Source organism: Sus scrofa, chromosome 14 (assembly GCF_054392235.1).
Source record: "Sus scrofa isolate SSC_HxYL_T2T_F1_AM1 chromosome 14, Sscrofa_HxYL_maternal_Yorkshire_Landrace_v2.0, whole genome shotgun sequence".
NCBI lineage: Eukaryota > Metazoa > Chordata > Mammalia > Artiodactyla > Suidae > Sus > Sus scrofa.
This window is the reverse complement of record NC_139396.1, coordinates 43,720,615-43,847,154: the sequence shown is the minus strand read 5'-3', so window position 1 is coordinate 43,847,154 and position 126,540 is coordinate 43,720,615. Positions and strand designations below refer to the sequence as shown.

The 126,540-nt window shown below is 43.7% G+C and overlaps 5 protein-coding genes and 1 long non-coding RNA gene across 29 annotated transcripts; 4 read left to right on the top strand and 2 right to left on the bottom strand.

Annotated features, from left to right (window-relative positions):
* Positions 1-19,209: 19,209 nt before the first annotated feature.
* Positions 19,210-33,909, bottom strand: ZNF605 (zinc finger protein 605). 2 transcript variants are annotated; one of them, XM_013990322.3, is made up of 4 exons: positions 33,753-33,909; positions 25,871-25,991; positions 25,547-25,639; positions 19,210-21,732 (listed from the first exon to the last, which is right to left on the bottom strand). In XM_013990322.3, the coding sequence occupies exons 1-4, from the start codon at positions 33,765-33,767 to the stop codon at positions 19,946-19,948; spliced, it is 2,016 nt and encodes a 671-aa protein (XP_013845776.1). In that variant the 5' UTR covers positions 33,768-33,909; the 3' UTR covers positions 19,210-19,945. The 2 variants fall into 2 exon arrangements, with proteins under 2 accessions (XP_013845776.1, XP_084849516.1); XM_084993390.1 differs by lacking the exon at positions 33,753-33,909 and having other exon boundaries at positions 19,210-22,966; positions 24,118-25,639; positions 25,871-25,898.
* Positions 33,910-44,815: 10,906 nt separating this feature from the next.
* ZNF26 (zinc finger protein 26) lies at positions 44,816-60,086 on the top strand. The gene is made up of 4 exons (XM_084993404.1): positions 44,816-45,288; positions 54,350-54,476; positions 54,719-54,814; positions 58,139-60,086. Exons 1-4 carry the CDS (start codon positions 45,256-45,258, stop codon positions 59,488-59,490), a joined length of 1,608 nt encoding a protein of 535 aa, XP_084849530.1. The 5' UTR covers positions 44,816-45,255; the 3' UTR covers positions 59,491-60,086.
* On the bottom strand, positions 53,438-110,957 carry LOC146396517 (uncharacterized). 7 transcript variants are annotated; one of them, XM_084993409.1, is made up of 6 exons: positions 110,715-110,957; positions 96,416-96,457; positions 78,786-78,921; positions 76,937-77,060; positions 74,162-74,946; positions 55,078-55,225 (listed from the first exon to the last, which is right to left on the bottom strand). In XM_084993409.1, the coding sequence occupies exons 5-6, from the start codon at positions 74,604-74,606 to the stop codon at positions 55,167-55,169; spliced, it is 504 nt and encodes a 167-aa protein (XP_084849535.1). In that variant the 5' UTR covers positions 74,607-74,946; positions 76,937-77,060; positions 78,786-78,921; positions 96,416-96,457; positions 110,715-110,957; the 3' UTR covers positions 55,078-55,166. The 7 variants fall into 7 exon arrangements, 6 of the variants coding, with proteins under 6 accessions (XP_084849534.1, XP_084849535.1, XP_084849536.1 ...); XM_084993411.1 differs by lacking the exons at positions 55,078-55,225; positions 76,937-77,060 and adding exons at positions 64,762-64,894; positions 66,847-66,878; XM_084993408.1 differs by lacking the exon at positions 76,937-77,060 and having other exon boundaries at positions 53,438-55,225.
* ZNF84 (zinc finger protein 84) lies at positions 74,179-95,660 on the top strand. Of its 2 annotated transcripts, none has more exons than XM_021072885.2 (6): positions 74,179-74,397; positions 76,161-76,273; positions 80,975-81,285; positions 89,120-89,246; positions 90,133-90,228; positions 91,863-95,660. In XM_021072885.2, the coding sequence occupies exons 3-6, from the start codon at positions 81,271-81,273 to the stop codon at positions 93,845-93,847; spliced, it is 2,223 nt and encodes a 740-aa protein (XP_020928544.1). In that variant the 5' UTR covers positions 74,179-74,397; positions 76,161-76,273; positions 80,975-81,270; the 3' UTR covers positions 93,848-95,660. The 2 variants fall into 2 exon arrangements, with proteins under 2 accessions (XP_020928544.1, XP_020928546.1); XM_021072887.2 differs by having other exon boundaries at positions 74,267-74,627.
* On the top strand, positions 82,499-87,932 carry LOC146396518 (uncharacterized). Its single transcript, XR_014825802.1, has 3 exons — positions 82,499-84,477; positions 85,183-87,408; positions 87,874-87,932. It is a non-coding gene; the product is annotated as an uncharacterized LOC146396518 (long non-coding RNA).
* ZNF140 (zinc finger protein 140) lies at positions 110,955-119,829 on the top strand. 16 transcript variants are annotated; one of them, XM_021072901.2, is made up of 6 exons: positions 111,035-111,221; positions 111,561-111,615; positions 112,624-112,737; positions 114,543-114,669; positions 115,086-115,181; positions 117,946-119,829. In XM_021072901.2, exons 4-6 carry the CDS (start codon positions 114,636-114,638, stop codon positions 119,112-119,114), a joined length of 1,299 nt encoding a protein of 432 aa, XP_020928560.1. In that variant the 5' UTR covers positions 111,035-111,221; positions 111,561-111,615; positions 112,624-112,737; positions 114,543-114,635; the 3' UTR covers positions 119,115-119,829. The 16 variants fall into 16 exon arrangements, with proteins under 16 accessions (XP_084849523.1, XP_084849521.1, XP_020928551.1 ...); XM_084993402.1 differs by having other exon boundaries at positions 115,083-115,181; XM_084993397.1 differs by lacking the exon at positions 112,624-112,737 and having other exon boundaries at positions 110,955-111,221; positions 114,550-114,669.
* Positions 119,830-126,540: the final 6,711 nt, after the last annotated feature.

Below are 126,540 nucleotides of genomic sequence, written 5' to 3'. Positions count from 1 at the left end.
CTTTGTCATAAAGTGCATCTCTCCTTGAGTTCCCATTGTGGCTCAGCACATTCAGGATCCAACACCGTGGGAGGGTGTGGGTTTGATCCTTGGCCCCCCTCACTGGGTTAAGGATCTGGCTTTGCCACAAGCTGGGGTGAAGGTCGCAGACGTGGCTTGGATCTGGTGTTGTCATGACTGTGGCATAGGCCTGCAGCTGTGTTTCCAATTTGACCCCTAGCCTGGGAACTTCCACATGTCACAGGTGCAGCCATAAAAAGAAGAAGAAAGTACATCTCTCCTGGTCTCAGATTCAGGTCATAGGAAAGACCAGAATTTAAAATTTCTCAGAGTTATCTCATGGCTCAGCAGATGAAGGATCTGGTGTTGTCACTGCTGAGGCTTTGGTTACAGCTGTGGCGTGGGTTCCATCCCTGGCCCAGGAACTTCTGCATGCTGTGGGGCATGGCCAAAAGTAAATAAATAAATAAAATTTCTTCAAAGAAATTTAGTTTGGATAGAAAAGAAGCAAATCACAGTACCTTATTGGACTCGGTGTTGGAGACACTATGTGCCTGGCTAATCAGGCCTTTAGTTCAAATGGAAATGCTATACTCAAGAACATAGCCAAGGAGTTCCGCTCATGGCTCAGCAGTAACGAACCCAACTAGTATCCATGAGGATGCGGGTTCAATACCTGGCCTCACTCAGTGGGTTACAGATCTGGCATTGCCATGAGCTGTATTGTAGGTTGCAGATGCAGCTCAGATCTGGCGTGGCTGTGGCTGTGGCGTAGGCCAGCAAATGCAGTTCCAATTCTCCCCCTAGCCTAGGAACTTACATATGCCGCAAGTGCAGCCCTAAAAAAGCAAAAAAAAAAAAAAAAAAAAGAACATAGCCCAGCAGCTGTACAAGAAGAACTGGCAGCTTCTCCCTGGTTGAAGCTTTTCCTCTCTGCCCCTTCCCATCACTTCAGCATATTCACTGGTTCAGGTTCAAAGAATCCTTGATTCAAAGACATTCCCTGAAAATCTGGCTTAATTCACTCATGTTTTGGTTTTGGGGTCCATCAGGCTTCAGTGGCTCTCCAGCTATGCAGATATGAAAGCAGAAATACTCAGTGATCAGAACTGAAGGTCACTCTCATAGCTTTGGCTAATACCTTGATTTTCTTTTTTTTTTTTTTTTTTTTTTTTTTGGCTGAGCCCAAAGCATGTGGAAGTTCTCCGTCCAGGGCTCAAACCTGTGTCTCATCAGTAGACCTGAGTGCTGCAGTGACAACACTGAATCCTTAACCTGCTGAGCCACAAGGGAACTCTTTACCTTGATTCTTTGGACTCTTAAATTGTTGCCAGAGTTCCCGTCGTGGCTCAGTGGTTAACCAATCCGACTTGGAACCATGAGGTTGCCGGTTCTATTCCTGGCCTCACTCAGTGGGTTAAGGATCCACCGTTGCTGTGAGCTGTGGTGTAGGTCGCAGACTTGACTCGGATCCCGAGTTGCTGTGGCTCTGGCGTAGGCCAGCGGCTACAGCTCCTATTGGACCCCTATCCTGGGAACCTCCATATGCCGTGGGAGCAGCCCAAGAAATGGCAAAAAGACAAAAAAAAAATTGTTGCCAATGGTCCAATTGTCTGGTCTGCGACTTTGAAGAGTACTGATCAACAGGGTGAAGGCCTAACTCTTTGGGGAGTTCATGTTGTGGCGCAGCAGAAATGAATTCAAATAGGAACCATGAGGTTGCAGATTTGATCTCAGTGGGTTAAGGATCTGGCATTGCCAAGAGCTGTGATGCAGATCGCAGATGCAGCTTGAATCTGATATTGCTGTGGCTGTGGTGTAGGCCAGCAGCTGTAGCTCTGATTTGACCCCTAGCCTGGGAACCTCTATGCTGTGGGTGTGGCCCTAAAAAGCAAAAAAAAGAAAAAAGAAAAAAAGAAAAGAAAGACCTAACTCTGTGGGGCTCTAGACTATAAAAACGATTTGTTAAAGTCCCTGTCATGGCTCAATGGAAATTAACCTGAAGAGTATCCATGAGGACGTAGGTTCAACCCCTGGCCTTGTTTAGTGGGTTAAGGATCCAGCTGTGAGCTGTGAGCTGTGGTGTAGGCTGGCAGCTGCAGCTCCAATTTGACCCCTAGCCTGCGAACTTCCGTATGTTTGGGTGCAGCCATAAAAAATAAAATGAAAATAAAAACAATTTGTGGCTGCCTATCAGACTATCTACAGCAGTCAAGTAGATGTCCATGGTTCTTTGAGAAAAGAAAATTATCAAGCCTTCCTTATCACTGATTACCACCTGTAATAGTCATCACACTGGAAATGGAGTGTCTCCATCATAGACTGGCAGAAGTAAAGGATTTTATTTATTTATTTTTTTGATGTAGAAGCTAGCAGGTAGCTTGTGAGGAGACAAACCTGATTCCTTGTTCCATTGAGGGAGACTTGTACTTCCTGCCAAAGTTGGCCTGTTGGTTTTATGTAGGCATATTACTTGGGGGCATTGACCTCCCTACTCCTGGAAAATTGTATCAGTCCTTTGATCCCCTTCCCAGCACTACCAGGCATGTTTCACCACTTTTGACATTTTCTTTTTTCAGGAGGTGTTATGTCATCTGATTATCTAATTTTGGACACATTGATTTGGCCCTTGAAATCTAACAAAATGAAACTCTTTTCACTTTTTTTTTTTTTTTTTTTTGCTTCCAGGGCATATGGAAGTTCCCAGGCTAGGGTCAAACGAGCTATAGCTGGCGGCCTATGCCACAGCCACAGCAACATGGCACCCAAGCTGCACCTACACTGCAGCTCACAGCAATGCTGGATCCTTAACCCATTGAGTGAGGCCAGGGAGGGAACCTGCATCCTCATGGATACTAGTCAGATTCCCTTCTGCTGAGCCATGACAGCAACCCCCTCTTTTCATGTTTTTGATTGTCTGGACCATTTGCCATCTAATGGTGGTTCATCTTTTGTTACAAAGTCTACAACAATGACTTACAGTTAAGGTATTCAAGGGACCAGCCAAACTCCTTTATTATTTCCTGTACTACTTATCTGAGTTGGGTTGTTTAGTTACTGAATTAATTTCTGGTTACTGCATGTGTTGTGGCTTAAAACAACGCAATTTGTTTCCTAATTGTTCTATAGGTTAGAAGTCCAGGAGTTCCTGTTGTGGTTCAGCAGTAACGAACCCGACTAGTATCCATTAGGATGCTTGTTCAATCCCTGCCCTTACTCAGTGGGTTAAGTATCCTGCGTTGCTGTGGCTGTGGTGTAGGTCAGCTAATTCAACCCCTAGCCTGGGAACTACCATTTGCCAAACATGCAACCCTAAAAAGCAAAAAAAAAAAAAAAAAAAAAGGATCAAAATGGGTCTCATTCGGCTAAAATCAAAGTATTGACAGATTGTGTTCCTTCTGAAGTCTCTAGAGGAGAGTCTGTTTCCTTGTCTTTTCCAGTATTCCCTGGCTCACAGTCTCTTCCTTTCTCTTCAAAGGCAGCAATGCCTACCATCTTTCTCAATATGTGATATCTCTGTTTCTTTTTTTTTTTTACTTCCCCAATACATTTTTTTTTCTACTGTACAGCATGGTGACCCAGTTATACATACATGTATACATTCTTTTTTCTCACATTATCATATTCCATCATAAGTGACTAGACATAGTTCCCTGTATTTCTGTTTCTTTTTTTTTTTTTTTTTTTTTTTTTTTTTTGTTTTTTTTTTTTTTTGTCTTTTTTGCTATTTCTTGGGCCGCTCCCGCGGCATATGGAGGTTCCCAGGCTAGGGGTCTAATCGGAGCTGTAGCTACTGGCCTACGCCAGAGCCACAGCAACGCGGGATCCGAGCCGCGTCTGCAACCTACACCACAGCTCACGGCAACGCCGGATCATTAACCCACTGAGCAAGGGCAGGGACCGAACCCGCAACCTCATGGTTCCTAGTCGGATTCGTTAACCACTGCGCCACGACGGGAACTCCTGTATTTCTGTTTCTAATTAGTGCTTCATCTTTCATTTACAAGGACTCTTGTGATTCAGTTGTATCCACCTGGATAATCCAGGGTAGTTTCCCTATGTAAAAATTCATAATTTGGAGTTCTGTGGTGTAGCCACAGAAACAGATGGAATGACATACCATGCTCTTGGATTGGAAGAGTCAATATTATCAAAATGAATATACTACCCAAGGAAACCTACAGATTCAATGCAATCCCTAACAAATTATCTAGGACATTTTTCACAGAACTAGAACAAAATATCTTAAAATTTGTTTGGAAGCACAAAAGACCCAGAATAGTCAAAGCCATCCTGAGAAAGAAAAGAGAGCTAGAGATATCAGGCTCCCTGGCTTCAGACTACACTACAAAGCTACAGTCATCAAAACTGTATGGTACTGGCATAAAGACAAAAATATTAGTCAGTGGAAAAGGATAGAAAACCCAGAATTAAACCCACGCACCTACAGCTAACTAATCTGTGACAAAGGAGGCAAGGATATATAATGGAGGAAAGACAGCCCCTTCAATAAGTGGTGCTGGAAAAACTGGACAGCCACATGGAAAAGAATGAAATTAGAATACTTTCTAACACCATACATAAAAATAAACTCAAAATGGATTAAAGACCTAGATATAAGACCAGACACTACAAAACTCTTAGAGGAAAACATAGGCCAAACACTCTCTGACATAAACAACAGCAACATCTTCTCAGATCCACCTCTTAGAGTAATGACAGTAAAAACAAAAATAAACAAATGGGACTTAATTAAACTTAAAAGTTTCTGCACAGCAAGGGAAACCCTAGACAACACAAAAAGACAACCCACAGAATGGGAGAAAATACTTGCAAATGAAGCAACTGACAGGGGATTAATCTCCAAAATTTATAAACACCTTCTACAGCTCAATACCAAAAAAAATAAAAATAAAAATAAAAAATAAACAAACAATCCCATCCAAAAATGGGCAGAAGATCTAAACATACAATTCTCCAAAGAAGACATACAGATGGCAAAAAAAACACATGAAAAGATGTTCAACATCACTCATTATTAGAGAAATGCAAATCAAAACTACTATGAGGTATCACCTTAAACCAGCCAGAATGGCCATCTACAAACAAGTAAACCAGCTATAATGGAAAAAAATAAAAATAATTATATATTTTAAAAAAGTTTACAAACAATAAATGCTGGAGAGGATGTGGGGAAAAGGGAACCCTTTTACACTGTTGGTGGGAGTGTAAATTGGTGCAACCACTGTGGAAAACAGTATGGAGATTCCTCAGAAAACTAAAAATAGAATTACCATTTGATCTAGCGATCCTACTCCTGGGCATCTATCCAGAGAAAACCATGACTTGAAAAGATATGTGTACTCCAATGTTCACTGCAGCACTGTATACAATAGCCAAGACATAGAAACAACCTAAATGTCACTGACAGAGGAGTAGATAAAGAAGATGTGGTACATATACACAATGGAATATTACTCAGCCATTGAAAGGAAAGAAATAACAGCATTTGCAGCAACATGGATGGACCTAGAAATTATCATGCTAAGTGAAGTCAGTCAGACAGTGAGACACCAACATCAAATGCTATCACTTACATGTGGAATCTAAAAAAGGACACAATGGGAGTTCCTGTAGTGGTTCATCAGAAATGAATCTGACTAAGATCCATGAGGACACAGGTTCAATCCTCGATCAGTGGGTTAAGGCTCCAGCGTTGCCCTGAGCTGTGGTGTAGGTCACAGACGCAGCTCAGATCTGATGTTGCTGTGGCAGTGGTGTAGGTTGGTAGCTGCAGCTCCAACTCAACCCCTAGCCTGGGAACCTCCATATGCCGGAGGTGTGGCCCTAAAAAGCAAAATAAAAATTAAAAAAGGACACAATGAACTTCTTTGCAGAACAGATACTGACTCACAGACTTTGCAAAACTTATGGTTTCCAAATGAGACAGGTTGGGGGTGGGGGGATGCACTGGGGATTTGGGATGGAAATGCTATAAAATTGGGGTGTGATGATCGTTGTACAACTATAAATGTAATAAAATTCATTGAGTAATTTAAAAATAAGTAAAAAGAAATGAAGAATGAACAAAATGCTTGAAAGCATAAATATTTTTTGGAACCACATCTGAAAGGGAGTCCCTCTAAAACTGAGTTCCCCTGCCAAGTTTATGATTAAGTTTATATCTAAACTCTCCCCTTTTCTCATCCTGCTTCTGTTCTCTTCAGGATTGAGGAATATCAAAAGGGGAAGTTGAAATCTTGGAAGACCCTGACAGGCCTTCCCAGGTTCAAAAGCCCCTCTGTGGCCCCATTTTCTTCTTTTTTTTTTTTTTTTTTTTTTAGGGCTGCACCCACCACATATGGAAGTTCCCAGGCTGGGGGTCGAATTGGAGCTGTGGCTGCCAGCCTGTGCCACAGCCACAGCAACACTGGATCTGGAGCCTCATCTGTGACCTGCACCACAGTTCACGGCACTGCTGGATCCTTAACCCACTGAGCGAGGCCAAGGATCCAACCTGCATCCTCATGGATACTAGTCGGGTTCTTAACCCCTGAACCACTACAGGAACTTATGAAAGGTCGTAATAGGAATCTGTGGTGAGGGTCTGTAGTGGGAACTTGTGGTAAGGACAATGAAAGGAAAGTCACACAATTTGGGGAAGGAGTTTGGGGTCAAGCCCAAAGACAGAGTGTGGCAGGGTTTGACAGGAGAAGGGGAAAATTAGAACAATGAGAAATGGGGTCTGAGTCTCACAACCACGTAAGTGCAACAACAAGAACTGATGTTAAGGGGGCAGTTAATCTTTTTTTTTTTTTTTTTAGGGCTACACCCGCCTCGGCATATGGAGGTTCCTAGGCTAGGGGTCTAATCAGAGCTACAGCTGCCGGCCTACACCACAGCCACAGTAACACCAGATCTGAGCCGAATCTGCGACCTACACCACAGCTCACAGCAACACCGGATCCTTAACCTACCAATTGAGGCCAGAGATCGAACCTACAACCTCATGGTTCCTAGTCGGATTCATTTCCACTGTACCACAATGGGAAGTCCTGGCAGTTAATGCATATAGATGGTTAAGCTTTGCAGGCAGTTTCCCTTAGACAATTGTCTCTTGCTGTCCAATTCTTTTTATTTGTTGGCCACCCCATGGCATATGGAGTTCCCAGGCCGGGGATCAGATGCGAGCCACAGTTGCTGCTCAAGCTGCAGTGGCAGCAATGCCGATCCTCGACCTACTGTGCCAGGCTAGGGATCAAAGCTGTGTCCCAGCGTTCTCAAGATGCTGGTGATCCCATTGTGCCACAGCAGAAACTCCTTTTGCTCTCCAATTCTAATGGCCGCATTCCCACACCTGCACTCCTCTTTAGGGTGTGTATTACTTCTTTGCTTCTGACTTAATAAATAAACTATTTCTCTGTGTGCTCTCCCACATGCTGTACTGTGACTCTAACAATAAACTTTACACTTATTTTTATAGTCTTTGCCACCTTGAAACATTCTTGCTTCCAACAGTGGGCTAGAATCTGGGCAATTCTGTTTCTGGCCTCTAGCTAGTCTAGTGGCCAGGATTCCTGGTTTTCAACCAGGCTGCCCAGGTTCAATTCCTGAGCAGAGAATTAAGATCTCACTCCATGCCATTACTCACTGCTGTCTCTCCGAGATCAAGCCCACTGTCCAGGGCCCGGGATCTAAGTCAAGGTTTATTGAGATGTCATTTACACAAAGTAAAAGTCCCTCTCTTTTTTTGGCCACACCTGTGGAGTGTGGAAGTTCCTGGGCCAAGGATGAAACCTATGCCACAGCAATGATAGCACTGGGTCCTTAACCAGATGCACACCAGGGAACTCCTAAATTCCCCCCCCCCCTTTTTTTTTTCAAGGCCATACCCGTGCCATATGGAAGTTACCAGGCTAGGGTTCAAATCAGAGCTGCAGCTGCCAGCCTATGCCACACCCATAGCGACTCGAGGTCCCAGCCTCCTCTATGACTATACCACAGCTCTCAGCAACACCAGATCATTAATCCACTGGGTAAAGCCAGGAACTGAGCCTGCATCCTCATTGATACTAGTAGGGTTTGTTACTGCTGAACCACAATGGGACTCCCTACATTCACTCTTTTTATATCAACTTGTGTATGTTTTGACAAGTACATAATTGCCTATCCACCACCATAATAAAAACCACTAGCTTTTAATATTATTTGAAACTTCTAATTAGATTTACCAAAGCTTTAAGAAATGCACCCACCTAATTGCTTACGGGGATGAACCAAATGACAGCTGTTTATTGTCCTAAAGCAGGAGAGTGAAAAAAGGGCAGAAATAAGTAGCCAGCGTGGATGATCCTAGAGGAAGGGCTAGGGTAGAGGAAGGGCTAGGGTAGAGCAGCCTCGTGTCCCTACTGAGGATAAAAGCAAAAGACAGGAAACTAGATGAGAGAAACAGCACTCTGGGTGTGAGAGTCTGACAGAGGAGCCTAGGTTGGAGATCACAAAGAGCTGAGAAGGGGGAGGTTCTAAGATGGGAAAGCTCCAAGTTAGAAGAGAGTAGATTTCCAAGAAGAGGCGCTGGGAACTGACTGGGCAAGAAATTGATATCAATTGTAGCTCGATTGGAAAGACTGCATTCTGCATGTGGCTGACCCCAGTAGCAAAGCAGCAGTCTTGGGTGGTCCTAGTCTATTCAGGCTGCTCAGACACCAAGAAGTCTGTTGCTCCCAGTTCTGGAGGCTGGAAGTTGAAGACCACAGTACCAGTTTCTGCTGAAAGCCCCCTTCTAGGTCACTGACTTCTGGATCCTCATTTGCTGGAGGGATGAGGTAGCACCCCCAAGTATTTTATTTTATTATTTTATTTATTTCATTCTGCTCTATTTTATTCTATGGCTGCCCCGTGGCACATGGAAGTTCCCAGGCCGGGGGCTGAATGCAAATCAGCTGTGACCTATGCTGCAGCTGCCAGATCCTTTAACCTATCTCACTGGGCCGGGGATCAAACACCCACCTCCACATTGACCCAAGCCACTGCAGTTGGATTTTTAACCCCCCTGTGCCACAGCAGGAACTCCATTCTCAGGTCTTTTATAAGGACATTGATCCCAGTCATCAAGGGATCTATTCTCACAACCTAACCACCTTCAAAGGCCCCCATCCTACCTAATACCTTCACCTTGGGGGTTACGATTTCAACATATGAATTTGTGGGGGAATACAAATAATTGGACCACAGTAGAGATCAAGTTAGAATAAGCTCTTAAGGAGTTCCCATCATGACTCAGCAGTAACGAACCTGACCAGTATCCATGAGGACACGGATTTGACCCCTGACTTCGCTCAGTGAGTTAAGGATCCTGAGTTGCTGTGGCTGTGGTATAGGCCTGCAGCTACAGCTCTGATTCAATAACTAACCTGGGAACTTCCATATGCCACAGGTGTGGCCTTAAATAGGAAAAAAAAAAAAAAAGCTATTAAAAATTTGGGAGTGGAGACCAGAGGATTTGGGAGGTACACCTGAAAGGTTCACATGGTGGCAGTGAGCCAGAAAGGGCTACGGCAGAGCATAGCCCCCTCCCCACCCCCGGGACTCAAGGTTCACATCTGTGTTCCCCATCTGCCAAAAGTAAGGCTGAACCGGAGGGCTCTTTAAAGGACTTTTCTAGCTCTTACATCCGTAAGGATTGGGGAAGGGACAATAGCAAGAAGACTCATTAGTAAGAGTATATCTTGGGCCCTTCAACTGTAATATATAAAGGTATTCTGCATATAAAGGTTGTTTCCAGTGACAAAATTAACACAGAAGGACTTGCAGCTTGTGAAAGGGTGTTCTGGTGAGGCAGAAACCATGAATTATAACAGGTCTTCATATTCAAAAGGTTAAAAATAAAATTACCTTGTGATCCTATAATTCCACTTCAGGGTATAAACTCCAAAATAATTAAAAGCAGGGTCTCAAAGAGACATTTGTACACCTGTGTTCACAATGGCATCATTCACAGGAGCTGAAATGTGGAAACAGCCCAAGTGTCTTATCAATGGATAAACAGATAACCAAATGTAATGTATACATATAACAGAATATTGTTCAATTTTGTGTGTGTGTGTTTTTTCAGGGACGCATCTGTGGCATATGGGAGTTCTCAGGCTAGGGTCAAATTGGAGCTGCAGCTGTGACCTACAGCCACAAAAACTTGGGATCCAAGCCCCATCTGCTACCTACACCACAGCCTCGGCAACATTGGATCCAAGCCGCACCTGTGACCTAGACCACAGCTTGCAGCAATGCCAGATCTTTAACCCACTGAGTGAGGCCAGGGATCGAACCCATGTCCTCCTGGATCCTAGTTGGGTTCTTTAACTGCTGAGCCATGACGGGAACCCCTCAATCTTAAAAAAGAGGAAAATCTACCATATGCCATAACATGGATGAGCCTTAAGGACATTATTCGGTGAAATAATCCAATCACAAAAGAATAAATACTGTATGATTCCACTTGTATGAGTTACTCTGTGGTCAAATCCACAAGAAAAGTGGCAACCAGAGGCTGGTTGAGGGGCTTTGGGGAGAATTTTAGTTTTGCAAGATGAAAAGAGCTACTGAGATGGATGGTGGTAATGTGCAGAACATTATAGATTTAACATCACTGAAATGTACACTTAAAACAGGTGTTACATTTTATATGTATGCTAGAACAGTTGTGGGTTTTTTTTGTTGTTGTTTGTTTGTTTGTTTTGGCTGAGCCTGTGGTATGTAAAAGTTCCCGGGCTAGGGATTGAACTCAAGCCATAGCACTGACAATACAGGATCCTTAACTGTTACACTTTCAGGGAACTCCAATGAAAAGGTGTTCCCACTGTGGTGCAGCAGGTTAAAGATCTGGCGTTGCTGCATTTGTGATGTAGGTTGCAGCTGTGGCTCAGATTTGATCAGCAGAAAAAGACAAAAATTGTAGTATAAAGAGTGCTTCATTTCTGAGGTAGAAGGGTTCAAACCCAACCCTGCCACTGGAAGCTGTGCATCCTTGCTCCCAAAGGAGCTTAGTGAGTGAAGAGCAAACATTGAGTCAACAAGGAAAGGAGCACATACAGCACTGGGCACAGAGTTTTCCTGGCACAAGCAGTGCACTGACAACGCCAGTTAGTGACTTCTCATTTCTTCCATCGGAAAACCTCCCAAGAAGGCAAAAGCCTGGGACTTAACACCCCCCTCAGGCATGAGTCAATGAAGGAACCTGGTGGATGCCAGTGGGGTGGGAGAATTAACACAGGACAGGAAGCCAAGGACCATGGTGCCTCCCTCAGGCACAGCCCTGGACATGGGGAGGTGGGATGCAGGCCCGGCTCTGCCCCTCACTCTGTGTGATCCTTGGCCAGACTGCTCCTGTGTTTAATGGGGATGTGGGTTATTTATTTGATGGAGTTCCCAACTCAAAATGTCTATGGTCCTACCTAGGCCTCTGCAGAAGACACAAGGTCGGTGTGGGTAAACTTTCTTGTGCTCTCTGCCTCATCTCTATTTTTCTTGACAGTTATGCTCTTGGTACAGCTAAGCTCTGAGTATCCTACTTTTTTGGACCTCAGAGGAATAGAGGAGTCCCCAGATTAGGTGCTGAAAGCCAGACCATTCTCTTCTGCACAAGCCCCAAGCCCCAGCCAGGTGAGCTAATGGCTAGAGCGAATTAACTTTTTTTTTGCTTTTCAGGGCCTCACCCAAGGCATATGGAAGTTCCCAGGCTAGGGGGCTGAAATGGAACTGCAGCTCCGGCCTATGCCACAGCCATGACAATGTGGGATCTGAGCTCCATCTGTGACCTACACCACAGCTTACAGCAACGCCAGATCCTTAATCCAATGAGTGAGGCCAGGGATTGAACCCACATCCTTATGGATACTAGCTGGATTCTTTTTTTTTTTTTTTTTTTTTGTCTTTTGTCTTTTTTGTTGTTGTTGTTGTTGCTATTTCTTGGGCCGCTCCCGCAGCATATGGAGGTTCCCAGGCTAGGGGTTGAATCGGAGCTGTAGCCACCGGCCTACACCAGAGCCACAGCAACGCGGGATCCGAGCCGCGTCTGCAACCTACACCACAGCTCACGGCAATGCCGGATCGTTAACCCACTGAGCAAGGGCAGGGATCGAACCCGCAACCTCATGGTTCCTAGTCAGATTCGTTAACCACTGCGCCACGACGGGAACTCCCTAGCTGGATTCTTAACCTGGTAAGCCATGGTGGTAACTCCCTGAGCTTTAACTTTTAACACTGACAAGAGCTGCCTTTCCTCCACATTGGGTGTATTTGGATTATAATGTGCTGGAAAGTGGGATTTACTGTGGGATGCCTAGTTGGAATGCAAGCTAGAGTTTATTGTTCCCAATGATCACACTCACACATATTAATTCATCAAACTGTTTATTCAGTAACCATACAGATACAGAATTTTCCTTACAAATATCACACAGAGGGCAATGGCAGCAACAGGCTTGAGCTCACAGCTCCCAGGTGCCCTGATCTCCAGAGGCACCAGTCAGGGCAGAGGCTGCTCCTTCCACAAAGAACAGCAGCCTGACTTCTTCCATTGGACACTTACCCCACCTGCATGTATGGAGCACAGCTGGTCCCCAATCCAGACATCACCATCACCTGACACTTTCTGATCAGACAAGCATGTCATTTCCAACAGGATCAACACATGTGATGTGGATATGTACTCAGGGATGCCCTGTGATGACCTCATCATTTGGGGACACACGCTTACTACCATCCAGATGGCTGCAGTGTTCTCTGGTTTAAGTGTTTTTTTTTTGTTTTGTTTTGTTTGCTTTTTAGCGCCGCACCTGCAGCATATGGAAGTTCCCAGGCTAGGGGGTGAATGGGAGCTGCAGCTGCATGAATAGACATGCAGGATCTGAGCTGCATCTGCCACCTACACCACAGCATACAGCAATGCTGGACCCTTAACCCACTGAGTGAGGCCAGGGATCAAACTCACATCCTTACAGAGACTATGTCAGGTTCTTAACCCACTGAGCCACAATGGGAACTCCTTTTTAAAAATTTATTTTTATTTTTTGAACTGTTCCTTTCAAATGGTCTCTAACAAACATGCAAAAGTTAATCCTCTTCCCCATCCTTTTTGTACATATGAGTTCAATGTTTTTTGTTTGTTTTGTTTTGTTTTGACTCAGAGTTTCCAGGCCAGGGATCAGATCTGAGCCATAGTTTTGACCTATGCCACAGTTGCGGCAACTCTGGATCTTAAACCACTGTTCCAGGTTGGGGATTGAACCTGTGTTCTGGTGCTGCAGAGACAACATCAATCCTGCTATGCCACAGTGGGAATTCTTCATTGTATTTTTTTTAATTAAAAAAAATATTTCTATTTTTTCCATTATAGCTGGTTTACAGTATTCTGCCAAATGTCTACAGTACAGCAAAGAGACCCAGTTACACATACATATACATTCGTTTTCTCACATTATCTCCCATCATGGTCCATCAAAAGTGACTAGATATAGTTCCCAGTGCTATACAGCAGGACTTGATGTATTTTTTTTAAAGGTATTGTATTTCTGTATTCCTTTTCTAATTTCATTGTTAGTATACAGAAATGCGACTGAGTTCTGAATGTTAATCTTATATCCTGCTACTTTGCTGAATTTGTTGGCAAATATATATGAGTATTTCCTCCAAGTATCTACTTGCCTCCCCCCCTCCTTTTTTTTTTTTTTTTTTGCTTTTTAGAGCCACACCCGCGGCATATGGAGGTTCCCAGGCTAGGGGTCAAACTGGAGTTGTAGCTGCCAGCCTACTCCATAGCCATAGCAACGTCAGATCTGAGCCTCATCTGCGACCTACAACGCCAGATCCTTAACCCACTGAGAGAGGACAGGGATCAAACCAGTGTCCTCATGGATACTAGTTGGATTGGTTACCGCTGAGCTCCCCAAATTTCATTCTTTTGAGCTGAACATGACATGTTATGCTGTTTGCTTCTAAAAAAAAAAAAAAAAAATCAGAGCATAAATAAAATCTTCTAAGATAGAGTGAGAATGTTTTTTTGTCCCTCACTATGTGGCAAATAAGGGGCCAGGGGATTATTCTGATGGTGGAAACCATTTCACTACCACATACAGACCCCACAGTACAGGTCACTGTCACAGTGCTGTTTTCCAATCATGCCCAAACATCAAAATACTTATGTCATTCACTAGCTAATTCCTTAAAGAAAGGACGAGAGTGATACACAAGTTTATTGACATGGACCACATTGGGAACAGTGCCTCCTGTAGTTACACAAAATGGAAAACCTGCCTGAAGAGCTTCTTCAAAATGCAGATGGAGGGAGTTCCCGTTGTGGCACAGTGGAAACGTATCCGACTAGTATCCATGAGGACGAGGGTTCAATCCCTGGCCTTGATCAGTGGGTCAAGGATCTGGCGTTGCTGTGAGCTATGGTGTAGGTCACAGATGTGGCTTGGATGCCGTATCGCTGTGGCTGTGGCATAGGCCCAAGCTCTGATTAGACCCCTACCCTGGGAATTCTCATATGCCACATATGCCCTAAAAAGCAAAAAAAAAAAAAAAAAAAAAAAAAGGCAGATGGAAATGCAAATCCAGTTTTTAGAGAAAATGCTGCTGTGGAGCCTGATAGCAATTATTTCCCTTCAAACGGTTTGTGTATCAGGAGAGAGTGACTGGGTGAGAGAGGCTAACAAAAGGTGAAATTCCTTTATTTTATTTATTTATTTTTTTGGCCATGACTGCAGCATGCAGAAGTTCCTAGGCCAGGGATCAAAACTGAGCCATAGTAGCAACTTGAGCACCTGCAGTGATAACACCAGATCCTTAACCCACTAGGCCACCAGGGAACTCCAAGGTGACATTTCCTCCCCCCCACCCCACTTTTTTCCTTTTTCAGCTGCACTTGTGGCATTTGGAAGTTCCTGGGCTAGGAATCGAATCCGAGCTGCATCTGCAACCTATGCCATAGCTGCAGAAGTGCCAGATCCTTAACCCCCTTGTGCCAGACAGGCATTGAACCAGCAATGCCACAGAGATGAGCTGGATCATTAACCCACTGTGACACAGCAGTGACCCAAGCCACTGCAGTGACGATGCTGGATCCTTAATCTGCTGAGTTACCCAGGAACTCCAAGGTGTAATGCTTAGAGATATTTGATAAACGATAGGGGAGGGTACTAGCTACAGTCGACCGCTTTAATAGTCTATTTCAGCCTAGTTTAGTCATGAGATTATAAGTGAAGCACCTGTTTTAATCTTAGAAAATTTGATTTTCATTTTGCTGTGGCACCTGTGAAGGAAACTGGTGTGGAGTCTTTGAAAGGGTTTTCTGGGGTGATTCTGACTCCTGAAATGGGAAACCTTGTCTGTCAGTTACAGACAACATGGATTATACATAATAAAAACCAGCAGAATATGGAATGAGAACATTTTAATTGAACAGTACAAGTTTTTAAAATGAGAGTACAGGAAAATACGGTACATCATTCCTTTCTTCACTCAGTAATGGTTACCTTTTCTTGTCCACACGTATTTAACATAAATCACAATGCTTTCTTGTAAGGTGTTCAGCAAATCCAGAGGCAGCCTAAGATATCATAAATGTTTTGGTTTCTATCACTGAAGAAGGTTTTGTAACAAATGCAAGACCACGGGCACATGATGCAGATGGTAACAGTCTCCAGAGCCATTTCCATTTGCAGCAAAACAAAACCAAAACCACAAAAGAACTTTGTCATTTGTTATCATTTCTACCGAATTATGAAGAAACAAAGAGAAAACCCAGAGTATGGGAAATCTTGACAGATGGTACTTTGTGCCCTATGGGGCTCATGGTCTAGCAACTGATACTCAAAACTTCGTTAAACACTCATCATTTAACAAATGTCATAAAAAACAAATGCTACACCAGAATGATTAACTCAAGAACATTTAATAAAGGGACTATTTACAGATTTGTGTTCAGAATTAAGGAAACCACCCAGGGGTGGTGAAGCCCCTGAAAGCAGTTATCACCCTTGAGCCTGACAAGCAGGGAGAAGACCATGAGTCGGAGAAGTGGGGCTGCCCCACGGGACAAAGACATGGGAGGGAGGGAGGGGTGACACGCTGTGGCCTCTCCCCATACCAGCTCATCACTGACCAGCCCCTCCCATGTTCAACTAAACAGAAATCCTAGGAAGCCTGGGGCAGAGCCAGGAAAGGAGGAAAGACCACGATCCAGATGATTTCCATATTTCCACCATGTAGCTCATACAACCCAAGTCATCCTGCCCCCCCAAGCAAAGAGGTTTCTGACTCAGATGGGTCTTTCAATTATTTGAAGGATTCGTACTTAAGTGCTATTGATGTCATACACTTGACTTCTACATAGATCATAACACAAAATAGACTGTCATTACATTGGCTTTGGAAGTCTATTACCTTTTAAAAACATTTTACAATGAGAAAAAAAAAATTTTTTTAATCTTTTTCTTTTTAGGGCCACACCTGTAGCATATGGAAGTTCCCAGGCTAAGGGTCAAATCAGAGCTGCAGTAGCTGGCCTACCCCACAGCCACAGCAACGCCAGATCTGAGCCGCATCTATGACCTATGCTGCAGCTCATGAAAACGCCGGGTCCTTAACCCACTGATCAAGGCCAAGGATTGAACCTGCATCCTCATGGATACCAGGTGGGTTCATAACCTGCTGAGTCACAATGGGAACTCTGAAAAAAAAATCTTTTATATTCACCACATATCCACCATTTTCAGAACTCTTCATTCTACTTAGTATTCTTTTCCTGCTGCCTCCAAACATCCTTCAGTTTCTTCTGAAGGCAGAGCTACAGAGGAAGAACTGTTTTTCTGAAGATGTCTATTCTTCTCTCACTTTTGAAAGATGTTTTTGATGGGCAGTCAAACTCTAAGTTGCAGAGGTTTTTGTTTTTTTTTCTTTTGTAATTTAATGATGTTACTCTGCTGTCTTCCGGTCTGCATAGATTCTGACCATGTATGTTGCCATTCTTTGCTGTGTGAATACCTTGTGTCTTTTTCTCCATGCATTTTACAATTGTTCACTTTAACACTGGTTTTCATTAATTTGATATGATGTCTGTTGACATGATCTTGTTTGTATCCTCTGTTAGGTTCTTTGAGCTTCTTGAATATGTGGAGTTATACTTTTCATCACACATGTATATTTTCACTCATTAATATTTAAATACTTCTGCCCGTCTCTTCTCTCACTCTCATTCTGGAACTCCCATTACACATATATCACATCACACCACTGTAACTGATTTCCTATTCTTTCTGCCCCCTCATCCCTCCCCAGTCTTTTTCTGTGTATATCATTTTGATAGCTTTTGTTCTTACTTTTCAAATTCATTGTTTTTTTTCCTCCTCTTCTATGTTTGTTTGTTTTTCTTTTAAAGGCCACACTCACGGCCTATGGAGGTTCCCAGGCTAGGGGTTGAATCGGAGCTATAGCTGCTGGCCTACACCACAGCCACAGAAATTCAGGATCTGAGCTGCATCTGCAACCTACATCACAGCTCATGGCAATGCTGGATCCTTAACCCACTGAGCAAGACCAGGAATTGAACCTGCATCCTCATAGATGCTAGTCAGATTCGTTTCCACTGAGCCACAATGGGACCTCCCCTCTTCTATGTTTAACCTGTTCCTTTTTTTTTTTAAGGGCTGCACTCATGACACATAGAAGTTCCCAGAATCTGGGTCGAATTGGAGCTGCAGACGCCAGCCTACGCCCCAGCCAGATCCGAGCTGCATCTGTGATCTACACCATAGCTCAAGGCAACGCTGGATCCTTAAACCACTGGGCAAGACCAGGCAGCAAACTCACATCTTCATGGATACTAATTAGGTTCGTTACTGCTGAGTCATGATGGGAACTCCTGTTTAGTCCGTTAATTCTATCCAGATTTTTTTTTTTTAATTTTTCAGATGATGTTTTTCTTGAGAAGTACCACTTGGGCTTTTTTTTTTTTTTTTTTTTTTTGCCATTTCTAGGGCCGCTCCCACAGCACATGGAGGTTCCCAGCCTAGGGGTCCAATCGGAGCTGTAGCTGCCAGCTTACGCCAGAGCCACAGCAACTTGGGATTCGAGCCGCGTCTGCAACCTACACCACAGCTCACGGCAACGCCGGATCGTTAACCCACTGAGCAAGGGCAGGGATCAAACCTGCAACCTCATGGTTCCTAGTCGGATTTGTTAACCACTGAGCCACAATAGGAAATCCCCACTTGGGCTTTTAAAAATATAGCTCCCATTTCATGTTTCAGCAAATTCATGTTTTCCTCTACTTTATATTTATATCAGCTATCTGAACATCCTTGTTTACTAATTCCATCCACTTGTCTTTTCCTTCTAGTGATTGGTTTTTCTCCTGGTTACAAGTCATATGTTCCTGCTTCTTGGCCAGACACTGAGGGTTCCAGAGAGGCTTTCAATCTAGAGTTAATTACCCTCACAACCAAGACAACACTGTCTGTGGGTGCTCCTGATACCCACATGTCAGAAGCTGTCCCCACCCCTGTGTCCAGCTCCTAGGCTCACTCAGCTGACAGCCCTCCAGCACTGCTCTTCCTGGTCTCGGTTTCCTTCTGCACCTGTAAATCAGCACTAAAGCCAAAGACTCAGGGGCTCACTGAGGATTTCTGCACCCCCTCTCTTGGATACTCTCTCCTACCCAGCAAATTCTAGCAACTGTGGCTCCTCAGATGCCAACTGAGCAGGACCAGCAGGACTGGTTCAGCAGGACCATGTCTGTCCCCTGCTTGACCTGCAGCCTGGATGGTTCCATGGGGAGCAGGCTGGGAAACTGTAGGGCCCTCCTCACTCTGTCCACCTTCAGCCGGGGATAGCAAACCTGTGCTCATCATAAGTATAACCACCAGTATTTCACGTGTGGTACTGTTTCCAGCTGGTGACGGCAGGAGAGTTTATCTGGTCCTGTCACACCACCATAGCAGACAGCAGAAATCTTCATGCTGAACACACAGCTACCATTTTAAATGCCTGTTTTCTGATAATAATTTACATACAATGAACACAACTTCCTTACTACATTATTTCAATAAGATCATGCTTACCAAATTGTTCAAATTAGGACTACTCCTCTGCATGCAATCTCTAATATAAGACACTCAGCATTTCCTCTGAGTGTGTATACCCTACTGTACCTTTTCTTTCTTTTTTCTGACTGCCCCCAAAGCATGTGGAAGTTCCCAAGCCAGGGATCAAATCTGTGCCTAGCAGCAACCTGAGCATTGCAGTGACAACACTGGTTACTGATGCACCAGGAACTCCTGAGTTAACCTTTCTTTTCTTTTCTTTTTGGCTTTTTAGGGCTGCACCTGTGGCATATAGAGGTTCCCAGGCTAGGGTCAAATTGGAGCTGTAGCTGCTGGCCACAGCCCCAGCAATGCAGGATCCGAGCCGTGTCTGAGATCTACACCACAGCTCACAGCAATGTTGGATCCTTAACCCACTGAGCAAGGCAAGGGATTGAACCTGCGTCTTTATGGATGCTACTCAGATTCGTTAACCACTGAGCCACAACAGGAACTCCCTGAGTTAACCTTCCTCGATGAAATCTTTTACTCATTTGTTATGACAATAGTTTTTCTCCTGTTCAGGTCTTCTAAATATTTAATAACCTGTCACTTGTGATAGAAAGGTCTGGACTATCTCAATAATGATAAGACATCCATGCTAAGGAACCATTATTATGTAATAAGTTGTTTTTCCTGGGAGAAGGCTTTCCTATATTGCCACTTTTTAAAAAAAGTCCTCTCTCTGAATTCTGCATGGCGGGGCACTCATTGCACTGACAGGGCTTCTCTCTTCTGTGTCCTTGGAGAGGCAGAGGCCTGACACCTCATGGCCTAGTCCCCACTCTCATACATGCACACCACGTCTACAGCACATGACTTCTCTGATGCACCAGGAGCTGGGCCTTCCTGTGGAAGGTAACCCCACATTCACTGCATCCATAGTATTTATCTCCTGTATGGATCCTTTGGTGTCTCATGAGGTGTGACTTTCTAGTAAAAGACTTCCCACATTCCCCACACTTATAGGGTCTCTCTCCTGTATGAATTCTCTGATGTATAATAAGCTGTGCCTTCTCAAAGAAAGCTTTTGCACAGTCACCACACCCATAGGTTTTCTCTCCTGTATGATTTCTCTGATGCTTGATGAGCTGTACTTTCTGAACAAATGCCTTCCCACATTCAGTGCATTCATAGGGTTTCTCCCCGGTATGAATTCTCTGATGTCTAAGAAGCTGCGGCTTCCAGGCAAAAGCTTTCCTACATTCACTACACTGGAAGGGTTTCTCTCCAGTATGGGTTCTCTGATGGTGAATGAGACTTGACTTCTCACTGAAGGTTTTCCCACATTCACTGCATTTGTAAGGTTTCTCACCTGTGTGTGTCCTCTGATGTGATATCAGGCTGGACTTTTGGGTGAAGGCTTTCCCACAGGCGCTGCATTCATAAGGTTTCTCTCCAGTGTGAGTCCTCTGATGTGTTAGGAGCTGTGACTTCCCAAAGAAGGTTTTTCCACATTCAATGCATCCATAGGGTTTTTCTCCTAAATGAATTTTTTGATGTCTGATTAGTTCTGACTTCTTAAAGAAGGCTTCCTCACAATTACTGCATTGATAGTTCTTCTCTCCTGTATGAGTCATTTGATGTTTGACAAGTTGTGGTTTTCTGATGAAGGCTTCACCACACTCACTGCATTCATAGGGTTTCTCCCCTGTATGAATCCGCTGATGCCTAATGAGGAGTGAGTTCCTGCTGAAGGCTTTTTTACACTCACTACACGCATAAGGTTTCTTCCCTGTATGGATCCTCTGATGAGTAATAAGCTGTGACTTCCAAAAGAAGGCTTTTCCACAATCACTACATTTATAGGGTTTCTCTCCTGTGTGCGTTCTCTGATGTGTGATGAGTTTTAATTTCTGGGAGAAAGCTTTTCCACAGTCACTGCAGCCATAGGGCTTCTCTACTGTATGGGTTATCTGATGTCTTTTGAGCTGTGACTTCCTGCTGAAGGCTTTCCCACATTCACTGCATCCATAGGGCTTCTCTCCTGTATGAGTTCTCTGGTGCAAAATGAGCAGTGACTTCCTACTGAAAGCTTTCTGACATTCACCACACCCATATGGTTTTTCTCCTGAATGAGTCCTCTGATGAATAGTGAGTAATGACTTCTGTGAAAAGGCTTTCCCACAGTCATGGCACCCATAGGGCTTCTCTCCTGTATGAGTTCTCTGATGTATAATAAGCTGTGACTTTTTGTTAAAAACCTTGCCACATTCCATGCATAAACAGACTCCTGCATGGTTTGAAACAAGCCCTGGCTCTTTACTGCTGACTTTTCTACACTTATTGCAATCAGAGTATTTTACTCCGCCATAAGCTCTATCAGCTTTGATACAGAATAATAATTTCTTATTAAACTCATCAAGTTTCTTTTTTTCACTGTTATTTTTTGGAATAAGAAAATCAAAAGGATGTTTCAAACTTTTTTCACCTGTGCCACATTTATGAGATCTCATTCCTAAATGAACAAAGTTAATGCTTGAATGAAACAATTTCCCAAAAATGTCATATTCATGGGCTCTCTCCAAACTTTCAAGTTTGTCTTGATTATCCTGGTGCCACATTTTGAGATTATTATCTAGCCAGACTTCTTCTACAAAGGAAAAAAAATAAACCATACTATATAAACTTCCCAATGTTTATGCTTATTGAATAAATTTCTGAAATGGAGCCTAAAATCCCAGTCAAAAAAAAAAAAATCTCCCAAATACAATGTCTACTTATTAGGCATTGAAAATTTTAATAGAAATGAAAAAAGATTTTGAAATTACAAATTTTTATAAACACAAACTTTCAAATAAGGGAAGATGAAATATACTCAAGCGATCATGAGATAAAAGAGATGATCAATTTCTAATCAAACAGTGGGATGATTAACATAGTCATTCCACAATCATCTATTGATTATCACTTGTGCCCAGACTTTGTTAGTGGCAGAATATCAGGGAAGAAGGCAGGTAAGTGCCCCACCAGAGAAGACTGAGAATCACAGGTGCACAACAGCAAGATTAGTGTGCACTGTTAAACATTATCAAGAGAGAAACACTGAATATGATGCACAGAAATGCAAGGTATCCGCCTCACATCTGAAAGGTGAGACTGTTAGTTTTCTGTACTCCTAGTACATCTTAAAAACTCTCTCAAGAGTTCCTGTTGTGGCTCAGTGGTAACAAACCTGACTAATATCCATGAAGATGCGGGTCTGACCCCTGGCCCTGCTCAGTGGGTTAAGATCCAGCATTACTGTGAGCTGCGGTGTAGGTCGTAGATGAGGCTCAGATCTGGTGTTGCTGTGGCGCAGGCCAGCAGCTGAAGCTCCAATTCAACCCTGAGCCTGAAAACTTCCATATGCCTTGATTGTGGCCCTAAAAAGACCAAAAAACAATACGAAAACAAAAACCCACTCTCATTCAAGATCATCACCCAATTCACTGATATCAGTTAATTTCACTATCATGAAAACTAGTTTTTGGCTGCTTCTTGGAATTATCCAAGAGTTCTGCAGTGCTCAGCATCAACAATTTTATTTAGGCCTTGTGATATTTCAATTAAATCTATCATCTATATGTTGAATCTGTATATGAAGATCACTATTCTAAACAAGTATTCTTTGTATAACATTAGATTTTTTTTAACCTCTCAGTAAAAATATCTGTGATCTCCACAATATCACAATTTATTGAGTATTTTAAAGTGTTTTTTTTTTTTTCTTTTCTGGACTGCACCTGTGGAATATGGATTTTCCCAGGCTAGGGACTGATTTTGAGCAGCCGTTGCTGGCCTATGCCACAGCCACAGCTATGCCAGATCCAAGCTGCGTCTGTGACCTACACCACAGCTCACAACAATGCTGGATCCTTAACCCACGAACAAAGCCAGGAATGGACCACATCTTCATGGATACTAGTCAGGTTCATAACTCACAAGAGGTACTCCTCATTAAACTTTTCAAGCAATTCCTTTCAATACAGTTAACCTTGATCATCAACTTCACATTCTGAATTTGAACAAATGCTTCATGTTCAAACACTGAATTCATTTAGAATTTTCTTCCAAGTTAAAGCTGTCTGGTCCTGCAAGGTTATTTTCCTAACTCATGGCCTCTCAATCCCCCTCATTTCATATCACACCAGTGGTTCTAAATTAATGGGGAAAAATAAAGTCTATCTCAACAGCTTTCCCAAACTATACACATCTAGCTCTAATAATCCATGTGAATGGTGCCAAGAATCTGTAATTTGTTTGTCTGTTTTTGCTTTTGAGGGCTGCAACCATGGCATATGGAGATTCCCAGGCTAGGGGTCAAATTGGAGCTACAGCTGCAAGCCTACGCCACAGCCACAGCAACACCAGATCTGAGCCATGTCTGTGACCTACACCACAGCTCACAGCAATGCCAGATCCTTAACCCACTGAGCAAGGCCAGGGATCAAACCTGCAAGCTCATGGCACCTAGTCAGACTCGTTTCTATTGCGCCACAATGGGAACTCCAAGAATCTATGATTTGAAACATTTCCCAAGGGAAGCTGAGACATTTGCTTAGACGAAAACCTTTGTATTAAAGAAATATTTGATACATAAGGGAGTTCCCATTGTGGCTCAGTAGGTTAAGAACCCAACTAGTATCCATGAGGATGCAGGTTCAACTCCGGGCCTTGCTCAGTGGGTTAAGGACCCAGCATTGCTCCAAGCTGTGGTGTAGGTCACAGCTGTGGCTCAGATCTGGTGTTGCTGTGGCTGTGGCATAGGCTGGCAGCTGTAGCTCCAATTTAACCCCTGGCCTGGGAACTTCCATATGCCGTGGGTGTTGCCCTAAAAAGAAAATTAAAAAAAAAGAAAAAGAAAAAGAAAAAAGAAATGTTTGATAAATAAGAAAGATCCTATAAAAAAAAAATATATATATATATAAATGTATAACTGGGTCACTTTGCCTATGCCACAGCCACAGCTACCCCAGATCCAAGCTGCATCTGTGACCTACACCACAGCTCACAACAATGAGAAAAATAGCAGAAACCACCAGAACTTTGTAAATCAACTATATATATAAAAGAGCCTATCTTACCTGGCCTCACAATAAACTGATTGAAATATTTAGTAATTACACAACATTAATTCTATAGCAGACTGAGAAGAGTGTTATTTGCCATCCTTCTATGAGGGAAAAAAATCTTAAGACCTGACTGGTTAAGAAGTTACAGATAATGTCTGATCAGGCCTGGAGTTCCTCAGCAAGTAGAGATTTCAGAAAAGGCACATTCCCTGGAAGTGAAAAGGGAGCTCAAACTGAAGAGGGAGCTATCTAGAGAGAAGAGTGTACTATTCCAAAGGCCCACCTGCAGAGAAACTTGTGTGAAAGACATGGAGGGAGAAGCCACTTCCAGCGCAGTCAACTATGCCCTCTGGGCACAGGAAAAACTGCAGAGATAGGAAGCATCCACATTCACACTGTGAGGGTCTTCCAAACAAATGGAGTTAAAACGTCACATAGCAGGTAATGGGGGTTTCAAACCCAGCAGACTACTTGAAGGGATGAATGAGAAGCTTTAGAAGCTAAACACCAAGGGCACCAGGGCACCAGGAAGATGTCCTAGCAGCTAAGCCCAAAGCTCTTATTTGCAAGAAGGCAGGGAGAATGCGTAAGGCATTGGAGTTTCATCCTAAACCCACAGACTCATCCTCCTATCTGTCGGTTTGAGACAGAAACCAGACAAATTAGAGAGAGAAAAGAAAAATAATAAAGGAAACTCTAATGTAATCAAAGTGTCACCTTAAACAGGACAAAACTGCATTTTTTTTAGGGCCGCACCTGCAGCACATGGAAGTTCCCAGGCTAGGGGTTGAATCGGAGCTGTAGCTACCAGTTTACACCACAGCCATAGCAATGCCAGATCCAAGCCATGTCTATGACCTACACCACAGCTCACAGCAACACCAGATCCTCAACCCACAGAGCGAGGCCAGGGATTAAACCTGCATCCTCATGGATACTAGTTGGATTTGTTACTGCTGAGCCATGACCAGAACTCCAAAACTGAATTCTTAAAGAGGAGGAGAAAAGCCTACCTCTGCAAGTTGGACTGGGGCAGGAGAAAAGAAAACGTTGACTGGGGAAGCTGGGAGGAAGGGCCTTACCCAAGAAGGCAGGTCCTAAGTTAGCATGCTGCTGCAGACATGAGCTGAGGTGTTCTCAGCAGCTCTACCAAGGGAATACATGCTGATGAGGAGACCAGGACAAAGAGCACATTAAAAGCAGGAAGACCTCATGTCACTACCCCTGAGTCAACTCTAAAGATGCAGTCACTGTGAACACATCTTTACAAATAACATTTCAAAAGTACCAACCTATCATCAAAACCCTAAGACTGAACTTTCATTGTCTGCCATATACTTGATTATTTCTCACCTGGAAAGCTCTGACTTAGGATTTCTTCATCTAATATCCATGGGTCTTCTTGTTCCAGCTTGAAAATTGTGTCGGGTTTGATAATTTGATAACCTGTTAATTGGAAACACAGAGAGTCCCAATTGCTTGGGCTAGCAGACTCTTATGCATAAAGAATATGTCACTACAGGGGCTATAAAACAAAGCAAGCAAAAAAGCAAAAAAAAAAAAAAAAAACCTCTTTCAACTGGGTATAGAAAGCAAAGCATCTTTGATATCTGAAATTTAAATCTGGAATTCATAGTATCCTGCGGCCCACAGTGTGTTACAGAAGAATGTCCTTACCCAGGAAAACCAGGCTGCTATAGTTCTCCAACATCACATCTCTGTACAAGTTCTTCTGAGTGGGATTAAGCAGCTGCCACTCCTCCAGTGTGAAATCCACAGCCACATCCTCAAACGATATCTGAAAAAGCACCATCCTGTTATACCTGAAGTAACTCCTTTGTTGCACATAGGCTTTTGCGTCCAAGCTAGTCCTATGACCTCCAACTGCTGGGATTCATTGCTATTTGACCCTCTGCTCTTGACCATGGACAGGACCTACCAGCTTGCTTCCACTGAATGGACAGGGGAGACGTGATGGTCTCCCTTCCAACAGAAGAGAATGTGTCTTTCATGCTGGGAACCCTCTCCTGCTCTCTCTGGGGAAATTAAGCTGCCGCGTGGGGAGGCAACCCTGTGGACAAGTGCATGTGAAAAGGACCTGAGACCGGCCAACACTCACGTGAGTGAGCTCAGAGGGGGTCACCTCCTTACTGCCCCATGAGGACTGCAGCCCTTTCCAACACCCTGACTACAAGGTCATGTGACCCTCCGTCAGAACCAAATGGGGAAGCAGCGGGCAGACTGCTACCTCATAGACACTAAGATAAATTTTTGCATGAGATAATTCTGTTTTTTTTTTGTCTTTTTAGGGCCATACCCTCAACATATGGAAGTTCCCAGGATAGGGGTCAAATCAGAGCTGCAGCTGCCAGCCTACACCACAGCTATAGCAACAAGGGATCTGAGCCACATCTGTGACCTATACCACAGCTCATGGCAATGCCGTATCCTTAACCCACTGAGCCAGGCCAGGGATTGAACTCATGTCCTCATGGCTACTAGCCAGATTCGTTAATGCTGAGCCATGATGAGAACTCCTGCCTGGGGTAATTTGTTACACAGCAATGGATAAGTAGCAAAATTATCCTAATCTTGCATTATACTTTGAGAGAGAAACTAAAATATTCATCATTATGAATTCATTTACCTATCCACAGAATAAGAACTAGGAAAAGGAGTTCCCATTGTGGCTCAGTGGTAATGAACCCAACTAGTATGCATGACGACTAGGGTTCGATCCTTGGCCTTGCTCGGTGGGTTAGGGATCTGGTGTTGCCATGAGCTGTGGTGTAGGTCGCAGATGCAGCTTGGATCTGGTGTGGCTATGGCTGTGGCATAGGCCAGCAGCTACAGCTCTGATTTGACCCCTATCCTGGGAACATCCATATGCTGTGGGTGTGGCCCTAAAAAGACCAAAAAAAAAAAAAAAAGAAAGAAAGAAAAGAAGAAAAAAGTAAAAAAATAGAGGAATAGGTTTTATTCACTTACTTATTACTACTTTTTGGTGGCACCTGCAACATGCAGAAGTTCCCAGGTCATGGATCAAACCTGCACCTTAGCTGTGACAATGCCAAATCCTTAACTGCTAGGCCACTAGGGAACTACATAACAGGTTGTATTTAAATAAGCAATGTTTCTCAAAGAAGGTGCCTCTGGTATTTGGGAACAATTCTTAGCTGAGCAGGACTGCCCCATGCAGTATAAGGCCCTCACAGCGGGCCTGGCCTCTACCTGCTAAGTGACAGTCACTGTCAAAACCAGAACCACAGCTTCATCTCCAAAATATACCTCTCCCTCCCAGAGGTTCTGCTCCAGGCAGGAACCAGCCACCTCCCTTAGACATCCTTGAGAACAAAGGCATTCTCGGCAATTCAGGGCCCCAGAACCGTAAGGTGCTAGAAGTAGAAAGGTGAGTAGAAAAAATACTTCTCAGTCTCTGCAGGCCAGAGGCAATCAGGTGTTCTTTACAGAGTCCATGAAACTACACTCAGGGTGTGGGGACAAAAGGCAAAGGAGCTGGAACCACCAAAACAATCTGGAACAGCAAGGTCCTACCATACAGCATGGGGAACTCTATCCAATATCTCGTGATAAACCACAATGGAAAATAATATGAAAAAGAATGTATGTATCTGATCCCTGCCCTGAGAACTTCCGCTTGCCACAGGTGTGGCCAAAACACAATAAAACGAATAAAAACAAAACAAAACTGACAAGTGCCATTGAGGATGCAGAGCAACAACAACTGTTCACTGCAGGTGGGAATGCAAAACTGTGCAGGGACTCAGGACACTCTGGTAGCTTCTCACAAAGTTGAGCACAGACCTAACATACACCCAGTAATCCAACTCCTACATATTTACCCAAATAAAATGAGAACTTACGTTCAAATCTGTACGCAAAGGAGCACAACTGCTAAGAACTGGAGGAAACCAAGATGTCCTTCACCGTGAATGGATTAGGTCTGGTGCCTTCACACAACGTGACACAACTGTGTGAAGCCAGTTCACAAGGAAAAGGGACAAACTACTGAAGAATGAGTGAAAAAGCCAATGTCAAAAGACTACATCAGGAAGTTTCCCTGTGCTGCAGCAGATTAAGGACTGGCACCAGTTTGATCCTTGGCCCAGAAAGTTCCACATCCCAAGGGTGTGCCCCCCCCCCAAAAAAAGGATCCTGCTGTGGTGCAATGGGATCATCTCTGCAGCACCAGGATGCAGGTTTGATCCTCAGCCTGGCACAGTAGGTTAAAGGATCCAGTGTTCCTGCACCTGCAGCTACACTGTAGGTTGTAACTGCAGCAGATCTGATCCCTGGCCTGGGCTCTCCACATGCTGCAGGGCGGCCAAAAAAAGATTACATCCTCTCGGTTACATTATACGTTGTTCTGGAAAAAGCAAAACTACGAAGACAGAGAACAGAGGTTAGGGATGCAGGAAGGTGAGACCCAGGGAGTGTTTTTGGAGAGATGACTATTCTGAGTCCTGACTGGGATGTTGATTACATGATTTTTTTTTTTTTTTTTTTTTTTTGCTTTTTAGGGCCAAACCTATGGCATATGGAAGTTCCCAGGCCCTGGGTAAAATCGGAGCTGCAGATGCCAGCCTATGCCACAGCCACAGCAACTTGGGATCTGAGTCTGCAATTTATACTACAGCTCACAGCAACATTGGATCCTTAACCTACTGTGCCAGGGAATGAACCCGTATCTTCATGGATAACAGTTGGGTTCATTATCACTGGGCCACAGCAGGAACTCTAATTACATGAATTTATACATGTTTTAAAACTCATGAGAAGTCTGGCTCCTGGTAAAAAACTAGGACTTTCGGGCCCACCTATGAGCAATTACAAAGGCTTTACTGGCTGGCCTTATGGTGGGAGCTGCCCTCCCCACCCCAAGTGTGGTGCACAGCCAGTGTGTGGGCTGCCAGTTCCAAAGGGCGATTACTTTGGGCCCCAAAGTGTGTGCCTGGAACTGGCCTGGGGTCTGTGTGCACCCCAGGCCCCTGCATGTCAGGGTCAGGGTAGAGGACTGTGAGCTAACACCACAGGCAAACCCCACAAGAAGATAAAACAAAACCCCCTCGGGGTAAGACATGGATAAAAACTGGCTTGTTAGCCATTTGGGTGCTCACAACAAAGAGCCCAGAACTGCCCCATCTGGAGCCAGCAGATAGGACGGCCATGGACACTGACACTGTCCCAGGCTGGGCCCACAAACACCTGCTGCCAACGTTGTCAGAAGGTGTCAAAACAGTGCCAAAAGCTTTTCCACTTTCCAGACACTGGGAGGGACAGGCTATCACATAAATGGGCCTGGATGTTCTCAACAGGTGGATCACACTGGGCCTCTCGACCCATCCCGAAGGCTTCAGTGGACCGTGACACTTTCTTAGGGTCTGGTCTAGCCATCCTCATGGGTTCCACAGACTCAGGCTACTCTACTCAGGCCCTATGTGACCATATTCATTTCTTGTTCGGGTTTTGAATTCACTGCATCTGATAACAGCCCCAGATTTGCCAAGGGGTTGAGTGAGAGTCTTCGTGGACAGTTTAAGGTCTGACTAAAGTGGTTGATACGAGGGGTCAAGATCACCACCGCCTGGGCAACAGGGCCCAGAAGAGCAGCCTGGGACCCCAGCGCAGCAGCTCCCAAAGGGCCCTTCTCCCTGGGCCGGGTGTTGGGCCAGGCTGGCTTTAATCACAACCCCTTCCCTCACACTTACATCTCCAGCTCTGTGGGGAACACTGCAAGAAACTTCCATCCCCCATGCCTCTTCCTGAAGACTCAATGAAATCATGGAAAATCATTTTAAATCAAGGCAGTTCCCGTCATGACTCAGTGGTAACGAACCTGACTAGTATTCATGAGAATGAGGGTTCAATGCCTGGCCTCACTTAGTGGGTTAAGGATCCAGTGTTGCCATGAGCTGTGATGTAGGCCCCAGATGAGGCTCAGATCTGGCGTTGCTGTGGCTGTGGTGTAGGCTGGCAGCTGCAGCTCCGATTTGACCCCTGGCCTGGAAACTTCCATATGCTACAAGTGCAGCCCTAAAAAGAAAAAAAAAAAAGTAAAAACATTTTAAAATCTTTTAAGAATTCAGGGTTTTTTGCTAACCAATTCTTAAACATGATCTCTCTGGTAAAGCTATATAAAAATATCTATCCCTCTGTGTAGGGATAAAGGGTCTTTTCAGACAGTCTGGATGAAAACAGAGGATGATTTCTTTTACAGTTTTGAGTAAAATGGGACACACTAATAATAACAACAGAAAAAAGAAAATAAAATCCAGCACCATGAGAGGCAAAGGGCCCTTGAGGGAGAAAGGCATTGGATCTTTGTTTTTCAGACCTATTCCTTCTTCCTGGAAAAAAAGAAACAGCTCTCTGCACTTCTCTCCACGCTCCTGTAAGAACTCAGGATTTAGACTTCTGAGCCAAGCCAACACCTTCCAGACGGGGCTGCCTCAGCCCCTGCACTTTCCAGGCAGAATGGCTGGGTGCTGCCTGCGTCTCATAAAGGGTGAGGTCCTGATTAAACAAAATGGTTCTGAACAAGCCATGCTGGACAGTCCCTTGAAAACCAAGGACTGAGCTAACACCTGGAACAGAAAGCTGTGCTGGGGGCCCTGTTAACCTAACTGCCTGAACACAGCAGGTCCTGCTTGGGGTGCACCAGCCCTGCCAATTCTGTTTCCAGGAGGATTGTACATGCCCTTCAGGGTAAACCTCTGCTGGGTACACGCCAGGTGTCATGACCCTCATGTCTCAGCCCTCGCAGGCATTCAGGCCAGCTTCTGTCCACTGGTCAGGGCTCTGCTGTGAGGAACCAAGGCCTTGTGCAGGCTCAGAAAGATTCCCACAGCAACATGAGAGGCCTCCTGAAGGAATGAGATGAGCTTTCTTGATTGGGAAATGGTTGAGACCACATTCATCCTGGGAGGCAGGCGCCATCATCCTGCTCGGGTGGCCTTCCTCAGGGCCCCAGCTGCTGCTGCCCCGGATGAATCCCGTGGCTCCTGTCTGGGTCCCCCAAAGTCTGGCCCACTCAGGTCCACAAGGGGGGAGCCTGTTTCTCACTCAGGTCCTGGAAAATCAAGGGGGGGAAGCTGAAGAGTCCGGCTGCTGGTTAAAAACCTATGGGGGAACCATTAGGTCCAACCACAGGCAGGTACAAAAGCTGTGACCTGGCTGGCCTCCTAGGAGTCTCTGCCCTCCTCACTAGGCCTGGGGTGTAGCCTGTGCGCCCCAGACTTCAAGGGGCCACAGACAGGAACTCAGACCCCACTGGTACATGATCTTGTGCATCGTCCTGTGTCTCTCTGAGGCCTGTGGCAAAGGCCTTTTTCAGGTGCCTCTCTAAGGCCTCCCTGTGGCAAGGGTCAGGGTGGGAAGGGCAGACAGGACCTGAGGACACTGTTCCTAGTGTTCCCACTCAGACTCAGGACCTGTGCTTTCCACTCCTACCTCCCCTTTCCCTTCTTCCTGACCTGGTCCATAAAATAGTCAGGGCCTTTTGCTCGGGGCGCCCTGGGCAGTGAGATGAGCCCTGCATTGGCACTGGCCATTCCCTCTACAGGAAAAGGTAATGGGAAGCTGGCATCTTCCTCAGCCTCAGGCTCTTGCTTGTGCCATTGCAGTGACTAAAGGCTCCTGGCTACTGTCACTCTGGTTGCTGCTGTCACAAGCTACTCTGATCTCTCATCTCTCAGAGCTCCTGACACAGAACCAGCCAGCAGCAAAGGGGAAAAGCCAATGTGCTGTGCACTGGTTTAAGCAACCAAATTTTTAGGAGTCCCTTAGTGGCCCAGAAGGTTAAAGGTCCAGCATTGTCACTGCCACGGTGGGTCACTGCTGTGGCGCAGGTTTAATCCCTAGCCTGGGAACTTCTACATGCAGCAGCTGCAGCCAGAAAAGAAAACACAAGAGAATTTTTAACAGAAAGAAAAAATGGAGGGAAAGGAAGGTGGGGCGGGGGTAGCTAAGTGAATAGGAATCGCTTTGAAAAGTGAAGCACACCACAGTACTTTTCTTCAGTCAAAAAAAAAAAAAAATCAGAAAAAAGGAGTTCCCGTCGTGGCACAGTGGTTAACGAATCCGACTAGGAACCATGAGGTTGCGGGTTCGGTCCCTGCCCTTGCTCAGTGGGTTAAGGATCCGGCGTTGCCGTGAGCTGTGGTGTAGGTTGCAAACGCGGCTTGGATCCCACGCTGCTGTGGCTCTGGCGTAGGCCGGTGGCTACAGCTCCGATTCGACCCCTAGCCTGGGAACCTCCATAAGCCTTGGGAGCGGCCCAAGAAATAGAAAAAAAAGACAAAAAAAAAAAAAAAATCAGAAAAAGGAGCTGAAGGCAGACGTCCAGCTTTTGCCAAGAGAAGCAAAAACATCTCAACCTAAAATGTATCAAAAATTCCTTTTCACTTGACATCTAAAAAAAGGAAAAAAAAATCCAACTAAGAGAATAGTTTTGGCAGGCATTTAAAGGTTCTGTAATCACCAGGTCTACCAGATGACTTTGGTTTCTTCCCTGGAACCCGAACAGAGGCAGGATGTGTGCCCATGGCCTATGAGCCATGTCTTTTGCCCACACCGAGGGTCTCTGTAAGAACAGCCCAGGTTATAGGGCTTACTCATTACAGGGCTTTATCCACTAGATCATCTACATAAACAGCTACCAATGTGTTTTCTTTCCACGTAATGATCAGGAAATGTTTGCTTCCACTGAGAAAACAGACGGCTTTTTGACAGGAAACCACATGATCACTTCCATTTCTCTCCGTGGAAGCTTCTGGGACATCTGAGGAAAGCTTGCAGTTCTTTTTCTTTTTTTTTTTTTGCTATTTCTTGGGCCGCTCCTGCGGCATATGGAGGTTCCCAGGCTAGGGGTCGAATCGGAGCTGTGGCCGCCAGCCTACGCCAGAGCCACAGCAACGCAGGATCCGAGCCGTGTCTGCAACCTACCCCACAGCTCACGGCAACGCCGGATCCTTAACCCACTGAGCAAGGGCAGGGACCGAACCCGCAACCTCATGGTTCCTAGTCGGATTCGTTAACCACTGCACCACGACGGGAACTCCAAAGCTTGCAATTCTACGCTAATGATGTAGGACCTTATTTCTTTTCATTTTTTGTTTTGGAGGTTCCCAGGCCAGGGGTCAAATCAGAGTTCTAGCTACCGACCTGTTCCACAGCCACAGCAACACTAGATCCAAGTCACGTCTGAGACCTACCCTGCAGCTTGCAGCAACACCGGATCCTAAACCCACTGAGTGAAGCCAGGGATTGAACCATGTCCTCATGGACACTAGTCAGATTCATTTCCACCATGCCACAACAGGAACTCCAGGACCATATTTCCTACATGTCTACATCCCCACTTCAAGATTGCCGTATGATTCCACAATCCACTCTGTGCTTCTTTTGGCACCCTTCTTCCCAAGTTCATACTTTCTCTGACTATAAATGCATTCAGTCCTTTCCAGTTGGTTGTCATGACTCCTGTAAGCCTCATTCCACCCATAGAAAAAAAATGCTGGAGGGTAAACAACTAGCTCACCTGTGACTTGATCATTTTCTGCAGTTCTGAGGAAATCCACTCTTCTCTGACTTCTCTCAGTCACGATGCTCCAGTCAAAGGCTGAGAATGCTCCTCAAGTCCTGTGGCCTTTTCTTTCTCATCTCACATGAGTTACCCTGGTCCTGAGAGCCATGGCCTGGAAATGCAGTGCAAATTTTATTATAAATGATACAATTAATTTTAGGACGTCACTCTTGGTTCTCTCTTACTGGGAACTCAGTCAGGTGGTTTACCAGTGCTAAGAAACTGGACGTGAGCTACTGACACATGTCAGTTGAGCCAACCACAGCTGGGCCAGGCCTGCACCACAACACACTGTGCTCTGCAGTCTGGCTCCTAGTTGGGAATGCCAGAAGGAAGCCACCTGCCTCAATGGGCCAACCAAAGACCCTGGGGGAGCTCTGCAGAGACATCGAGAAAGTCTAGAAACACAGTCTTGGCTCTTTCATCCTGCAGCACCATTTCCTGGAGGCATTCTTTTTTTGGCTGGGCCCAAAGCATGCTGAAGTTCCAAGGATGGGGCTCGAACCTGAGCCACAGCAGTGACCCAAGCCACAGCAGTGGCAACACTGGATCCTTACCTGGAAACCCCTCCCAGGGGGACTTAAATGAAATGACTGGCATAGATGCTACAGAGTGCAATGCAACTCACTTCCAGGCAGGACAGGACACAGGAAATGGCTTTTACATCAAGATGATGACGTAGCCTGGGATGCCTGGCCTCTACTCCACAATCAGCCCTGGAGCAGAAGGAAAGCGTAGATCACAGTAACTAAAAGAAATGGCAAAAAGAAGACGGGAGACCCCAAGGAGACACAGGCCGCAGCGAAACTGCATGTTTTTGGCAGAGCAGATGGGGCTATTGCCCAGAGCAAATGCAGTGGAAAGAGAGGCCTGAGGAAGTCTTTTCCATTTTTCCTTTCTCAGCTCACTCTGGGGCAAACACTGCTGCCCCTTCCCCCAGAAACCAGCACAATAGCCCAGCCCACAGGTTTCCAGGGGGTGATGGAAGCCAGACCAAAATCCCTGCTGAGTTTAGGAACATGGCGATAGCAAGGGATCCCAGCTGCCTTTTGGCTCATATTCGACTCCCAGCGCCCCCAGACCCCCCCCAAGGAAACTGCTCCACAGGTGCCTCTTCCCAAGGGTTCCTGATCCTTGAGTGAAAAGAGAAACCCCTGAGTTTTCCTTTCCAAACCTGGGGTCCCTGAGGTGAAGGCCCACTTGCCCTGGAAGCTGCTTCTCTTGCTTTTTTTTTTTTTTTTTGGCTGTGCCCGAGGCAAGTGCAAGTTCCTAGGCCAGGGACTGAACCCAAGCCACAGCAGTGACAATGCTGGATCCTTAACTCACTGAGCCACCAGGGAACTCCTTGCCCTGGAAGCTTCTATCTTGTCTGCACCCCTTTTGGGTTGGTTCACAGAAGAGCTTGTGGAGCTTCTCCTCTGGAAAAGGGGATGAGCCGATAGGACTAACATCTAAAACAGTCACCCTGGTTCCTCCCGCAGGACCCATCACACTCCCGCACTTTGCTCCCATGCCTGCATTAGATCTCTCACACACACTCATGCACTCAGACAGACATACTCACTGTCTCATTTATGGGCCAGGAAAGCAGCCATTTGCTGAAGACCTCTTACCCCCAGGCCCTGTTATGGGCACATGGGAGAGACCACTAAATAAGACAGACAGGGTCCCTGCCCTCTAAGAAATGCGTTCTCGGACGGGAAACAGACACACAAGTAATAAACAACTTCAGACTGTGAGAGTGCTCAGAAGAAACTTTCAGTGTGACAGAGGAGTAGGTGGATGGAGGCCACTCCCTCAGCAAAGGCAGAGACCGCCCCCTTGAGATGACTTTTAGCTGAGCCCTGAGAAGAACCGCCCCCCCCCCCCCACGGCTGTGATGAGAAGACCACGCCCATCAAGGAGCAAGACCACACCCAACAAAGGGCTGCAGCTGGAGGCAGTTCAGAGACAAGGAGGCAGAGGGGCTTGATGAGCCAGGGGAGGACTTAAAGCCAAAGGGGTCTCAGAGAACTTGAAAACAAGGAAATAGTCAACACACTCACGGCAGTGACGGGGGCGGGGGCGGGGGCGGGGGGGGGGTGGCGGGGTGGGAAGCGGGATCAGAGAACAAAGGACAGCATGGTTATTAAACAGAAGTCACTACGTGAGAGTCACCTGAGCCAAATCATGACCAACATTCATTCAGATCCACCTAAACCCCATACCACCACCCTCACAGACCCCACAATCACCAACGCCCAAAGCTCCTCAAACACAGGTTCCAAAGAGAGTTGGATCACTGACCCCCTGAGGATTCTCCAGTCCCCAGATCACTCTCATGCCCCTCACAAATCTCCAGACCACACAACCACCAAGTTCCATAAACCCACATGCCCACCGCCCCCCTTAGGACGTCTGGGCCATCAATTACACACATTGTGGGTCCCCAGGGACCCCTCTAGCAAAGGCCCCAACCACCAACCCCCCGTGACAGAACCAAACCACAGAAGCACATGAACCCCAAAATCTCTCCACAGCCCCACCCCCAAATACCCTCAGAACCCTTTACTCCTGATGGCACGAGCCCTCCCTCACTCTGCCCTGTGCATCAGCCACAGTCGTCCCTATAGATTCCTTGATTCACTACGAGCCCACAGTCCCTGATTCCCATCACTGGCTCCTCCGAACCCTACTCCAAAATCTCCACGATTTATTCCACGGAAACTCAACCAAATGCTGAGTCCCAAAGCCCTCCCACAAAACTCCAATCACTCTCTCCTTCAGGCACCTACCCATTCACTTTTACAGGTGATCACTGTCCTCACAGAGCCCCGCCTCCCCCTGCAGGCTTGCTATTTCCCATCACCACCCACCACCCAAACTAGCTCCCATAGCTAAACTCAAAGGAACCCCCAGCCATTCCCTCCCATGGTACCCTCTCTCTAGTGTACCCCACACTACCCACCACCCACACCCCCACAGGTCATCAAAGGGCCTCCAGCTCTACACCAACACCAACACCCTGATCCCTCCAGCAATACTAATTACCACCCCATTTTCCAATCACAATCTCTAACAGGCCACCCGTCTGCTTGTGTCCAGACCTTACGTCACTGACACTCAGTTCTCCAATCTGATATCTCAGTTGCAAGATTCCCAACACCAGCTAGACCACACCAGCTATTCCCCTCCACCAAAAAGCAGCCATTGGATAGTCAGGGAAAAAACAAATGCAGACTTAAGAAAGAAATATGTGGAGTTCCCATCGTGGCGCAGTGGTTAACGAACCCGACTAGGAACCATGAGGTTGCGGGTTCGGTCCCTGCCCTTGCTCAGTGGGTTAACGATCCGGCGTTGCCGTGAGCTGTGGTGTAGGTTGCAGACGCGGCTTGGATCCCACGCTGCTGTGGCTCTGGCGTAGGCCGGTGGCTACAGCTCCGATTCGACCCCTAGCCTGGGAACCTCCATATGCCGTGAGAGCGGCCCAAGAAAATGGCAAAAAGACAAAAAAGAAAAAAAAAAAAAAAGAAATATGTCACCTCAAAGATTTTTTTATTTAAAAAAAATTTTTAAGGGCCTCACTTGTAGCACCTGGAAATTCCCAGGCTAGGGGTCAAATTGGAGCTGCTGCTGCCAGCCTACACCACAGCCACAACACCACCAGATTTAAGTCATATCTATGACCTACACCACAGGTCACAGCAACGCCTGATCCTTAACCCACTGAGCAGGGCCAGGGATCAAACCTGCACCCTCATTGATACCAGCTGGGTTCATTACTGCTGAGCCACAATGGGAGCTCCTCACACAAAAGATTTATTATTGAGGGGTTGGGGTGCTACAACAGGGAGAACACGGTGGCCCTAAGAGGCACAAGTATCTCTGCACAGTGTGGGGAAGATGGATCAAAGGGCCTGGTGGTGGTGAGGGAGTTCCCTGGTGGCCTAGAGGTTAAGGATTTGGTATTGGCACTACTGTGGCTCAGGTCACTGCTGTGGCACGGGTTCAATCTCTGCCCTAGGAACCTCTACATGCCAGAGATGCAACAACAACAAAAAAAGGAGTTCCTGTTATGGCTCAGTGGAAATGAACTTGACTAGTATCCATGAGGACTCAGGTTTGATCCCTGGCCTTGCTCAGTGAGTTAAGGATCCAGCATTGCCATGAGCTGTGGTGTAGGTCACAGATGTGGCCCAGATCTGGCGTGTTGTGGCTGTGGTGTAGGCCAGCAGCTACAGATCCAATTCAACCCCTAGCCTGGAAACTTTCATATGCCACACTTGTGGTCCTAAAAAAAATAATAATAAAGGGCAGGGTGGTGACCAGACAGTAGGTCAGAGAACATTTACCAGAGGTTGGCCAGTTTTCAGGAGGGGACAGTTCTCAGGAAAAGCTGTAAGCAGCTCAAGCTTCAGGTGGACCAAAGTTCAGGGAACTGGGGAAGGAGAGAAGCTTAAACGAAGTTTAGCTAACAAGCATTTTGATCAGTGGGGACAAACTGTTCAGCTAATCACTGATGAGGCAAAGGACGAGAGTTTGAGGGACTGATGTATATTTACCTGTGGCCTTGTCATAGTTAAACAAGAGAGTCCTGTGGGGAAGGGGGTTCTTTGCAGCACCACTAAGCAAGGCCAGGGATCAAACCTGCATCCTCATGGATACTAGTTGGGTTTGTTACCACTAAGCCACGATGGGAACTCCAGAGAGATTTCTTAACTGTCTTGTTTTCCAGGAGAGCAGGGCTCAGGTAAAACCCAACAATGTCACAACCAGCAATGCTTCCTGCTAATGAAATCCTCAGTCCTACCATTTTGAGCCCTCTAAATGCCCCCAAACAGACCCTCAGGGCCTGATCATTCATTCCATCAGGCCCAACTGCCAACCCAAAGGCACCCAAATCAGAGACCATTAGAGTCTTTGTGTTTGTGTATGTTTTTAAAGAAATTTTAAATTTTTAAATTTCTTTAAAGTATAGTTAATTTACAAAATTGTGCCAAATTTCTGCTGTACAGCAAAGCTACCCACTCATACATATATGTGCATTCTGTTTTTCTTTTCCTATACTATTTTCCATCGTGATCTATCCCAGGAGATTGGATATAGTTTACTGTGCTATGCAGTAGGAACTGGTGTCTTAATTATTCCTACAAACATCTCTCAACCTACGTCTCTAACGCACACACTCACCCCACACAGAGGGCAACCTCCCGGGCTGCCTCACTCCCAGAGCTGTTGACCCCCAAGTCTAGGACTCCCCTCAAAAGTCCCTCGCAGAGGCCCCCATCACCCAATTAGTTTCCTCCACCGGCTTCGTAACTACTCACTTCTCTCAAACCTCGGTATAGATTTTCACAGACATTCCAACATTCCGACTCTCCAGCGTTCTCACATTAAAAGCTCCACAGTTCCCCTTCACAGATCCCTCATCACCCACCACCACGGGAAGCCTTAACACTGACTCCCAAATCTCCCTCCCGAATCCCACAATCACCGCCCCCCCACCCCTACAGACCCCCCCCAGTCCTCCAAACGCTGCCCAGCAAATTCCGGCTCCCTCCTGCCTCCGCGCTCCAGCCGCCCACGCCCCGCCCCCCACCGCTCCCTTCCCACACGGCCCCCACGGCTACTCCGCCGCGGACCACCACCCCTCCAGCCTCACCCCCACCTGGACCGGGATCCGCGCCTGCTTCGCGCCCGGTTCCGGAGCCGGTCCGCGCTGGGGTCAGCACAGGCCCGGGTTGGACGAAGAGGCTAGAGCCGCGCCGTCCCGCACCCAACCCCAGCCGCACACGCTTACCCGCTGGCCCACAGCCCTGAGGCAGACTCAGCCGGGCCGAGGAAGCGGCTGCGCGGAACCACATTTCCCAGAGTCCCACTCGGTTTAGAACTACATTTCCCAGGGGACTCTGTGGCGCGCCTCCACGATCGACAGGTTTGAGGTTTCCTTTTGCAAAGCCCCACTTCACCTGCCTGGGGGAGCTTGTTCCAGACAGTGGGTTGTAGCCGGCTCTGCCCGCTCAAAATGTGTTCACCGTCCTTGCCATTTTTGAGCATAGAGCAAAGTAATTTATAAAATCAAAGTAATATAGGTAAGTTTTAGTGCCTCCTATACAACAGTGCCAACAAAAAGAATGACAATAGATGAAATGAGACATCTAGGGAGAAACAAAGTATAATTATGGAAAGAGAAGAAAATTAATGAAAATTAAAACAGAAATTGAGGAGGCAAAATAGAAAAAAATTGAACTTGATAAATCAGATTTTTTAAGTAAAATAAAAAAAACATACTAGAGATTTTTATCCAAAAGTGGGGAGAAACAGCAAACAATTGGTGATAAAAAACAGAATTAGCCATAAAGAACAACAACAAAAAAAATTGTGAAAGAATATATTGCTTAATTATATATAATAACTCTGTGCATTAAGTTATTAAATTTCAAACCTAAGAAAGTACACTACTTAAAGGAATAGTTAGGTAATAAAGAAGATATTTGTTATAGACTTAAAGCAGTTGTTTAAAATGCTTTTGGCAATACGTTTTAATTGGTGAATCTTCCACGTTATCAAAGGATATAGTCTTACCAAAAAAATTCAGGAAAAATCTGGACAGAACCCTGTTTGTTTGTTTTTGCAGAACCCTTTTCTTCACACAAAGATAGCAAATAGCTATACCATAACCAAAGGTAAATTTTAAAAAAAGGAGTTCCCGGAGTTCCCATCGTGGCTCAGTGGTTAACAAATCCAACCAGGAACCATGAGGTTGCCGATCCGATCCCTGGCCTTGCTCAGTGGGTTAAGGATCTGGCATTGCCATGAGCTGAAGTGTAGGTCCAAGACACAGCTCGGATCCCGCGTAGCTATATGGCTCTGGCATAGACCAGTGGCTACAGCTCCGATTAGACCCCTAGCCTGGGAACCTCCATGTGCCATGGGAGCAGCTCAAGAAAAGGCTAAAAGACTAAATAAATAAATAAATAAAGGGGTTCCCATCGTGGTTTAATGGTAATAAAGCTGGCTAGGATCCATGAGCATGCAAGTTTGATTCCTGGGTTAAGGAAAGGGCGTTGCAGTGAGCTGTGTTGTAGATTTGCAGACTCTGTTCCAATCTTGCGTTTCTGTGGTTGTGGCGTAGACAGGCAGCCCTATGTCTGATTCGAGCCATAGCCTGGGAACTTCATATGTGGTGGGTGTGGCCCTAAAAAGAAAAAATAAATAAAAAAAACAACTTTAAAGTAGTCTTAGTTATGATATTTATGTGAAAATTCTGAAAAAATAGCAAATGGAACCAAGCAATACATTGAAATATATATCATAACAAGTAGAAGCCATTTCTGGACTTTTATTTCACATACATTTTATTTTATTTTATAATGATTTTTATTTTTTTCCATTATAGCTATTTTACAGTATTGTGTCAATTTTCTGCTGCACAGCAAGATGATCCAGTCACACATACATGTATACATTCTTTTTTTCTCACACATTTCTGGACTTGATAAACTAACATAATTCACCTTGTCAGTAGATTAAAGGAGGAAACATGCTTCATCATCTCATTAAATAGTGAAAAAAAACCATTAAATAAATGCAACCTAGGAGTTCCCATCGTGGCACAGTGGTTAACGAACCCAACTAGGAACCATGAGGTTGTGGCGGGGGCGGGGGGGTGGTTTCCAATCCCTGGCCTCCCTCAGTGGGTTAAGGATCCTGCGTTGCCGTGAGCTGTAGTTCACAGACACAGCTTTGATCCCACACTGCTCTGCCTCCGGCGTAGTCTGGAGGCTGCAGACCCCTAGTCTGGGAACCTCCATATGCCACAGGTGTGGCCCTAGAAAAGACAAAATAAATAAATAAATAAATGCAACCTAGAATGTCCATTTAAAAAAAGCACAAGAGTTTCTGCTGTGGTACAACAGGATTGGCATTGTCTCTGGGGCCACTGGATCCCTGGCCAGGCACAGTGGGTTAAGAATCCAGTGTTGCTGGAGCTGAGGTGCAGGTTACAACTGCAGCTCAAATCTGATCCCTGGCCTGGGGATTCCATGTGCTCCTGGATGACCAAAAAAAAAAAAAAAGTGTTGAGATACTACTACCTCAACATATAAAATAAATATCTCACTAATGGAAACTAGTATAGAAGTATTACCATTACAAGTCATGAAACTGCCACCAATATTGTTTGCTTAAATTGAGAATATTTTATATAAAAAGAGAATGATATAAGCAGTCAAATGATCAAATATTCATTTTTGTTAAATATTTTTCAGAAGCTTCTTTAAACAAAAAATAAAACACTGAGGAATTCCCTGGTGGCTCAGCAGGTTAAGGATCCTGCATTGTCACTGCCGTGGTGCAGGTTTGACCCCTGGCCAGGGAACTTCCACATGTCATAGGCATGACCAAAAGTAAATAAATAAATAAATAAATAAGGAGTTCCCCTTGTGGCTCAGTGGTAACGAATACACTAGTCAGATTCGACTAGTATCCATGAGGATGCAGGTTCGATCCCTGGCCTCAATCAGTGGGATAGGATCTGGTGTTGCCATGAACTGTGATGTAGGTCGCAGACAGTGCTTGCATCTAGCGTTGCTATGGCTGTGGCATTCACCAGAGGCTACAGCTCCGATTAGATCCCTAGCCTGGGAACCTCCATATGATGTATGTGCAGCCCTTAAAAAAAAAAAAAGTAAATATTTGAAATTAAAAATAAAAAGTAAAACCCGGGGAGTTCCCGTCGTGGTGCAGCAATTAACGAATCCGACTAGGAACCATGAGGTTGTGGGTTCGGTCCCTGCCCTTGCTCAGTGGGTTAACGATCCGGCGTTGCCGTGAGCTGTGGTGTAGGTTGCAGACGTGGCTCGGATCCCGAGTTGCTGTGGCTGTGGTGCAGGCCAGCAGCTGTAGCTCAAGTTAGACCCCTAGTCTGGGAACCTCCATATGCCACAGGAGCGGTCCCAGAAAAGGCAAAAAGACAAAAAAAAAAAAAAAAAAATCATTATTTTAGGTGTCTATTTCTCTCATGCACATTTCCAAGACCTCCTTCCATTCCCTTACAGCCAATACCAATCTAAGAGCCTTTTCCCTAAAAATAGTTTTGCATTGTTTTAGGGCAGTAACTGCTTTACACTGTAACAGGAGTTTCACACTTGTGAATGAGACTTGGATTATCAGGAGATGAGAGTTCCTGTCTAATATGGGAAGATCTGGGGAGACTGTAGGATTACAGATTATTCACTTACATTTACTTAAATGACATAAAATGGGAGGCTAGCCTAAGAAATATCTTAAGAGGTGAGTTTCCTTCAATTATAGAACCAGGTATAGGATGTGTTTGGAACTTGCTGAAAATACAACATGCTCAGGAATTTTATGAGACCATATCAGTGACTGAGTAGCTCTGGGTTCAAATAGAAAGGGAAGGTTAAATTGGAGGTGAATGGAATAAAAAAAAAAGTTCAGGATTTGGACTTATAGTAATCTAGACTTTTTTTGATATTTTGCATTTTCATTTAAAAATTTTTTTTCATTTTCATTTTCATTTGTTTCAAAATATTTTCCAAGTTTCCTTATGATTTCTTCTTTGAGTTAGGGGTTACTTAAAAATGTGTTTTTTAATTTCCAAAAACATGAGGATTTCCTACATTTTTTTTTTCTGGGGTTGATTTCTAATTTATTATTTATTTATTTATTTTTTGTCTTTTTAGGGCCGCATCCTCAGCATATGGAGGTTCCCAGCCTAGGAGTTGAATCAGAGTTACAACTGCCAGCCTACGCCACAGCAACGCCAGATCCAAGCTGAATCTGCAACCTACACCACAGCTCATTGTAGCCCCAGATCCTTAACCCACTGAGCCAGGCCAGGGATCGAACCTGTGTCCTCATGGATACTAGTTGGGTTCATTTCTGCTAAGCCATGATGGGAACCCCTGATTTCTAATTTTTTTTCTTTTTTGTCTTTTCTAGGGCTGCACCCATGGCATATGGAGGTTCCCAGGCTAGGGGTCGAATAGGAGCTGTAGCCGCCAGCCTACGCCAGAGCCTCAGCAACACCGGATCTGAGCCGCATCTGCAACCTACACCACAGCTCACAGCAATGCTGGATCCTTAACCCACTGAGCAAGGCCAGGGATCAAACCTGCAACCTCATAGTTCCTAGTCGGATTTGTTAACCACTGAGCCATGACGGGAACTCCCTGATTTCTAATTTAATTTCACGGTTGTCAGAAAACATACTTTGTATGATTGCAGTCCTTTCAAACTTATTGAGCTTTATGTTGTGGCCCAACATATGACGAATGCTGGAGGATGTTCCCTGCACATGTAAAATTATGCATATTTAACAATGTCTAGGTACAATGTTCTATACAAATCACTTTGGATTCCTAGTATTTCAGTCTTTTCTGTTCTTGCAAATTATGTCTGGTTTTTAGCTTTTGTTAATATTTCCTTTCCTTTGCCTTCTTTAGTTTTACTTTGTTCTTGAACTAGATTTCTGAGAATTTAATTCACATATTATTTTGCTTTGCTATAATTACTGAAAATTATAAAATTTCCTATCATCACTGCTCTGTTTCTCCCACAAATTCTTGCATAGTGTTGTCTCCAGTTTGGCCTGTACTTCCCTATTTCATTCCTATTTGTCTAGCAGTAAGCTTTTTAATAAGATTTTCAGGAGGGCACAGTCTTTAAGGCATTAGTCCGCTGTGGCCCCCTTTGCCTGGCAAAGCAATAAAACTATCTTTTTCTCCTTCACCCCCCAATTTTTTTTTTTTTAAGGAAGAAAGGCCTTTTTAAATTATGCTATTAACTGATAGCTTTATTAGCTCTTCCTAGGGCTGCTCAGGTGCTGCAGATTCCCGCAGGGACGTTTTCAGGACCCGCCCACCTTCCCGACTGGCTCCGCCCCCTTCCCACGCCCGCCTCTTGAAGCCCTGCAGTTGAGCAGGGCCTTCGCAGAGGTTTCTGGGAGTAGTAGTTTTCTTTCCCAGGCTCATGGACGAGTGAGGTACTTCCGCGTGCGCCGCACCCGCAGCCGCAGTCTAGTAGGAGCCCAACGGGCTGTATCCGGCTGGGCGTCAGTGCACAGGGGCTTGAGAGTGTTGAGTTTCTGTGGCTGCTGACCTGGCTGAGCCGCGAAGTTAACCCAGTCTTGAAGGTCCTGTGCGGACCGGGGTCTTGGCCGTCTGAGCCCCCCACTGTCGATCTGGGGAGTGGGGGAGCCAGCCCGGCCTCAGTCCCTCCTGGGTCAGGGCTGCGGAACCGTACAAACTCATCGCCTGGATTCCCTCTGCCCGGGCCCAGAGCCCGCCTCCCTGCGAGGGAAGAAGCCCCGGACGGGCCGGTGCCTGCTGCTTGCAGACCCTCCCTTGTGGGGCGCGAAGTCCCTCCGAGGACGAGACGGGGCGGGGGGGCGGGGAGAAACAGAGAAACCCTCAGTTCGATCCTTTCCTGCGCATCCTGCACGAAACAGCACGGGATGGCCACCAGGTTTCGGACAGCTACGTGCTGGGTGAGTAGGGACTTTCTCACTTCTGACAGCTGACTCGCCGCAGGGGTCTATATGTTCATCCCTTCACGGTCACACCAGGGTCTGAACCCACGTGTTCTCCGCCGTCCCTCTACCTCCCCTGTCTCTGGATCTCCAGAAACGCCCCTTGTTTTCTGGCATTTTTGTGTCCGACGCCCTCTCCCTCTGCAGTTACACTGCTTTATTGCCTGCGACAGACCCTCAACTCTGAGGGAAATGAGTCTTTGTGAAGGAAGTGATCCTCTATCATTTCAGGTTTTTTCACGCACAAGTACTGAGTTGTCTTCATGCCCAGACCTTTAGGGCCTCATTAGGGAAATTACTCTCCTCTTTGTTCATTCATTTGTTCAAATGCTTATGAACTGATGTGTTTGCGTGCTGGACCCTGAGACTGGCAGTGCCAGGTAGTGCCAAGAAATTACATACGTTTATCCTTTTAGAGAGAGCTGTGGTTTGGCGAGGAGGGTAATCATTGAGCAGAATGGTAGGGGTCAACGGGTAGGGAGAGGTGTTTTGTAAGAGGAGAGGGTCCAGTGGACTCTGCAAGTGGTTGATGGATGAGCCAGAAGAAGACGTCACAGCCGTTGTGCAGGCTGGTGACCAGTCCCGTCATGAGAACACTGTTGGAAGAGGTATTCAGGGACAGAGTGTAACTTTGTAGGTGTTGAATATGCTATGCCTGTAGTTGAGTTTGCAGCTCAGGTGGGTGTTTTCAACTAAAATATAAACCCTGGAGGCCCAGGGTCTGACAAACAGCACCCTGAAAAGGACCAAATAGAGGACTCAGAGCAACAGTTTGGAAAGAACTGATGAGAAGGGCCAGGGTGCAAGCGAGGTGAGATTAAATTTGTGTGTGTGTGTTGTTGTTGTTTTTTTTTTTTTTTTGACTGTGCCCTGGCATTGGAAAGTTCCTGGGCTAGAGATCAAACCTGAGCCACAACGTTGACAACTCTGAATCCTTAACTGCTAGGACACCGGGGAACTCCAAAAGTTGTGTATTATTTTACCCCCTTGGGAGAAAATTTGGAGAATGGTTTTTCCCCTGCAAATTTGAGAAAAGGGAACTTCATCAAAGCCATGATACGAAAGTCTCAGAAGTATTTCAGTAAGTCAAAAGATGCCTCTTGGATTTCTGAATTTATAGCTCTTAAGCAGTTTTTCCAGAGCAGAGAGAATGTTACAGGTGTCACTTCCTGAGAGGTAAAGGAAGTGTTGAAAAGTGGATTGCATGAGGCTGTGGAGAATGAGATGTAAAACAATTAGTAATAGTATAGACTTTTTTGGGGGTGATCAAATGTGACAGGAAGAGTTTGGGTGCCAGGGAGAAGGAATTTCACTGAGTGATACAGTTAATCTCAAAATCAGTGAACTTTTTATCTTTAAACAATAGCTACATAGGAAGTACAGTGAGAGAAAACATATTTGCAATAGCAAATAAAATAAGTGAACTTACTTGTGCAGAACCTAAATAAAAAAGACTTTAAGACTACTGAATAGGAGTTTCCATCGTGGCTCAGTGGTTAATGAATCCGACTAGGAACCGTGAGGTTGAGGGTTTGATCCCTGGCCTTGCTCCGTGGGTTAAGGATCCAGCATTGCCCTGAGTTGTGGTGTAGGTTGAAGACGAGGCTCGGATCTGGTGTTGCTGTGGCTCTGGCATAGGTCGGCAGCTATAGCTCCGATTAGACCCCTAGCCTGGGAACCTCCATGTGCCAAGGGTTCGGCCCTAGAAAAGACAAAAAGACGAAAAAAAAAAAAAAAAAAAGACTACTGAATAGTATCAGTAGGTGCCACTCTTGGCTAGACGCTTTGCCTATATGAAGTCGTTAAAGTCTCATGGCCCCATGAGGCAGGTATGTCCTTATTTTATAGCTGATGAAATGCCTTGTTGAATATTAATATCTTTACCGCATTGAGCCTGCGCATCGTGAATGTTACTCAATTACCTGGCCTTTTGTTTTGTTTTTTAAAATCGAAATATAGTTGATATAGAACATCGCAGTATTGTGAAGTGTACTATGAAGTGATTTGACATTTGCATACATTATGAAATGGCCACCACCCTAAGTCTGGTAATCTGTCCCCATATCCAGCTACTATGGTATTATTGACCATATTCCTTATGCTGCATCCCTAAAGCTTACTTATTTTATAAGTGAAGGTTTATATCTCTTAACCTCTTCACCTACTTCACCCACTCTTCCACCTGCTTCCCTATTGGCAACCTGTTTTGTTTCTATATCTATGAATCCATTTTGTTTGTTTGTTCATTTAATTTTTTAGATTTCGTGTAAGTGTTACCATAGGGTATTTGTCTTTCCTTCTGACTTATTTTATTTAGCATAACTCCGCTACTTCCATCCATGTTGTTGAAAATGATGAGATTTCATTTTTTTAATGGCTGAGTCATATTCCATTGTGTATACATACACTATACCTTTTTTTTTCCTTTTTGTTTTTTGGTCTTTTTAGGGCCGTACTCTCAGCATATGGAGGTTCCCAGGCTAGGGGTAGAATCGGAGCTGTAGCTGCTGGCCTATACCACAGCCACAGCAATGTCAGATCCCAGCCATGTCTGTGACCTACACCACAGCTCATGGCAACAATGGATCTTTGACCCACTGAGCAAGGCCAGGGATCAAAGTTCTATCCTCATGGATGGTAGTCAGATTCTTTTCTGCTGAGCCATGATGGGAACTCCCACTAGAACTTCCTTTTTTTTTTTTTTTAATCTGGTTTTATTTATTTATTTATTTACTCATCATCTCTGGTTTTATTTATTTATTTTTTGCTTTTTTTTTTTTTTTAAGGGCCGCACCCATGGCATATAGAGGTTCCCCGGCTAGGGGTCCAATTGAAGCTACAGCTGCCAGCCAATGCAGCAATGCCAGATCTGAGCCGTGTTTGCAACCTACACCACAGCTCACAGCAACGCCGGATCCTTAACCCACTGAGCAAGGCCAGGGATTGAACCTGCAACCTCATGGTTCCTAGTCGGATTCATTTCCACTGCGACATCATGGGAACTCCCCACTAGACCTTCTTTATCCATTCATCTGTCAATGGACACTAAGCTTACTTCCATATCTTGGCTATTGTGTTTTCTTTTTAATTCCCCAGCACTTATGTATCTATCACATGTTTATTTTGTGTTAGGTTTTTCTATATTTTTAAGCTTTATTCTGGGTGCCTTCTAGATTTGTTGTGGTTTTTCTTATTGCATTTTTTAGCTAGTTGCTGCTAGTGTATCCAAGAGCTATTTTCATGCTGATTTTTTTTTTTTTAACCGCCACCCTCTTGATGTTTCTTATTGGTTCTCATGTTATGTCCGAAGTTTCTCTTTAGGTTTTTTTTTTGTTTTTTTTTTTTTTGTTTTTTGTTTTTGTCTTTTGTCTTTTGTTGTTGTTGCTGTTGTTGCTATTTCTTGGGCCGCTCCCGCGGCATATGGAGGTTCCTAGGCTAGGGGTTGAATCGGAGCTGTAGCCATGACCTACGCCAGAGCCACAGCAACGCGGGATCCGAGCCGCGTCTGCAACCTACACCACAGCTCAGGGCAACGCCGGATCGTTAACCCACTGAGCAAGGGCAGGGATCGAACCCGCAACCTCATGGTTCCTAGTCGGATTCGTTAACCACTGCGCCACGACGGGAACTCCTGTCTTTAGGTTTTTTAGTCAGAAAATCAGATGTTTGTAAGTAATGACAGTAGTTTTTGTTCTTTCCTTAGTGTTTGTCACTGGCATTTTGTTCCTGCTGTGACCAGGTCCTCTAGGACAGTGCTCACCAGTAGAGTTGGTGTGACATCCATATATTGTTCCTAATTTTAGAGGGAATACTTATAATGTTTCACACGAAGTCTCATGTTTTCTATGGGCTTAGGGAAGCTAATTTTTTGTGTCAAAGATATTACTTTTACCTTTAATAAACTGAATTCTGATTTTTGAAAGTTTTAAATTTCAGAGTTCCTTGGTGGCCTAGTGGTTGGGGATCCAGCATTGTCACTGTTGTGGCATGAGATCGCTCCATGCCTGGGAATTTCCACATGTTGCAGTAGCAGCCAAAAGAAAAAAAAAGGGTTAAATTTTATCGTGGAACTTTATCTGTTAAGATGATTGTTTTCCATTAATGTACTAATGTTGATTCTTTCATTGATAGGGTTTTGTGTCCTTTAGTTTTCTGGATAAACTTAATTTATGGTTTGCTATGTATGTACGGGATTACTTTATTTGTATTTTTACCTAGGTATTTTGATCAAAGTTAATAATAAATGAGGTTAGACTAAGGTTGTGCTGTCTTTGCCTTGTCTGTGGGGTTATACAGTTTGTATGACAGGTGTCCAGTCATTTCCTGACTCTACATCAGATTAGATGTGAAGGGAATATTCTGTCTCTCAGATGTTGGTAGAACTTACTGTAGAACCATTGTCTTTTTGGAGAGGGTATATCTTTGATTACTACTCCAGTTTATTTTATGATCATGGACTGGTCAGTCCAGCCTTTGTAATTCTTTCTGGGCAAATTTTGATTGCTTTTATTTTTCTAGGAGATTTTCCATTTCTCCTAAATTTTCAAAGTTATTGGAACAAATTTATAATTACAATCAGTTCTGCTATCATGTTCGCTTTAAAAATTTAAGTGTGTTTCAACATGATTGATATCTTGGGGAACAACATGCACTTTCTGTCTGATTTCAGGCAATCCTCTCTTTACCACTTTAGAGTACAGCTATTCTGACACTCAAACAGGTGTTTTTCAAGGTCAAGTGCCACATTTGTAGTATTTCTTTCCTTCCTTCCTTCCTCCCTCCCTCCCTCCCTCCCTCTCTCTCTCTCTCTCTCTCTCTCTCTTTTTCTTTCTTTCTTTCTTTCTTTCTTTTTGTCTTTTCTAGGACTACACCCGTGGCATATGGAGGTTCCCAGGCTTAGGGTCTAATAGGAACTGTAGCTGCTGGCCTACGCCAGAGCCACAGAAATGCCAGATTCGAGTCGCGTCTGCAGCCTACACTGCAGCTCATGGCAATGCCAGATCCTTAACCCACTGGATGAGGCCAGGGATAGAACCCACAACCTCATGGTTCCTAGTTGGAATTGTTAACCACTGAGCCACGATGGGAACTCCTATTTATGTATTTCTCAGCCATTAAATATGTATAAAACTGCTACTGTTTTTTTTGTTTGTTTTTTTCTTTTTTGTTTTTTGGTCTTTTTGCCATTTCTAGGGCCGTTCCTGAGGCATATGGAGGTTCCCAGGCTAAGGGTCTAATCGGAGCTGTAGCCATGACCTACGCCAGAGCCACAGCAACGCCAGATCCAAGCTTCGTCTGCGACCTACACCACAGCTCATGGCAATGCCGGATTCTTAACCCACTGAGCAAGGCCAGGGATCAAACCCGCAACCTCATGGTTCCTAGTCGGATTCGTTAACCACTGAGCCACAATGGGAACTCCAAACTGCTACTGTTTTTATTAAGGTTCTTTATTTTCTTTTTATATGTGTGCAAAGGTATTACACCCCAACCCAACCCTGTGCTTCCCATAAGCCTAAAACCTGGCAAAGTGGTGATTTTTCTGCATATCGCATCACATTACAGCAGAATTTGTGTATAGCGATCTCCTATACATTTTAACATCTCTTGTGTCTTAGAGTTATTCACCCTCTCTTGATCATAATAGTTTCCTTTTTTAAATCTCTCATTTCTTTTTAGGGCGGCACATGTGGCATATGGGGTCTGATTGGACCTGCAGCTGCTGGCCTACACCACAGCCACAGCAATGCAGGATTTGAGCCATGTCTGTGACCTGCACCACAGCTCAGGACAACACTGGATCCTTAACCCGCTGAGTGAGGTCAGGGATCCTTAACCCGCATCCTCATGGATACTAGCCAGATTCATTACTGCTGATCCACGATGGGAACTCCCTAAATTCCCTCACTTCTTGATTCTGCTTGCCCAATTCAATATTTTTGTAGTAATTCTTTTGTATTTTATTTTTGTTCTTATCAAGCTTAAAAATAGTAAGAGGCTGGGAGTTCTCTTGAGGCACAGCAGGTTAAGGATCTGGTGTCACTACTGTGGCTTGGGTCACCGCTGTGGCCCTAGGTTCGATCCCTGGCCTGGGAACTTCTGCATGCTGTGGGCGCTGCCAAAAAAAAAAAAAAAAAAAAAAAAAGAAATAATAATAAGAGGCTTAAAAGAAAATAAGCCTCCTGGTTCACCCCCACTGTCACCCCTGTGGCATCTGCCTCAGGCTTTCACACAGTCCTGTTGCAGTGCCTGGCTTCCAGGTTCCCTTTTCATTGTGAAGTGCCACCTTCATGAATGGCTGGGGCTTGATTAGGATAGACATGAGTCACAGCTTCATGTACCCTCACCACAGCCTCAGACATGCCCTGTTAGCCGTCCCTCCCCTGACCCTGGCAATCACCCTAGCAAAAGCCAAGATGGTCACAGTCATACTTGGCTGTCAGTTATTTTCAGGCATTGGAAAGTCCAGGCTGCACTCTGATTCCAGCCCCTTTCCTTCCCCCGCTCAGGCTGCAGAAGGAGAGGGGAGGCTTGTCTCTCCCTCAACCCCTCACTTTTTTGTCCCCCTCTGGGGCTCTTCGTGGGTCGTATGGGAACAGTGATCAGAGGACAGAAGCTATATTTTTCTGATGAGTCCCTTTCTCACTGGCCTCTACAGCCTCCCAGACTTGCACCCCTCCCTGCAGGCAGCATTGTTGGAGAGAAGCCTGTCAGTTGCTTCACTTCTCTCTGCCTCCACGGTCTCATCTTCAGAATTTCCCAGGGGGAAGTTCCTGTTGTCACTCAGGGGTGACAAACCCGACTAGTATCCATGAGGACAGGGGTTTGATTGCTGGCCTTGCTCAGTGGGTTAAGGACCAGTGTTGGCACAAGCTGTGGTGTAGATTGCAGATGAGGCTCTGATCTGCCATTGCTGTGGCTGTGGTGTAGGCTGGCAGCTGCAGCTCTAATTCCACCCCTAGCCTAGGAACTTCCATATGATGTGGGTGCAGCCTTAAAAAGAAAAAGAAAAAATCCCAGGGGGAAACATACCAGATTCCTTGTTTACTGACATCCTTAAATGCAGGTCAGCCCTTCCTGCCTATAGGCATGGTGGACATGGGGGGACATTGGGCTGAGTGAGATGTCCCACTTCACTTCCCACAGGTGCTCTCCTTATGGGGGTGTGACAGGGGGTGCTCTAGCTGCAGCTTGACTGTCTTCAGCTCCTGTACCTCCCTTTCTCACTGTGTTACAGGACAGTGTCTTCAGTTTGCCTGGCCAGGATTCTGGCCACCTCCTCGACATCCTTTCCCTGCACCCCATCATCTCCATCAGGACATCTTCTGCCTCTGTCTTCAATTGATGCCCAGGAACCAACCCCTGCTCATTACCCCCTGGGGCTTCATCTTCCATGGGAATGAGGCCCACCCCCTGCTCCTGGCAGTCACAGTGATTGCATATGGGAGTCAGAGCAGGCCTCTTGCAGAAGAGTCAGTCAGTGTCTTCTGGTGACTTCTTCTCCCTTGGAATAAAATCCCAAGTCCTTACCACATCCTTGCACCCCACAGGCCTGTGCCTTTGTTTTCACAGGCACAGGCCTGTGTAGGCGACTCTTCCTACAGAAATCTCCGAGCTCCTTGTCACATCACTTGGGCTTCTGCCCAAATGTCACCTCAGCAGGGGGCTCCCTGATCATCCATCTGAAATGGCTCCTGTGCCTGCCTCCCCAGGACCCTGTCCCTTGACACTGAAGGAGGCCTGTTAGAGCACTGTCACCACTGGCCTGCATGCTTACGGGCTTCTCCTCTGCAGGAACAGAAACCCACTGAGGACAGGGATTCTGTCTATGGTTGGTGCCTAATGAATATAATGAATGCTTGTTGAATGATCTCCTGAGGATCTGTGGCTTGTTACTTTTTTTTTTTTTTTTTGGTCCTGTGAAAAGAACTTGTTGTAAACACACTGGGTGATTCTCAGAGGCATCAAGCACCACACATACAGGCTGCACGGCTGACACTGTGACTTGGACTGCAAGTTCAGGGTCCGTGCTGGGTGTCCCCTGGTCGGCCTATCATGGGCTCCTTATTTTCTTGAAGAAAAGCTGGGAATTCACCTACTTGGCACATTTTTTATTTTTATTTTTTTGCTTTTTAAGGCTTTATGTGTAGCATGTGGAAGTTCCCAGGCTAGGGGTCAAATTGAAGTGGTAGCCGCCAGCCTACACCACAGCCACAGCAACACCAGATCTGAGCTTCGTCTGTGACCTACACCATAGCTCACAGCAACACTGGATCCTTTACCCACTGAGCGAGGCCAGGGATCTAATCTGCATCCTCATGGATACTAGTCAGATTCATTTCTGCTGAGCCACGATGGGGACTCCCCCTTGGCACATTTTTTAATGCGCTGTCACTCCCACTGAGACTCTGGGTGGGCTGAGCAGCAGGCAGGACAGCAAGCGTTCTGGAGGGTTAGACCTTCTCAGTTCTCAGTGTATCTGGCGGCCTCATTTAGAATCTCTCTCCACCCCTGTGCAAGGCATCTCTAAATGTGATTTTATCAGGCTTGAAACACCTTACATGCATAGATACTTGTTTCCCTCTACAGGACTGAAAGCTTCCTGAGGGCAAAGTGTGTTTTAGTCATCCCCAAATCTTCAGGACTCAAAAGAATTACCTGGTTAAATTATTACGATCTTTTTTTCTTTTTTGTCCACTCTACGGCATATGGAGTTCCCAGTCCAGGCATCAGATCTGAGCCACCATTGCGACTTAAACCACAGCTGCTGCAACACTGGATCCTTAACCCATGTGCTGGGCCTGGGATGGAACCTGTATCCCAGGGCTCCAGAGATGCTGCTGATCCCATTGCAGGATCCCCAGTGAGAGCTCCTCTTATCTTTTAAAAATTCTCTCTCAATGTAAAAGCTGGCCTGGGCGCCTGTGGAGGGACATTTTTCCTTTTCTGGGTCCTCTTCTTCTTCCCCATGTCTCCCAGTGTAACTGCAGCCTACTGAAAGGTGTGTGTATTGTTACAGGGGTTGTTGTCTTTCAAGGATGTATCAATGGAGTTCACCTGGGAAGAGTGGCAGTTACTGGATTCTGCACAGAAGCACCTGTACAGGGATGTGACTCTGGAAAACTATAGCAACCTGCTGTCTGTGGGTAAGTACAGTTTTTCTGTGCAGCTCAGATCATAAGACATAGCATGCCATCCCTTTTTCTTCTGTCGATCTACCCTGGGCCCTTTGAAGTACTTAATGATTATGGACTTGAACTCTAGAGGCTAAATTCTTAGTCCCTATTTAGGGAATAGGGATGTGCAAATGAGCTCTTTCCTTTCTTAGCTCCTGAACCCTTAGTCCCCAGCAGGTTGGCCCACATCCTTTGTGGTTTTTCTTTAACAGGTTATCATGATACCAAACCTGATTTAATCTTCAAGTTGGAGCAAGGAGAAGAGCCATGGATAGTAAATGCCAGCATTTCTGGTCAGAGCTGCCCAGGTAGGTGAGCAGAAACCATAAATCCAAGAGGTTGGTTGTGAACCAGGGCTGGCGCCCAGCCAGTGTCCTGTGCAGAAACTTTTCTTTGGGGTCTTTGAACCATTGGGGCAACTTGGGATGAGCCCAAGAGTCCTCAGGTAAGGATGTGGCCCTCGCTTTCCTCCCATGGTTCCAAGAGGTTGGTGTGCCCCTCTCTGCATTCTGCTCAAAGGTTGCTTTCTAGGTTAGTTTCCCTCTTTCTGGCACCTTCTTTCTCTGCTTACCTTCCTGTGGCCACGGGCCTTTTCTCTCTTGCTTCCGCAGTTAAATCCCTCTGCTTGACCCACAGTCTGTCATTTTCATTTTGTTCTCGTCACTTCACTATCTTGAGGGAGATTTCATTGCTTCCTCCTCTTTTCTCACACCAGTCACCTGGAAATTACAATTGTTACTTTCTTGGGTGCTTTTCTTACTCCTCATACCCTTCCCTTCTGAGCTGTCTAAATTCAAGCTTCTCTCCTATATTGTAACTGTTGAAAAGCTCTTCCATCCTGAAAATGGAAGTTCCCTTCCTCCTAGCCTTGTGGCAGGAGATGTGCCATCCTTGTTCTCTTTGCATTCTGTACTCTAGTCCTGGCTTCATATGCTTGCAGGTGAACACCCCTTACTTTCCCTCTCTGTATTCTCAGTAGCAGAAATGGAAAGGCACTTCTGAAATTGCTATTTTTTCACAGTTTCCCCACCACAATTGGGAAGAAAGTTTAGTAAGCAGGCCTGAGGAAGCAGGACAGCTACTCAAGAGCCCATCGAAGCAGTCATGTACTGGGTTTAAGGCCGTGTGCCTGACAAGTGCTATTCACTTTCCTTTAACCCCTGTCTGTCCCTCTCATCATCACACTGTTTGGGCTTCATTGATGTGCTTTCCCATTCTCTCTGCACCTCCTGTCCATCCTTAAATGTCGTGTGCTCAGGGCTGTTTTTTGACTGCCCATTTAATTTGCACACGTTCCCTGAAGATCTCATCCCTCATGTCATTCGATGCCACATGTATGCTATTGGTGCCTACTTTTTTTTTTTTTTTTTTTTTTGCTTTTTAGGGCTGCACCCCCAGCACATGGAGGTTCTCAGGCTAGGGGTCTAATCGGAGCTACAACTGCCAGCCTACGCCACAGCCACAGTAACACCAGATCCAAGCCACATCTGCGACCTACACCATAGCTCATGGCAACACCAGATCCTTAACCCACTGAGCAAGGCCAGGGATCAAACGGCAACCTCATGGTTCCTAGTCAGATTCTTTTCTGCTGCATCATGATGGGAACTCCTGGTGACTCCTTTTTCCTGCGCCCTGGATTTAGGTCTAACTGCCCACCTGCTATCCTCATTGGGATATTTAACTAAGATCTCAAATCTCAAAAGATCCAAAACAGAGTCCTTTGTTTTTCCTCCAAACATGTTTCTCTCCTAGTGTTTTCAGTCTCAAAGAGCAGCACCCCCTGCTTCTCAAGTCTGAAATCTAGGGGTCATTAAATCCTTCCCTCCTCTGGGTTCCCACATCTAATCCCTTAGTACATTTCTTTTTTTTTTTTGCTATTTCTTTGGGCCGCTTCTGCGGCATATGGAGGTTCCCAGGCTAGGGGTCGAATCAGAGCTGTAGCCTCCGGCCTACGCCAGAGCCACAGCAACGCAGGATCCGAGCCGCGTCTGCAACCTACACCACAGCTCACGGCAACGCCGGATCCTTAACTCACTGAGCAAGGGCAGGGACCGAACCCGCAACCTCATGGTTCCTAGTCGGATTCATTAACCACTGCGCCACGACGGGAACTTCCTTTAGTACGTTTCTTAATTCTCTCTCCAAATAGGTCCGCAATGCTCAGCTCCAGGATAATCCATCCTAGACCTAATCCATCCTGGACCCTTGTCATGCTGGACTATTGCCACAGCTCTTAATTTGTCTCTCTGCCCTTTTCCTATTTGTTTTATATGGAGCAGCCACTTATCTTTTAAAAGCACTAGTCGAATCAAGTTCCCCTCTAATTAAAATGCTTTGGGTAAGATGAAAACTCTTTCCTGGGGCCTTGCCTTTACTTTGATTCTTGCCTTCAGTCTTTTCAGATATCCTGGCCTTTTTCCTGTTTTTAACCATGCCAAGCAGCTTTCCTCCTTGGGAGCTGTGTACTTACTCTTCTTTCTGTTCAGAATGCTCTTGCCTTAGTTTTCTATGGCTCACTCAGCCTCATTTTTAGTGTCTCAATGTGCATACCTAAATGTCACACCTAGCTCTTCTGTAGCCTGTGAATTCACTTTTGTTTTGTTTTGTTTATCTTTTTGCCTTTTCTAGGGCCTCTCCTGTGGCACAAGGAGGTTCCCAGGTCAGGGGTCTAATCGTAGCTGTTGCAGCTGGCCTGCGCCAGAGCCACAGCAACACCAGATCCAATTTGCGTCTGCACCCTACACCACAGCTCAGGGCAACGCTGGATCCTTAACCCACTGAGCAAGGCTAGGGATCGACCTGGTTCCTAGTCGGATTCATTTCCACTGAGCCACAATGCGAACTCCTGAATTCACTTTTTGAGTAATTTCTTGTACCAATGAAATTCAGATACAGGAGAGTTGGCATTGGCTCCTAAGTGCAGGCTAATTTTTTTGTTTTTTTTTATTGGCCATGCCCTTGGCATGCAGAATTCCCTGGGCCATGGCTCTCCCCTGTGCTATAGCAGTGACCTGAGCCACAGCAGTGATAATGCCAGGTTATTTTACTGCCAGACCACCAGGGAACTCTCAGGCTACATTTTTATTTTTATTTATTTATTTGTCTTTTTGCTATTTCTTTGGGCCGCTCCCACGGCATATGGAGGTTCCCAGGCTAGGGGTCGAATTGGAGCTGTAGCCGCTGGCCTACGCCAGAGCCACAGCAACGCTGGATCCGAACCGCGTCTGCAACCTACACCACAGCTCAGGGCAACGCCGGATCGTTAACCCACTGAGTAAGGGCAGGGACCGAACCCGCAACCTCATGGTTCCTAGTCGGATTCGTTATCCACTGTGCCACAACGGGAACTCCCTCAGGGTACATTTTTAAAACTTCTATCTTAAAAAACATTTTTGATCACTGTTAATTCACTATCCATTTCCATAAAAGAACTTGGTTTGGTCAATTCACTTCCCCTTGCCCCACCCTTATTATGTGGCACGTGTGCATTTGGTCAGTACTTCTTTTGAACCAGTGTTAGGCCTAGACCAAAAGAAAAAAACTCATTACATGGCAGTTCTAAAGCTCTTTAATTCTATATTAGGTTTCTATTATGATTTTTAAAATATGATTTTTTTTTTTTCCCCTAGAAGGTTGGAAAGAATGGTATCAGAATAATCAAGATGAGCTTGAAAGTGTTGAGAGAAGCTATGCTTGTAATGCATTTGGAAAACTTCATCTGAGCAAACCTCACATTTCTTCACGACACAGACTCCTCAAATATAACACACACGGGAAAAGTTTGACACAGAACTTAGCTTCATCCAGAAGTTATCTAAGAAAGAATCCTGATAAGTTTCATGGATATGAAGAATCATATTTTCTCAAGCATCAAAGAGCTCATAGTATAGAAAAAAACTGTGTGTGTAATGAATGTGGGAAAGCTTTTCGTTGTAAATCACAGCTCATTGTACATCTCAGAATTCATACAGGAGAAAGACCATATGAATGCACTAAATGTGAGAGAGCCTTCAGTGCCAAGTCAAACCTTAATGCTCACCAGAGAGTCCACACAGGAGAAAAGCCCTACTCCTGTATCGAGTGTGGGAAAGTCTTCTCTTTCAGGTCACAGCTCATTGTCCATCAGGAAATTCACACAGGAGGGAAGCCTTATGGTTGCAGTGAATGTGGAAAAGCCTACAGCTGGAAATCCCAGCTTATTTTACACCAGAGAAGCCATACAGGAGTGAAACCCTATGAATGCAGTGAATGTGGAAAAGCCTTTAGTTTGAAGTCACCATTTGTTGTACACCAGAGAACTCATACGGGAGTGAAACCCCATAAATGCAGTGAATGTGGGAAAGCCTTCAGGAGTAAGTCTTACCTCCTCATTCACATCAGGATGCACACAGGAGAGAAACCCTATCAATGCGGCGAATGTGGGAAAGCCTTCAATATGAAGACACAACTTGTTGTACATCAGGGAATTCACACAGGAAATAATCCTTATCAATGCAGTGAATGTGGGAAAGCCTTTGGTAGGAAGGAACAGCTCACAGCACATCTAAGAGCTCATGCAGGAGAAAAGCCCTATGGGTGCGGTGAATGTGGGAAGGCCTTCAGCAGCAAATCCTACCTTGTTATACACAGGAGAACACACACAGGAGAAAGACCCTATGAGTGTAGTTTCTGTGAGAGGGCCTTTTGTGGGAAATCACAGCTCATTATACATCAGAGAACTCACTCAACAGAGAAGCCCTATGAATGCAGTGAATGTGAGAAAGCCTATCCTAGGAAGGCATCACTTCAGATACACCAGAAAACTCATTCAGGAGAGAAGCCCTTTAAATGCAGTGAATGTGGGAAAGCCTTCACTCAGAAGTCATCTCTCAGTGAACATCAGAGAGTTCACACAGGAGAAAAACCATGGAAATGCTCTGAATGTGGGAAATCCTTCTGTTGGAATTCAGGGCTTCGTATACATCGAAAAACTCACAAGTGAAAAATCAGAACATAGTAGGTGTTGAAAGCATCAACACAGAAGGTGGTCCTCAGCAGACTTCAGATGATAATATACAGGATATCTAAGCAGGAAGTCCTAAGAACACACTCTTACCAAGTTAGCCATGCAGAAGAGAGAGCAATCACATTTGGAACAGATGTGCAAAAGCTTTCAGAAATAAGTCATGGAGTAAGGAGCTGTAACTGTCAAGAATAGTAGCATCATTATGAAGATTTAATTTGGGGGGTTCTTATTGAGAATTCCTTATTAAATTTCTTAATCAGGAAAGCACTTTCTCATAGAAGATGTGTTCCATGAGGAGTCACATTCCAGATTTGATGCTGTGTTTTAGAGTGAGGAAAAGGCTTTTGCTTAGTGGAATATAAAGTTTTTTTAATTTTAATATGTAAATAGAGTAATAGCAGGAAAACAAGGAAATATTCTGAAGGCTAAGAGGTATTGAGGGTGACTCTCCTGAGTAACACTGAGAAGCATTTTTAAAATTTTGGTATTTTATTTTTAAATGTAACTTGTTATATTTGATAGTTTGTGGGAAAACATCCCCCAATATTCTCCATATTAAATGCTAAATATCAGTATTGTCTCTTTATTTCTTGGCAATATTACTAGAATAATATGGTTTTTAATCAATGGGAGGATTTAGTTCTCACTCCAAATGAGTTATTCAGTAAGTGGGTCTGGCAGTTTTTATGAAGCTGCTACCCAAGAGCAGCACTCATTGTAAGGAACATTGATTTTATGTATTGGTTCAGCGTCCATTACCCATCGTTTGATAAGAGTATCCTAGATTTCTCTGGAGAAATAACTTCTGTGTTTTGTGCATCATTGTGGTGGGTCTTTCAGGGTATTCTTTCCACTACCTACATATGAGCATTTTAACCATTTTTGGGAATGGTGACCTCTTTTCCAGGAGTTCGAGTCTCTAATTCAGTCTCACATGAACATGAACCGGAATAAACAGAACCCATTTATTCTTGTCCTAGAATTCTACTGAGACCACCAATTAGTTCCTGCTTTATTGATTTCTCAGGATAACTTTGGATACTGCCCCTCTTTGAAACTAGTTTTGTGGTCTTCTGTGTGCTTCTTCATTTCACTAAAAATACTTTCTGCTAAAGGTAAGGAGAATGAGATTCTATTTCTTGTAGCTGAAGGGCTTTAAATGATTAGGTCCTAAACTGTCAAAGAAAAGTGGGGTTATGTGGTTCAGGTTTTTTCCTGAGACAAGAATAAAATCAGTTTCTTGTTTATATTTCAAGATGGATACTTTAAAGCTCATAGTACACAATAGTATTATTGCTTGTGTGCACCAAGAACCTTGTGGCCTCTGATGGTAAGATTCTGGGAACACTGAGGAACTGTTGTTCTAGAAGAGTAGTAAATTTATGAGGAAATCTGGGACAGTAGATAAGATGGCTAGTCTTGGTTGTAGCCAAAATTTTGTCTTTACACCAACTAAGTCTTGGAGACAGAGTTTTGGGTGAAGCAGAAAGAACAGCTTTATTGCTTTGCCAAGCAAAGAAGGCCACAATAGGCTAATGCCCTCAAAACTGTGTCCCCCCTTTAGAGGGGATAACAGGGGTTTTTATAGGTTTAGCTAAACAAACAACAACAAAAAACAAACCCAGGGCTGTTGGTAAGTATCAGGGAGCCAGTATTCTCCCTCCTTGGATCATTTCACAGTCGTCAAGACTAGTATCAGGGGGTCTGGCGATGTTTTCTGGTGGTCCTCTTGACTTTTGCAGCTAGAATTGCTTACAAAAGTAAGGGAGTATTTCAAAGAAAAACACCTGGCACATGATAGAACTCTTAACTAGAAAATAATTGTTAGTAAAAGCAGTTAAGCAAGGATGAAGTCATTTGTTAAAAGCCGGTTAGAGTAAGTTAGTGGGACAAATCCTGGCATAACATCATGGAGACTGTTTTAACTAGTTTTTAGCTGTAATAATATTTCCTAAGCATCAACTTTTGAGTCAGCCTTTGAGACTGACATTAGGACTGGAAAGCTAAAGGAAAAGCCTTCACTTCAAAACACAAGGATGCGGGCTTGTACACAGTTTGTTACATCAGCTCTTAAACACAACAGTGACAGACTTGAAGGCCTGGAATCTCATCTCAAGCAGAGGTTTGAGCTCAGTAGCTCCCTGACCTTGCTAAAAAATTGCTTGCTCATAGCTGTGGGATTGAGACGGTGGAAATCGAATATATACTTGACTTGCTCTTTAAGAGTCATCTACCTTAAGTGCTCACCCATCCCTTATGTAAGCATGCATTGGTTTAGAAAAGTTGTCTCTTGGTAATTGGTAATTTGAGTAGAGACAAATGCAAAGAATCTGAGGACTCATCCTGGCAAACTCCTGATATATTTTGCACTGTATGCTTCTCACTTGGGGATACAGACTAGATGTTGGCAAATTGTAGCCCACAGGTAAATAGAGCGTGCTGCTGGTTTTTGTATGGATGGCAAGCTAACAGGTCTTTATGTTTTTAAATGCTTTTTTAAAAATCCCAACTAGTTTATGAAAAAATTATTTGAAATTCAAATTTCAGTATCCATTAATCAAGTTTTATTGGAATATAGCCAGACATAGTCATTTATGTTACTGTCTGGCTGCTTTTGCACCTCAGTGGCAGAATTGAGTAGTTGCCATGGACACCGTATTGCTCACAGACTTGCTAACTCTGGGTGTATAGTCCCTTCCCTTCCCCAGAAAAGTGAGCCGTGCCTTGTAGGGGAAGCTTATTCTACCCATGCCTCATGCCAACCCCCATGTGTCCAGGTTTCCTCTTCTTATGAGGACACCAGTCATATTGGCTTAGGTCTCACCCTACTGATCTGATTTTAAATTGACTACCTCTTTAAAGACCCTGTCACTAATTAACTTCACATTCTGAGATACTGGGGGTTAGGAATCCAACATCTTTTTTTTTTAATTGCTTAATGAATTTATTACATTTATAGTTGTACAATGATCATCAAAATCCACTTTTATAGGATTTCCATCCCACAACCCCAGCGCTTCCCCCCACCTCCCAAACTGTCTTCTTTGGAAACCGTAAGTTTTTCAGTCTGTGAGTCAGTATCTATTCTGCAAAGAAGTTCAGTCTGTCCTTTTTTCAGATTCCACATGTCAGTGAAAGCATTTGATGTTGGTGTCTCATTATATGACTAACTGACTTCACTTAGCATGATAATTTCTAGGTCCATCTATGTTGCTAAAAATGCCAGTATTTCATTCATTTTAATGGCTGAGTAATATTCCATTGTGTATATGAACCACATCTTCTTGATCCACTCCTCTGTAGATGGCCATTTACATTGTTTCCATGTCTTGGCTATTGCAAATAGTGCTACATTGAACACTGGAGTACATGTGTCTTTGTGAGTCGTGGTTTTCTCTGGATAGATGCCCAGGAGTGGGATTGCTGGATCAAATGGTAGTTCTATGTTTAGTTTTCTGAGGAATCTTCATACTGTTTTTCACAGTGGTTGCACCCATTTACAATTCCACCATCAGTGTAATAGGGTTCCTTTTTCTCCACACTTTCTCCAGCACTTATTGTCTGTAGACTTTTTGATGATGGCCATTCTAGCTGGTGTAAGGTGGTACCTCATAGTGGTTTTGATTTGCATCTCTCTAATAATGAGTGATGTTGAACATCTTTTCATGTGTTTTTTGACCATCTGTATGTCTTCTTTGGAGAATTGTCTGTTTAGATCTTCTGCCCATTTTTGGATGGGGTTGTTTGTCTTTTTGGTATTGAGCTGCAGAAGGTGTTTATAAATTTTGGAGATGAATCCCCTGTCAGTTGCTTCATTTGCAAGTATTTTCTCCCATTCTGTGGGTTGTCCTTTTGTGTTGTTTAGGGTTTCCTTTGCTGTGCAGAAACTTTGAAGTTTAATTAAGTCCTGTTTTTTAATTTTTGTTTTACTGTCATGACTCCAAGAAGTGGATCTGAGAAGATGTTGCTGTCGTTTATGTCAGAGAGTGTTTGGCCTATGTTTTCCTCTAGGAGTTTGATAGTGTCTGGTCTTATATCTAGGTCTTTAATCCATTTGGAGTTTATTTTTGTGTATGGTGTTAGGGAGTGTTCTAATTTCATTCTTTTCCATGTGGCTGTCCAGTTTTCCCAGTACCACTTTTGAACACGCTGTCGTTTCTCCATTGTATATTCTTTCTCCTTTGTCAAAGATTAGTTGGCTGTAGGTGCGTGGGTTTAATTCTGGGCTTTCTATCCTGTTCCACTGATCTATATTTCTGTCTTTGTTCCAGTACCATACAGTTTTGATGATTGTTGCTTTGTAGTATAGTCTGAAGTCCAGGAGCCTGATTCCTCCAGCTCCATTTTTCTTTCTCAGGATGTGTTTGGCTATTCTGGGTCTTTTGTGCTTCCAAACGAACTTTAAAATATTTTGTTCGAGTTCTGTGAAAAATGTCCTTGGTAATTTGATAGGGATTGCATTGAATCTGTAGATTTCCTTGGGTAGTATAATCATTTTGATAATATTGACTCTTCCAATCCAAGAGCATGGTATGTCTTTCCATTTATTTGTGTCATCTTTGATTTTTTTCATCAGTGTCTTATAGTTTTCAGAGTACAGGTCTTTTGGTTCTTTAGGTAGGTTTACTCCTAGGTATTTTATTCTTTTGGATACGATGGTAAACAGGATTGCTTCCCTAATTTCTCTTTCTGATCTTTCATTGTTAGTATATAGAAATGCCATCGATTTCTGTGTATTAATTTTGTATCCTGCGACTTTGCCAAATTCATGGATGAGCTCTAACAGTTTTGTGGTCTTTAGGATTCTCTAGGCATAGTATCATGTCATCTGCAAATAGTGATAGTTTTACTTCTTCCTTTCCAATTTGAGGAATCCAGCATCTTTTTTTTTTTTTTTTTAAATCTTTTTGCCATTTCTTGGGCCGCTCCTACGGCATATGGAGGTTCCCAGGCTAGGGGTCGAATCAGAGCCGTAGCCACCAGCCTACGCCAGAGCCACAGTAACGTGGAATCCGAGCCGCATCTGCAACCTACGCCACAGCTCACGGCCGGATCCTTAACCCACTGAGCAAGGCCAGGGACCGAACCCGCAACCTCATGGTTCCTAGTTGGATTCGTTAACCACTGCGCCATGATGGGAACTCCCCAGCATCTTTTTTGACAGGATACAGTTCAACCTTCAACAATCTGCCTCTTGGCTCCACCCCAGCCCCACCAAGTTCTTGTCCTCTTCACATGCAGAATGTATTCACCCCTGTCCAACATCCCCCAAATCTCAATCCATTCCAGTATCAACTCTAAGTCCATAATCTCTTCTAAATCAGGTGTGGATGAGATGGGTATGATTCATCCAGGGACAGTATCCTCTTCATGTGTGAACCTGTGAAACCAGACAAGTTACTTGCTTTCAAAACACAATAATCAGATAGGCATGGGATAGACTTTCCCATTCCAAAAGGAAATCATCATGAAAAAGAGGGTTATGAATCCCAAGTAAGTCCAAAAACTAGCAGGGTAAATCCCATTAGATTTTAAGGCTTGAGAATAATCCTCTTTGGTAAATGCTCTGTCCTCTAAGCCCACTGGGCTACTGGCCCTGCCTCTTCAACCCTGGATGGTGGACCAGTGCTCTGGAATTGAAAAGGAGGCTTCACCCTCTGTAGCCAATGAAGTGGTCCTACCCTCAGTGTCATTCTTCCCTTTTCTTTAAGGATAACCTATGTCCACAGCTAGCTAGCTCTATCTGTGTTTCCTGCCTGTAGGATCCCCAAAGTTCTTTCATTTCAACCTTTCTCTTCCCTTCAAGTTGGCAGCATTTCTGCTGAAGTGGCTGACTGGATTCACAAGTCACACAACCATAGTCTCTTGAGCAGTATCTGGCCACACACTTAGTGTTCTCTCCAGAGCATGCCTTCTCATTTTTTGCATATGAGTAAGTCCTAAATCTTCACAATCTGGTTCCTTTAAGCTTAATAACACACTCTTACTTTATCTCTGTCCACTCACATTTTACTATCAGCATCAAGAAGTTAAGTCATTAGGGCTGCGACCAAGTCTGTGGAGTCACCCCAGGAGGAAAAGCTGGCTTTAATCTTCCACCTCCCATTGCAAACAATTAAAGGCCATTCATACCATAGTTAAAAAAAAAAAAAAAAGTTAAGTATCAGTGATGTCTGCAGCTCCAGGACACAGGTTTGATCCCCTGCCCAGCACAGGGGGGTTAAAGGGATCTGGCCTTGCTGCAGCGTAGGTTGAAACTGAGGCTCTGGAGTTCTGTCGTGGTGCAGTGGAAACAAAACTGACTAGGAACCATGAGGTTATGGGTTTGATCCCAGGCCTCATTCAGTGGGTGAAGGATCCTGCGTTGCTGTGAGCTGTGGTGTAGGTCGAAGACACGGATTGGATCCAGCGTTGATGCAGCTGTGGCATAGGCCAGCAGCTGTAGCTCTGATTAGACCCCTAGGCTGGGAACTTCCATATGCTGCAGGTGCAGCCCTAAAAAGACAAAAGACAAAAATAAATAAGTAAATAAATAAACCAAAAAAAAACCCAAAAAACAAAAAACCAGGAGTTCCCATTGTGGCTCAGTGGTTAACGAATCTGACTAGGAACCATGAGATTGTGGGTTCGATCCCTGGCCTTGCTCAGTGGGTTAAGGATCTGGCATTGCTGTGAGCTGTCATGTAGGTTACAGACATGGCTCAGATCTGGCGTTGCTGTGGCTATAGCATAGGCCGGCAGCTACAGCTCCGATTAGACCCCTAGCCTGGGAACCTCCATATGCCACAGGTGTTGCCCTAGAAATGACAAAAAGACCAAAAAAATTAAATTAAAAAATAAAAAAAGAAACAGGCTCTGATCCAATCCTGGGAACTTAATATGTTGTTGGGGGCAGCCAAAAGAAAAAGAAACCATGAGATATATTTTCCATTATGTATGCTGTGGAGCCTAGGGTGATTTTCGACAGCAGTAGTGATTGGAGTAGAAATCTGGTGTTGGAAGTGGGGTGCTACTGTAACAAAATCTTAAAACATCTGCCACTGGCTTTGGCACTGGTTGGTGAGCAGAATCTGGGAGGCTTTTGGGGAAAAGGTTAGTGAAAGCCTGAAGCGTCCTTAGGGAGGGTGTTAGCAGAGCCTGGTCATCACAGAGGTTGTTGATGAGTATGAGGAAAGTGTTATTGAGACATGGGGAAAGGAGACTTTGTTATGAGTGGCAGAAACGTCCTCACACCTAATGTAGATGGAAAATAGAAATGCACCTAATTGTAAACTGAGCAGGACCCTTCAGGGCCTTCCTGGAACAACCGCCCCCTGCCCCCATGTCTCTTACCTGTAGAAGAACTTTAGCCTCCTAGGCCTTCCCTGAGTTCCAAGGAACAAATTTAGTCCAGGAAGTGGAAAAATGCAGAAGCAAAGGAAAACAGTCAAGTAAGACAAAATTATAATGGTTTAGCCATTAAACAAAGTCAAGGACCTTTAGTTCCTCCTCAAGGGCTACAGAAACATCCTGAACCATATCCTTGAGCTGTATTGCAGAGGCTGAAATGCCTACCAGGTGGAAGAAGTTAACTTTATGCTGTTCACCAGCACTACAGCCCAGAATGGTTGGAACCAGAAGGCAGATGTTGACTCTGGATTACCACATCTCTAACCAATCAGGGATTGAACCCTCATCCTCATGCATACTAGTTGGGTTTGTAACTCTGAGCCACGAAAGGAACTCCTTTCTGCCCACTTTTAATCATTTTTTTTAATATTGAGTTGTATGAGCTGTTTGTATATTTTGGATATTAACCACTAATTTTTTTTTCTTTTTTTTTTTTCTTTTTAGGACTGCACTTTCGGCATATGGAGGTTCCCAGGCTAGGGGTCTAATAGGAGCTACAGCTGCTGGCCTACACCACAACCACAGCAACACCAGATCTGAGCCGTGTCTGTGACCTACACCACAGCTCATGGCAACGCCGGATCCTTAACCCACTGAGCGAAGCCAGGGATTGAACCTGCATCCTCATGGTTCCTAATCTGATTTGTTTCTGCTGTGCCATGACAGGAACTCCTGTCTTCTCATTTGATTGATGGTTTTTCTTTGCTGTTCAAAGGCTTTGAAATTTAATTAGGTCTCATTTGATTATTTTTGCTTTTGTTTCCTTTTCCTTAGGAGGAAGGTCCCCAGAAATATTTTTGTGAGTTATGCAAAAGAGTGTTCTGCCCATGTTTCCTCCAGTTTTTTGGTTTCCAATCTCACATTTAGGTGTTTAATCCATTTTAAGTTTATTTTTGTATATGGCATTAGATAATGTTCTACTTTCATTTTTTTTTACATGAAGCTGTCCATTTTTCCTAGCACCACTTACTGAAGAGATTATCCTTTCCCCACCCTATAGTCTTGCCTCCACTGTGATAGACTTTTTAATATAATAATTTTTTATTTTTTTCCATTATAGCTGGTTTACAGTGTTATGTCAATTTTCTACTGTACAGCATGGTGACCCACTTACACATACATGTATACATTCTTTTTTTTCACATTATCATGCTCCATCATAAGTGACTAGACATAGGTCATTGTCATAGATTAATTGACCATAAATGTGTGAGTTTATTTCTGGGCTTTCTATCCTCTTCCATTGAGCTATGTGTCTGTTTTTGTGCCAGTACCATGCTGTTTGATGATTGTAGCTTTGTTGTATAGTCTGAAGTCTGGGAGCCTGATTCCTACAACTCTGTTCTTTATCAAGATTGCTTTGGCTGTTCAGAGTCTTTCATGGCTCCATATAAATTTTAGGATTTTTTTCTATTTCTGTGAAAAATGTCATGGATATCTTGATAGGGATTGCATTAAATCTGTAGTGTAATTTTAACAATATTCTTCAAACCCATGAACATAGGGTATCTTTCCATTTCTTTGTATCATCTTCCATTTTCTTCATCAATCTTTTATAGTTTTCAGTATATAGGTCTTTCACATCCTTGGTTAATTTCATTCTTGATATTTACTCTTTTATTCTTTTTTGTATGATTTTTTTTTGCTTTTTAGGGCTGCACCCACGGCATATGGAGATTCCCAGGCTAGGGATCGAATTGGAGCTATAGCTGCCAGCCTATGCCACAGCTGCAGCAACTTCAGATCCGAGCTGCATCTGCAACCTGCAACACAGCTCATGGCAACAACAGATCCTTACCCCACTGAATGAGACCAGGAATTGAACCTGCAACCTCATGGTTCCTCATTGTTTCTGTTGTGCCATGACTGGACATCCTCTTTCTCTCTCTTTCTTTCTTCTTTTCTTTTCTCTTTTTGCTTCCCCATAGCATGTGGAATTTCCTGGTCCAGGGATCAAACCCACACCACCTCAGTGACCCAAGCCACTGCAGTGAACACACTGGATCCTTAACCCACTATGCCACAAAGGAACTCCAACAGGGCTGATTTCTTTCTATCCCTTTCTGATAATTAATTATTAGTATATATAAATACATCACATTTTCTGTATATTAATCTTGACTTACGACTATACTGAATTCACTTCTAATTTTTTTTTTTCAAAAGAGCATGAGAGGTGGGGGAGGAGAGAAATAGGTGAAGGAGATTAAGAGGTACACATTTCCAGTTATAAGATAAATAAGTCATAGGTATGAAATATACAGTGTGGATAAAATTGTCTATAATTATGTAATATTTTTATATGGTGACAGATGACAAGTCAATTTACCATGGTGATCATTTTGAAATGTACTGAAGTGTTGAATTGAGATAGGCTGTACCTAGGATCTGGGATCCTCTGCTGCAGTGCTTATACCTGGCAAATGTCTTCTTAAACAACAGAATACAAAGAAACTATAAAGGACTAAAAAATAACTTCATGCATGCACAGCTGGGGCAAATTATGAACAATAAGACACAAAAAGGCCAAAATACAAGTACTGTTTCTGAGGTGGGGAGAACAAAAGCAGGGTACTGCACATGATCCCTGCTCACAGCACCAAGTGGGTGGCCAGACCACTTAAGACGCCCCTCCGGCATGACCTACTGATCCATACCCTGTTTACTGCCTTCAAACAACCAGATTGCCCCACAGCAGAAAGCAAGGGCACCTTTTTTTTGGTTTTGTGGCCCAAGTCCCAATAAAGCCTTGCCTGAATTCCTCGTCTGGCCTCTTATCAATTTCTATTGATTAAGAGCCCAAGGACTCCAGTCAGCAGCAGAATCACTATGTTGTATAATAGGAACTAACATAGGTCAGTTATTCAAAAACAAACTCATAGTAAAGAGATCAGATTTGTGGTTACCAGAGGGGGAAGTGAGGGAGGGGAAATTAGCTGAAGGTGGTCAAAAGGTACTAACTTCCAGGTATAAGACAAATAAGTACTAGGGATATAAAGTACAATATGTTAAATATAATCAATACTGCTGTATGTTGGATATGAAAGTTGTTAAGAGACTAAATCCTACAAGTTACATCACAATGAAAATTTTTTTTCAGGAGTTCCCATTATGGTGCGGCAAAAACAAACCCAACTAGGAACCATGAGGTTGCAGGTTCAATCCCTGGCCTCATTCAGTGCGTTAAGGATCCGGTGTTGCTGTGAGCTGTGGTGTAGGTTGCAGATGTGGCTTGGATCTGGTGTTGCTATGGCTATGGTGTAGGCTGGTGGCTACAGCTCTGATTAGACCCCCTAGCCTGGGGGTTCAGCCCTAAAAGGACAAAAAGACCAAAAAAAATTTTTTTTTCCTATTTTGTTAATTAAAAAAATTTTTTTTTTCTTTTTAGGGCTGCACCTGTGGGATATGGAAGTTCCCAGGCCAGGGGTCGAATTGGAGCTGCAGCTGCCAGTCTGCAACACAACCACAGCAATGCCAGATCTGAGCTGCATCTGCAAATTATGCTGAAGCTTGCAATGATGCTGGATCCTTAACCAACTGAGCGAGGCCAAGATACCACAGACTGAGTGGGGTAAAATTAATTTCTGGATGGAACTCGAATCCTCATGGCTACTGTCAGTTTCTTAATCCCCTGAGCCACAAAAGGAAATCCCCATTGTTAATTTTGTATCCATATAAGATGATGGATGTTCACTAAACTTATTGTGGTCATCACTATGATGTATGTAAGTCAAATCATTATGCTGTACACCTTAAATTTATACTGTGCTCTACGTCAACTATATCTCAATAAAACTGGTGGGAAAAGCAAAAGGAGGCTAAGACACAGGCACACACATAGGGATAATTGTGAGGACACAGGGAGAAGACAGCCTCCCTAGAGGCTGAGAGATGTAGGAGAGAGATGTAGAAGAAACCAAACCTGTCTCTAGAATTTTGACTAAATTAATTTTTGGTGTTTGCCAGTCTGTGGTATTTTGTTATGGTAGTCCTAGCTACCTAACACAGTTGGTAGGAGTAAATTAGCTTCCTAATGTGAAATTAGATCTATATCTCACAGTACCTGCACATACACAACTCCAGATAGATGTCCAACTCAGAAACACATATTGAGGTTTATCCCAATTACCTAAGAAATGATTCCTTGGAGTTCATTTCATGGCGCAGTGGTTAACGAATCCCACTAGGAACCATGAGGTTGCTGGTTCGATCCCTGGCCTTGCTCAGTGGGTTAAGGATCTGGTATTGCCGTGAGCTGTGGTGTGGGTCGCAGACACAGCTCGGATCCTGCATTGCTGTGGCTCTGGTGTAGGCTGCTGGCTACAGCTCCGTTAGACCCCTAGCCTGGGAACCTCCATATGCCGTGGGAGCAACTCAAGAAAAGGCAAACACACACACACACACACACACACACACGCGCGCGCACACACGCACACACACACACAAAGATTGCTTTATTTTTCTCTCTCTCACTTTCCTTCCTTCCCTCCCTCCTTTTCTTTTTAAGGCTGCACCTGCAGCATATGGAAATTCCTAGGCTAGGGGTTGAATCAGAGCAGCAGCTGTCAGCCTATGCCATAGCCATGGCAACACTGGATCCTTAACCCAAGAGCAGGACCAGGGTCATAGAACCTGCACCCTCATAGACACAATGGGTCCTTAACTCATTGAGCCACAATGGGAACTCCAGAGAGAGATTTCTTAACAGGACACATAAGTAAACCACAATGAAACCATAAGGAAAAAACTAGATAAATTTTACATCAAAAACAAAATCTATGGGGTCAACAATTTTATAAACAAAGTTCAAATACAAGGAGTAGACAGAAAAATTTAAACAAATATTGCATATGGAAGATTAGTAAACTATATATTCGACTCCATGAATCTAGTAGAAAAAGATAACCCAGTAGAAAAATGGCAAATGATAAACGCACTTTACAGAATAAAAAACCCAAATGGTATAGAAATGTGTATAGCTCAGCAGTGATCACTGACACACATCCTTGTGTAATTGGGAAGAACAAAATCTGACTTCATACTGGATTTGTTTATTTTACTTTAAACTTAGTATTCTGTTGTTTTTGTTTCAAGTTAAGAATGTTGCCTATAGCCTGAAGTATAAGGCCATTCTCAAGGCTCTGACCTGTAAAGGTATAACACTTTTCCATTCATATAGAGATAAAAAGTTGCAGAAAAGATTAACATTTGCCTTGTTGGAGGTTTATAGGAATATTTTTACTGGGCCTGTGCGGACAGCTGCAAGAAATATCCAGGCAATAAGCTGTTTGCAGCAATCAACTATACTCCCTATTTTAGGATAAAAAATAGCCTGAATTCTAACACAGGTAAGCTGCTTTTTGAGGATACTAGTCCATCATTTTCTCAGTCTGCTGGCTTCCTGAATAAAGTCTCTATTCCTTGCCCCAACAGCTCATATCTGGATTTATTGGCCAGTGTTACAATCTGTACAGTGAGTGATATGAGCTTTGACTAGGTATCACTTGTGTTCTGCCTTTTAGGTATTATTCTAGTTTTTTAAATCATGATCCTGGGAATTCATACCTTGTTCTTAACTCTTCCTTGAAGCAGCATAGTGGCTTTATGGTTGAAGTCTATATTATCATGTTAAATTGGGAAACTTTTTATAATTTATTTTTTAAAATATATTTATTTTTTTATTTTTATTTTGTTGTTGTTGTTGTTGTTGTTGCTATTTCTTGGGCCGCTCCCGCGGCATATGGAGGTTCCCAGGCTAGGGGTTGAATCGGAGCTGTAGCCACCGGCCTACGCCAGAGCCACAGCAACGCGGGATCCGAGCTACACCACAGCTCACGGCAACGCCGGATCGTTAACCCACTGAGCAAGGGCAGGGATCGAACCCGCAACCTCATGGTTCCCAGTCGGATTCGTCAACCACTGCGCCACGACGGGAACTCCTATTTTTTAAAATTTAGAATGTATTTTTCAGTTTAAAATCTTTTTCATCTTGAGGTAATTTTATTTTTCTCTTTGACTTGCTTATTTATATTAATGTGTATCCTGATCGTCCTTTATTTCTAGAATAGAATCTACTTGGTTTCTACTCTATAAAAATATTGCCACCTTCTCTCTGTTCATAATTTGTTTCTGCATGGACAGCAATAATCGAGTTTTGTCTGACCTTCCTTTTCAAATCACATTTGTTGATTTTATTGCCTTTATAAGAAAATTTTCCTTCTTCTGTAACTAAACATAAGAATTCTCTGATCACTAGATGCTTGAAATATTTCACTGGAAACTCAATGATTGATGCTTTTTTTTGTCTTTTCTAGTGCCGCACCCGCAGCACATGGAGGTTCCCAGGCTAGCGGTCCAATGGGAGCTGTAGCCGAGGGCCTACACCAGAGCCACAGCAACACAGGATTGCAGCCGCATCTGCAACCTACACCACAGCTCATGGCAATGCCAGATCCTTAACCCACTGAGCAAGGCCAGGGATTGAACCTGCAACCTCATGGTTCCTAGTTGGGTCCATTAACCACTAGCCACGAGGGAAACTCCAGTGATTGATGCTTTTCATTTTTATCTATATTTAGACTTTCTCGCTTCTTGGGTCAAATTCCATTCCTTGAGAATCATCTGTCACAAAGAATTTCGAATTTATTAGCACAGAGAGTATTATCTTTCAATTCCTATGTGTCCGTGGTTCTTTTTTCATCATACCCTTCACTCTTTTTAAAAAAAGGATAGCCAGAGTTCCCGTCCTCGGATCTGGTGTTGAGGCAATGGCGTAGGCCGGCAGCAGCAGCTCCGATTAAACACCTAGCCTGGGAACCTCCATATGCCGCAGGAGCGGCCCCAGAAAAGGCAAAAAGATTAAAAAAAAAAAAAGAAAAAAGGATAGTGACTTATAATTTCCCACAGCACTTGAATTATGAATACACTTTTTTTCTGCTTTACTTACCTGCTTTCCATAAATATGTTAAATTTTTTGTTCTCAAGCAAATTGTCTACCATATCTATCATCTATGCCTATCTACCTACTATCTACTCACCTTTCTACCTACCTATCTACACACCTAGCTACCTACTTATCTACCTATCATTTACATTTGAATTGCTAGTATTCTAAAAAAAAAACCCAAGAGTTTCCTTCTCGCTAAGGTGCGGTAGCAGAGCTCAAGAACCGGAGGCACCATCGGACTGTCTGGGCGACCAGCATTCCCAGGACGCCGACGTGCTGCGGAGCCTCCTGGGAAGTGTAGTTTAGACGTACCTTCCTCTTGCGCACGCGCAGCCCACTGGCGCTCTGGTGGGGTGTCCTCTTTGTCTTTGCCTCCGCGCTCGAGGCCCGTATGCGCGTGCCCGAGGTCGTGTGCGCGCGGTTCCCCTGCGCTACTGGGGCCTGTCGTCGGTATCCCGCGGGTTCGCCCGGATCGCGCAAAGGCCGGGGGCGGGGCTGTCACGTGGCCCCCTGTCCCGGGCGTCTGCCGTCCGAGGCCGTTTTTGCAGGTTTGGGGGTGGATCCCCTGGGGGGCGGACGGCAGGGGTTGTGCGGGCCCGTGGGGCGGTGCTAAGACAGGGTTCTCTGGGTGAGGGTGCTGTGGGCATGGGTGGGGGTGGCACGGCGTCTTCCGGGCAGGGAGCCACACCGTGACGGATCCCAGGTTTCCCAGGCTTCGCGCCGCTGCCTCGCCGTTCCTCCCTGCTGGCATTCCCATCCGAACCGGCGGGTGCAGGCGGTGTGTCCCCCGTGTACCGGACGCTGTCGGGGGGTTGGGAGCCGCGGCCGAAGGGGGGCGCCGTGCAAGTCCGCGGGGACCTCCGGTTGGGCCTGCCCCGCCCCTGTAGCCTGGCTCCACCCGGCTAGGCTCTCCTTTTAGCAGTGGGTTTTGTTTTGTGTTTTCCCTTAAGGCATCTTTATTAACAAATAAAACCCCTAAACAGCTTCTGTTAGTGGCTGGTGTGGTGGGCACAGCACCGGCCTCAAGTCTTAATCTCAGAGTTTGACCCACCTCTGCCGCTTTGAACTCACAATTTCTTCGATCTCAAGTGTTTCATCTAAAAATGAGAGAGTAGAAAGAAATGATTTTTCCCCCTACCTCTGATGCCTTGAGCTGTTATTAAAGCCTGCATTATTTTAATTATTTTAACTATTATTTATTGTTTACCTTGTATCAATCACATGGTGCTGGACTGAAACTGCTCTGCTTGCCTGTTTTTCTTTGCCTCCCCCCCCCCTTTCTTTTTAGGGTTGCACCTGTGACGCATCGAAGTTCCCAGGCCAGGGGTGGAATCAGAGCTGCACCTGCAGGCCTACACCACAGCCACAGCAACGCAGGATCTATCCATGTCTGTGACCCACACCACAGCTTGCTGCAACAACTCCAGATCCTTAATCCACCGAGCTAGGCCAGGGATCGAACCCTGGTTTTCATGGATATAGGTTTGCTACAGTTGAGCCACAGCAGAAACTCCAGCTTGCCTATTTTCTTGAGTTAAGGACTTTAAAATATGTTCGCTCTAGTCAGTTTAGAGTATCTTGATAAACAGATTCGGATGAAAATCATTCATCACCTCATCAACAGGAAATGGTCACTGCTAACATTTTGTATATTTCTTTTAGTCAATTAATGTATGTTTTTAACATCTTGTTCCCCTTAAAAAAACAAAATTGGGAATTTGTTGCATAGCCTGCTTAAGACCACTTCAAGTATCACAAAAATGTTAATTTGAAATATTTTGCCGCAATTGGGGAGGTTAAACTTACTGGGGAGTTTTTTTAACTGGTCCCTGAGAATTTTCTCTTGTTTTTCTCCTTAGTCTGCCCTTGTACCAGTACTTCTGGACAGAGGGCTGTATCATACCAGTACTGGGTCTCCCAAGGCCTTTGTATTCCCCTACCCTCCCTCCCTGTTGTTGAGGGGCAGTGGTCACAAGCTCTGGGGGACTGCATGGGACCAGTGATCCAGATCTGCCACTTTGCCCACGTGTCATTTGTGTTGGGCATGATATTGAACTTCTAGTACCATATTGCTTCTTCTGTAATGAGCACTGAATGCATCAACAAAGACAGTGCCATGTGTAGAACACTTGGCACATAGTGAAAGTAAATGTTATTTATTACTACTATTATTATTTTTCGGCCTCCCTGCAGCATATGGAGTTCTGGGCCAGGGATCAGATCCCAGCTGCAGCAACAGTGGGCTGGGGATCGAACCTGAAACCCAGCGCTCTCAAGCACTCCCCAATTACCTTTCCTTGAAATTCCACAGAGCCTGATCTGAGTGGGAACTGCAGATGATGATGAAGGTGCCCCTCCCTCCTGAAGGTACTGTGAGAGCACTGTCACAGGGAGCACCGTGTGGCTGAGCAGGAACCTGCCCAGGTAAGGACACACCAATGTTGTTGAAATGGGCCAGACTGTGCAGTGAAGGGCTTAGGCTATCATTGGCTGGAGGGACATGTGATTCAAGTATAAGAGTGATGGGGCGGGGCGGGGGGGGGGATTTCTCCCTCAAGAGCCAACTTGCAAAAACAGTTGGTTAAAGTAAAGTAAGGTTGAAGCTATATTGTTCTGAGTCACAAACTTAAATATCAGAAATATTTATTTATTTATTTTGGCCATGCCTGTAGCATGCAGAATTTCCTGGGCCAAGGATTGAACCTGTGCCACAGCAGGGACCTGAGTCACAGCACTGACAACACTGGATTCTTAATCCACTGAGCCACCAGGAACTCCCTCAGAACTTTTTTTTTCCTTCCCCATCCCCCGAGGCATTTGGCTTTCTTGGGCCAGGGGTCAGATGTTTAATCCTTTTTTTTTTTTGTCTTTTTAGGGCCACACCTGTGACACATGGAGGTTCCCAGGCTAGCAGTTGAATCAGAGCCAGATCTGAGTTGCGCCTGTGACCTACACCACAGCTCACAGGCAACACCAGATCCTTAACCCACTGAGCGAGGCGAGGGATTGAACCCACAATCTCGTGGTTCCTAGTTGGATTCATTTCCGTTGCACCACGATGGGAACCCCCATAATCCTTTAACTCACTGTGCTGGACTGGGGCATCTTTGTCCTGGTCCTGCAGAGTTGCCGCTGATCCCATTGCTGCACAGCGGGAACTCCAGAAATATTTCAGAACTCCCATGTTGATGGCTTGTCTCACTCTGTCCACCTGAAATTCCCAAGTCTGTGTGTGTTCTCTGCAAAATTTCTCATTTCGACATGTCTCTCTACTCAATAAGTTTTCCTTGAAACCCAACTAAACTTCAAGTAATTTTTGACAAGATTACAAAGGAAATTTTTAAATCACATCGTGAATTTGGCAGTCTGCCTAAGGAAATTGTTTGAATGTAAATTTTTTTTTTTTTTTTTTTTTTTTTTTGTCCTTTTGCCTTTTCTAGGGCCACTCCCACAGCACATGGAGGTTCCCAGGCTAGGGGTCTAATCGGAGCTGTAGCCGCCAGCCTATGCCAGAGCCACAGCAACTAGGGATACGAGCTGCGTCTGCGAGCTACACCACAGCTCACACCAACGCCGGATCGTTAACCCACTGAGCAAGGGCAGGGACCGAACCCGCAACCTCATGATTCCTAGTTGGATTTGTTAACCACTGTGCCACGATGGGAACTCCCAACTTCACTGGCTTCTTAAATAAAAATTTTATAGTTTTTTTTTGCCTTTGCTATCATGTGCAGTAGGGACAGTTCTCCTCCAAATTATACAAATATTCACTTGTGATTTCTTTTTTTTTTCCATGAATTGGATTGTGTAGATTTTATTTTTTATTTATTTTATTTTATTTATTTATTTTTGTCTTTTTTTGCTATTTCTTTGGGCCTTTCCTGCGGCATATGGAGGTTCCCAGGCCAGGGGTCGAATCGGAGCTGTAGCCACTGGCCTACACCAGAGCCACAGCAACGCGGGATCCGAGCCGCGTCTGCAACCTACACCACAGGTCACGGCAACGCCGGATCGTTAACCCACTGAGCAAGGCCAGGGATCGAACCCGCAACCTCATGGTTCCTAGTCGGATTCGTTAACCACTGCGCCACAACGGGAACTCCACTTGTGATTTCTTTAGGCACTATCGTGGTTTCCATTATTTTAAATTCAGATCTGGGAATTCTGTCTTGGCGCAGTGGAAATGAATCCAACTATATTTTACTTTTGAAATAATACTTATGGCTCATATTTTTGGAGTGCTGATGTGTGCCAGCTCCGGTTCTAAGATGTGTATACTTTCACAGTTTAAGAAATAGAAAGGAATCATTTCTTGTGTAACAGAGAAACCTCAATACATGTTTCTGAGTTGGCACCAAGGGTTTAATCACAGGAAGGCATGAAAGGGAAGAGCTTGGTTTTTTTTTTCTTTGTCTTTTTGCCGTTTCTTGGGCCACTCCCGCGGCATATGGAGGTTCCCAGGCTAGGGGTCGAATTGGAGCCGTAGCCACCAGCCTACTACGCCAGAGCCACAGCAACTCGGGATACGAGCCGAGTCTGCCACCTACACCACAGCTCACAGCAACGCCAGATCGTTAACCCACTGAGCAAGGCCAGGGACCGAACCCGCAACCTCATGGTTCCTAGTTGGATTCGTTAACCACTGCACCACAATGGGAACTCCGAGCTTGGTTTTCTAAGTGCTGCTCTTTAGTGTGTCGTAGGGATGAGCAGGATGTTCTTCATTTGTGTTTCTGTGAAAATAAGGTGACTGAGTGTGTGCATGGAAATAAAAGCTCATTGCAGGGTATGTGAGGGGTGTGTGTCTGTTTGTGTATATATGTGTTCATGAACACATACAGATGACATGTTTTTTTTTTAATTGTTATTTCCCCAACACAATTTTTTTTTCCCACATACAGCCTGGGGACCCAGTTACACATACATGTATACATACCTTTTTCTCCCATTATCATGCTCCATTGTAAGTATCTAGACATAGTTCTCAGTGCTACACAACAGGATCTCATTGTCAATCCATTCCAAAAGCAGTAATTTGTATCCATAATATGATGATTTTGTTAGTAAATGCCCTGAAGGTAGCAAGACAGAAAAATTAATATTCCGTGTCTGCTGCTTAATAGTTGTGGGGTCATGGGCCCACTCTATTGTCTAAGTTTTCTTTCTATAAAATGGAGATTGTTTGAGTTCCCTGGTGGCTCAGAGGGTTGAGGATCCAGTGTTGTCACTGCTGTGGGCAGGTTCAGTCCCTGGCCTGGGAACTTCTGCAAAGTGTTCTCGTCTGGTTTTCATATCAGGATAAACAAAAAGGACTAAATAAAATGCTATTTGCAATAATAATAAATAAAATGGAGATTATTAAATGACTTTTTTATCTTTTTGGCTACACCTGTGGCATGTGGAAGTTCCCAGGCAAGGATCAAATCTGTGCCACAGCAGCAGTGACTCCCGCTGCAGTGACAGCGCTGGATCTTTAACCCACTGCATCACAGTGGGAACTTCCACTTTCCTTTTAATATCTTATTTATTCTTTAGAATCCCAGTGGCATTACATAATGATTAAAGAATAATCCTTCCCCTGGAGGCCTACAGTTAAGGATCTGGCATTGTCACTGCTGTGGCTCAGGTCACTGCTGTGGTACAGGTTTGTTCCCTAGCCTGGGAACGTCTGCATGCAGTGGCGGGACCAAAAAAAGATAATAATCCTCCAGAAGTATATAACCTTTGTGCATTAAAAAACATAGCCTCAGAGTTCCTGTCATGGCTCAGCAGTAACTGTATCCGTGAGGGCTCAGGTTTGATCCATGGCCGCGCTCAGTGGGTTAAAGATCCGGTGTTGCCGTGAGTCGTGAAGGTTGCAGACGTTGCTCAGATCCCAAGTTGCTGTGGCTGTGGTGTAGGCCAGCAGCTCCAGGTCCCATTTGACACCTAGCCTGGAAACTTCCATATGCTGCAGGTGTGGCCCTAAAAAGCCAATAAATAAATAAATAAATAAAATAAATAAAGTAGGAGTTCCTCTTTGTGGCTCAGTGGAAAGGAATCTGTCTAGCATGAATGGGGACCCAGGTTCTGTCCCTGGCCTTGCTCAGTGGGTTAAGGATCTGGCATTGCTGTGAGTTGTGGTGTAGGTCCCGTACATGGCTCAGATCTGCGTGGCTGTGGCTATGGCATAGGCTGGGGGCTAAAGCTCTGATTACATCCCTAGCCTGGAAACCTCCATATGCCGTGCTGAGGGTATGGCCCTAAAAAGACAAAATAAATAAATAAATAAAATTAAATAACTTAAAAAATTAAAAAAAAAACATGGCCTTTTTTTCTTTTTCTTTATAATGTTTTTTACTTTATTTATTTATTTATTTATTTATTGTCTTTTTGCTATTTCTTTGGGCCGCTCCTGCGGCATATGGAGGTTCCCAGGCTAGGGGTCGAATCGGAGCTGTAGCCACTGGCCTACACCAGAGCCATAGCAACGCAGGATCCGAGCCGAGTCTGCAACCTACACCACAGCTCACGGCAACGCCGGATCGTTAACCCACTGAGCAAGGGCAGGGATCGAACCCGCAACCTCATGGTTCCTAGTCGGATTCGTTAACCACTGCTCCACGACGGGAACTCCAGATTTTTTTTTTTTCCATTATAGCTGATTTACAGTGTTCTGTCAATTTTCTGCTGCACAGCAAAAAACAGCCTTAAACATATAATCCAAACATCAACAGAATTACAGGGAAAAACTGACCAATGTGTAATCATACTGAGAGTGTTTAACACATTCCCTTCAGAAATTGATAGAATTGGCATGCTTAAATTAGGAAGCTTGTAGATTTGAATGGGAAACTAAGGCTTAGAAAGATAAAGTTTGTTTTTCTCCAAAGTCACATAACCACTAAGGGGAAAAGGCTGATTGAAACTCAGATTTTTTAATACAAGTCACATAAGCTTCCAAAATTCCATCTGCCTAAAATAGAGCTGTCTTATACTTCACAGCACCCATTAAAGTGTTTTGTATGTCAGTGTCCACAGTGGATATTGAGTGGACCTCAGAATTACTTAATTCTGGTGTTTTTATGTATGTGCAGAGACCTAGATTTCTGTTGTTCTACCTTATATTCTGTTTCTGTCCTACAGCCCTGTTTGTTACAGGAAAGACACACTCTGGCTTTAGATGATCATGCCTCGTTCCTAGCAAGAAAAGAAAAGCTTTTAGGTGCAGTGTGAATATACTAGTTGAAGTGCATTTGTCCCTGTCCCTATGTCCGAAGATCTTGGATCCCTGCAAATAAGCCTGCAATTAAAGGAGTTTGTGCAAGCAGGAATTCATTCTTAGTGTGAAAGACGTCGCAGCAGAGCTTTGGGGCAGAAGCAGAAGACGCCTGATAGAACATATCTTGGACTTGTTAATCATCTTGCACAGGCAGCAGAAAATGACCATGTTACAGGTGAGATATTGTTTATTCCTCATTATTTCCAGGCAATTAGAAGAGGTTTGTAAGTCTTCTAGTGAAAAAGAAGAGTAAATGATTGAGAAATCGGGGAGAATTCCTATCGTGGCTCCAAGGGTGGAGGACCTGATGTTGTTTCTGTGAAGATGCGGATTTGATCCTTTGCCTTTGCTTAGTGAGTTAACTATCCATCATTGTCGAAAGCTGCTGTAGTTGTAGTGTAGGTCTGCAGCTGTAGTTCCAATTTGAGTCCTGTCCTAGGAACTTTTATATGCTGAAGATGTGGCCATAAAAAGGAAAAAGATAGAGAAATCATGGGAAAATACCCTCAAAATGTAAGATTCAGGTTGTAACAAAACTGAAGCAATGGTGTATTCACTCTAGGGCCTTGAGAATTTCTTAAAGCTTGAATTTATATGTCCTATGTAATCATTGAATTTGAGCTGTAAACTTGGTTCTCAGTTTTTTGACAGGTATAATGAATAACATGTTTATATGAATTGCATTGTCCAAATGAAAAAGGAAACTGATTCTTCATAGAAAGTAAATATTTCTTGGTCATTCCTTGATGAAGCCTTTGAATAAATGATATAGTGGGTAATGTCCTCAAGAGAAACATTGTAATAAATACAAGGGTATCATCATAGCCATTTCTCATAATTTTCCCCAGAGTATGACCCAAGGGGAAAATGCTAAAGCAGAACTTAGTCTATTTAAGTATTTACCTTTGTAATTGTGATGTAGAATTCACATGCAGAAAAGTTCCTAAAATGTACAAGTGCAGCTTAATGTATTATCAGATGTATATCCATAAAACCACCATTTCATTTCAAGAAGTAGTGCATTCCTAGAGTTCTTGTTGTGGCCCAGCAGTAACGAATCTGACTAGTATCTGTGAGGATGCAGGTTTGATCCCTGGCTCTGCTCAGTGGGTTAAGGATCTGGTGTTGCCATGAGCTGTGGTGTAGGTCACAGCTGTGGCTTGGATCCTGCATGGCTGTGGCTGTGGCGTAGGCCAGCAGCTGCAGCTCCGATATGACCCCTAGCATGGGAACTTCCATATGCCGTGGATGGCCCTAAAAAAAAAAGATATAGTGCATTCCCAGCCCAAATGAGTCCCTTCTGATGCCCTCTCCCAGTCACTTCTCCTTCCTGACAAGGGAACCAGGACTCTGACTTTTGTAACCATTCCCTTGCTTTTTTTTTATAGTTTCCCTCTGAAGTATTCATCCTTCAACACTGCAGTTTGGTTTTGTCTGCTGTTGTGTCTACTAGTTTGTGTTTTGTTTCTTTCACTTCACTTAATATTGTGTTTGTGAGACTCACTGCAGTTGCAACCTTCTCTCCAATTAAGCCAGCTTCTTAATATCACCACATCTAGTCAGTATCAAGTTTCCAGTTGTCTCATAAATTCATAAATTGTTTGTGGTTTGTTTGAATCAGAATCTAATTAAAGTTCATACAGTGCAGTTCCTTGATCTGTCTCAGTCTTGGTTTTTTTTTTTTTGTTTTTTGTTTTTTTGCTTTTTTGCTTTTTAGGGCCGCACCTGTGGCATATGGAGGTTCCCAGGCTAGGGGTCTAATTGGAGCTGTAGCTGCTGGCTTATACCACAGCCACAGCAACTTCAGATCCAAGCCGCATCTTCGACCTACACCACAGCTCACAGCAATGCTGGATCCTTGACCCACTGAGCGAGGCCAGGGATCGAAGCTGTAACATCATGGTTCCCAGTCGGATTCAATTCCACTGAGCCAGGACGAGAACTCCTCTTGCTGTTTTTTTCTAGCCAAATGATTTGTTGAAGAATCCAGGCCACTTATCTGTAGTCCCACTGTCTGAAGCCTTTGAATGAATGATGTAGTGGGTAATGTCCTCATTTTGCTGATTGCATCCCCATCATATTGTTCACACATCCCGTCACCTATGTATCCTGTCAGTTAGTAGGTTCAGAGCTGTGCAGTCCAGTATGGAAGCCACCAGCTTCCTACGACTGTTTAAGTTAAGTAAGCTAAATCCTGCAGTCACAGTCACCGCCTTCAAGTGCTCAGTAGCCACAAGCTGGACAGCCACCAACTGAGTAGCACAGATATAAAGCACAGCCCATCGTCATGGAAAGTTTCACTGGACAGATCTGATCTAGAGACTTAATCAGATTTGAGTGTGACCTTTGGGTAAGAATACTTCAGAGGCTGTGGTGGTGCTTCTCTCAGGAAGTGCATAGTATCTGCTTGTCTCTCTTTTTGTCCTACTGACACTTTTGTATGACCATTGCTCAGATGGAATATTTTATTAGAGTTTGCAAAGTAGCACCCTTCTTTTAACATTTCTTCATTTATTAATTAGGATGCTGCTTTCTCTCATGACAAGATACGTCAAGGGTCAGTCTGTACATTTTCTGCCCTAGACCTGCAATTGGTATCTTAAAATTTAGTTATTATCTTAAAATTTAGTTGCTAATTTTAAGTTTTTGTTGCCAAAATAAGGAAATACACTAGATTTTTATATATTGACTTGGTATCCAGGAATTTGGTAAGCTCATGTACTAGTTCTAATAATTTTTCGTTAGATTGTCCATGTTTATAAAAATATAAGCAGTACTTTTTTTCATTGAAAAGAAATTCCACTGACTTCCTAATTTGATAAGAGTTTCTACAAGTGTTGATTATTTTTCTTTTCTTTCTTTTTTTATTAATGTATAGTTGATTTAAAATGTGTCAGTTTCTGCTGTACAGCAAAATGACATATGTACCTATACATTCCCTTACATCATCTCCCATCATGGTCTATCCCAAGAGACTGGATATAGTTCCCTGTGCTATACAGTGGGCCCTCATTGCTTATCCATTCTAAATGTAATAGTTTGCATCTACCAACCCCAAACTCCCAGTCCATCCCACTCCCTCCTCCTCCCCATTGGCAACTACAAGTCTGTTCTCTGTGTCTGAGTCTGTTTCTGTTTTGTAGATAGGTTCGTTTGTGTCATATTTTAGATCCCACATATAAGTGATATCATATGGTATTTGTTTTTCTCTTTCTGATTTCACTTAGTATGATAATCTCTAGTTGCATCCATGTTGCTGCAAATGGCATTAGTTCATTCTTTTTTATGATTGAGTAGTATTCCATTGTATATATGTACCATATCTAGGGATGGAACCTGAACCCCTGCAGCTACCCAAGCCACTGCAGTCCGATTCTTTTTTTTTTTTTTTTTTTTTTTTTTTTTTAATTTTATTTTCCCACTGTACAGCAAGGGGGTCAGGTTATCCTTACATGTATACATTACAATTACAGTTTTTCCCCCACCATTTCTTCTGTTGCAACATGAGTATCTAGACATAGTTCTCAATGCTATTCAGCGGGATCTCCTTGTAAATCTATTCTACGTTGTGACTGATAAGCCCAAGCTCCCGATCCCTCCCACTCCCTCCCCCTCCCATCAGGCAACCACAAGTCTCTTCTCCAAGTCCATGATTGATTTTCTTTTCTGAGGAGATGTTCATTTGTGCTGGATATTAGATTCCAGTTATAAGTGATGTCATATGGTATTTGTCTTTGTCTTTCTGGCTCATTTCACTCAGTATGAGATTCTCTAGTTCCATCCATGTTGCTGCAAATGGCATGATGTCATCCTTTTTTATGGCTGAGTAGTATTCCATCGTGTATATATACCACATCTTCCGAATCCAATCCTCTGTCGATGGACATTTGGATTGTTTCCATGTCCTGGCTATTGTGAATAGTGCTGCAATGAACATGCGGGTGCATGTGTCTCTTTTAAGTAGAGCTTTGTCCGGATAGATGCCCAAGAGTGGGATTGCAGGGTCATATGGAAGTTCTATGTATAGATTTCTAAGGTATCTCCAAACTGTTCTCCATAGTGGCTGTTGCAGTCCGATTCTTAACCTACTGCACCATGGTGGGAACTCCTCTACCACATCTTCTTAATTCATTCATCTGTCGATGGGCATTTAGCTTGTTTCCCTGTCTTGGCTATTGCGAATAGTGCTCCTGTAAACATAGGAGTGCATCTATCTCTTTTAATTATAGTTTTGTCTGGATATATGGCCAGGAGTGGGATTGCTGGATCATATGGCAGTTCTGTTTTTAGATTTCTGAGTAACTTCCACAACTGTTTTCCGTAGTGCCAATTTACATTCCCACTAACAGTGTAGGAGGGTTTCTTTTTCTTCACACCTTCTCCAGCATTTTTTATTTGTTATCAATGATGACCCTTGTGACTGGTGTGAGGTGGTACCTCATTGTAGCTTTGATTTGCATTTCTCTAATAATTAAGTGTTGATCATCTTTTCATGTGCCTACTGGCCATGCTTATATCTTCTTTGGAGAAATGTCTATTTAGGTCTTCTGCCCATTTTTCAATTGGTTTATTTTTGTTGTTGTTGAGTTGTATGAGCTGTTTGTATATTTTAGAGATTAAGATGTTGTTTGCATTGTTCGCAACTATTTTCTTCCATTCTGTGGATTGTCTTTTTGTTTTGTTTATGGTTTTCTATGCTATGCCAAAAGCTTGTCAGTTTGATTAGTTCCCATTGGTGTATTTTTGTTTTTATTTCAATTGCCTTGGGAGACTGACTTAATAAAACATTTGTACATTTTATGTCAGAGAATGTTTTGCCCATGTTTTCTCCTAGGAGTTTTGTGGTGTCATGTGTTATGTTTAAGTCTTTAAGCCATTTTGAGTTTTTTTTGTGTGTGTGCATTGTGTGAGGTTATATTCTAGTTTCACTGATTTACATACAGCTGTCCAGCTTTCACAACACTGCTTGCTAAAGACACTGTCTCTTTCCCATTATCCCCTCCTTTATTGAAGATTAATTGTAGATGTCTGGGTTTATTTCTGGGCTCTCTATTCTGTTCCATTGATCTATATGTCTGTTTTTGTACCTATTCCACACTGTTTTGATTATTGTAGCTTTGTAGTATTGTCTGAAGTTTGGGAGAATATTGCCTCCTTCATTTTTTTTTTCCCCTCAGGATTACTTGGGCAATTTTGGACTTTTTACAGTTTCATATAAATTTTTGGATTATTTGTCTAGTTCTGTTAAAAATTTTATGGGTGATTTGATAGGGATCATGTTAAATTGGTAGATGCCTTGGGTAGTATAGCTATTTTAACAATATTAATTCTTCTAATCCAGGAGTATGGGATATCTGTCCATTTTTGGAATCCTTTTTAATTTTCTTGATTAGTGTTTTATAGTTCTCAGCAAATAAGTCTTTCACCTCCTTGATCAGGTTTATTCCTAGGTATTTAATTTTGGGGGGAGTGATTTTAAAAGTTTTTTTTTTATATTCTTTTTCTAATATTTCATTGTTAGTATACAGAACTGATTTCTGACTGTTAATCTTGTATCCTGCTACTTTGCTGAATTCATTGATTAGATTGAGTAGTTCTTGAGTGGAGTCCTTAGGATTTTCTATATATAGTATCATGTCATTTGCATATGAAAATTTTCTCTCTCTCCCAGCTTGGATACCTTTTATTTCTTTTTGTTTGTTGGTGTGTTTGATTGCTGTGGCTAGGATTTCTAATACTATGTTGAATAAAAGTGGTGAGAGTGGGCATTCTTGTCTTTTTCCATATTTTAGCAGGAAAGGTTTCAGCTTTTCTCCGTAGGGTATTATATTGGCTGTGGGTTTTGATTATTTTTCAAAAACTTTTTTGACTATACCTGTGGCATATGGAAGTTCCCAGGCCAGGAATTCAATCCAAGCCATAGCTGTGACCTGCTCTGCAGCTTCAGCTATGCCAGATTCTTTAGCACATTGTGCCAGGCCATGGATCAAACCTGCTCTTCCATAGGGACACAGAAAATCCTAAAGATATTATTATTATTGTCTTTTCTAGGGCTGAACCTGCTGCATATGGAGGTTCCCAGGCTAGGGGTCTAATCAGAGCTGTAGCTGCCGGCCTACACCACAGCTCACCGCAATGCTGGATCCTTAACCCACTGAACGAGGCTAGGGATCAAACCTGCAACCTCATGGTTCCTAGTCGGATTCATTAACCACTGAGCCACTATGGGACCTCCTGATTTTATTTTTTATTTATTTTTATTTATTTTTTTTGTCTTTTTTTTTTTGCTATTTCTTGGGCCGCTCCTGCGGCATATGGAGGTTCCCAGGCTAGGGGTCTAATCGGAGCTGTGGCCGCCAGCCTACGCCAGAGCCACAGCAACGCAGGATCCGAGCTGCGTCTGCAACCTACACCACAGCTCACGGCAACGCCGGATCGTTAACCCACTGAGCAAGGCCAGGGATCGAACCCGCAACCTCATGGCTCCCAGTCGGATTCGTTAACCACTGCGCCACGACGGGAACTCCCCCTGATTTTATTTTTTAATTAAAAAAAAATTTTTTTTAGTTCCCTTTGTGGCTCAGTGGTAATGAACCCAGCTAGTATCCATGTGGATGTGGGTTCGATCCACGGCCCCAATCAGTGGGCTAAAGATCTGATATTGCTGGCATTGTGGTGTAGGTCACAGATGAAGCTTGGATCTGGGGTTGCTGTGGCTGTGGTGTAGGCAGGCTGACGGCTACAGCTCTGATTCAACCCCCAGCCTGGGAACTTCCATATGCTGTAGGTGATGCCCTAAAATACAAAAAAAAAAAAAAAAAATTTTTTTTTTTTTTCTTTTTTGAGCACTCCATGGGATATGGAATTCCTAGGCCAGGGATCAGATCTGAGCTACAGTTGCAGTCTATGCTGCAGTTACGGCAACACTGGATCCTTTAATCCAGTGTGCCAGACTGGAGATCAAACCTGTGTCCCAGCATTTCATAGACATCACCAATCCTGTTATTCAACATCAGGAACTCCCATTTCTGATTTTAAATTTGTATCCTCTAACATTTTTTTCTTGATGAATCTGGCTAAAGGTTTATCAGTTTTGCTTATCTTTTCAAAGAACCAGCTTTATTGTTTTTTAGTCTCAATTTATTTCTGATCTTTATGATTACTTCCCTTTAACTAACTTTAGGTTTTGTTTATTCTTCTTTCTCTAGTCATTCTAGGTGTACTGTTAGGTTGTTTATTTGAGATTTTTCTTGTTTCATGAGGTAAACCTGTATTGCTATGAATTCCCTTTTAAAACTACTTTTGCTGCATCCTGTAGGTTTTTGTATTGTAGTGTTTTCGGTTTCACTTGCCTCTAGGTATTTTTTTTTTTCTCTTCTTCTTTAGGGCTGCACCTGTGACATATAGAAGTTCCCAGGCTAGGGGTCAAATCGGAACAGTAGCTGCTGGCCTGCACCACAGCCACAGTAACGTGGGATCTGAGCCATGTCTGCTTACGGCGTTGCCTGCTCCTTAACCCACTGAGCAAGGCCAGGGATCAAACTCATATCTTCATGGTACTAGTTTGGTTCTTCACGGCTGAGCCACAATAGAAACTCTTCCTCCCTGCTTTTTTGTCTCAGCTCTTAAAACAGTGTTTTTGTTTGTTTGTTTAATTTATAGATGTCCACGCTTATAGATGTCCATGTTTGCAGTTGTCTACCAAACTAAACATTTTTTTCAGATGTTTTTTCATTATCTTTCTTTGGCTACCATATCTTCTGGTGACAAACTTGGGGTTCAGTAAACATTTTCTTGGCAGTTTGGAAGATTTAAAGCCACATTTTCCAATTCTCATGTGAATGGAAGTATGAAAGAATACACAAAGGCCTTTTATCCCACAAAATGGAGCACAAAAGTAGGGACAGAGTAGAAACTCTGTAACTTGCCACGGTGAGAATGATGTGCTCCAGTTCCCCACATCACCTGTTGATGACTGCTTCTGACTCACGAAGATTGTGCTCTTACAGGAGTCATTCTCATTTGAAGATTTGTCTGTGGACTTCACCCAGAAAGAATGGCAGCTGCTGGACCCCTATCAGAAGGACTTATATAAAGATGTCATGTTGGAGAACTATAGCAGCCTTGTGTCACTGGGTAAGAAAAGCTGCCCAGAGAACTTCATGTTGTGCCTGATACTTTGCTTCTTTCTTTTAGTTGCTGAGAGCTCTGGGGCCTCCAAAATTTTTAATGATTTTGGGCATAAATTTAGGAGATCAGATTTCCTTGGACTGTGACACCAGGGAGAGTAATGGATTTCAGCTTATGATAATGAAGTCTTAATTTCTTTTCTTTTTTTCTTGTTAGGGCTGCACCTGTGGCATATGGAAGTTCTCAAGCTAAAGATCAGATCAAAGCTGTAGCTGTCAGCCTACACCTCAGCAATGCCAGATCATTAACCCACTGATTGAGGCCAAGGATCAAACCTACATCTTCATGGGTACTAGTCAGATTCTTAATCTGCTGAGCCACAACGGGAACTCCTGAAGTCTTAATTTCATTGTGCAGCCTCTGAAACTAATAGGAGTAGCGGTAACACCTGAGGTATGTAACTTACTGTGCACCACCAACTGTGTACCGCTTACTCTCTGCCACCTACTATGGGCGTATAGAATCACTTAACCATCAGGGCAATCCTATGTGGCAAGTATGATTACTGTCGTTTTTTTTTCTAATGAGGAAATTGAGGTAAAGAGAGGCTAAGTAACTTTCTCCAGGACTGACAGCTTGTAAATGAAAGAGCCTGAATTTGACCCAGGCACACTGGCAACAGAGCCTCTGGAGTGTTTATGCTTTTGGACTTGAATTATAGAGGTCAAAGATTCTTAGCCTTATTAGCCACCAGGGAGACCATTACCATTCTTTTGAGAATTATTTACTCTTGGTCTACGAATTCATGACTTCACTGAGCCTACTAATGCCAAACCTTGTGCATTCTTCAGAGGCTCTAAAGGCCAAGGCCTTTGTGATTTTCTCTGAACAGGGTATGAGGTTATGAAACCTGGTGTCATACTCAAGTTGGAGCAAGGAGAAGAGCCGTGGACAGGAGATGGAGAAATTCCAGGTTCAGACCCCCCAGGTGAGTGTGTGCAAACTAGACAGATGGAGAAGTTAGATGTTCAGTCTCAGCCAGGTGGGGGCTGGCATCTTTGAAATGTTCCTTAAAGAGCTCTTTTCAACATCTCAAACCCTTAATGATGATTCAGAATAGAGGACGTAGACTTCTTAAGTAAATCACATTTACATGTGGTTTCTTTGCTCATCACTTGAAGTGTTTCCATGTTATTTCCCATCTGTCACATCTGGAGCTTTGACTTCTTGTTAGGCATTCTGTCCCCTGACTTGGTTAATCTTCTGTCTACCCTACCCCTGTGGTTGGAGATGCCTGTGCTTGGACATCAGGGTTTCATTTCCCCTCACTTTGGGCATCTCTAATGTGAAGCCTTCTCTGTTCAGTCTAATTATGTCAGAAAATGGATCATCATTCCTCCTAAACCATTGGCCCATTTTTTTTCCCTTATAAAATTAGATTCTAGTGGTTTTTTGTGTGTGGCTTAGACACCATAAGAGTACATGGAATTATCTTTTTCCATCATTTTTTCTTATTTAAATTTTATGCCCTTTTGGAGTTCCTCTTGTGGCTCAGCAGTAATGAACCCGACTAGCATCCATCCAAACCTGACTAGGATGCAGGTTCGATCCCTGGCCTCGCTTAATGGGTTAAAGATCTGGCATTGCCATGAGCTGCAGCAGAGGCCAGCAGCTGTAGCTCTGATTCAACTCCTAGCCTGGGAACTTCCATATGTCACAGGTGTGACTCTAAAAATACAAAAATAAATAAATTTTATGCCCTTTGGTGGAAAACATCTTTTTAGAGACTTCTCAACTCCCACTTAAAAGTAGGTCTGTGATTACTGAACTTCCCAAACTGCTAGAGAGATGAGTTCCTGTCTCCCTTTGTAAGCTATTTTACATGGCAACACTAAGCGTCTAGCACTACTCTAATTAGCTGAACCTCCTTCCTCGTTACCTGGTGTGTGATGTTCACTCAATTCAGGGTCCCTCAAAAGTATACCCTGAGATACTTTTCTGAATGCAGGAACTTCCTGGGACCATGTCCCCTACCGTATAGTGGGAGAAAGGGAGGTGAGGTGGGGTTGGGGATGCCATGGGTGTGCCATTGCACTGCTGTGGGCCTGGGCACAGTGCTGCTGGGAGCCCTCCATCTCCCACATCTCAGTGATTGAGCATTGCTCTCGGGAACACCTGGACTCCAGAATTTCTAGCATCCCTGCACATGGCCCAATAAAGGTCTCTGTGGAGAGGTGAGGCTCCACAATTGGCCCAAGCTGCAGTGTCCTCTGAACGTAGCTGAGGGTGCAGGTGAGGCAACATGAGCACCTGCCATGGGCTGTGGTCTCTTCTTCAAGGACCCTCGGTGTAACCTGTTCAGTGGTTTCCCCTCCCCCAAGTTGGTGTCAGCTCCATTCAGACTTAGTCTACTGTCTATTTTCTGTTTTTGTTCACAGCATCTAAAATTTTTTTCAATAACTTGAGGATAGACATTGTAGACTTACTAATAGACTTGGGACTTGTTTCAGACTAGAAAACTAAGCCTTAAAAGGTATTCATCTCCTCAAATAGCATTTCTAGTTTTTTACTCGATAAGCACAACTATAGAGGGATTCACAGGTTTTTGTTTTTTCTTCATAGAACAAGTCTTGCAAGTAAATGGTCACATGACTTGGCACAAGGATAACCAAGAGAAGCTTCAAAATATGAAGCAAGATCATGAATGTGATGCACCGGGAAAGAATTTTAATATGAATGTGAACTTTGTTCCTTTAAGGAGTTCAAACAATGAAGATGACATAGATGGATTAGTTTTAAAACATCACTTAGGTTTAATTTTTCCAAAAGCAGATTGTGGAAAAACAGAATCAGCTGACGTAAACATATTTGATAAATTGTTTCTCCATACCAAGCCTGGGGAATCTGATACTTGGTTAAAATACTATGAATGTGGTAAATTTGATAAAGTTAGCTATAAGAAGTCACAGATCATTATTTACCATAGAACTCGTTTAGGGGAGAAGCTCTATGAATGCAGTGAATGTAGGAAACGCTTCAATAAGAAATCAAGTCTCATTAAACATCAGAGCAGACATATAAGAGAGATAGCCTATGGCTGTGGTAAATGTGGCAAAACCTTTCCCCAGAAGTCACAGTTCATTACACATCACAGGACTCATACAGGAGAAAAACCTTATAATTGTAGCCAGTGTGGGAAAGCCTTCTCCCAAAAGTCACAGCTGACATCCCATCAGAGGACACATACAGGGGAGAAACCATATGAATGTGGTGAATGTGGGAAAGCTTTCTCACGGAAGTCACATCTCATATCACATTGGAGGACGCACACTGGAGAGAAACCCTATGGATGCAGTGAGTGTGGGAGGGCCTTTAGTGAAAAGTCAAATCTCATCAATCATCAGAGGATTCATACAGGAGAGAAACCTTTTGAGTGTAGGGAATGCGGGAAAGCCTTCAGCAGGAAGTCACAGCTTGTCACACATCACAGGACCCACACAGGAACAAAACCCTATGGATGTAGTGATTGTAGAAAAGCCTTCTTTGAGAAATCAGAGCTCGTTAGACATCAGACAATTCATACTGGAGAGAAACCCTATGAATGCAGTGAGTGTCGGAAAGCCTTCCGAGAGAGGTCCAGTCTCATTAACCACCAGAGAACCCATACAGGAGAGAAGCCTCATGGGTGCATCCAGTGTGGGAAAGCCTTCTCCCAGAAGTCGCACCTCTTGTCACATCAGATGACACACACAGGAGAGAAACCCTTTGTGTGCAGTAAGTGTGGAAAAGCCTTCAGTAGGAAATCTCAACTTGTCAGACATCAGAGAACTCATACAGGAGAGAAACCCTATGAGTGCAATGAATGTGGCAAAGCCTTCAGTGAAAAACTAAGCCTCACTAATCATCAGAGAATCCACACAGGAGAAAAACCATATGTATGCAGTGAGTGTGGAAAAGCCTTTTGTCAGAAGTCACATCTCATATCACATCAGAGGACTCATACAGGAGAGAAACCCTATGAATGCACGGAATGCGGGAAAGCCTTTGGTGAAAAGTCAAGTCTTGCAACCCACCAGAGAACCCATACGGGAGAAAAACCTTATGAATGCAGGGATTGTGAAAAAGCTTTCTCCCAGAAGTCACAGCTCAATACTCACCAGCGAATTCACACAGGAGAAAAACCTTATGAATGTGGTATTTGTCAGAAAGCTTTCTTTGAGAAATCAGAACTAATCAGACATCAAAGAACTCATACAGGAGAAAAACCTTATGAATGCAGTGAATGTCGGAAAGCCTTCAGGGAGAAGTCAAGTCTCATCAATCATCAGAGAACACATACAGGAGAGAAACCCTTTGAATGCAGTGACTGTGGCAAAGCCTTCTCTCGGAAATCACACCTCATACCTCACCAGAGGACTCACACAGGAGAGAAACCCTATGGATGCAGTGAGTGTAGGAAGGCCTTCTCTCAGAAGTCACAGCTTGTTAATCATCAGAGAATTCATACAGGAGAGAAACCATATCAGTGCAGCGAATGTGAGAAAGCCTTCTCCCAAAAGTCACAGCTCATTAATCATCGGAGAACTCATACACTAAAGAAGTCCTAGGAAGGGGGGTTAACATTTGTATTTGACAGAGACCTTATCTCCCTGTACTTCAGAGGAGGTAGTTAGGGTACATATTTCAGATAACAGTCACCTCACATTACATGTCTGAGTGCTCTTGTAGGGTAGAAACTCTAAGTGAGGTTATATAGGTAAAGCTTTCAGCAGCTTTTAATATGCTTATTAAAATTTGTAGAGTAGAACGACCCTAAGAAATGCAGTGAATTTCAAAAACCTTTCAAACCATGGTGAGACATTAATGGTAGAAAACTAACAGTGAAGAGGAATACTGTGAATATCAGAAAGTCTTCCAGAGATCAGATCTCATTAGCTGTCAGAAACATTCCTCCTGGGAATGAACTCTCTTCTGGTGAGTTAAGGAAAACTCCATGAATGCCACGGGGTAATATTTTCGTTAAGAAACAACAGCTCATTGTATATAAGAAAATGCCTTCAGGAATCAATCTTTGGTAAGTAATCCCACCATATTGTATTTTGTGGGTAAACCTAACGATTTAAAGACAGTAGAAATATGTGTCCCTATAAATAATGCTATAATGGAGAGCCATGCACTTTTTATAGACATATGTACCCCAAATACCCAACTCTAAATGACTGACATATGTTTAGTCCAAAGTATGAAGTTTTAAAAATATGTGAATAACTTGAACATCTAATTAGGAAATTTCTCAGTGATATATAATTATGGTTTCTTTTCCTGTGTCACACAGTTTCATATTTTGGAATTGCATATGATAATGTAATTGGGAGAATGAGATGCACATGTCTTGTCATGCCTGTGATGTCTGTCAAGACACACCATATACTACTGGTTTTTCTATTTTAATGATATTATAAAAGTGGTAACTAATAGGACATGTCTTAACTGCTCAGTAAGTAGCAGAGGTAATATTACCACATCTCCTCCTTATGATTTGTTGGTTTATAAAAGGGTTTGTTGTTATTGACCTTCATTTTCACTAACAGGAGCCAACATTATATAGTCTCCTGCATCCTCAGAGTCTGAGACACAGTTTGTATAAAACTTGGTTAATAAGTACTCGAGGGCAGCACTGCAGAATTGCAGTAGTGAATGGTGAGCAGGGGAGAGGGGGCGTGTGAACTGTCGCTCAGCACTCAGTCCACATGGAGGTCCAGAGTGCTGAGCAGAACCCTTTCTCATCCTGTGAGAGCCCCTGTGTGTCAGCTGTGCTGCGTCACCTGTATACAGTTTCAATTTAATTTACATGATGAGGTGTCACGGATACTGTGTGCTGTTATGTTTTCGGTATTTTGTAAAATATCTTGTAAAAAATTATATGGAAAAAACAATTATTTAAGAGTCACTTCAGAAAATGTAAAAGAGAATTTTGTGATGAGAAATATATTTTTGATGTATTCAAGGAAGCCTGTTTGGCCTTCCTGCAAATTTCCGTGATTATTGTACAGGTATTAGGAAACAAGGTTTTCATTGTTTAACATTTGAAATGTTTTTCACCTGCCTTTCACCTGTTGCATCACCCACACAGGATACTTTCCGCTTTGTAATTTCCATTATATAAGTATGGTTCCCTTTTAAAATGCATGAACCATATCTTAGCTTATTTAGAATTTTGTAGTGATCACTCTGTAATGTTGCCTGACAAAATCAACTATAGTTGTTATATAATGGTGAAATTTAAAAAAGTCCACATAGACCTTGTTTCCAAACTTGGAAAAATCAAGCTTTCTGTCATGCATGAGTTGTTTTATCAGTATTGCACCTTTGATTCTAGCACCTTTGATTCTAAAAGTATTTTATTCCTTTAACTACAAATTTTGCCTCATTGTTGGAAAATTAGGACTTTAAGAGTGATTTTATGAACCGCTGTACTAGAATTTTAACAGCCAGATAATCCTGTTTTTCCACATATAATTTTTCAAAGTCCCATTTTCCCAATTTTTATTCATATACAAATGAACAGACTTCCAATTTTCTCCCTAATACTTGAAGGTTATTTTACCCGGTGGAGGAAACGGACCTTTGTAAAGCAACAGACAATTATCAGTATGGTGTTTCCTTTGTATTTTTTCCTTTCCATCTGCCCTGGTTCTCTTCCCTAGTCCTAGAGATTGATTCCTTAGGTCAGGAGTCTGTTGTCTAAACATCTTCCTAATTTTGTCACTCCCATTGTAGAATACTCCATTAACTATTAACTATTAAGCAGTTAAACTTAGTACTTTTTTCACAAGGTAATGGAACATTAGTACTAGCCTCTTGATTGAATATGCAAGAACCAATTTTTTTCTCTAAGGCTCAGGTATTAGTCCTAGGGAGAGATGATGCTGGCCGCAGAGGTTTCATTTATCAAAATATCTGATGTGGGAGTTCCTGCTGTGGCAGAGTGGGATTACAGTGTCTCTGGAGTACTGGGGGTGCAGGTTTGATCCTCAGCCTGGCACGCAGTGAGTTGCAACTGCGGCTCAGATCTGATCCCTGGCCCAGGAACTCCATGTGCGAAGGGACAGCCAAAAAGAAAAAAATATGTACATGTCTGATGTGGATGCCCACTTATTCTATGTACAACTCACCGGGAGCTCTCTCTTCTGAAGGGTCACAGGAGGGCTCTGATTCTGAAATTAGAGATACTCAGTGTCAGGTTTTAAAAACCATCAAAGTTTTTAAATTACTTTGGTAAATCACAAAAAAGTGTCCCCATATTTACCCTTGTTAATGCCTACCACAAACCCCCACCTCAAGAAAAAAGCCAGGAGTTCCCGTTGTGGCTCAGTGGTAATGAACCCAATTGGTATCCATGAAGACTTGTTTTTTTTTTTTTTTTTTTGCTATTTCTTGGGCCGCTCCCACGGCATATGGAGGTTCCCAGGCTAGGGGTCGAATCAGAGCTGTAGCCACCGGCCTACACCAGAGCCACAGCAATGCGGGATCCGAGCCACGTCTGCGACCTACACCACAGCTCACGGCAACGCCGGATCGTTAACCCAGTGAGCAAGGGCAGGGACCGAACCCGCAACCTCATGGTTCCTAGTGGGATTCGTTAACCACTGCGCCACGACGGGAACTCCAAGACTTGGTTTTAATCCCTGGCCTTGCTCAGTGGATTAAGGATCCAGCGTTGCCATGGACTGTGGTGTAGGTCGCAGACTTGGCTGAGATCTGGCATTGCTATGGCTGTGTTGTAAGCTGGCAGCTGCAGCTCTGATTCAACCCCTAGCCTGGGAACTTCCATATGCTGCGCCTGTGGCCCTAAAAGGCAAAAAATAAAAATTAAAAAAAAGAAGAAAGCCAGATTTGCAGTTAAATGGGATTTACTATCAGGGGTTTCAGGAAGCAGTATCCATTACACTGAAATCAACTACTTGAGGATTTTCTTTTCTCTTTCAGCACCTAGCTTCCTTTACTGGCCTAGAGACGGTCCTACAGAGGACGTTTCAATAGTATTCCTTTTACTGGGTAGTGGATCTTTGGCGTCCTTTCTGTGAGCGTTGAGACCTGTCCCAGGACTTCCTTGTATTCAACTTTCCTTTGTGGGCTTTGATGTCTTGACAGTTTCCTCTGTATGGATCTAAGTGCTCCTGACATTTGGTTTCAAGAACATCACTTGTAGAACGCTGAGGAAATGGACCCAAAGATCCCAGATTTATTTACCAATATCTGCATTACATAGCAGAATATAGATAATAGACATTTGGCTTCTATATCTGAAACCTCAGGCATTTGGTCATTTATTCCAGCAGTATATGCCAGAGCTTTTGATTTCGATGAGTTTGTTCATCTGCCAACATGATACCAACAAGCTTTCAGATGTTGAGCACCTAGTCCTGGCCTAAGTGGTGATAAACTAACTCAACAATGAATGACCCTTGCACTTGTATGCATATTTTTTTGCCCCTATCATTCTTTTTTAGTCCATTTTCCACACTTATACATATTAGTTATTTTAAGATACCAATAAGTATTGAAATACTGTGGGCTAATTGCAGACTAAAAGTGTAATATCCTCATGGTATTTGAGGACTTCCATACAAATCCATGCCGCTCCATCATTTCCAATACTTTTTCTTTCCTCTTACACCGTTTTTTAGCTTTCTTGAACTACTTGCAGTTCCTTGAGATTCCCACAATCTCTCCTCTCACACTTTTTACAAATCTACTTCCCCTTGAAGTGCCCTTGTTCCTTGTTAATGCCTATCCAGCCCACGTGAACCTGTGCATGTATTTGGCACTTGTGATATAATCATTGCATGTTTTATCTCTCCCATTAGAAAGCTTATGGGAAGTTGGGACTATTTTGACTGTAGAATTTCAGCAACTGAAGCTTTACTCCGAAAGTGTGGGTGGTGTCAGTGGCTGTGTTTTGGACCACACGGGGAAGTGTAGCTGCAGTGAGAGAAGAGTGAAGCCATCATGGAAGCCAAGTCAAGGCACAGCCTGATGGGGTCCCGATGTCTGGTTCTTGTCTTCAGGTCCAGGTGCATCTCTGCCCTTTTCCTGTTGGACAATTGGATTCTTCTGTGAGATATTCACATACCTTCTAATAAACCCCCATGTTTGCTTCAGCTGTTCACGTTCTGTTTGTTACTTACAAGCCAAGTGCCCAAAACATTGAGGTCAGGCTGAGTGGTGAGATGGGATCGCTGGAAGCAGATACTGACGTGAAGTTTGGGGAGCAAGGTGTTTATTGAGAAATGACATGAAGGGGCAGGAGGATAAAATGGAAAGGATTGGTCAGAGGGAGAAGTCTCATGGACTGTAGGTTGTGGAGATCTTGGCCAGGCCAGTGAAGTCCTGAAGTCAGCAGTGCCCACAGGAGTCTCATGTTTGGCTAAGATGGTCAGGCCCTTATGACCCTGGGTTGTAATCAGCAAAGGCCAGCTGCCCCAGGCAGACAGTGACCTGGGGGGAAGCAGCTTTTCCTCTGAGGCCAGCTCTGCAGAGGAGGTCCCTATTGCTGGGCAGCAGGTGCTCCTGAGGGGGCGCCTGGGAGATGCACCTCTGGCTGCCCAGTTCCTCCCTTCCACTGCAGGCCCACTTTTCCACAGCTGGGCATGTCTGAAGAAGGAGAAGATTGGGAGAGATTGCAGCCCTTCTGTTGCAGTTGTTTTCTCTCACCTGTTTCCCATCTCAGGCATTTACCACCTGTACTGGTGTTGGCAGCTCCCTGGGTGCCTGCAGCGGGTCTGAGCCCTGGTCACCGTGCCCTTCTCAGGGACAAGCTGTTGTGTATCTTCAGTTACTGTCACCATTGGGCAGGGAAGGCCAGAGAAACACCTGGGTGGGCCACTTGAGTCCTCTCGGACTCCTCCCTACCCCATGGGGTAGCAGCCCCTACCCCATGGCCAACACCCCTGCCCAGACAGCGACTCCTCTGACCTCGTCCCTGGACACAAGGAGCACAGTCCCCACCACTGTGTCTGGATAATGAAGCAGAGAACACCACCCATGGTGAAAAGTGTCCCCTTTGGGGATCAAGGCCTTTAACCCCACGCAGCCCAGAGTGGAGGTGCAGGAAGCACAAAACCCCAGAGACTCACTGGTGGGGGCAGGGGAAGCCAGCCCTGCCTTCCATGCCATGGCTCCTAGACCCATGGGTCTTTCTACTTGAGGATACAGCACTGTGTGTCTTTGGTTCAGTTTATAGGCTGCACTCGAATGGCAGCACCCAGTCCTGATAGAATATTGCTTCCAAGCCAGGGCTTTAGCAGTGCTTTCACTGGGCTGTTTCAAAGGTTCCAGGTGCTGGTACCTGTGCAGTGAGGTATGTTATGTATCCAGTGGGTCCTTTTGTGCAGAGCATGGTCTTTCACACTCCTCGGCTGTTAGGTGGGCCCTCTGGTCTGAGATGGTGTTGGTGGAACTGGCTGATCAGACTCTGTGTAAGCCTTTGGGTAGTAGTGCTGGCTGAGGTTCTGTGGGCAGTAAAGAAAACTCACACCTGGAATATGTGTTTTTCCTCTGGAACCAAACACTGGCCTTTTCAGGGCCAAAGTTTTCACCTTGACAATGAGTGCCAGTTGGTCTCCCCAAGGGATGGTCTGTATGGGGGCTCAGCCTTGGGCTCTTAGTTTGGACCTTCAGTAGTGGCTGTTGATACATCAGCCCTGCGAGGAGAATCTCCATGCTACTGGACAGACTGACAGCTTGGCAATTAGAGGGATCCCTTCATTGGATCCTGGTCTTTGGTCAAGGGGTCACCATGGGGAAGGGGAAGGCCAGATGGAAGACTCTGAAACTTACTCCCCAGATAAGACAGAAATAAAACTAGTACTGGAGTTCCTGATATGGCTCAGCAGTTAATTAACCTGACTAGCATCCATGAGGATGTGGGTTTGATCCCTGGCATCGCTCAGTGGATTAAGTATCCTGCATTGCTGTGAGCTGTGGCATAGGTCACAGACGCAGCTTGGATCCTGCATTGCTGTGGCTGTGGGTAGGCCAGCAGCTGCAGCTCCAACCGGACCCCTAGCCTGGTAACATCCATATGCCATGGGTGCAGCCCCAAAAAGACGAAACAAAAGAAAAGGAATAAAACCAGTACTGCATTCCAGGTAAGAGGATGAGAGGAGGTAGAGATGAGTGCTGTCCTTAGAAACCTGAAGGATGCCGTGCTGGTGCTCCTGTCACCTCCCTGTTTAATTCAGTAGGGATAGACTGTAGAAGCCTGGTGTGTCCTAGGAGTCACTAAAGACGAGACACAACCTCAACCAAGCAGAGGTTCAACTTGCAGATATGGTGCTGTTTCTAAGCAGATCACATGCCCTTGGGTTCATAGTGTGCAGCCTTTGATTTGACAAATGTATTCTTTTTACCCTACTCAGGAAAAAGGATCAGAAAATGTTTGCATTACCATGAGAAAAACAAGGCAGGTTGAGGATCCAGGTTTATGTGGCTGTGGTGTAGATCAGCAGCTGCAGCTTCGATTTGACCCTTAGCCTGGGAACCTCCATGTGCCCCGGGTATGGCCCTAAAAAGCAAACAAACAAACAAAAAAGTTTGTATTACCATGAAGCAGACTACGTTACACTTTCAGTTTTACCCCAGGGCTGTCATAATGTAGTCTGAGAAGATCCAGACTATCTGGACACACATAGAACACCACAGTGGTGAAATTGTGCTGGCCAGACAGGATGACCCTGATATACTACACGCATTCCAGAGGACAGGCCATGACCCTGTAAAGGTTTAGCAATTTGCTAGGAAAGACAGCATCCATTTTTTTGGGGGCCATGTCTGAAGCATGTGGAAATTCTCAGGTCAGGGAACAAACCCATGCCACAGCAGTGACAATGCCAGATCCTTAACTGCTAGGCCACCAGGGGACTCTCTGGCATTCACATTTTTGCACACTGCTTTATAGATAATTCAGGAAGTTTGCATAGGCTGGTTTTCTAGTGATTTATGTATTTATTGACATCAAATTTTAGTTATTTTCTTATTTGGTATCTCCTCTGCACCTGTGGTTTTATGTATTTTTTATTAATAATATTTGTGAATCCTGGAGTTCCTGTTATGACACAGCGGTAATGAACCTAACTAGTATCCATGAGGATGCGAGTTCAATCCCTGGCCTTGCTCAGTGGGTTAAGGAACTGGCATTGCCGTGAGCTATGGTGTAGATTGCAAACACAGCCTGGATTCTGGGTTGCTGTGGCTGTGGCTCTGGCCAGCAGCTGCAGCTCTGATTTGACCCTTAGCCTGAGAACTTACATATGCTGCAAGTGTGGCCCTAAAAAGCAAAAAAAAAAAAAAAAAAAAAAAAAAAGAATTCTCCTTTATTCTTTTTCCATCTTGGCAGAAGTTTGTCTGTTAGCCTTTACAACAAACAAGATTTTGATTTTGTTGATCTGTCAATACCTGTTATTTGCTGGAAACTGGATTTGGCCAAGGCCAGCACTAACATACCTGAAATTCCTTGATATACTATAGGGATTTAAGAAAATATGATAGTTGATATGGATTTATCATGAGTAATTCATTCACCAATTCCCTCAATTTTGACCTCTGAGAGGGTTCAGAAGACACTTCTACTGGGGCACTGAAAAACTACTGGGTGAGGGGAGCTTGAGCATCCTGTAAAGTGTGCGTTGTTGGCTAAGGGTGAAGTCGGAGAATGATGCCACTGAAATAAGACCTGTGATATCAGAGGAGATGGTAGGATTCTGGAATGGAATAGTCCTGGTAGCAGAATTTAGGTTTTTTGTTTTTTTTGGGCTACACCTGAGGCATATGGAGGTTCCCAGGCTACGGATCAAATCAGAGCTGCAGCTGCCAGCCTACAGCACAGGCACAGCAATGCAGGATCTGAGCCGAGTCTGAGACCTACATCATAGCTCATGGAAATGCCAGATCCTTAATCCACTGAGCGAGGCCAGGGATCGAACCTGCATTCTCATGGATACTAGTCGGATTCATTTCCGCTGAGCCACAGTGGGAACTCCCACTGACCCTATTATTATACTTTCTTTACTATAAAATGGGTCATTGGATCTGAAGCTAGTGATGGGCACACGATGAGTCACACTGTCCTGTCTGCTGTCTCTGCCTCTTCTAGGCATTAATGTGAGACAGAAAAATCCACATCCTTTTCCTCCATGACCAAATTCAACCACATCACCTTTCTCTTATGCTTCCTTATCCTTAATGTTCCACTTTTGCTCCCATCAGGATTCTGACAACCAGCCAAGAAATCAGCTTGTGTCCATATCCCCAGCCATCTGTCCTATAGGAAGCAGATTTCCAGTGTCCTGCTTGCAGCTTTGACTACTGGGAAGCTTTCCCTTAAAACTGTCCTTTAGGGAGTTCCTGACATGGCTCAGTGGTAATGAACCTGACTAGTTTCCATGAGGATGTGGGTTTGATCCCTGGCCTCACTTCAGTGAGTTAAGAATCTGGTGTTGCCATGAGATGTGGTGAAGGTCACAGACATGACTTGGATCCTGCATTGCTGTGGCTGTGGTGTAGGCCAGCAACTATAGCTCCAATTCGACTCCTGGCCTGGGAACTTCCATATGCCACAGATACAGCCCTAAAAAATAAAAAAATAAAAAAATCCAACCCAAAAAACCCAAACCGTCCTTTAGCATCTTCACAGTGATCCCTTCCAGATTTAAAACTTACATACCATGTTCATAAAATCAGTTTAAGGAAGGTTTTGTTTGTCTCTGCTTCTGATCCCTGCTGCTGAAATTATTATTTGCAAGTCAAAGAAGAGGAAAACGTTAGAGTCAATAAAAGAACCCTGAGAGGGATGTATTTATGTATTCTTATTCTTAAAAATATATTCAGAAGCTCTCTTCATGTGGCAGAGTCTGGAAGCTCCTTTGAACAGAAGACTTCCTGTTTGTCCCTGTGTGATCTCTGGGCCGCTGAAGAAATTTGATTTAGAAATGAAGAGCAGCCACAATGAAGAACAGTATGGAGGTTTCTCAGACTAAAAATAGAGTTACCATATGATCCAGCAATCCTACTCCTGGGCATATACCCAGACAAAAACTATAATTTGAGAAGATAAATGCACCCCCTGTGTTCATAGCAGCACTATTCACAATAGTCAAGACTTGGAAATGACCTAAATGTCCATCAACAGAGGAATGGATTAAAAAGATGTGGTAGGTATATACCATGGAATATTACTCAACCATAAAATAGAGTGAAATAATGCCATTTGCAACAACATGGATGGACCTAGGGATTATCATACTCAGTGAAATAAAGCAGACAAACACAAATATCACATGATATCACTTATAGGTGGAATCTAAAATATGACCCAAATCAACATCTACAAAACATAAGCAGACACACAGACACAGAAAAAAGACGTGTGGTTGCCAAGGGGAAGGGGGGTGAGGGAGGGAAGGGCTGGGAATTTGGGATTAGCAGATTCAAACCAGTATATATAAAATGGATAAATAACAAGGTCCTACTGTATAGCACAGGGAACTATGTTCAATATCCTGTAACAAACCATAATGGGAAAAGAATATGAAAAATATATACATATAACTGAGTCACAGCAGAGATTAACACAGCATTGTAAACGAACTATGCTTCAATAAATTAAAAAAAAAATAAGCAGAGTATTTTATTCTATAGACATTGTTGGGACCTATGACCAAACATTTTGGACAAAATAATAATACCACACTAAAAAATATAAATTTCAAAAGGGATAATTTTATTTATTTTTTAAAAATTTTCAGCTACACCTGTGGCATAGAGGTTCCCAGGTCAGGGATCAAGCCCAAGCTGGAGCTGTGATCTACACAACAGCCATGGCAACACCAAATCCTTAACCCACTTTGTGGCTGGGGATTGAACCAATGCCTCCACAGAGACAAGCTGGATCATTAACCCAATGAGCCACAGTGGGAACTCCCAAAAGGGATAATTTTATAATTGTGATAAGAGAAGCAATAAAAGTATCATATAATTATACAAATACTTATACATAGATGAAAAAGATTTTTAAAACATATTGAGATCAACTATAAAGCATAGATTTCACCTCATAAATTTAACATTATCAGATATAAAATTGTTTTGTCTATAGTTTCATTTTTAACATTTAAGTCTTTAATCTGTTTGACTAATTTATGATAAATTGATACAATGAAAGATGCACATTGACAAAAAGATGCTAACTGAATATATACAATTAAGAAAAAATATTTTATGAGCCTCTACATACCATGTACCACCTACCATGAACCATAGTTCTAGGCAATGAGGTGGGTGCAAATAAGACTGAAAGGTTTTTGCTCTCAGGAGCTTATGTTATGAGGGGAGATAGACAATAATCATTTTAAACAACTTTTTAAAAGAGTTCCCTGGCGGCTCAGCTGGTGAAGCATCTGGTATTGTCATTGCTGTAGCCCAGGTCTGAACCCTGGCCTGGGAACTTCTGCACTCCACAGTCAGGGCAAAAAAAAAAAGAAAAAAAAAGTTAAAACCAGGGCGATATGATAGAGATTAATTTGAGTGTGAGAGAAGCAACAATAGGATGGAGTAGTTTTAAAGGATTTTTTTTTTCTGAGGGCCAGCGCCCACAGCATATGGAGGTTCCCAGGCTAGGGATCGAATCAGAGCTGCAGCTGCCGGCCTACACCACAGCCACAGCAACACCGGATCCTTAACCCACTGAGCAAGGCCAGGGATTAAACACACCCTCATGGTTCCTAGTCGGATTCGTTTCCGCTGTGCCTCGACGGGAACTCCTGAGTGTTTTTCTTTATAGGTTTTATGTGTGTGTGTGTATTACAATATGCACACCCTACTTAACACAATCTACTGGTATTGTCATTTTCCCACTTTGAAGTGCAGAAACCTCACTTCTGTGTCAGCCCCTATACTCTCCTCACTCTGTAATATAACTGAAGGATTTCCTTTTTGTAAATGGAAGCAACACATAAGACCATCAAATGTGATTTTAGGAGTTCCTGGTGGGCTGGAATGGGATCGGCAGTGTCTTGGGAGTGTTGGGATGCAGGTTTGATCCCTGCCCCGGCACAGTGGGTTAAGGATCCGGTGTTGCAGCAACTGCAGCATAGGTCACAACTGCAGCTCGGATCTGATCCCTGGCTTAGGAACTCCATATACTGTGGCCAAAAAGGAAAACGTGATTTTAAAAATTCATGAGGATAGTCCATTATGTTTACCCTTATTTTCACCCATTTCACTTTTTTTTCTGTGTGTGTGTATGTGTCTTTTTGTCCTTTTAGGGCTGCACCCACGGCATATAGAGGTTCCCAGGCTAGGGGTCAAATCAGAGCTGCAGCTGCCGGCCTACACTGCAGCCACAGCAATGCCAGACCCAAGCCATGCCTGCGACCTAGACCACAACCCATGGCAACACTGGATTCTTAACCCACTGAACGAGGCCAGGGATGGAACCCACAACATCATGGTTCCTAGTTGGATTCCTTTCCACTGCGCCATGACCAGAACTCCCCACTTTTTTTTTTTAAAGTTCTAGCCCTCCTCCTGTTATCGTTTCCTTTATAATTGTAGAACCTCCTTTAGCCAGTCTTTAAGGCCTGCTGCTGACAAATTCTTAATTTTTCTTCACCTGAAGGGCTTCATCATCTGGGGGTCTTTATTTTCCCTTCATTTCTGAGGAGCATTTTTGCTAGACAGAGAATTAAGGATTTACAATATTTTTTCTTGAAAAATGTTCCATCTCCTTCTGGCTTCCATGGTTTCAGGTGAGATACTCACTGTTATTTAACTGTTCCCCTACAGAGAGTGTGTCATTTCTTTCTTCAAATGAATAGTCACAACTGAATTTCTAGTAAGTCTGTATAGGGAATAAGGCTATATTCAAAATTTCTCCAGGACACAAACTCCTAAGACTAACCTAGAAAAGTTAGAAAGGAGAGTAAGAGGGTACATGTCCTATCAGAAAGCTATGGTAATAAAACAATATGATAGGTATAGGAATAGACAAACAGATCACGGGGGCAAAACAGAGGATTCTGAAAGAGACCCAGATATAAAGGGATTTAGTATTAGAAGAGTGTAGGGTATATTTTATTTTTTTTAAATTTTTGTCTTATTAGGGCCGCACTTACAGCACATGTAAGTTCCCATGCAAGGGATCAAATTGGAGCTGTAGCTGCCAGCCTATACCACAACCACAGCAACTTCAGATCTGAGCCAAGTCCGAGAACTACACTGCAGCTCACAGCAATGCCAGGTCCTTAACCCACTGAGCAAGGCCAGGGATCGAATCCCCATCCTCATGTATACTAGTTGGGTTCCTTACCATTGAGCCACAATGGGAAGTCCCTAAGGTATATTTTAAAACTTGGAATCCCTAGCCTGGGAACCTCCATATGCCACGGGTACGGCCCTAAAAAGACAAAAAGACCACCCCCCCAAAAAAAACCCCAAAAAACAACAACAAAAAACAAAACAAAACTCCGAATGTGGATACCCATTCTAAATAAGAGAAATTCAAAAGTCATGGAGTTCCTGTTGTGGCTCAGCAGGTTACAAACATGACTAGTATCTATGAGTATGTGCGTTCAATCCCTGGCCTTGCTCAGTGGGTTAAGGATCCAGCATGCTGTGAGCTGTGGTGTAGGTCACAGACACAGCTTGGGTCCCATATTGCTGTGGCTGTGGCATAGGCCAGCAGCTGCAGCTGTAATCAGACTCCTAGCCTGGGAACTTCCATATGCCACAGATGTGGCCCTAAAAAGAAAAAAAAAGTCAAAAAGAAAAAGACTGATAGTTCTCACTTCATAAAAATTTCAAAGTACAGCATGTGTGCTCACCTGTACACAGGCACATACAACCCCATCACATATAAAGGGAAAATACATGTAATGACTTGTGAGAATGTGCTGTATCTGCAACATATACATGAAGGTTATAAAATCTCACTAGGAGTTCCCGTAGTGGTGCAGCAGAAACGAATCCGACTAGGAACCATGAGGTTGCAGGTTCGATCCCTGGCCTAGATCAGTGGGTTAAGGATCCAGTGTTGCCATGGACTGTGGTGTAGGTTGCAGACTTGGCTTGGATCTGGCACTGCTCTGGCCCCGGCGTAGGCTGGCAGCTATAGCTGCTATTGGACCCCTAGCCTAGGAACGTCCATGTGCTGCCGGTTCGGCCCTAAAAAGACAAAAATAAAATCTCACCACACAAAAACTCCTACAAATCAGTAATAAAATCATAGGGATCCTAATGGAAAAACAGGCAAAGGATATGAGGAGGTATTTCACATAAGAGAAGTAAGAACTAGTTAATGAACTGGGTTGTTGATTTTTACAAAAATTAAACTAAAGCGAGATATTTTAACTCATATGATGAAATGAGTTAAATCTCATCATATGACAAAATTAAATTTTGATAAAATTCATTTGTCATTCATTGAGCCTCATGCTATGCCAAGCAATGTGCTAGTTATGGGTATAGTGATAAGCAAAATGGTCTCTAGACTCATAGTACTTTTAGTCTAATGAGGTAGTTAATTACTAAAAAAAAATAATCACAAATACACATATATAATTACAAACATAACATGCAAATTATTGTAAATTATAAAGAGAATAAGGATAGGGTTCAAGGAGAGTTTACAACCAAAGTAATCTTATTCAGAGATTACATTAGGATCAGAGTGATCTAAGGTGGGCAAGGGGTGGCCACAGCATGTGGCAGCCTGAAGCAGGATCTCAGTTCCCTGACTAGGGATTGAACCTGGGCCACAGTGGAGAAGCACCAAATCCTAACCATCAGGGGCTAGCAGCTAGGACCAGGGCCCTGGCTCTTGTCTGCTTTGAGGAAGGAATCAGCAGACAAAAAGTAGTGAGGCAGTAAGGTGTTTATTAGGAGAGAAGGCATTTGCAGAGAAAGCACAGATCAGCTGAGAGAGACACAGAGAGAGGGAGCTGTGGGGTGGTTTAAATCGCTTATATGGGGGCAGTCTTCCTCTGTCTGATAATCTTGCTCTGTTGGCCTCAAGTCCATATTTGGTCTCACTCAGCACCCTCCCCTCTGTGCGGACATCTTTTAGCCAAGATGCATTCCAGCTGGAGGGACTCTGGGAAGTTATCAGATCATATTATGGTCTACTTGCCCCCTCCCTTCTCTGACCCTTGAGGAAACTTTTGCACATGTGCAGTTCGGGAGATCTCGACCTCAAGAATGAGAAATGTGTGGTCTATTTTATCTTTTATCCAAGCAGGACACAGCTCCTCCCTGCTCCTGCCATAATCTTTATCTTGAAGTATCTGTCCACAGGGGACAGATTCTAGTTGCTTAGGCTGGGACCCATTTATCTCCTGCCTCAAGAGAACACTTCTCTGAAGTATAAACTGAAATGAGCTAATTAATTTATGGTATGTAGTGACAGATAACCTTCTCAGGGGTAGAGTAAATTAACATGCTCAAAGGTCCTGCCATGAATGACATATGGGGAAAGAAGGTTAGCAGAGTTACCGGAGCAAAGTAATGTAAAAAGAGCTTGAAAATTCAGATGGGGTAAGATCATGCAGACTACTGGGGACTATGTTAAGGACCTCTGCCTTTGTTTCAGAGCAATCAAATTTTGGAATTGCTTTTATTTTATTTTTTTGTCTCTTTAGGGCGCACCAGAAGCATATGGAAGTTCCCAGGCTAGGGGTATATCAGAGCCTCAGCTGCTGGCCTTCACCACAGCCACAGCAACACCAGATCCTTAACCCACTGAGCGAGGCCAGGGATTGAACCCTCAACCTCATGGTTCCTAGTCGGATTCATTTCCACTGCGCCACAATGGGAACTCCTGGAATTGCTTTTATAAACATCAGGCTGACTTCTGTATGAAGAAAAGATTTGGAGGAAATTGATGTGGTGAAGTTATAGCAAGATGGCAGGTGAGAAATAATATTTTGGACAAGATTGGTAGTTAAGATTAAGCACAAACACACGTCAATCTCAACATGTACTAAAAAGAATCCATTTCTTCTCTCTTAAATTTGCTTTTCCTGTATTTGTCATCTTAGTGAAATAAAATGATTAACCAAAAGATACAGGCAAGTCATCTGTGGTTTAAGTAGAAGGTGAACAGTAGAATGGATAACATAGTGGTTGAAGAGGTTTTACAGAATGAACTGTAAACACCCAAACAAGAAAACTAGTTCCTCCTTCTCCCCCATCAACCATATCCAATTCATTAATGGGTCCTTTACACATTTTTTTTTAGGGCCACACCTGTGGCATATGGAGGTTCCCAGGCTAGGGGTCCAATTGGAGCTATAGCTGCAGGCCTATGCCACAGCCACAGCAACATCAGATCCAAGCTGTGTCCTTGACCTATACCACAGCTCACAGCAACGCCAGATTCTTAACCCACTGAGCGAGGCCAGGGATTGAACCTGCAACCTCATGGTTCCTAGTCGGATTCATTTCCCCTGCGCCACAATGGAACTCCTACACTCTTCTTTTACTTATTTATTCTGTTTAGCTATATGTTTGGCCACGTCCACGCCATGTGGAAGCTTCCAGGTCAGGGATCAAACCCACATCACAGCAGCAACCTGAGCTGCTGCGATGACAGTGCCGGATCTTTAACCCACTGCATCACAAGATAACTCCCTACAATCTTCTTTTAAACTGTTTCTTTGCAAGCAGCTCTTTGCAGGAAACCAACCTCAGCAGGAGGCCCCTTTCCTGGTCACTTTAGCAAAGCTACATTGCAACTAACTTTTAAACCAGGAACCCCCCTGTTCAGCTCCAGCGCTAGCACACCTTTCAAATCTTTTGATCACATAATATCTTGTCTAAAGAATAAGCAGGAATTCCTGCTGTGGCACAATAGGATCTGTGGGGTCTTGGGAGCATCTTGTGAGCGCTGGGACGTAGGTTACATGCCTGGCACAGTGGCTTAGGTCGAAGCTGTGGCTGGGATCTGATTCTTGTCCCTGGGAACTCCAAATGCCTCGGGCGGCCTTTAAAAAAAAGAAAGAGAGAAAGAAAGAAGGAAGGAAGGAGGGAAAGAAGGAAAGAAGGAAGGAAGGAAAGAAAGAAAGAAGGAAGGAAAGAAAGAAAGAAGGAAAGAAAAGAAAGAAAGAAAGAAAGAGCAATTAACAGATGACTAAACAATGCTTCCCTAGCTTCCTCTTCAGTAATCTTGCAACAAACTTTGCGACCAAACTACATCACCGGGTTCACAAGCCAGCAACCTGACAACTCCCCCCGACCCATTAACTGAGATGACTTCATTTTAAAACTTTCATGGCCCAGCAGAATCCTGAGAGGTGGCTTTTGGGGACACTGAATCCATCATTTCTCCGAATTGCCGGCATTCTGAATAAAAGCACCTTTCCCTGACACCAACATTTGTCTCTCCCAAGCATTGATTTTTCGAGCTTCGAGAAGCCGTACCTGATTGGGTAACATCTTGACTCAGTCTCCCCTGACCCGCAGCTCCTAGAATCCAGGATACGGAAGGCAGTAGCCTTCAATGGCATTCCTGGCTCAGGTCCTTTCCTTCAGTTCACCGATACAGTCAGCCATTGCAGCTGTCAGGGATGGGGGGTCCTCGAGGGAGGTATTGGGGCTGCAGTCGGTTCTGGAAGTTGTAGTCTGAGTGGGGAGGACTGCTCTGTAGGAGGCTGCGGCCGCGGTGGGCCCTGGGAAATGCGCCTAACTGAAGCTCGTCCCCGCCCCCCCGCCCCGTGGGCGCGGCGCCTCCTGGGAGTTGTAGTGTGTGTGGGCGAGTTGCCCACGATGCGCGGAGACCGCGGTGGGTCTTGGGAAGCCGAGCCGCGGCAGGCCCTGGCTTGGTTCGCGTCCGTCTCTGAGGCTCCGGAAGGCGCAGTTTGCGGGGCGCCGGCGCGGAGTCACTGCTCGCAGAGCCAAGAGCTGAGCGCCTGGCCTGCGCGGGCCGAGGTAGGGGAAGGGCCCGCCCTGCCACGCCGATCCCCGCCGGGGCCGGGGGCGGGGGCTCCATCCCAAGCTGGGGAAGCGTGGGCCCGCATGGCCTGCAGCGAGGAGGAAACGCCCCGAGGTGCAGCCCCCTTAAAGGCGGTGGCGCGGCGGGCGCGGGTCAGGTCCGGGCTCGGGTCAGGTCCGGGCCCGGAGCCCCTCCGCAGCGGCGAGGGGGTTGTCCCGGGCCCGTGCAGCTGTGTGACAAGGGCGGGGAATGCGGAGCCGCGGCACCCTGGTCCGGGCCCGTTACCTGGCGCGGCCCTTCGGCCCCCGCATTCAGCATCTTTCTCTCCCTGCCAGCCCTGCCGTCCGCATTTTCTGCTTTCCGCGGGCCCTGCCGGGAGCCATGTCTTGGGTAAGCTGGTGTGCCTTTCTGGGGGAGAGAGGCTTGCTTTCTCCTAAAACATTCCTCCCCGACCCCGTGCTCCCCCCACCCTCGCCCCTTTCTCTCTCGTGTACATCCGGGGAGGGAAGAGGGTTCTGGTGGGGTGGGGGCAGGGGGCGCAGGCCCGGCGTGGGCAGGTTTCTGACCTGGCTGTCATGTTCCTCTTCCCCCCGGGTATTAGAAGGTCTCATTCCCTCTGCGTTAATTGGCATTATTTTTATTGTCTACTTCCCGTACCAGTGGTCTCAGTGTGTGAGCCCTGGTACAGCACTGTTAGTATCACCAAATAATTTCTTGGAAATGTATATCCAAGAGCCCCAACCCGGGCTTGTGGACCAGAAACTGGGTGTGCGGTCTGCACATTGACAGCCCCTTCTGGTGGTTTAATGCGCGACGTGTCCTAGGACTTGGGGATCTGCAGGGAGCAAAACAACATCTTTGAACTCACAGAGCTCATTTTTCAGGCATGACGTTTAGTTTCTTTAGCAAGGAACACTAATTATTGCTGTGGTTGAGGCTAAATGCCATGCTGGCAGTTGTGCTTCACAGAGGTGGGGAATAAGGCCAACTAGAGAGTTCAAGGTGTGGCTCAGCGGTAGCAACCTGACTAATATGCGTGAGGACTAGAGTTCAATCCCTGGCCTCTTTCAGTGGGTTAAGGATCCGGGTCTTGCTGTGGCTGTGGTGTGTAGTTCTTTGGCTGCAGCTCCCATTCAACCCTAGCCTGGGAATTTACATAGGCTCCTGGTGCTGCCCTAAAAAGACAGGAAAAAAAAAAAAAAAGGCCAGCCATTCCTAATTAGTGCATCTGCTTTTAGTGTCACTTCTCTTCTTGTCCTAGTTGTCTCCTAATGTAGAGGGTCTCTTGCTGGGAGTCCAGTTTCCATCTGTGCTGCAGATCCCACTTCTACACTAGGAAACAGCTTCCTTTATTGGTCAATAACCTGTAAGAGATTATAGGCACTTAATCCTTTTTAGGAGTTCCCGTCGTGGCGCAGCGGGAACGAATCTGACTAGGAACCATGAGGTTGTGGGTTCGATCCCTGCCTTTGCTCAGTGGGTTAAGGATCTGGTGTTGCTGTGAGCTGCAGGGTAAGTCGCTCTCAAAAGACAAAAAAAAAAATCCTTTTTAGGAGTTCCCATTGTGGCTCAGCAGGTTAAGAACTGAACTAGTATCCATGAGGATAAAGGTTTGATCCCTGGTCTTGCTCAGTGGGTTAAGAATCTGGCATTGCCACATGGCATAGTTTGAAGATGTGGCTTGGAGCTGGCACTGCTGTGGCTGTGGTGTAGGTCGGCATCTACAGCCCTGATTTAGCCCCTGGCCTGGGAACTTCCATTTGCCACAGGTGTGGCTCTAATTAAAAAAACAACAAAAAAAACCCTGTAAAATATAGCTCTGTCATACTTCTGGGGCTGTTACTAGTTTCGGATTTTTTTTGTGTGTGTGTTTTTGCCTTTTCTTGAGCCGCTCCTGTGGCACATGGAGGTTCCCATGCTAGGGGTCCAATTGGAGCTGTAGCCACTGGCCTATGCCAGAGCCACAGCAACACGGGATCCAAGCCGCGTCTGCAACCTACACCACAGCTCACGGCAACGCCAGATCCTCAACCCACTGAGCAAGGCCAGGGATTGAACCCGCAACCCCATGTTAACCACTGCGCCATGACGGGAACTCCCGGATTTTTTTATTTTATATTTTTTGGCCATCCCTTGGCCTTTGGAGTTCCTGGGCCAGGCATTGAATCTTAGTGGAGCTGCAACCTGTGCCACAGCTGAGGCAACACTGGATCCACAACCCACTGCACGGGGTTGGGCTGGGGATTGAACTCCATCCATGCCACCGCAGATACCATCTATCCCTTTGCACCACTGCAAGAACTCCTAGTTTGGGACTTTTTAAAATTTGTAATCATTCCTAACACTTATTGAGTGAGTCACTCAAGTGCAAAACCAGGCTGCAAAGCAGGGGCCTATTATTCCCACTAACCCTGAGGGAAAAAGCTTTAGATTCTATCCTGGGAGGTATTATAATTCCTTCCTTGGGAGGACCTTGTACTTTCCTCTTTATCGTCTTGTTCTGTGATGTTGCTAAAGTTGCTTCCAAATTTCACAGCTATTTCTTCAGAAACGGGGTGCTGTGATAAACTTGAGTGCGTGCCCCATTTAACAGGATGCTGCTGCTGTCTGCCTGTTGTGACCATGAAGAAATTCTTGCTCAATCATATTAAAATAGGCTGATATCAGGGAAAATATACATTCCCCATTAAACATAAAAGAATGGCCATCACTATTTGTAAAGTATTGTGCAATCTTGAAAATTTTTTATTTTATTTTATTTTATTAGGGCTGCACCTATGCCATATAGAAGTTCCAGGCTAGGGGTCGAATTGGAGCTTCAGCTGCAGGCCTATGCCACAGCCACAGCAATGCCAGATCTGAGCCATGTCTGCAGCCTATACCACAGCTCATGGTAATGATGGATCCTTAACCCACTGAGCAAGGCCAGGGATCAAACCTGCGTCCTCAGAGATATTAGTTGGGTTTGTTACTGCTGAGCCACAATGGGAACTCCTTAAGAATTTTTACAACCAGAGTCAGAAATCCATGTTGTTTACATGTATAATCCTTTATCTTTCACAAAATTGTAAATTATCTCAGGACAAAGCATATGTGTTTTTTTCTTCTTTCCTCTAATTAATACCTTAAAACAAAACAGCTGTAGTTATACTCTTAGTAATTACTCAGGATCCTAAAAACTGCCCTGGATCCTAAAAACTGCCCTTGCACTACTTATATACTCTGGCCACCCTCCAGAGTGAGATTCATTTCACTTTTGATCAGGGGCCTTTGGGAGAATTGGGTGTTGGTTGTGCAGGTGTCTGTATATCTTTCAGGGGTCAGTGACATTCAGCGATGTGGCCATAGACTTCTCCCAGGAGGAGTGGGAATGGCTTCAGCCTGCTCAAAGGGATTTGTACAGACATGTAATGTTGGAGAACTATGGCCACCTGGTCTCACTGGGTAGGTATTTCTTCTCATCTCCCCTCAGTCAGAATCTGACCTTTAGGATGGCTGTTGTGAATCTTGATTGTCTGGCTGAATGTACCCAAGGGAAGTAAGTTTGGGGTTTTTTTAAATTTAAAAATATTTTGTTTATTTATTTATTTGGCCATTCCCACAGCATGCAGAAGTTCCCTGGCCAGTGCTTGAATATGGGCCACAGCAGTGACAATGCTGATTCCTTAACTACTATGCCACCAGAGAACTCCTAAGTTTTTTTTTTTTTTTTTTTTTACTAGCTTTTAAGAGGGAGTTATAACTTCACCTAATCTTTAGACATCTTTCATGTTTACATCAGGCATTGCTATTAAAGGCCCCTCTTTTCTGAGTATTCAAACTTAAGATTAAATTTGAATTTATTTCATTTCTGCAAGCAGGTCTTAACATTTCGAAGCCAGATGTGGTTTCCTTATTGGAGCAAGGGAAAGAGCCCTGGCTGGGGAAAGGAGATGTGAACAGAGACCTGTTTTCAGGTGAGTGAATTAGAAGCTGATGGGGAGTTTTTTTAATTTTAATTTTTATTTATTTTGTCTTTTTGCCTTTTCTAGGGCCGCTCCTGCGGCAAATGGGGGTTCCCAGGCTAGGGGTTGAATCGGAACTACAGCTGCCAGCCTATGCCACAGCCACAGCAACACAGGATCCAAGCTGTTTCTGTGACGTACACCACAGCTCATGGAAATGCCAGATCCTTAACCCACTGAGTGAGGCCAGGCCAGGGATGGAACCCACATCTTCATGGACAGTAGTTGGATTTGTTACTGCTGAGCCAGGATAAGAACTCTTTTCAAATTCTTATTTGCCAACTGTGTATCTTTTTTGGTGAGGTGTCTTTTTGAGTCTTTAGAGCATTTTAAAATTGAGTTGCTCTTTTTTTGTTTGTTTTTTTTTTGTTTGTTTTTTAGGGCCACACCTGCAGCATATGAAGGTCCCAGGCTAGGTATCCAATCAGAGCTGCAGCTGCCTGCCAGTGCCACTGCCACAGCAACACCAGATCTGAGCCACATTGGCGACCTATACTGCAGCTTGCAGCAATGCTGGATCTTTTAACCTTTTGAGCAAGGCCAGGGATTGAACCTACGTCCTCATGGATACTAGTGGGATTCTTAACCTGCTGAGCCACAGTGGGGACCCAGGAGTTGCTCATACTCTTTTTTTAATGTCTTTTTAGCGCCACACCCACAGCATATGGCAGTTCCCAGGGTAGGGGTCAAATTGAAGCTACAGCTGCCAGCCTACACCACAGCCATAGTAATGCCAGATCCAAGCCTTATCTGTGACCTACACCAAAGCTCATGGCAACGTGGGATCCTTAACCCACTAAGCATCCTTAACCCACTGAATGAGGCCAGGGATCAAACCTGTGTCCTCTTGGATACTAGATGGATTTGTTACCCCATGAGCCCTGTTCATTTTCTTAGTGTTGAGTTTTATTAAGGGTCCTTTGTATATTTTGGGTAATAGTTCTTGTCAGATGTGTCTTGCAAATATTTTCTCTCAGTCTGTGGCCTGTCTTCTCATTCTCTTGACACTGGCTTTTGCAGAGCAGAAATTTTTAATTTTAATGAAGTCCAGCTTATCAGTTAATTCTTTCATGGATTGTGCCTTTGGTATAACATCTGAAAAGTCATCACCACATCCAAGGACATCTGGGTTTTCTCCTGTTACCTTCTAGGGGTTTTATAGCTTTTGTTTTACATTTAGCTCTCTGATCCTTTTTGAATTAATTTTTGTTAAGAGTGTTAGGTCTGTGTGTAGATTCACTGTTAGGCATGTCGATGTCTAGTTCCATTACCATTTGTTGAGAAGGCTTATTTGCTCCCTTGTGTTGTCAGAGATGAATTGACTATAACTATGCAGGTGTATTTTGAACTCTTTGCTCTATTGGTCTGTTTGTCTGGTCTTTCACTAGTACTGCACTGTCTTGATTACTCTAATTTTGAAGTCACATGTTAGTCCTCTATGTTATCCCTTAGTGCTGTGTTAAGTATTCTAAGTCATTTACTTCTTCATATAAATTTTAGAATCAGTTTGTTGAAATCTGTAAAATAACATACTGGAATTTCGATCTATATACCAAGCTGGAAATTTTGAACTTCCAGAAAATTTGCAGCAATAGTACAAAGAATACCAATATGCCCTTTGCTCACAATCTTCTGCTGCCAACATTTTGCCGTTTGTTTTATCATTTGGTGTATGATTTTTTTTTTATTCCTGAAACATTTGGGAATAAGTTGTATACATCATGACCTTTTAACCCCACAAGAATTCCTAAGAATAAAGGTGTGAGAGAATATTTTAAAATTTTCATGTTATAAAGTTCTGTTCTTCCAAAATGATAAAATCCCTTACTAAAATTTAGCCTGGAGAAAAGCAGGGCCTGTGTTTATCTGTCAAAAGCCTATGATGGAAAGATACCCGTTAAAACCTAAGTTGGGAGTTCCTATTGTGACGCAGTGGAAACGAATCCAACTAGGAACCATGAGGTTGTGGGTTCGATCCCTGGCCTCATTCAGTGGGTTGAGGATCTGGCGTTGCCGTGAGCTGTGGTGTAGGTCGAAGACGCAGCTCGAATTTGTTGTTGTGGCTGTGGTGTAGGTCGGCAGCTACAGCTCCGATTAGACCCCTAGCCTGGGAACTTCCATATGCTGTGGATGTGGCCCTAAATAGACAAAAGACAAACAAACAAACAAAAAACCTAAGCTGATTTTCACATAGCAGTTAGGAAAGTAGAGTTAGTGTGAGGATGCTAGAAGATACTTTTCATAGACACCTTTCATTCATTCATTCATTCATTCAGAATAAATTACTGTAAAATGTTCCAATGGCACTAAGTGAACAAGTCTGATTTCTTTGTGGGACCTGAGGAACACTTGCGGTCTATTGGCAGCATTATGAAATTGTCATTTTCAAGTCATTCTGGCAGCAAATAAAGTTTTAAGTGGAGGTGAAGAAAACCATTTATCCCTCACAGTTACTTATATTTCTGATAGATCTGTTTCTTCCTTACCTTCAGTTACTTATTTTTGGTCTTTCTTCTTACTCACCTACATCTCTCCTCTGTTTGATGTCTTCTGAATTTCTGGGTGTATTGCTTAGATTTCAATGTCATATATGACAAGTATAAAAGCCATGCAATGCTAAGATTTGTTTTTCAATTTAATTTTCATTAAAAACTAGGAGAATGGCTTTTGTTTTACTCAATACAGAAAATGAGAAACATTTACTTTTTTTTTTCAGCTTCAGAGTCAAATGGTGAGATCAAAGAATTTTCTCAAAAAAGTATCATATATGAAGATGACTCATTCCAGTATTTGATGGTGGAAAGGTTTCTAAGCCAAGGTTCTGAGTGTTCCAGTTTTAAAGAAGGCTGGAAACGTGTGGGTGGTACTGAGATACTGCAGGGAAACCCGGAATGTATCAGGCAAGTGACAGTTTCCCATCAGGAAGCCCTGTCCCAACATCTGAGTGTCAGTACTGTGGAGAGACCCTATGGATGCCATGAATGTGGAAAGACTTTCAGTCGGCGCTTTTCCCTTGTGTTACATCAGAGGACTCACACTGGAGAGAAACCCTATGTGTGTAAAGAATGTGGCAAAACCTTCAGCCAAATCTCAAATCTTGTGAAACATCAGATGATACATACTGGAAAGAAACCACATGAGTGTAAAGACTGTAATAAAACATTTAGTTACCTTTCATTCCTCATTGAACACCAGAGAACACATACTGGGGAGAAACCCTACGGATGTACCGAATGTGGAAAGGCCTTTAGCCGTGCCTCTAACCTCACGCGACATCAGAGAATTCACATAGGAAAGAAACAGTATGTATGTAGGAAATGTGGGAAGGCCTTCAGCAGTGGCTCTGAACTCCTTCGCCATCAGATTACACACACTGGAGAGAAACCTTATGAATGCATTGAGTGTGGGAAGGCATTTCGCCGTTCTTCACACCTTACCCGGCATCAGAGTGTCCATACCTCCAAAACCCCCTATGAATGCAACGAATGCAGTAAAGCCTTCCGTTGCCATTCATTCCTCCTTAAACATCAGAGAATTCATGCTGGAGAAAAGCTCTATGAATGTGATGAATGTGGTAAAGTTTTCGCATGGCATGCATCCCTTGCACAACATATGAAAATCCATACTGGAGAAAAACCCTATGCATGTACTGAATGTGACAAAACCTTTAGTCGGAGCTTCTCCCTCATTCTACACCAGATAACTCATACTGGGGAGAAACCCTATGTATGTAAAGTATGCAATAAATCCTTCAGCTGGAGCTCAAACCTTGCTAAACATCAGAGGACACACACTCTACATAACCCCTTTGAGTATGGAAATTCGTTTAACTACCACTCATTCCTTACTGAACACCAGGAAATTCACACCATAGTCAAAACCTAAGAATGTATGGATTGATAAACAAAAGCAGCTAATGCCTTACTTTGATTGCAGAGAACTCTTGGAAAGAAGCCTTATATGAATGTGTTGAATGTGACAAAATGTGGTCTCTATTCAACGTCCTGGAGAAAAACCCCAGGAATATGTGGGAAAGCCATTAATAGCTGCTCACTCTCTGTAAAATCAGAAGACAAAATCAGTCTGTATTGAGATTTTTCATGTGGTAGGATTCCCTAGACCTACATTCGTAAATTCCTACCAGGAAAGTATACATGTCCAGTAAATGTGAGAAACTTTTTAAAGAGGTGAGGTCATATTCTGCCCCTGTCAGCTCAAGCAGGACAGAATGCATGGGTGAGGGTGTACTTTTTCCTGGACATCAGAAAATTCATAATGAAGGAAAATCATACACAATGATTTAGGAATGCCTTCATGTACCATGTAATACTTACTAAATTGTAAATACTTTTCTAAGGAGAAAAAGCACCCTCTAAAAGAACCTAACATAGAGTGACTGCAGTATTTCAGACCTACAGAATTATCCTGAGAAAACCACCATTGTAATGACTGGGCAGAACCTTAGAACTCCAGGAAGTTACACTGAGAGAGCGAGCCGGGAAGGGAGTTTTTTTTTGGGGGGGGGGGGTGATTGTTTTGGCTTTGTTTTTTAAAAGCAAATTCAGAAAAGCTATAAATAAACCTTTTGATTCATGGTAAATTAATGTGGTACTGGCTGAGTTTTTTGTTTTTTGTTTTTTTCCAAAGCAAATGTGCTTCTGAAAATGCAACTATCAAATTATTGACATCAACAGTGAAGAGTATCTTCTATAAAAACATTATACATGGAGTTCCCATCTTGGCTTAGCAGTTAATGAACCCGACTAGCATCCATGAGGACATGGGTTTGATCCCTGGCCTCGCTTAGTGGGTTAAGGATCCGGAGCTGCTGTGAGCTGTGGTGTAGGTCACAAACTAGGCTCAGATCGTGCATTCTTGTGGCTGTGGCATAGGCCGGCAGCTACAGCTCCAGTTGGACCCTACCCTGGGAACCTCCACATGCTGTGGGTGTGGCCCTAAAGAGAGAAGACAAAAAAAAAAAAAAATATATATATATATATATGTATGTATATATATATATATATATATATGTATGTATATATATATATACATATATATACACACACACACACAAACATAGAAACATTTTTAAGTACCTTATGGTTGTAACTTTGAGACAGAGTTTTGACTTAAGGTTATGCTAACTCACGTTTACTCTTAGTCTGAAATAAATGTAAATAAGATACGTCACAGGAAATTGCCAGTGTAATTTTCCTCTTTTTTCCATTTACAGTTAGAACTTTCTTTTGTAAAAGCACATAGTCGTCAAAATGAATCAGGTTATGTTTTTTCATTTTCCATGTATACCTTGCCCATCCTTTATTTTCCCAGTTTAAATGTTATCTTTGAAGCACCTGATTGCCTCCTTTTAAGAACCTTTCACATTTAGTACATGAAATATGTAATCTAGCACTTAAATAAGTGCCTCATTTAAGTATACTTTTCTATGTATATGTAAATTTCCTTTCACAAAATGAGAAGCTGGCATATTTCTTTTCAACTCAATGTAACCACAAAACGCATAGCTGCTGGAGTTTTTTTGTGGTACATCAGGCTAAGGATCTTGTGTTGTCACTGCAGTGGCTCAGGTTGCTGGTGTGTAGGTTCAGTTCCTGGCCCAGGAATTTCCACATGCTTTGGGTGCAGCTGCAAAAACAAAAAGCAACAACCCCCCACCCCCCAAAAAAAACATAGCTGCTGCCTAACATTCGGTTTTCTAGAACTGTTAATGCCTCAAACTCCACTGGAATAACTCCATTGTGTAAATCTTCCCTTTCCTATAGTGCTGGCCATATTAATTTCCCTCTCCCTGTGGTGGTCTTTGAAGAACAAGAATGTTATTTGTCATCTCAGAGGTTTGTAGCATTCAGAGGTATGGCCATAGATTTCTTCTGGGAGGAATGGGGCTGATTAGATCCTGCTCCCTGATTTTTATATGGGAATAAATATAATTATGAGGACTATGGGAACCTGGTCTGAGGAGTTACCATTCCTCCAAATTCAGAACCTGAATTTAGGTATTGTTGCCTCCTCCACAGTAAATACCAGAGGGTGGGCTCTAAACTACCTGCTGAATTCCTACTCCATGTTCTAGAGGGAATGTTTGAAAATTGGTACAGGGAAGTGGCATGAATGCTTCTGCTTTTGCTCTTGTAATTGCTTCTCTTCCCTAGGATCTATAAAAACCATAATATTTTGAATTATCTATTTTGTCCTTGTAAGCAGGACTTTCTATTTCTAAACCAAATGTGACCGCTTTACTGGAGTAAGGGAGTGTGAAGAATGATGGAGAAAAAAAGTGAAACAAGACCCATGATCAGGTGAGTGATGGGCACTCAGGAAGGAAGTGCCTTGAAGGTAGTAAGCTTTCCAAATAGATTGCCTGAATCATTTTATTAACAAGAAACTTTTGGGAGTTCCCATTGTGGCACAGTGGAAACGAATCTGACTAGGAACCATGAGGTGGGTTCGATCCCTGGCCTCCCTCAGTGGGTTAAGGATCTAGCATTGCTGTGAGTTGTGGTGTAGGACAAAGACATGGCTTGGATCTGGCATTGCTGTGCTCTGGCATAGGCTGGCAGCTACAACTCTGATTAGACCCCTAGCCTGGGAACCTCCATATGCCGCAAGTGTGGCCCTAAAAATAAAAAAAAACTTTTGGGAATTCTCTTGTGGTGCAGTGGGCTGAGGATCTCGTGCTGTCTCTGCAAAGGCTCAGGTTGCTGCCATAGTGCAGTTTCAAACCTTGGCCCAGAATCTTCCATGTGCTGTGGGTGCAGCCAAAAAATAAATAAATAAATAAATAAAAGAACTTCCCCTAAAACTTAAATCATGCAACATCATTCTGAACTACGTCACTCACCCCAAAAGTCTTCTTATCCATTTGTGGTAAAATATTTCAGAAAATAAGAACTATACTATTACTTTTAATTTAATTAAAATAATGTATTAAATAATTTAAAATACAGTTAATTCCTAGATCATGCAGTAAAAGATGTCAAAACACTTGCCACTGAAGAAAGAAAGTTAATAGTTTGTGGATGTTTTCATTTATACAGTATGCTTTGTTGTACCAAGTTGGTGCTGCCAAAGTTCATAGTTGCTTTCATTCATTTTGGCACACAAATCTGTGTTACATCTTTCCATATTTAACAATCATTTTTATTTTTTACTTTATTTATTTTGTCTTTTTGCCTTTTCTAGGGCCAAAACTCCCACGGCTTATGGATGTTCTCAGGCTAGTGGTCCAATTAGAGCTGTAGTTGCTGGCCTAAGCCAGAGCCACAGCAATGAGGGATCTGAGCCACATCTGCGACCTACACCATAGCTCATGGCAATGCCGGATCCATAACCCACTAGGCGAGGCCAGGGATCGAACCTGCAACCTCATGGTTCCTAGTTGGATTCGTTAACCACTGAGCCATGATAGGAACTCCTCCATATTTAGCAGTCATTTTTATAAATTGTGGTCTTCTGTGGTAGCAGAAGACTCAAAAAATAAAAATAAAAGCTGCCTGTTTTTCAAGATGCAATTCAGTAACAATGGCCAGTGAGACACATTAAGATGCAAATAAGCAAACATTAGGAGTAAAGTATATGATATACTTTAACTTACACATTATTTCAGTTCCAATTTGTATCGTATTGGTAAGACAGACAATGGTAATATGTGGTGTGACCATCTCAATGCATGTGAAGGGACAAACATCCAACCTGAACATTTTGATCTGTATAGTGTAATGAGTTTGTGTTTTAGACAATTTTCCTAGGTTTGCATATTCAAGACGTGAAAACTTCATGTGAAACATAGGAAGGAAACCATTTTATCTCTGAGACAGTTATAATATTTTTATTACTGTTGTCATGGTTATCTAATTATCCTTACATTATAGAAGCATCATATTCCCACTCCCCATGAATACGTCTGTCCTTTACAGAACACAATATTAGGCAGTCTTTAACATAAAACATAGTCTCTCTTCTGGACTATGGCTCCCTATATAACAACTTCTGCATGAAACGCTTTCTGAACTGAGTGTGCCTTCAGAGCATTTCTGTTGCATGCAATCGAACTAAGTTTTTGCGAAATGACTGTCATATCTGACACTCCTCCATGCAGGTGATGTGCAGTTGTGTCTATCTATATGGTTAGAGTTGTTTTTACTGTTGTCCCTTCAACTGAATACAATGCTGTTACTATGAGGTTGAATTTAACTATTTATAGTATCTTCCAAAAGTCTGCTTCTAGCTAGGATGCAGTGTTAAGGCAAGCAACTACATAAAAGCAGATAAATTGCAAAAGTTATACTTTTGAAGTTATCCTAGAGCTGTGGAAGCAATGAGCACCAGATGTACCAAAAATTCAACTAGTGGACAACTCCTCTGAAGTAACCTGATAATCACAGGGTATTTCTTTATCCCTTGTGAGCACTGACTAATTTGGATGTGGGTTGAAAGACTAAAGTTCTTTACCTTAGCAAAGGGCGTTTGCTGGGGGAAAGAGAAATCACAGAGGTCATTTGAGGTCGAAAATGGCAGATTAGAAACTTGAGAAGCCTCAAATGCAAAGCTAGTTCTCTTCCATGGGACAGTTGCTGAGTTTTCGGGCTGTATAGGAGGCCAGGGAGCTAGAGTGAAAGCTTCTAAAAGGTAGAGTGAAATAGCTGCAGTATCTGTGGTACTTAGGAATGAAAGGCCCATTAGGGAAGGCTGACTCCCTAAAACACATGGCTAGATTCTTCCTCAAGCCATTTGTCAAAATTTGAAGCTGTGTGAGGCAGAATATTAAGGAGACTAGCACCTATCAAACCTTCAGGTTTAAAAGTTTAGGAGAGTCAGATCCAGAATACATAAGGCTAAGTAGAGGTAAACTGAGCATTATTAAAAATTTAACTTAGCTCTGACTCAGCTCAGTGATTGGACTGAGGCAATTAGTCCCTCTAACTCTCAGAGGAAAGGAGAAACTCCAGTAGAAGTTACCTAATTTGTGGTTCTTTTAGACTTAATGTCTGGCATACAACTAAACACAAATTGCTAGGCATGTGGAGAATAAGATTATATAACCAGTAAAAAGAGACAAAATAGACAATGAAAGCAGACATACAGGTGACGTGGATATTAAGTTGGCAGACCAGGATTTTAATATAAGTATGTTTTAATACATTAAAGCAAACACAGGAAAGGATGAAAGAAAAAGAAAAACTGAAGAATTTCAACTAGTAAGTGGAATCTATAAAAAAAAATAAAATAGATATTCTAGAATTGAGAACAGTATCTGAAAAAAATTTGAGACTGACTTAACAGCAAAACAGCAGAAAAAAAGATTAGTGAACTAAAAGGCAAGTCAATTTAAAAAATACTAAAACATGGTTATACTGATATTTTATAATTGTATTTAAAAAGTACAACATATTGAAATATATACTCACTTAGCAATACTTAATTATATTTTAATGACCACATTGTATTCCATTTTCTGAACACACATAATTTAAAAAAACCAATTAGCCATTATTGGGAATTTTCCAGTTTTTCACTAGAGTATGAAACAGATGACTATTGTTAATACACATGTTCAAATGAGTTCTTTTATAAAAGCTCAGAAAAAATTGCTAGGTTAAAGGTTATGAATATTCCCACTTTGGACCCATATTGCTTACCTGTCTCCTAGAAAGGCCACGTGAATGTATGCTTTCGTCAGTGGCCTAAAGAAGAACACAGCACCCTCCCCAGTACTGAGCCATTTCACTCTTTTAATGTAATACACAGTGTAGCAGCATACAAACACTGACCAAGCAAAGGAAACTATATGAATTTGAGAAGCAGGGAGGCAGAGGGAGAGAATATGAATAATTAAACCGCAGTTCTCTCTTTTTTTTTTTTTTTTTTGTCTTTTTGCCATTTCTTGGGTCGCTCCTGTGGCATATGGAGGTTCCCAGGCTAGGGGTTGAATCGGAGCTGTAGCCGCCAGCCTACGCCAGAGCCACAGTAACGCGGGATCCGAGCCACGCCTGCAATCTACACCGCAGCTCACGGCAACGGCAACGCCGGATCCTTAACCTACTGAGCAAGGGCAGGGGCGGAACCCGCAACCTCATGGTTCCTAGTCGGATTCGTTAACCACTGCGCCACGACGGGAACTCCAAACCGCAGTTCTCTTAACAGTCTTAGTCTCTGTGTGCCTGGCATGGTTGGAATATCTTGCTATGCTGAGTGTGACTCTAGTGCTTAGAAAAAAGAAAGTTTGATTCCATGCAATTTTTGCCTCATACAATCACTTAAAACCCAATTCTTGGAGTTCACATCATGGTCAGCAGAAACAAATGTGATTGGGAACCATGAGGTTGCGGGTCCGATCCCTGGCTTTGTTCCGTGGGTTAAGGATCCAGCATCGCCGTGAGCTTTGGTGTATGTCATAGATGCAGCTCTGATCTGGCATTGCTGTGGCTGTGGTGTAGACCGGCAGCTGTAGCTCTGATCGGACCCCTAGCCTGGGAACCTCCATGTGCCACTGGTGCGGCCCTAAAAAGACAACAAAACAAACACACACCCAATTCTTACTTAAATTCAGCCTACACAGAAATACTAAGTAAAAAAAGGCACAAAATTCACTGAAAAACCATAAATGTTTTAATGAGTACCTATTATGGGCCAAATACCATGAATAAAACTATGAACAATTTAGACAGGATTCCCATCTTAGCAAAGCTTACAGTTTAGAGGGCAAGATACATAATTAAAGCAGCAATCCTGGGAAAGTGTGAAAGGATGTTAAAGCAGATTAAGATACAACTCCTAAATGATGACGAGGCCAGGTTAAGGTCTGGAGAAAATGAAGAGATGGAGAAGCAAGAGTCTGAGCATGAAAGGTCTTATAAAAACATTTAAGATCAGTTTCCCTACTGTGGTTCAGTGGGTTAAGAATCTGAGTGGCTTGGATTGCTTTGGAGGCAAAGGTTCAATCCTTGGTCTGGTACAGTGAGTTAAAGGATCCAGCGTTGCCAAAGCTGTGGCTTGGATTCAATTCCTGGCCTGGAAACTTCCATATGCTGAGGATGTGGCCATTCAAAACAAAATAAAACAAAACACTTAAGATAAAAGTAGGAAGAACCCAGTGGAGGATTTAAAACTGAAACATAATACAATCAGATTAGTACTTTAGATGAATCACCCTGGGAACAGTGTGGAGAAAAGATGAAAGGAAAACAAGATATATAAACAATATTGGGAGTTCCTGTAGTGGTGCAGTGGAAAGAATCCGACTAGGAATCATGAGGTTGCAGGTTTGATCTCTGGTCTCGCTCAGCGGGCT

Excerpts from the sequence above, each read along its gene's own strand:
- ZNF605 (XM_013990322.3), bottom strand. Across the intron at positions 25,640-25,870 it reads TAGCAGCCTGGTTTTCCTGG|GTTATCAAATTATCAAACCC; the intron begins GTAAGGACATTC and ends TCCAATTAACAG. Across the intron at positions 21,733-25,546 it reads CCTAAGTCAGAGCTTTCCAG|AAGAAGTCTGGCTAGATAAT; the intron begins GTGAGAAATAAT and ends TTTCCTTTGTAG.
- ZNF26 (XM_084993404.1), top strand. The coding sequence starts at position 45,256 with ATGGCCACCAGGTTTCGGACAGCTACGTGCTGG. Across the intron at positions 45,289-54,349 it reads TTCGGACAGCTACGTGCTGG|GGGTTGTTGTCTTTCAAGGA; the intron begins GTGAGTAGGGAC and ends GTATTGTTACAG. Across the intron at positions 54,815-58,138 it reads TTCTGGTCAGAGCTGCCCAG|AAGGTTGGAAAGAATGGTAT; the intron begins GTAGGTGAGCAG and ends TTTTTCCCCTAG.
- LOC146396517 (XM_084993405.1), bottom strand. The coding sequence starts at position 74,606 with ATGGGAATGCCAGCAGGGAGGAACGGCGAGGCAGCGGCGCGAAGCCTG. Across the intron at positions 64,895-74,161 it reads TGCGCGTGCGCAAGAGGAAG|GTTCACACATGAAGAGGATA; the intron begins GTACGTCTAAAC and ends CTGGTTTCACAG.
- ZNF84 (XM_021072885.2), top strand. Across the intron at positions 89,247-90,132 it reads TAGCAGCCTTGTGTCACTGG|GGTATGAGGTTATGAAACCT; the intron begins GTAAGAAAAGCT and ends TTCTCTGAACAG. Across the intron at positions 90,229-91,862 it reads TCCAGGTTCAGACCCCCCAG|AACAAGTCTTGCAAGTAAAT; the intron begins GTGAGTGTGTGC and ends TTTTCTTCATAG.
- ZNF140 (XM_084993398.1), top strand. The coding sequence starts at position 111,060 with ATGCGCGGAGACCGCGGTGGGTCTTGGGAAGCCGAGCCGCGGCAGGCC. Across the intron at positions 114,670-115,085 it reads TGGCCACCTGGTCTCACTGG|GTCTTAACATTTCGAAGCCA; the intron begins GTAGGTATTTCT and ends TTCTGCAAGCAG. Across the intron at positions 115,182-117,945 it reads GAACAGAGACCTGTTTTCAG|CTTCAGAGTCAAATGGTGAG; the intron begins GTGAGTGAATTA and ends TTTTTTTTTCAG.